Source organism: Capricornis sumatraensis, chromosome 7 (assembly GCF_032405125.1).
Source record: "Capricornis sumatraensis isolate serow.1 chromosome 7, serow.2, whole genome shotgun sequence".
Classification (NCBI taxonomy): domain Eukaryota; kingdom Metazoa; phylum Chordata; class Mammalia; order Artiodactyla; family Bovidae; genus Capricornis; species Capricornis sumatraensis.
The window spans coordinates 67,492,690-67,636,868 of record NC_091075.1 but is presented as its reverse complement, the minus strand read 5'-3'; the positions used below and the strand labels follow the sequence as shown (position 1 = coordinate 67,636,868).

At 36.4% G+C, this 144,179-nt stretch overlaps 1 protein-coding gene and 1 non-coding gene across 3 annotated transcripts; both read left to right on the top strand.

The window, feature by feature from the left end:
* Positions 1–2,051: 2,051 nt before the first annotated feature.
* Positions 2,052–2,124, top strand: TRNAS-GGA (transfer RNA serine (anticodon GGA)). The gene has a single exon. It is a non-coding gene; the product is annotated as a tRNA-Ser (tRNA).
* A 43,866-nt stretch (positions 2,125–45,990) lies between these two features.
* Positions 45,991–129,693, top strand: GABRG1 (gamma-aminobutyric acid type A receptor subunit gamma1). Of its 2 annotated transcripts, XM_068975158.1 has the most exons (9): positions 45,991–46,094; positions 69,944–70,092; positions 92,434–92,501; positions 110,880–111,100; positions 111,956–112,038; positions 114,536–114,673; positions 114,796–114,948; positions 119,066–119,277; positions 129,424–129,693. In XM_068975158.1, the coding sequence occupies exons 1-9, from the start codon at positions 45,991–45,993 to the stop codon at positions 129,691–129,693; spliced, it is 1,398 nt and encodes a 465-aa protein (XP_068831259.1). The 2 variants fall into 2 exon arrangements, with proteins under 2 accessions (XP_068831259.1, XP_068831260.1); XM_068975159.1 differs by lacking the exons at positions 45,991–46,094; positions 69,944–70,092; positions 92,434–92,501 and adding exons at positions 122,542–122,577; positions 128,616–128,655 and having other exon boundaries at positions 110,973–111,100; positions 119,066–119,235; positions 129,437–129,693.
* Positions 129,694–144,179: the final 14,486 nt, after the last annotated feature.

The following is a 144,179-nucleotide window of genomic DNA, read 5'->3' as shown; positions in this document are numbered from 1 at the left end:
TATTCACTGCTGTTGTAATTTACATTTCCTTCCTTTCATTACTACTTTTCAACTTGGGAGAGGATTTTTGTATACTCTTTGGCTATTTATTTGGTGAATTGTCCTAATTCATTGACTTATTTTTTAAAAAAATTAATTCTATACATTCTGCTACTAATGATTCAATACATTCAATTAGTTTCTTACAGTCTGTCATTTCCCTTTATATATTAAACTAATAATGTTTATAAATATTCATATCTTTATATTATAAGCATTATAAACATTTCCTATTTCATAATATGAAATATTCTAAATTTATCCTTGTTTTCTTTTACCTTCTTATAAAAATGTCAGAATAGCTTTAAATGGATTCTACACAGTTACACGTTTTATATCTAGATTTTGCATAAGTTTGTTACTATTATTTTTGGTTTAATTTTCTATACACTGTATAAGAATGTTATCAATCCTTATTTTGTCTGGCACTTTATTATTTATGTATTAAGTACCTACCATGGCTTCCCTGGTTGCTCAGACTGTAAAGAATCCACCTGCAATGCAGGAGACCTGTGTTCAATCCCAGGGTTGGGAAAATCCCCTGGAGAAGGGAACAGCAACCACTCCAGTATTCTGGCCTGGAGAATTCCATGGACTGTATAATCCATGAGGTTGCAAAGAATTAGACATGACTGAACAACTTTCTCTTTTAGGTGCAATGCAATTTCTACTCTCTGAAGACAAAATAGTCCTTGCTTTTATGGAGGTTACATATCCAACTTATGTGATGCATTTAATGACACTTAGAATGCTTCCTTTTCAAAATATACAATATGTGAGTGTTATTTATCAAATTACTTTCAGTTGCCCGCTCAATTTTGCTGTGAATCTTAAATACCTCTAAGAAACAAAGTTAATAAAAAATTAGTAGTATAGTATTGAATAGTAAGGTCATTCTTGTCTGTTCCTTGACTATAATTGAAAATGTAATTAATATTTCACCATTAAGTTTGAAGTTTTTGATAGATTTCTGATAGGTATATCTTATTAACTAAATTTGCTTTAACATATAAATTTATTATTAGTCTTTTATAATCACAAATGCATGTTAAATTTTTTGATTGCTTTTTCATCATCTATCAAGATTATCACGGAATTTTTCACCATTATTCAAGAAGGATAATTGATCTTGAAATTTGTTCATGAAATTAGTCATATTGTCATAGAATATTATCAAATTAATCAGTTCTAGACTTCTTAAAATCATTAACTTTTAAAATATATGGACTTATTTATATTTTAATGTCTTTCACTATGATAAGAAATAATTTAGATTTTCAATATTGTTTTAGCCATTTTATTTTTTAGCTAATGTTTACTGTATTCTACATCTATATATTTATTTAAATACATTTGTAAAAAATTCTGCCTTCTATTCTCATAAAATTCTTTCAAAACTCTCCAAATGACAAAGTGACCAACTACCAATCATTATTTGGTGAGTAATTTTTTACTTAAAAAAAAAAACAAAACTGTTCATTTTCCTGATTTTAAGTATTAGAGTTAATACAACTCTGAGTTGAATATAAATTTCATTCAGATATTTAAAGAAATTACATTTCTAGTGTCTAATATTGCAAAAGAGAAATTTAATGCAATTTTATTATTATTCCTTTAAAGATACTATTTTCTTTCCCTCTCAAAGCTTTTAAATTTTATCTTAAGATTTCTATAATTTTGCCAGTTTATTAATAGGTCAGAGTTAAGGAAAGAGTAAACTAATTTTTCCTCAGAATTTGATAGCCTCTTTCAATCTGAGGAGTAGTTTTAGGGAAATTACCCTCTTAAAAGACAAATGAGTACAATGAGCAAAAAGGCCACACATTTCTCCTCTTCCATTTTCTTTGTCCTCATCTTAAAAAGAACACGTTACATAAATGTCTAAATATCTCCTGTAGACTGATCTTTTAGGTACTGGAGAGTTCTCTGATTTTCCCTTTTAGACAATGAATTTTATAGCAAGTGTGTTGTGCTGTTTAGTATTTTCTCCTCTCTTACAATAGCCTTAGGGCTTCCCTGGTGGCTCAGAGGTTAAAGCGTCTGCCTGGAATGCAGAAGACCCAGGTTCGATCCCTGGTAGGGAAGACCCCTTGGAGAAGGAAATGGCAACCCACTCCACTACTCTTACCTGGAGAATTCCATGGAGGGAGGAGCCTGGTAGGCTACAGTCCATGGGGTCGCAAAGAGTCGGACACAACTCAGCGATTTCATTTTCACTTTCACTTTACAATAGCCTTGTTTATCATGGTTTAATTTTCCCCAGAACTGCTCTGAGAATTTCTAGTACCCAGAATTTTCTTTGGTGAATTCTGTTTCTTTTGAGTTCAGTTATTTTAATCATTAATTTTGGTCGTTTTTCTTCAGTTCAGTTCAGTTCAGTCACTCAGTCGTGTCCGACTCTTTGCGACCCCATGAATCACAGCACGCCAGGCCTCCCTGGCCATCACCAACTCCCGGAGTTCACTCAGATTCATGTCCATCAAGTCAGTGATGCCATCCAGCCATCTCATCCTCGGTCGTCCCCTTCTCCTCCTGCCCTCAATCCCTCCCAGCATCAGAGTCTTTTCCAATGAGTCAACACTTCACATGAGGTGGCCAAAGTACTGGAGTTTCAACTTTAGCATCATTCCTTCCAAAGAAATCTCGGCTGAACTCCTTCAGAATGGACTGGTAGGATTTCTTTGCAGTCCAAGGGACTCTCAAGAGTCTTCTCCAACACCACAGTTCAAAAGCATCAATTCTTCGGCGCTCAGCCTTCTTCACAGTCCAAATGTCACATCCATACATGACCACTGGGAAAACCATAGCCTTGACTAGATAGACCTTAGTCAGCAAAGTAATGTCTCTGCTTTTCAATATGCTATCTAGGTTGGTCATAACTTTTCTTCCAAGGAGTAAGCATCTTTTAATTTCATGGCTGCAATCACCATCTGCAGTGATTTTGAGGCCCCCCAAAATAAAGTCTGATACTGTTTCCACTCCCCATCTATTTCCCATGAAGTGATGGGACAAGATGCCATGATCTTCGTTTTCTGAATGTGGAGCTTTAAGCCAACTTTTTACTCTCCTCCTTCACTTTCAAGAGGCTTTTTAGTTCCTCTTCACTTTCTGCCATAAGGGTGGTGTCATATGCATGTCTGAGATTATTGATATTTCTCCCAGCAATCTTGATTCCAGCTTGTGTTTCTTCCAGTCCAGCGTTTCTCATGATGTACTCTGCATAGAAGTTAAATAAGCAGGGTCACAATATACAGCCTTGACGTACCCCTTTTCCTATTTGGAACCAGTCTGTTGTTCCATGTCCAGTTCTAACTGTTGCTTCCTGACCTGCATACAGATTTCTCAAGAGGCAGGTCAGGTGGTCTGGTATTCCCATCTCTCTCAGAATTTCCCACATTTTATTGTGATCCACACAGTCAAAGGCTTTGGCATAGTCAATAAAGCAGAAATAGATGTTTTTTTCTGGAACTCTTCTTGCTTTTTCCATGATCCAGCGGTTGTTGGCAATTTGAATCTGGTTCCTCTGCCTTTTCTAAAATCAGCTTGAACATCTGGAATTTCACAGTTCATGTATTGCTGACGCCTGGCTTGGAGAATTTTGAGCATTACTTTACTAGCGTGTGACAGGAGTGCAATTGTGTGGTAGTTTGAGCATTCTTTGGCATTACCTTTCTTTGGCATTGGAATGAAAACTGACCTTTTCAAGTCCTGTGGCCACTGCTGAGTTTTCCAAATTTGCTGGCATATTGAGTGCAGCACTTTCACAGCATCATCTTTCAGGATTTGAAACAGCTCAACTGGAATTCCATCACGGCCACTAGTTTTGTTCATAGTGATGGTTTCTAAGGCCCACTTGACTTCACATTCCAGGATGTCTTGCTCTATATGGGTGATCACACCATCGTGATTATCCGGGTCATGAAGATCTTTTTTTGTACAGTTCTTCTGTGTATTTTGCCACCTCTTTTTAAATATCTTCTGCTTCTGTTAGGGCCAGACCATTTCTGTCCTTTATTGAGCCCATCTTTGCATGGAATGTTCCCTCGGTATCTCTAATTTTCTTGAAGAGATCTCTAGTCTTTCCCATTCTGTTGCTTTCCTCTATTTCTTTGCATTGATCGCTGAAGAAGGCTTTCTTATCTCTTTTTGCTATTCTTTGCAACTCTGCATTCAGATGCTTATATGTTTCCTTTTCTCCTTTGCTTTTTGCCTCTCTTCTTTTCACAGCTATTTGTAAGACCTCCCCAGACAGCCATTTTGCTCTTTTGCATTTCTTTTCCATGGGGATGGTCTCGATCCCTGTCTCCTGTACAATGTCACAAACCTCATTCCATAGTTTATGAGGCACTCTGTTTATCAGATCTAGTCCCTTAAATCTATTTCTCACTTCCACTGTATAATCATAAGGGATTTGATTTAGGTCATACCTGTATGGTCTAGCCGTTTTCCCTACTTTCTTCAATTTAAGTCTGAATTTGGTAATAAGGAGTTCATGATCTGAGCTACAGTCACCTCCTGGTCTTGTTTTTGTTGACTGTATAGTGCTTCTCCATCTTTGGCTGCAAAGAATATAATCAATCTGATTTCAGTGTTGACCATCTGGTGATGTCCATGTGTAGAGTCTTCCCTTGTGTTGTCGGAAGAGGGTGTTTGCTATGACCAGTGCATTTTCTTGGCAAAACTCTATTAGTCTTTGATCTGCTTCATTCCACATTCCAAGGCCAAATTTGCCTGTTACTCCAGGTGTTTCTTGACTTCCTACTTTGCATTCCAGTCCCCTATAATGAAAAGGACATCTTTTTTGGGTGTTAGTTCTAAAAGATCTTGTAGGTCTTCATAGAACCATTCAGCTTCAGGTTCTTCAGCATTACTCTTTGGGACATAGACTTGGATTACTGTGATATTGAATGGTTTGCCTTGGAAACGAACAGAGGTCATTCTGTCATTTTTGAGATTGCATCCAAGTAGTGCATTTTGGACTCTTTTGTCTAAGGTATAGACCTTTTCCTTAGGTCTATTAAATATACTCTAATTCTAAAAAAAGGAAAAATTTGATTTTTTTTTTACTGAATGAAAATGCAGAATTGTTTATATAGGTATCTAATATAACAATCCCCTGCCATAATATTATAAACTATTATAAACAGCTGTGATATTGTAACAAATTTAACTTCAGGAGAATGTGTATTATTAATTAAGACACTGAGAATTAACTGTGGAGTGCCTCTTGATTACTTATTTCTTGTTGCTAATTTTAAACTATCATGAAATTACAATAACTTTTCACTGACTTACTCTTATACATATTTTACATTGTGGTGGGTTTTCTTCAATCTTTCTTCATCATTATAATCCTAAATATTGTTGATCTCTAGAAGTTTTTCAAAACACATGACCTGTTCATGATGCACTTTTGTTTTCCAGGGCTATTAAGTTTCCCTTTAACGAAAATAGCATTTACACCAAATCATGGTGATAGGTTTTGAGGAGAGATACAGGTTTTCTCAAGCTGTCTTAGTGCACTTCTTTTTTTTTTTTTTCCATAACACATCACACAGTTTTATTTACTGTCAAACACTGCTCTTTTCTTTTATATATATATTAATTTATTTATTTTAAGTGGATGCTAATTACTCCACAATATTGTAGTGATTTCTGCCTCACATCGACATGAATCAGCCATGGGTGTACTTGTGTTCCCTATCCTGAAACCCCTTCCCACCTCCCTCCCCACCCCATCCCTCAGGGTCATCCCAGTGCACCAGCCCTGAACACCCGTCTCATGCATCGAACCTGGACTGGCAATCTATTTCACATATGGTGAAATACATGTTTTGACGCTATTCTCTCAAGTCATCCCACCCTTGCCTTCTCCTACAGAGTCCAAAAGTCTGTTCTTTATATCTGTGTCTCTTTTGCTATCTCACAGAAAGGGTCATCATTACCATCTTTCTAAATCCCACATATATGCGTTAATATACCATATTGGTGTTCTTCTCTGACTTACTTCACTCTGCATAATAGGCTCCAGTTTCATCCACCTCATTAGAACTGATTCAAATGCATTCTTTGGAGAATCCCAGGGACGGGGGAGCCTGGTGGGCTGCCGTCTATGGGGTCACACAGAGTCGGACATGACTGAAGTGACTTAGCAGCAGTAGCAGCAGCAGCAACATTCCAATGTGTGTATGTACCACAGCTTTCTTATCCATTCATCTGCCAGTGGGCATCTAGATTGCTTCTATGTCCTAGATATTGTAAACAGTGCCGTGATGAACATTGGGGTACACGTCTCTCTCAATTCTGGTTTCCTTGGTGTGTATGCCCAGCAGTGGGATTGCTGGGTCATATGGCATTCTATTTCCAGTTTTTAAAGGAATCTCCACACTGTTCTCCATAGTGGCTGTTGTCATTGTGTCGTGAAGTCGCTCAGTCATGTCCGACTCTTTGCAACCCCATGGACTGTAGCCTACCAGGCTCCTCCCTCCATGGCATTCTCCAGGCAAGAATGCTGGAGTGGGTTGCCATTTCCTTCTCCAGGGAATCTTCCCAACCCAGGGAATGAACCCGAGCCTCCTGCATTCCAGGCAGATGCTTTAACCTCTGGGCTACAGTGGCTCTGCTAGTTTGTACTCCCACCAACAGTGTAAGAGGGTTCCCTTTTCTCTGCACCTGCTCCAGCATTTATATTTTGTAGAGTTTTGATAGCAACCATTCTGACCAGTGTGAGATGGTACCTCATTGATTTGCATCTCTCTGATAATGAGTGATGTTGAGCATCTTTTCATGTGTTTGTTAGCCATCTGTATGTCTTCTTTGGAGAAATGTCTGTTTAGCTCTTTGGCCCATTTTTTGATTGGGTCGTTTATTTTTCTGAAATTGAACTGCAGGAGTTGCTTGTATATTTTTGAAATTGATTGTCAGTTGCTTCATTTGCTATTATTTTCTCCTATTCTGAAGGCTGTGTTTTCACCTTGCTTATAGTTTCCTTTGTTGTACAAAATCTTTTAAGTTTAATTAGGTCCCATTTGTTTATTTGTTCATTTATTTCCATTACTCTGGGAGGTGGGTCAAAGGATCCTGCTTTGATTTCTGTCAAAGAGTGTTTTGTCTATGTTTTCCTCTAGGAGTTTTATAGTTTCTGCTCTTATGTTTAGACCTTTATTCCATTTTGAGTTTATTTTTGTGTATGGTGTAAGAAAGTGTTCTAGTTTTATTCTTTTACAAGTGGTTGACCAGTTTTCCTAGTACCACTTGTTAAAGAGATTGTCTTTTCTCCATTGTATATTCTTGCCTCTTTTGTCAAAGATAATGTGTCCATAGGTGCATGGATTTACCTCTGGGCTTTCTATTTAGTTCCATTGATCTATATTTCTGTCTTTGTGCCAGTGCCATACTGTCATGATGACTGTAGCTTTGTAGTATAGTCTGGGTAAGGCAAGTTGATTCCACTAGTTCCATTCTTTCCTCAAGATTGCTTTGGCTATTCAAGGTTTTATGGATTTCCATATAAACTGTGAAATTATTTGTTCTAGGTCTTTGAAAAATACCGTTGGTAGCTTAATAAGGATTGCATTGAATCTATACACTACTTTGGGCAGTATGCTCATTTTAACTATATTGATTCTTCCAATCTGTGAACATGGTATATTTATCTATCTATTTGTGTCATCTTTGATTTTTTTTCACCAGTTTTATAGTTTTCTATATATAGGTCTTTTGTTTCTTTACATAGATTTATTCCTAAGTATTTATTCTTTTCATTTCAATGCTGAATGGAATTGTTTCCTTAATTTCTCTTCACTTCAGTTCAATCTCTCAGTCATGTCCAACTCTTTGAAACACCATGAATCGCAGCACGCCAGGCCTCCCTGGCCATCACCACCTCCTAGAGTTCACCCAAACTCATGTCCATTGAGTTGATGATACAATCCAGCCATCTCATACTCTGTAATCACTTTCTCCTCCTACCCCAAATACATCCCAGCATCAGAGTCTTTTCCAATGAGTCAACTCTTCACATGAGGCGGCCAAAGTACTGGAGTTTCAGCTTTAGCATCATTCCTTCCAAAGAAATCCCAGGGCTGATCTCCTTCAGAATGGACTGGTTGGATCTCCTTGCAGTCCAAGGGACTCTCAAGGATCTTCTCCAACACCACAGTTCAAAAGCATCAATTCTTCAGTGCTCAGCTTTCTTCACAGTCCAAATGTCACATCCATACATGACCACTGGGAAAACCATAGCCTTGACTAGACGGACCTTAGTCAGCAAAGTAATATCTCTGCTTTTGAAAATGCTATCTAAGTTGGTCATAACTTTTCTTCCAAGGAGTAACTGTCTTAATTTCATGGCTGCAGTCACCATCTGCAGTGATTTTGGAGCCCCTCAAAATAAAAGTCTGACACTCTTTCAACTGTTTCCCCATCTATTTCCCATGAAGTGATGGGACAAGATGCCATGATCTTCGTTTTCTGAATGTGGAGCTTTAAGCCAACTTTTTCACTCTCCTCTTTCACTTTCATCAAGAGGCTATTTAGTTCCTCTTCACTTTCTGCCATAAGGGTGGTGTCACCTGCATATCTGAGGTTATTGATATTTCTTCCGGCAATCTTGATTCCAGCTTATGTTTCTTCCAGTCCAGCGTTTCTCATAATGTACTCTGCATAGAAGTTAAATAAGCAGGGTGACAATATACAGCCTTGACGTACTCCTTTTCCTATTTGGAACCAGTCTGTTGTTCCATGTCCAGTTCTAACTCTTGCTTCCTGACCTGCATATAGGTTTCTCAAGAGGCAGGTCAGGTGGTTAGGTATTCCCATCTCTTTCAGAATTTTCTACAGTTTAATGTGATCCACACAGTCAAAGGCTTTGTCATAGTCAATAAAGCAGCAATAGATGTTTTTCTGGAACTCTCTTGCTTTTTCATGATCCAGCGGATGTTGGCAATTTGATCTCTTGTTCCTCTGCCTTTTCTAAAACCAGCTTGAACATCTGAAAGTCCATGGTTCACATATTTCTGAAGCCTGGCTTGGAGTATTTTGAGCATTACTTTATTAACATGTGAGATGAATGCAAGTGTGTGGTAGTTTGAGCATTCCTTGGCATTGCCTTTCTTTGGGATTGGAATGAAAACTGGCATTTTCCAGTCCTGTGGCCACTGCTGAGTTTTCCAAATTTGCTGACATATTGAGTGCAGCACTTTCACAGCATCATCTTTTAGGATTTGAAATAGCTCAACTGGAATTCCATCACCTCCACTAGCTTTGTTCGTGGTAATGCTTTCTAAGGCCCACTTGGCTTCACATTCCAGGATGTCTGGCTCTAGGTGAATGATCACAGCATCGTGTTTATCTGGGTAGTGAAGATCTTTTTGTACAGTCCTCTGTGTATTCTTGACACCTCTTCTTAATATCTTCTGCTTTTGCTAGGTCCGTACCATTTTTGTCTTTTATCGAGCCCATCTTTGCATGGAATGTTCCCTCGGTATCTCTAATTTTCTTGAAGAGATCTCTAGTCTTTCCCATTCTGTTGCTTTCCTCTATTTCTTTGCATTGATCACTGAGGAAGACTTTCTTATCTCTTCTTGCTATTCTTTGGAACTCTGCATGCAGATGCTTATATGTTTCCTTTTCTCCTTTGCTTTTGGCTTCTCTTCTTTTCACAGCTACTTGTAAGGCCTCCCCAGACAGCCATTTTGTTTTGTTTTGTTTTTTGGTTTTTTTTTTTGCATTTCTTTTCCAAGGGAATGGTCTTGATCCATGTCTCCTGTACAATGTCACTAACCTCAGTCCACAGTTCATCAGGCACTCTGTCTATCAGACCTAGACCCCTAAATCTATTTCTCACTTCCACTGTATAATCATAAGGGATTTGATTTAGGTCATACCTGAATGGTCTAGTGATCTTTCCTACTTTCTTAAACTTAAGTCTGAATTTGGCAATAAGGAGTTCATGATCTGAGTCACAGTCAGCTCCTGGTCTTGTTTTTGCTGATTGTATAGAGCTTCTCCATCTTAGGCTGCAAAGAATATAGTCAATCTGATTTTGGTGTTGACCATCTGGTGATGTCCATGCATAGAGTCTTCTCTTGTGTTGTTGGAAGAGGGTGTTTGCTATGACCAGTAGGTTCTCTTGACCCAACTCTATTAGTCTTTGCCCTGCTTCGTTCTGATTACAAGGCCAAATTTGCCTGTTACTTAAGGTGTTTCTTGACTTCCTACTTTTGCAATCCAGTCCCCTATAATGAAAAGGACATCTTTTTTGGGTGTTAATTCTAAAAGGTCTTGTAGGTCTTCATAGAAACATTCAACTTCAGCTTCTTCAGCATTAGTGGTTGGGGCATAGACTTGGATTACCATGATATTGAATGGTTTGCCTTGGAAAAGAACAGAGGTCATCTGTCGTTTTTGAGATTGCATCCGAGTACTGCATTTCAGACTCTTTTGTTGACTATGATGGATTCTCCATTTTTTCTAAGGGATTCCTGCCCACAGTAGTAGATATAATGATCATCTGAGTTAAATTCACTCATTCCAGTCCATTTTAGTTCACTGATTCCTCGAATGTCAACATTCACCCTTGTCATCTCCTGTATGACCACTTCCAATTTGCCTTGATTCATGGACCTAACATTCTAGGTTCCTATGCAATATTGCTCTTTACAGCATAGGACCTTGTTTGCATTACCAGTCACATCCACAACTGGGCATTGTTTTTGCTTTGGCTCCATCCCTTCATTCTCTCTGCAGTTATTTCTCCACTGATCTCCAGTAGCATATTTGCACCTACTGACCTGGGGAGTTCTTCTTTCGGTATCCTATCATTTTGCCTTTTCATACTGTTCATGGGGTTCTTGAGGCAAGAATACTGAAGTGGTTTGCCATTCCCATCTCCAGTGGACCACATTCTGTCAAACCTCTCCACCATACCCTCCCAACTTGAGTGGCCCCCCAGGGCATGTCTTGGTTTCATTGAGTTAGATAGGCTGTGGTCCGTGTGATTAGATTGACTAGTTTTCTGTGACTATGGTTTCAGTGTGTCTGCCCTCTGATGCCCTCTCACAACACTTACAGAATACAATTCTTAAAATAAGCAATCTCAACTTGTAAAATGATTCACAATCTTAGCACATAAAAATAATATTTGTGGTTGTTTGTGTTAATAGATTGGTTCACTTGAACTCCTATTCCAATTTCCTGCTGAAACTGTTTCACAGATTTCTTAGAATTTAGGATCTTGGATTTGAGTTTAGCTTTGCCAATCAGATGAATCAGTATAAACTTTGAATTTGGAAATGAGCTAACTGGGGTTAGAGGTGTTAAAAAGACTCACTTTTTTTATATTTTTATTTTTTGCTACTGAGAGATTAGTGATAGGACTCTGATTCCAATATTCTGGAGGGAGAGTTCTAGTCTTGATTGTAACTGCAAACCAATGATGTGCCTTTGGAACTAATGATTGCAGAAGCAGCTTCCTGATCCTTCACTTTCCTGATGTGACAGAGGTTCATGGAGTCATTACCAAGCGGCTTAGCTGTGAGTCTGTTCCTAAACTCTCTTCTGTTTAACATATTTAGATATATTAGAACAGAGACTGGAGGAAGTTAAACACTCAAGAAACCTAAGGTATTATTGATGATAGAATTTTTGCTTTCTGCTTGTTATATAACTAGCTTCCATAAAAGCAAAGACTTCTGCTTGGCTTAATCTTCTACACAAATGTTCTCTTATTGAACATATAAGAATAGAAAGAATATATGAAATAATCAAAATAATTGTTTCTATCTACAAGTGTAAATTATATAACCTATGTTGGGTTTTAAATGTAGGTTTGAAGCACACAATGGAGATATTATTCTATTTCCTTGGCAGTGAATAATTTTAGAAGAATTTGTATCTTGCATTTTTGTAAAAACTTAGGCACTTTTTAAAGTATATTAATCAGAACAAATTATTAGCATATAGAGCATTAATAGAGACAAAGAAAATGAAATATGTATGATCATATTTAAGCCAAGATAACAAAGTAATTATCACATTACTTTGATATTTACAAAGTAAAACAAAACCTATACCAATTAAAATAATGATAAACTTGTTATAGCAATTTTAAAATAACTTTTCATTTATATTTTAAAGATGTAATTAATAGAAAATATTTACTATATCATTTTGCACTCATCAAATTCATGAGAATGGCAATAATTTAATTAGATTAGTGAAATTGTTTTTCACCGAACAACTGAGAAGTAAAATATGGAATCAAGATGAATCACACTTGAGAAAGAATCCTGAAAAAGGATACTGAGTCACCTTTGTTCTTTTATATACATCTTTAGGAGTTACAGCTAGTTTACATATTATAAAGAAAGTATATTAAAAGGAGTCATACAGAATTTTAAGAACAAGAACAAGTTTGTTTAAAGACAAGTAGAAAAACCCTTTTAATCCTAACTCCTTCTTGATCATTTTAATTGTTTTAATAAGAAAGTCTTGACAATGGTTCAATCATAGCAAGACAGGCATGACAAGAACTGGGTATGGTGATGGTATGTTAGCTTAACTATAAAACACTATTTTATTATATTTATCTCTTTTATTTTTAGATTTTTACTTTATATTTTATTATGTTATATGTTTTATTTATGTATTACACATATATATTTTATTATCTACAAATACACATTTATATGCATAATGTTTTGTATAACTACTCCTTTCTTAAAGATCACATAGTTGAATTGTTGGCTTTCAAACTCCACTTTTTTCAACTCTTGAAACTGTGTAAAAGTCCCCATGTCCTTGTCTTTTGAAGTAAAATGTTGACTCAAGAATTAATGATTGGGAAATATAAAGATGTAGAAACAAAGAGTAGTTGTTGGGCTGGGGAACTGGCAACAATTCAGACTATAATTCTGTCACATAGCAGAATTACCAAACACACAGTTCCCTAAGAGATATAGATAAAGGCCTGACACACACATTTTTACAGGAAGCACACCCGCTCCAGATGAAAATTGTGACCATAAGTACATAGACTGGTTGAAACCAGAGGTCCATGATGCTTGAAACTACCAAGAATTGTTCACAAGTTGATCACATTCCTCTTCTTGAACATGATAAAACTCTTCACAACACCCTCCAGTGTGGGTCACACAGTTTTGAGGACTTCAGCGCATTGTGGTCCCCTTTGCTGGGCAAAGCAATCAAAGCCACTCTTTTCTACTTCACCCAAAACTGTCTCCACATTTCTATTCGGCATTGGTGAATAGAGGCTGAGTTTACAAAACACTTTTAGAAGATTGACTAATGATTCCTGTTGTTGGATGCTATGGGATAAGAACAAATAGCAGTGGAAGAACCAAGCAGGGTTCCATAACTTGCATCCTTATTTATCCAGTTCGTATTTATTTTTAGCTTTTTTTGCAATTGGGATTGTGATAAGTATTCATCTGATAATAGGACTGGAAATAAAACCAAAACAAAACCCAAATGTTTACAAATAATTGATATAGTTCAAGATCTGCACTGAAAGAACTCAATCCTTTAAACATCGTTTAATTAACACCAGGCTCACCATTTAAGATCACTTTCTAATCCACACACCAGTCCTCTTAATGTAATGGCACATCTCTTCTCTCTACATTAGTTTTTATTTATTCTACTTAATTCAGTTTATTTCAGTAAACATATTATGCCTCTCCTTTATTCCATGCATATATTAGGCACTGGAGGCATAAAGATGGGTAATGCATGATTTCTTTCCCTCTGAAATCTCAATTTGCTTAGGAGACAAACAGTAAATACAGATTTCAGAATACAGGAGTAAATGCTACTATGAGGTATATCATATCCAAACACTATTAAGACTTAAGGCAGGAGTGTTTGAGAAAGGCCTTTTATTTATCATTCTGTTCATTCTAAGTACCAAAATCTTAATTCTAATGTTAAGAAAACATTCATATGTTTTTTATGTAAATATAAAACAATACTAAAGTGTTTTCATTTAACTTGGGCTTCCCTTGTGGCTCAGCTGGTAAAAAATCCACCAGCAATGTGGGAGACCTGGGTTCAACCCCTGGGTTGGAAAGATCCCTTGGAGAAGGGAAAGGCCACCTACTCCAGTTTTCTGGTCTCGAGAATTCCATGGAGTGTAGAGTCCATGGGTTTGCAAAGAGTCAGATAAGACTTAGCAACTTTCGCTTCACTTCACTTCTTCATTTAACTCGGAAAATTTTGAAGTTAAAGCATTTATTGAGCATAACTAAATTTACACTCACTTTTGAAAACTATCTAGAATTACCTATACTATGCTTATACATAATGGACTCTAAAGGAAGGTGGCTTTTATCATTAATTTCTAGTTTCTCTTTTTTAAATAACAGTCTATAACATTTAACCTTTAATGTTTATAAAAGTAGAAGCTGTGATCCAATTTGTGTTTTTTTCCTGGCATTCACCATGTTGTTCTTTTCCACATCTTCCGGTCAATTTTGGGATTCTCACATTTTATTTCTTGTCCTTTGTTGATAAAGTTTTTTCTTCACATCCCTGCCCCTCTGCCCCCTACTGACCAACTGCAATGGCTGTTTATCTCCAGTCTGAATTATGGTATCTCTGGAATCTCCACTGAATTAATGTTTTCCCAAAGTATCAATGTTCTTCCACCTGACTAAAGACAGGTTCTACTTTCAATTTCTTTGGCTACAAGAGTTCCTCTGTTCAACTTTAAACAGAGCCCTCATTTGCGTTGATGACACTTCCAGTGACTCATCATCAACAATAACTCAAGATCCAACTTTTTACTTATTTACTTGTCAATATCACATGGTCATACATGAGATGAAGCTCAAATTATGAAGTTTAAATTATCAGAATTTACTGCCAACTTCACTGGAGACCATGTCCTCTCACTGGAAATTATGTCTTATCAGGAAATGACAGAACACTTTTCTACTTTGTGTTATACATCATTCTAACTTCAAATATATATGAGATAATAATAAGCATCTATTCTATTATCAAAGAGTAACTTTAAGCTTCAGAGACCATGGCTTATATTGCTTATATGAATGATTCTTACTTTCTAATATTTCTCATTGAAGAATTGATGATTTTGAGGTGTTGGAGAAGACTCTTGAGAGTCCCTTGGACTGCAAGGAGATCCAACCAGTCCATCCTAAAGGAGATCAGTCCTGGGTGTTTATTGGAAGAACTGATGCTGAAGCTGAAACTCCAATACTTTGGCCACCTTATGCGAAGAGTTGACTCACTGGAAAATATCCTGAGCTGGGAGGGATTGAGGGCAGGAGGAGAAGGGGACAACAGAGGATGAGATGGCTGGATGGCATCACTGACTCAATGGACATGAGTTTGGGTAAACTCCGGGAGTTGGTGATGGACAGGGAGGCCTGACATGCTGCGATTCATGGGGTTGCAAAGGGTTGGACACGACTGAGCGACTGACTGAACTGAACTGAATATTTCTCAGTAGTCACCTTTACTGCTTGTACTTCTATATCTGATTAATTATGTTCATTTCTATAACATCACAATTATTTAATCTTGTGTTTGAGTAAGCCTATGATCTTTTTAATGAGACACTATGATAAAAAGAAAAAAACCACTTGCTGAGGCTTGTGAGACTGATTTCTTCATTAATAGATTCTGATACCCTGAATTTAATTTATAATCATAAATTACTGTCAATAAACCCATGCATCTATTAAATTAGAATGAAGAGAAAAACATTGAGAGAATATTTTTATATTTAGGTGAGAAAAGTCATTTTATTTATTTTAGATATTTGAGTCCCAAGATTCCTTTATGATTAAACAAATCAATGCTTTTTTACCATTGGTATCCAATCTCCAATTTCCTTCTTTGATGTTTTGCTAGCATCACATTAGTTAAATGAAGCGAATATGCTTTTAGTGTTAAGCAGCTACTTAAATTCTTTTGACGTACAGTGGAAAGCAGCAGGGTTTTGGAGTTGGTAAGATCTGGGATTTAAATACCAGCTCTGCCATTTAGCAGCTGTGTAACCCTGGGCAAGTTTTTAACTTCTCTGAGTTTTCATTACTCTATCTATAAAATAAATATAATAATATTAAAGTGGAAGATTTCTTTTAGGGATTAAATGAAATACTAAATATATGCAAAAAGATAAATAGATCTTACTAAAAAGTATAATTATTCATTTAATGGCAGCTATTACCAATTTTATGGAATTTACTATCTAATGGCAACTATAACTGATTTTACAAGTTTTGACTTATTTCTGAATTTTAACAACTTACTTTATATATACAATTATATTAAGCAATTTTTTTAATTTGAACTGATTGTTATTCAGAATATTCTAGAAACTTTCACCCAAGACTTATGAAGACATAAAGAAGAGCTTGACTGCCATAAGGGGAAAGAGAATAAATGCAGAGAAAGTCCTATTCCTAAGTCTGCCAACAGTGGGTTAGTCTATGGCTTAGGCTGGACCAAGGCAAAAGCAAATTACTGTCCCCACATCTCACACAGTTCAAGCATTAAGTAACAAGCAACAATGGTCCAACAATTAATGGAGGGCAAGGGCATGTAGAAAAAGCCTATATGTGGTGCAGGTGTGCCGAAATGACTAAAGTTTAAAGAGGAGCAGAGACACTAAAAAAAAAAAAAAAAAAAAATTGATTCTCTACTCCTTACTTTATATCAACATTAAGTGTGAGCACCAAAGAATGAATGCTTTTGAACTGTGGTGTTGGAGAACACTCTTGAGAGTCCCTTGGACTGTAAGATCAAACCAGTCAATCATGAAGGAAATCATTCCTGAATATTCATTGGAAGGACTGATGCTGAAGCTGAAACTCCAATACTTTGGCCACCTGATGTGAAGAACTGACTCATTGGAAAAGACCCTGGCACTGGGAAATATTGAAAGCAGGAGGAGAAGGGTACTACAGAGGATGAGATGGTTGGACAGTATCACCAACTCAATGGACATGAGTTTGAGCAAGCTCTGGTAGTTGGTGATGGGCAGGGAAGCCTGGCGTGCTGCAGTCTATGGGGTCGCAAAGAGTCAGACATGATTGAGCAACTGAACTGAACTGAAAATGTGATAACAGTGCATTACTAGATGAATATGTATCTGTATGAGTCAGGATTCTTTAAAGAAATAGAACCAATATGGTGTATACATACAGATGTGTAGAAAGAGTTTACTGTTAGGGATTGTCTCATGTTATTATGGAGGCTTGAGAAGTCCCATGATCTGTCATCTCTAAGCTGGAAGCCCAACAAAGCTGATGTAGTTCCCATCTAAACCCAGTGACTGAGAACCAGGAGGCCAGTGGTATGATTTCCAGCCTGAACCCAAAAGCCCAAGAACTAGAAGCACTGACGTCATCGGTAAGGTGGACATGGATATTCCAGCTCAAGTAGAGCAAGAGGATTTGCCCTTCCTCTGCTCTTTCTTCTAATCAGGCTTTCAACAGACTGAATGATGCATTGGTAAGGGCCATCTTCTTTACACAGAGTACCAATTCAAATGCTAATCTGTTCTGGAAATATCCTCACAGACACACCCAGAAAAACATGTTTAACCAGCTATCTTGGTATCCCTTAGCCCAGGCAAGTTAACACAGAAAATTAAGCATCAGAGTATCCCCAAAGATAATAAGAGCTATAACAAAACCCAATTAGATTTCAACTACATACTAAATTAGTTCATCCCTACACTAACAGTGTAACAAAAGAAGTATCACCATTTTCAGGCATAAATAATATTTACCTCAGTCTTTATTATTTACATACAATTCCTGATACTCAAAATTACAAGGCATTCAAAAATATAAGGCAAAAAATTAAAATTATTGTCAAGGAATAAATCAATCAAAAAAATCAGACTCAGAGGTGGGCCTGGTTTTGGATGATGAATAGGGACATTCATATAACTAAAATGAATATGTTAGAGGATCTACAGGAAAAAGTAGACAACATATGTGTATGAGGAAAGTTTAGCCAACAGATGAGTAATATAAGAAAGTAAAGTAAGAATGGACATCCCTGGTGACTCAGTGATAAATATTCTTCTTGCCAGTGCAGGAGATGTAGGAGATGCAAGTTCAATCTCTGGATCGGGAAGTTCCCCTGTAGAAGGAAGATCCCCTGGAGAATGGATGGCAACCCACTCCAGTATTCTTGCCTGGAGAAACCCATGGACAGAGGACACTGTCAGGCTATACTCCATGAGGTTGCAAAAGAGTTGGGCACGACTTGGTGACTAAGCAACAACAAAAATAAGAATACTAGAATTCTAAAAATGCTATCGTATACAAATTTCCTTTGATTGATTTATTAGTAGATTGGACCCCAAAGAGAGAAAGAAGTAAAAGAGAATCTAAGAGTGGATAAACAACATGGAATAGTCAAGTACATGTATCATAATGGTTCCAGAAGGAGAGGAGAAAATTGGGGTGGGGAATAAACATTTGAAGATATAATGATCAAGATGCCTGTAGAATCTTAATCTGTATATATTCAAAGAGAAATAAACAAAAAAAACTATCCACTTAGATACATCATAGTCAAAAATAATGTGGGAAAATATTTTAAATTTTTAATACAATCAGACTAAAAGGAAACCATTACATAACAAAAAAATTAAAAATAATATTATTGATCAGAAATTATGCAAGGCAAAAAACAGTTTTACATCTTCAAACCACAGGGTGGAAAATAAAAACACTCAAAGCAGAATTTTATATCCAAAGAATATATCTTACAAAAAATAAAATGAAATAAAGAACATTTTTCACTGCCAGCAGATTATGTTAAGAAATTTTTCAGACCATGTTAAGAAATATCATATCAGATAGAAACTTGAATCTAGGCAAAGCAAAAATAATATGGGAAATAAAATTTTAGAAAATCCATACAGATAGAAATTGCACACCTTCTTATTGTCAATAATTTAAAATATATTTGATTCTTTAAAGCAAAAGTGAACAAATATAATGTGGGCGTTATATCATGTATAAAAGTAAAATTATGAGAAAAATAACAGAATGGATGAGAGTGCATAATTGGAATTACATAAACTCCTTTAATTTTCTTAAACTCTTTGTGAGTTGGTATAATATTGCTGTTGTTGAGTCATTCAGTTGTGTCTGACTCTTTGTGACCCCCATGGACTGCAGCATTCCAGGCTTCCTGTCCTTCAGCATCTCCCAGAGCTTGCTCAAACTCATGTCCACTGAGTTGGTGATTCCATTCAACCATCTCATCCTCTGTCATCCCCTTCTCTTCCTGCCTTCAATCTTTCCCCAGCAATCAGGGTATTTTCTAATGAGTCAGCTCTTACATCAGCTGGCCAAGTATTGGAGCTTAAGCTTCAACATCAATCCTTCCAATGAATATTCAGGATTGATTTCCTTTGGATCGACTGGTTTGGAGTGGGCATCCTATCCCTTCTCTGGGGGATCTTCCCAACCCAGGAATTGAACTGGTGTTTCCTGCATTGCAGGTGGATTCTTTGCCAGCTGAACTATGTATAAGTCATGGAGTTGGCAAAACTACACTCTCTAGAGGCTTTTAGAAATACTCCATTCCTTGCCTTTTCCAAAAATAATTTGACATTTATGATAAAAACTGTTAGCAAAGGAGGAACAAAAGGAAACAATCTCAACCTGGTTAAAGGTATTTACCAAACAATTGCAGTTGATATCATAGATATAATATTGAGAAATTCATTCCTGCTAAGATGGAGAATAAGGCAGTGATGTACTCTCTAACCATTATTACTCAAAATAAAAGTCTTAACCAGAAAAATAAGGCAAACAAAACAAACAAAATCTAAAAGTACAGAGATGAGAAAGAAATAACTAAAACTTATTCATACTTTGATGTACTTGGGTACATTAAAAATAATTTTTATGTATATTGGTGATAAAGTATTTAAATTGAATTTTAAGTTTTATTACTTAAAACATCATGTAAAGTGACATCTACAGGAGTAATTTTAACCAAATATAGTCAAGATTTTAAAAATAAAAACTAAACAGATGAGGAAACAAAAATTATGCTTGCAGCAAGCAGCTGAAAACAAAAAAAACTTGAAATATTGTTTACAGTGGGATCAAAAATGTGAAGCACTAAAAGGGAAAAATCTATCAAAGTGTATAAATGATGAATATGATGAAAACTAAGACATCAATGAGAGAAATCAAAGAAAACCTAAATACATGGAAAGTTGATTTGGAAGACCCAATATTATTTAGATATCAATTATCCCCAAATTGATTTGTGGATCCAAAGCAATATCAAACACAATCCCAGTGGTATTTTTTACCTTTTGTTTTGTTACAAATTGATAAGCTTGTTTTAAAATATTTATGGACTGGTAAAGAACCTAAGGTTTTCCCAGATGGTTCAGATGGTAAAGAATCTGCCTGCAGTGTGGGAGACCTGGGTTCGATCCCTGTGTCAGGAAGATCCCCTGGAGGAGAGCATAGCAACCCACTCCTGTATTCTTGCCTCGAGAATCTCCGTGAACAAAGGAACCTGGTAGCTACAGTCCATGGGGTTGCAGAGTCGGACACGACACAAAGAACCTATAAGTCAAAACAATTTTGAAGACAAGAAGTAACAGAACTTCCAATATCTGATTTGAAGACTTTTTCAACAAATCTATTGTAATCCAGATAGTGTGATATCGGCAAAAGGATCATTGAACCAGAACAGTGTACAGAAATAGATTTACATATATGTTAGTAATTAATTTTCAAAAAAAGTTTACAAGGTTATACAATGTTAAGAAAGAGCAGTCATCTCAACAAATTGTGATGTACCAGTTGGGTATCTGTATGAACAGAAGGAGACTTTTATGCATATTTGCACAAGACATAAAAATCTACATTAATTGGATCATAGAATTAAACACAGAACCTACAACTGCAAAACTTTAGAAGTCATAAGAGAAAATCTTTCTGAGCTTGGATTAAGTAAAAATTTCTTTGATCATGCAAAGTATAATCCATAAAAGAAATCAAACTGATATCAGTATTTAATCAAAATTACAAATTTTTGGTTTTTTATACATATTGAAGAGATTGAATAAAATATTTACAAGTCATATATCCATTAAAGTCATATAAATTCTCACAATTCAATAGTAATAATAGTAACAAAAATAAATCCATTAAAAATGGGAAAAAAATCTTTTGAACAGACTCTTAACCATAAAAGAGATTTGGATGGCAAACAAGCACTTTCAAGACGTTCAACATCCCTGTTTTTTAGGAAAATGAAAATAAAGACCAAAATGAGATTTCATTATGCATGTATTAGCATGGCTAAGAAATGGCAATGTCTAGTGCAGACACGAATGCTGAGCAGCTGTCATACACTCTTTCCAGGAAAGCAAATGGTGCAGTCATTTGCTTTAGAACACAGTTTAGCAGTTTTTATACAATGTATACTGCTACTGCTGCTACTGCTACTAAGCTGCTTCAGTCATGTCCGACTCTGTGCGACCCCAGAGACAGAAGCCTACTAGGCTCCTCTGTCTCTGGGATTCTCCAGGCAAGAATACTGGAGTGGGGTGCCATTGCCTTCTCCAGTGCATGAAAGTGAAAACCAAAATGAAGTCCCCCAGTTGTGCTGACTCTTAGCGACCCCATGGACTGCAGCCTACCAGGCTCCTCTGTCCATGGGACTTTCCAGGCAAGAGTACTGGAGTGGGGTGCCATTGCCTTCTCCATATACAATGTATAAGATGTATCTATGTCACATAATATAATATAATTTAATATGTAGCATATGCAACCCAGTAATCCCCACCCCAGGCATCTAACAAAAATTATAAAGACATATGTCCACAAAAGACTGTATACAAAGGCTTATAGAGCAGCTGGAAAAAAGAAAATTTATATATCAACTGGTGAATGAATAAATAAATCTTGGAACATCCATACAGTTACATATTGTTCCCAAATAAAAGAAGCAAAATATTGATAACATCTAATAGAGCAGAATCTCAAATTTACTATGCTAAATGAAAGACACAGAAATGTAAGATTGCATGTTTTAAGATTCTGTTTATATGACATTCTGGAAAAGGCCAAGTATAGAGACAGGTATCAAGACAGTGATTACCAGGACTGGGTATGAGATGGACTGACTACAGAGGAACAACGGGAAACTTTTGGGGCAGTGGGAATATTTTATGTCTTCATGAGAATGTCAAAACCTACAGAATCAAACTCCTAAACAGGGTAAATTTTAACACTTGTAAAATATATCTCAATAGTCATGATATATAAGCAATATTCTTTATACTCGTTTCTGTTAGATTTTAACTGTGTCAAGATTTCCCAAAGCTAAATTCTGTCATGCAGTAGATAAGAAAGCTTTCTCTCCTAGCTTCATATTTTTCATTACCTTGCAAAAAATACTTTTTAATTTTCTTTCAGGGTGACATTGGTCAATTAAATCTATAGTGTCTTTGTGTGGTTGACTAACCAACTTTAAATCCACACAGACTACAGCTACTACACAGACTGAAATGGTAGGAACCCTAAGGACTTCAAAGCCATGGTCCTTTACTATGTCTGTCAGAGGCAAGTTCCTGCAGTGTAATCAGCTGAGCTATAGAGAGGGTTGATGAAGTTATCTCAGAGAAAGGATTTCAGTCTTGAATTCTAATATGAAAAGCTTAAACATTCTACATGTAAACTGCTGTGGAAAAAATGATGTTACTTGGCCTTGTTTCCTGATCATACTGTTTCCTTTTTATTCTAAGGGCATATGGATTCTTGGTAATTGCACTTTGTTTAACATTCAAATGATGTTGGTTGTGAGCCTAGAGGAAAGATTTTAGCATTCATGCAAATCAACAGCAATATGAGTAATTTAGGGCAATGGTTCTTAACCTTTGGGAGATGGAAGAAAGAATCCCTCATTGATAGTCAAATATTTCCTAAATTAGTGAGAATGAAATGGAGCTTCTTCTTAGAAAAAAAAATGCATATCTACTATTTATGTAAAATGGAGTTCAAAGACAATGAATCCCATTCATCTTTTCATTAAGAAGTTACCAAACCCTAAGAGAAGGATCACCATGACATTGGCTTATAAATACTTGCTAAGCTCTGGCAAATATTTTAACATCCCTAGGAATGTGATACATTTAGCCAAGCTGCAAAGTTGGTCATTTATATATTCAGTGAGCAAATATGTATTGACCACATTTTGCAATTGTATATGGTATCAGTGGTTTCAATGCAGGTCTATATATCCTTTGTGTTAGTATTACTATCTTTTGAGAAGTTTGTTAAAAATACAAATTTCAGGATTTTACCTAGTGAAACTGAATCATGTGGTATAGGGTGGTGAAATTTCTATTTTTAAAGCCTCCACTAGGTCTTTCTGTTCAATAGCCTAGTTTGGAAATGTGGTACAAAACTTACTAAGTCCTGTGATATTTTTCAATGTTTATAAAGAAATGAAATTATCTAACACGTTCTTTAAGTTAAACTTTCTCAATGGAAAAAAAATATTGATAACAAATTCATTCCTAAAGATAATGGCAGTTAATTCCATGCGTTCATAACCATTTCAAACATTTGTTCTGGGAAGGATTATTTATGGATTAAATATGGATTATTTATAAATAAGGATTATTTATTGTTTATTTTTGGAAAGATATTCATGGATTCTTTAACAATAATAACAAAATAATGGTAAAGCATCTGTCTACAATGCAGGAGACCCGGGGTCGATCCCTGGGTCGGGAAGATCACCTGGAGAAGGAAATGGCAACCCACTCCAGTATTCTTACTTGGAAAATCCCATAGACGGAGGAAACTGGTAGGCTACAGTCCATAGGATCACAAAGAGTTGGACACAATTGAACAACTTCAATTAAAAAAATTTAGCAATAATGAAGGAATCTTTACCAAGTGAACTACTGAGTTTGAAGAAATAATATGGTAATACTAAAAAAAAATTCATTTTCAGAGAATAGCACACTGATGTTCATAATTCTTCTGATGTGAAAATATGACAGAAAATGTTATAAAGACTTCTAGGAATCAGCTGCATTAGCCAAATATTTAATCTTGGGGAAAGTGAAAGTTGCTCAGTTGTGTCTGACTCTTTGTGACCCCATGGACTATAATCCATGAAATTCTTCAGGCCAGAATACTGGAGTGGGTAGCCTTTCATTTTCCAGGGGATCTTCCCAACCCAGGGATCAAACCCAGGTCTCCTGCATCACAGGCAGATTCTTTATCAGCTGAGCCATAAGGGAAGCCCAAGGATACTGGAGTGGGTACACTTACATTATCATGCATACATGTTATGTAAATTTGTAGATGTTTCCTCCTGTTCATCTACTCCACTTGTAAAATATTTTGTTTGACATTATTTGCTTTTTTAGTCCTCATTTCTGTGTCTCATAATTTGTTTCAGAGATTAATTGTCCATACTCTTGTTCTTTATCAAACCTTTGATACCAGACAAATATATTCTTCTCTTTTACCCATGAGATATGATACAATTCACCTGATTAACTTTTAACTTTTATTTGAATCAACAAAAATGCAATATATCACAATTCTGAAAGACTTAACTTGTACCAGACCCTTATACCATCTCAATTTCTACTGAGAAATATCTCCCTGCATTAACCCTGACATCCCATCCCATGCACTCAAATGTATGACAAGTCTTCAATTCTTCATTATGCTTTCTTGACATAAATGCTAGTCTTATTTCTATAGCTAGTTATCTAGATAGATAGACTGACTGACAGATAATTTACAAATTTACTTTTTCATCCAACAACTAGTATACTTACTATTGCTAGGTATTATTAGAAGCACGGACAAAAGAGTCTTTGCTACAGAGAATTTGCCATATGGTATTATGACAAACACCATAATATGAAATACTAATGGCTAAAATGGAACATATACACAGTGTAGAAATACAGAAAATATATGGCAATATCTGGTGATTGTGTGTATGTGGCATCTGTTGATAAAAAATTATTTTAAAAATGTTTTACATTGTGATAACACATTAGCCCATGTTTATTCTCAAATATTTAGACATTAATATTCTTGGAGACTTTGTAATTTGCATTTTTCTCAGAGCACCCTTTATTTTTGTTCAAAATGAGTCAGACTGCTATAGAATTTCATAGGTGGTGGTGGGTGAAAAATGGCTATAGGTCAGCAGGGATAGCAGTTTTGGAAGAAAGCTGGCTGCAAAGGGATGAAGAGTGAAGAAAAACTGGAAACTAGGGTGTTTCTCACAACTTCCAATCTTGAAACTCAGGTAACTTGCTGAAGGGAATGGCATCCATGGTAGGGTCCAATTCAATCCACCTGCTACTGGGTGGCTAATTAATGCCCTCATGGAATGGTATCATGTTTGGAGCTAAGTATTAGCATCTGATATTGACTGGTTGGAAAATTTCTAAGTCAGACCATTCTCAGTGAATCTATGTTATTGAATCTGTGTATAACTTTCATCATTTTGTGTAAGATTACAGTCTGTAAAAACATGGGTGGTTGGAGAAAGCAGGTAGTCATATAGCATAACATTTGTTCATGTGAATATAAAGGACTTATTCTGCTGAGGGTATCTTTGGTGAGAATCACAGATGGAATGAAAAATAACTTGATATTCTGTTCCTTCAGAGAGATCTATTCAAATATCTCTTCCTCATTCTTCTTGTCACTGATTTTCCAAATATGGCTCTTCCATGTCTCTGACTTTACACAACCTATATATCAATGTAGATTCTACTTCTGAAAATCTCTTATTAAAAAAAAATCCAACAAAACTATTTACTACTCAACATTCTGCCTCCTGGAAAGAGATTTTTTCAATTTATTTGGGAGGACCTGGAACAATACTTTGTTAAGCTGAAGTTATCTACTTTGGGGTGCCAATTCTACAGAATCATTTGTAAATAAGGCCTGGTTTTTTTTCATTCTGTTTACTACTCATAGGAAATGCCTAATGAAACTCTAGCTGAAAATTATTTCTTTCTTTTATTAAAATTTATTTTTAATTGGAGGATAATTGCTTTATAGTGTTGGGTTGGTTTCTGCCATACATCAACATGAACCAGTCATAGGTATAAATATATTCCTCTCTCCTGAACCTCTTTCCCACCTCCCACCCCATCCTAACCCTCTAGGCTGTCACAGAGTACCAGACTGAGCTCCCTGCATCATACAGCAAATTCCAACTGGCTATCTATTTACATAGGGTAGTGTATATGTTTCAGAGAAGGCAATGGCACCCCACTCCAGTACTCTTGCCTGGAAAATCCCGTGGATGGAGGAGCCTGGTAGGCTGCAGTCCATGGGGTTGCGAAGAGTCGGACACGACTGAGCGACTTCACTTTCACTTTTCACTTTCATGCACTGGAGAAGGAAATGGCAACCCACTCCATTTTTCTTGCCTGGAGAATCCCAGGGATGGGGAGCCTGGTGGGCTGCCATCTATGGGGTCGCACAGAGTCGGACACAACTGAAGTGACTTAGCAGTGGCAGCAATGTATATGTTTTAGTACTACTCTCTCAATTTGACCCATAATCTCCTTCCCCTGCAGTGTCCATGGCCTGTTCTCTATATCTGCATCTCCTTTGCTGCCCTACAAATAGGTTCATCAGTACCATTTTTCTAGATTCCATATATATGAGTTAACATACAATATTGTTTTTCCTTTTTCTGATTTACTTCACTCTGTATAATAGGGTCTAGGTTCATCCATCTCACTAGAACTGACTTGAATTCTCTTATTTTATTGCTGAGTAATATCCCATTGTGCATATATACCACAACTTCTTTATCCATTCATTTGTCAGTGGACAGCTAGTTTTCTTCCATATTCTGGCTATTGTAAAGAGTCCTGCAATGAACATTGGGGTACATGTGTCTTTTAGAACTGTGGTTTTCTCTGGGTATATGCCCAGTAGTGGGATTTCTGGGTCATATGGTAGTTTTATTCCTAGTTTTTAAAGAAATCTCCATACTTTTCTCCATAATGGCTGTATTAATTTACATTCTCAGCAGTGCAAGAGGCTTCCTTTTTCTCCACATCCTCTCCAGCATTTATTGTTTGTAGATTTATTGATAATGATCATTCTGAACCTTGTGAGGTGATACCTCATTGTATTTTTGATTTTCATTTCTCTAATCACAAGGGATGTTAATTAAGCTGGAATCAAGATTGCCAGGAGAAATATCAACAACCTGAGATAGGCAGATGATACCCCTCTAATGACAGAAAATGAAGAGAAACTAAAGAGCCTGTTGATAAGGGTGAAAGAAGAGTGAAAAAGCTGGCCTAAAACTCAACATTCAACACACTAAAATCATGGCTTCCAGTCCTGTCATTTCATGGCAAATAGAAGGGGGAAAAGGGGAAACAGTGACAGATTTTATTTTCTTGGGCTCCAAAATCACTGTGGATGGTTACTGCAGCCAGGAAAATTTAAAAGACATTTGCACCTTGGGAAGAAAGCTATTGACAAACCTAGACAGTATATTAAAAAGCAGAGACATCACTTTGCTGACAAAGGTCCATATTGTCTAAGCTATGGTTAATCCCTTATGATTATACAGTGGAATTGAGAAATAGATTTAATAGATCTGATAGAGAAAGTGCCTGATGAACTATGGAATGAGGTTTGTGACATTGTACAGGAGACAGGGATCAAGACCATCCCCATGGAAAAGAAATGCAAAAAAGAAAAATGGCTGTCTGGGGAGGCCTTACAAATAGCTGTGAAAAAAAGAGAAGCAAAAAGCAAAGGAGAAAAGGAAACATATAAGCATCTGCATGCAGATTTCCAAAGAACAGCAAGAAGAGATAAGAAAGCCTTCTTCAGTGATCAATGCAAAGAAATAGAGGAAAACAACAGAATGGGAAAGACTAGAGATCTCTTCAAGATAATTAGAGATACCAAGGAAATATTTCATGCAAAGATGGGCTCGATAAAGGACAGAAATGGTATGGATCTAAGAGAAGCAGAAGATATTAAGAAGAAGTGGCAATAATACACAAAAGAATTGTATAAAAAAGATCTTCATGACCCGGATAATCACGATGGTGTGATCACTCATCTAGAGCCAGACATCCTGGAATGTGAAGTCAAGCGGGCCTTAGAAAGCATCACTGCGAACAAAGCTAGTAGAGGTGATGGAATTCCAGTTGAGTTATTTCAAATCCTGAAAGATGATGCTGTGAAAGTGCTGCACTCAATATGCCAGCAAATTTGGAAAACTCAGCAGTGGCCACAGGACTGGAAAAGGTCAGTTTTAATTCCAATGCCAAAGAAAGGCAATGCCAAAGAATGCTCAAACTACTGCACAATTGCACTCATCTCACACACTAGTAAAGTAATGCTCAAAATTCTCCAAGCCAGGCTTCAGCAATACATGAACCCTGAACTCCCTGATGTTCAAGCTGGTTTTAGAAAAGGCAGAGGAACCAGAGATCAAATTGCCAACATCCACTGGATCATGGAAAAAGCAAGAGAGTTCCAGAAAAACATCTATTTCTGTTTTATTGACTATGCCAAAGCCTTTGACTGTGTGGATCACATTGAACTGTGGAAAATTCTTCAAGAGATGAGAATACAGAACCACCTGACCTGCCTCTTGAGAAATCTGTATTCAGGTCAGGAAGCAACAGTTAGAACTGGACATGGAACAACAGACTGGTTCCAAATAGGAAAAGGAGTATGTCAAGGCTGTATATTGTCATCCTGCTTATTTAACTTATATGCAGAGTACATCATGAGAAACCCTGGACTGGAAGGAACACAAGCTGGAATCAGGATTGCTGGGAGAAATATCAATAACTTCAGATATGCAGATGACACCACCCTTATGGCAGAAGGAGAAGAGGAATTAAATAGCCTCTTGATGAAAGTGAAGTAGGAGAGTGAAAAAGTTGGCTTAAAGCTCAACATTCAGAAAATGAAGATCATAGCATCCGGTCCCATCACTTCAGGGGAAGTAGATGGGGAAACAGTGGAAACAGTGTCAGACTTTATTTTTTTGGGCTCCAATCACTGCAGATGGTGACTGGAGTCATGAAATTAAAAGATGCTTACTCCTTGGAAGAAAAGTTATGACCAACTTAGATAGCATATTCAAAATCAGAGACATTACTTTGCCGACTAAGGTCCGTCTAGTCAAGGCAATGGTTTTTCCTGTGGTCATGTACGGATATGAGAGTTGGACTGTGAAGAAAGCTGAACGCCGATGAATTGATGCTTTTGAACTGTGGTGTTGGAGAAGACTCTTGAGAGTCCTTTGGATGGCAAGGTGATCCAACCAGTCCCTTCTGAAGGAGAACAGCCCTGGGATTTCTTTGGAAGGAATGATACTAAAGATGAAACTCCAGTACTTTGGCCACCTCATGTGAAGAGTTGACTCATTGGAAAATACTTTGATGCTGGGAGGGACTGGGGGCAGGAGGAGAAAGGGACGACAGAGGATGAGATGGCTGGATGGCATCACTGACTTGATGAACATGAATCTGAGTGAACTCCGGGAGATGGTGATGGACAAGGGAGGCCTGGCATGCTGCGATTCATAGGGTCTCAAAGATTTGGACACAATGAGTGACTGAACTGAACAATGGTTTTCCCAGCAGTCATGTACAGATGAAAGTTGGACTGAAAGAAGGCTGAGCATGAAAGAAAAAAAAAATAGATAATTCTGAATTTTGGTGCTGCAGAACAACTCTTGAGTGACCCTTGGATAGTAAGGTGATCAACCCAGTCATCCTGAGGGAGGTCAACCCTGAATATTCATTTGAAAGACTAAAGCTGAAGCTGAAGCTCCAGTACTTTGGCCATCTGATGCGAAGAACTGACTTACTGAAAAAGATCTTGATGCTGGGAAAGATTGAGGGCAGGAGGTGAAGGGCACGACAGAGGATGAGATGGCCGGATGGCATTACTGACTCAATGGACATAAGTTTGAACAAGCTCTAGCAGGTAGTGAAGGACAGGGAAGCCTGGTGTACTGCAGTCCATGGGGTTGCAGAATTGGTCACAACTTAATGACTGAATAAGAACAGCAAAGTGATGCTGAGCATGAAGACTGAGAGACACAAAGGAGCTAAGGAATAAGGTCCATAGACACCTTAGCCATTTGCTTGCATGTCTTAATCTATGCCTTCAGGCCTCATTCAAGCCTGATCTCTTATGTATGTGTTGCTATCATTTGACTGTGGACTTCTGTCCATGCTGAGAGTACCAGTTCATGAAGGGTAGCTCAGCTTGTAGGGTAACTTGGTGCCTTGTGGTAAGTGTTCAGTCTCTATTAGAAGCCTGTAGCAAGCCAGAATCTATCTCTTAAAAGGAGAATATTAATCTGAAGAGGATGGAACAGCTTTGCTCTAAAATTTTAAAAGTCTACTTTGTATGTCACCAACAGAAGTCTGTGCATAAGTGCCATATAGTATCCCTATCTGCTAAAATCTTTTCAGACATAATCGGATTAGCATTCACTTTTGGCTCAAGTGTTAGAGGCTCTTGTGCAGTAGTCTAAATCTATTGCCGAGTTTTCTATGTTTTTAAGTCCTAATAAAAATAATAATATCCCAAATAAATACAGAGACGCTAAAGTTACTTGGTAAATGGGTTGGAGAAATAAACCTAAACAAGGGATATATTGCTTCTAAAATCCAAAGAGACAGTATTTTCCTTCTTTCATAATAGAAAGGACCTGATGCATGAAGTTTTCCTTCACCTTCACAGGAATATCTCCATGCCCAGGTCATTGAACCGCTAGTAATTTCATCAGGGTGTAAATAAGGCCTCTCATTTTTGTGGAGTTCTTCTCCCACATTTTAGTATGCATGTGTCTTATCAAGGTGCATGAGTAGTTCCTTCATATTCACTAGATCCAGTCAGAATGGCATCTTCAATTCAATGAAAAAATATGATGTCTTATACAATAAGGGCTTCCCTGGTGGCTCAGATGGTAAGGAAGTGAAGTGAAGTGAAGTCGCTCTTTGCGACCCCATGGACTACATGTAGCCTACCAGGCTCCTCTGTCCATGGGATTTTCCAGGCAATAGTACTGGAGTGGATTGACATTTCCTTCTCCAGGGGATCTTCCCAACCCAGGGACTGAACCCTGGTCTCCTGCATTGTAGACAGATGCTTAACCGTCTGAGCCACCAGGGAAGTCTGCCTGCAATTCAGGAGTCCTGGGTTTGATACTTGGGTCAAGAAGATGCCCTGATGAAGGGAATGGCTACCCACTCCAGTATTCTTGTCTGAAGAATTCCATGGACAGAGGAGCTTGGCAGGCTACAGTCCATGGGGTCACAAATAGTCAGATGTGACTGGGCAACTAGCACACACAGAAGCTCTCTTTGGACTAGGTTATGTCACTGGGCTGGATGTTTGATTTGGCTCTGAGGTAAGTCAGCAACAGTGTATTTTGACTCTCTCGTCTGAAAGTAAACTTCTACTGACTTTCACCATTGATCTATTTTCTACACACCAGGTATCAGGAGATTCACTCCAGGAATAAAATCACATCTAGGAAAAGAGCTGCAATTGGAATCATTACCCAATTAGGTTTTTGCTAATCCACTCTTATTCTCTTATGTCCATCTGATTTATGAATAAGCCAAATGGACAAGCTAAATTTCTTTTTAGTAAGAATCACCACTCTGTCTTCTTTTATGTCTTTGATGTGGCAGAGATGTGGTATTGCATTTTGCTTATTACATTGGTAGGTAAAAAAATAGTTCTATGACTTTTAATTGAGCTTTTCCCCTACAGGTCACAGAATTAATCCAGCATTCTACCAGTAGCTAAGTATGTGCCTCCCAACTATGTCTTGTATAACTGGGAAAAAAACCCACATGATATGTTAAGGGGCACATAGGCCTACTGTGGGAGTATCCCAAACTATAAATGATCTTATATCTATTGATGCCTACTGTGGCTACCTTGGACTATGGCAGCATTCGGGATCTCCAGTAATTGCTGTATGTTAGAACCAGGGCCTTATAGTCTCAAGGAATCTGGTTATTCAGCTTCTATAGGCACTCTGATAAATGGTGGCAGGACTTCTTAGAGAAAGGCCAGGACATAAATTTACAGGATGAATTTTTATATGTGTATCTATAACCTTCTTTAAGCAAATCTCACTTCCCCTTCATTAAGAGGCTCTAGACTCAAAACTAGAAACTGGTTTGAGGGACTTGCACTCTTTTGTGATAATTCAAATTACATATTCACCAGAACTAGTGACTTTTTGATTATACAAATCAATAAGATTCTATAGGCTGATCATTTACTTCAGTTCCAAGTGGTAAAGAATCCGCCAGCCAAGCAGAAGATGTGGGTTTGATCCCTAGATCAGGAAGATACCCTGGAGAAGGAAATGGCAACCCACTCCAATATTCTTGCCTGGAAAATTCCATGGACAGAGGAGTCTGGTAGGCAACAGTTCATGGGGTCACAAAAAGTCAGATAAAACTTAGCGACTAAACAGCAGCAACAGGAAAGGTCTCTGGGGATCAAACCAGGTTGATTACCATGTTGTCTCTGGTATATATTTCTGTACTAATGCCTACCTTAACCCAGATTATAAGTGTTGTCACTAGGCCCCTGACATTCTAGAATTCTATCAAGCTCATTGATACAGAGAAACCCTGAGTTCCATTATCCCCACTGTTTTGGGGAATCCAGTTTGATGGCAGCATTTCCCACTATCGTCTCTGGCCTACATGTAATAGCCACCCAAGAGGTTCAAGGTGGCTGGAGCTTCCCCAGTGAATACATTAAAATTAAGGGAGTGTGCTTGGACGAATTTTGGGGCCATTATATTGGAGTTGGTAAGCTGGACAAATCTATATGCTAAAGTCCATTTCTTCTAAAATCTTTGTGAAAGTGAAGGCGTTAGTCACTCGGTTGTGTCTGAGTCTTTGTGATCCCATGGACTGTCTGTTTCCTGCCAGGCTCCTTTGTCTATAGAATTCTTCAGGCAAGAATACAGGAGTGGGTTGCCATTCTCTTCTCCAAGTGATCTTCCAACCCAGGAATAGAACCTGGGTGTCCTGAATTGCACACAGATTCTTTACCATCTGAGCCACCAGTGAATGCCCTTCTAAAAATTCTGGATACCTACTTTTCAGTACCATGGCTATTTTAACTTCATAACTTGCTACTTTTGGGTAAAGGATCAGTCAACCATTGATGCCAACTGTTAGAAACACTTTGATTAAACATATTGAATCCAAAATCTTCACTTAGTGAATGTACACATTGGAACACATGTTGACAATTCAGCATTATAATTCTTCTACTCTGATCTAGTCGGCTTAGAATTTATTCTCACAAAGACTCCCTAGAGTGACTAAGAACAATTCTTTTGCTATGCATGGCATCTGTTCATGGGTCTAAAAGGAGATTTGAAGACTGTAAATGCTTTTCTGATACTTACACATAATCACTGCATGCTTTGTTGGACCAAGAGTTCAGTTTAGTTCAGTTCAGATCAGTCACTCAGTCGTGTCTGACTCTTTGCGACCCCATGAATCGCAGCACGCCAGGCCTCCCTGTCCATCATCATCTCCCGGAGTTCACTCAGATTCCCATCCATCGAGTCAGTGATGCCATCCAGCCATCTCATCCTCTGTCGACCCCTTCTCCTCCTGCCCCCAATCCCTCCCAGCATCAGAGTCTTTTCCAATGAGTCAACTATTCGCATGAGGTGGCCAAAGTACTGGAGTTTCAGCTTTAGCATCATTCCTTCCAAAGAAATCCCAGGGCTGATCTCCTTCAGAATGGACTGGTTGGATCTCCTTGCAGTCCAAGGGACTCTCAAGAGTCTTCTCCAACACCACAGTTCAAAAGCATCAATTCTTCAGCACTCCGCCTTCTTCACAGTCCAACTCTCACATCCATACATGACTACTGGAAAAACCATAGCCTTGACTAGACGGACCTTGGTCGGCAAAGTAATGTCTCTGCTTTTGAATATGCTATCTAGGTTGAGCATAAGAGTTACTGTGAGACAAATAAGGGAGTAAATATGCAGGCAGGAGGAGGTTCTCTCTCTGTGGACTATAATGGCCGTATGAAACTATATGATTCTTTAGCTGCTAGTCAAAACCACATAAATAGACATATTATGGGCTATTAACTAGATGAGTAGCGAGTTAAGTACTAGATAAGGACACATTCAGAGATGCCCTCGGGGCTACTATTTCAATGCCAGTCCTGCTAGCAAGACATTTTAAAAATAAAATATATTGGGCTATATACAAGGTGAATGAGTAATTGATATAATAAAGCTTCATCAAGACCTTTAAGGTTTTCATTAAATGTCAGGCTTTGATATATCTCCAAGTCCTGGACCTCTTCCTGTAAGTGTCTCATATGCTGAACAAGACTGTATTCCTTTGAATCACGGCTGCTTAAGCATCATTCTTTAAAAGCTCTTTGCCATCTTTGACATTTTTATGGGATGGGCCTTTAAAGTAAAATATGGAAGGTTTTCATGACAGTGATGCCCTCGTACGTAGTCACTAAAATAACAGTGTTGGTTGACCTGAGGTGGGAAAGGGTGTCATGGCAGAGATATAAATTATCTTCTTTAAAGCAGAAATCATGATTCATCTGTCATGGTGAAGAGAATATCACATAGCTCAAATGTGGGCTATGAATGCTGACTGCCTGGATTCAAATCCAAATTCTCTCATTTATTTACTGTCTGACATGAATAGTTACTAAATCTGCTAGGTCAATTTTCTTATCTGTAAAATAAAGGAATTACAATAGTAACTGTCTCACATAATTATTTCAGGCTTTTAATAAATTACAATATCCAAATTAATAATTCCAAGTATTAGAAAACCATGAGGATTAAAAAATGGTGAGCTCTTGACATTTCTTTGACATATCTTCTTTAATTACTGTCCTTTTGTACTGATCATTGAAGAATAATAACAGTGATACTACTGTTGTCTGATATTCAGTTCAGTTCAGCTTAGTCGCTCAGTCATGTCTGACTCTTAGCGACCCCATGAATCGCAGCACGCCAGGCCTCCTTGTCCATCACCAACACCCGGAGTTCACTCAGACTCACGTCCATCGAGTCAGTGATGCCATCCAGCCATCTCATCCTCTGTTGTCCCCTTCTCCTCCTACCTCCAATCCCTCCCAGCATCAGAGTCTTTTCCAATGAGTCAACTCTTCTCATGAGGTGACCAAAGTACTGGAGTTTCAGCTTCAGCATCATTCCTTCCAAAGAAATCCCAGAGTTGATCTCCTTCAGAATGGATTGGTTGGATCTCCTTGCTGTCCAAGGGACTCTCAAGAGTCTTCTCCAACACCACAGTTCAAAAGCATCAATTCTTCGGCGCTCAGCTTTCTTCACAGTCCAACTCTCACATCCATACATGACCACTGGAAAAACCATAGCCTTGACTAGACGGACCTCAGTCAGCAAAGTAATGTCTCTGCTTTTCGATATGCTATCTAGGTTGGTCATAACTTTTCTTCCAAGGAGTAAGCATCTGATATTATTAGTAACATAACTAATATTTCTACATTATTTAATCATTTATTAAAAGTTATAATAAGATTATTGCATTTGATCTTCGTACCAATTTTTTAGGGGTTTTCATTTTCACTTTGTAATTGAGAAATCTGAGGTTCACAGAGATGTTGTGTTTTGCCAAATGTCACAAAAATAATTAGTGTAGACAGGATTTAAATTTATGTAAGCTTGTACAAAATAGGAAATGGAGTATGTCAAGGCTGTATATTGTCACCCTGCTTATTTACCTTATATGCAGAGTACATCATGACAAACGCTGGGCTGGAAGAAGCACAAGCTGGAATCAAGATTGCCTGGAGAAATATCAATAACCTCAAATATGCAGATGACACCACCCTTATGGCAGAAAGTGAGGAGGAACTAAAAAGCCTCTTGATGAAAGAGAGAGACGAGAGTTAAAAAGTTGACTTAAAGCTCAACATTCAAAAAATGAAGATCATGCCTTCTGGTCCCATCACTTCATGGGAAATAGATAGCGAAACAGTGGAAACAGTGTCAGACTTTATGTTTTTGGGCTCCATAATCACTGCAGATGGTGATTGCAGCCATGAAATTAAAAGATGCTTACTCCTTGGAACAAAAGTAATGACCAACCTAGATAGCATATTCAAAAGCAGCAACATTACTTTGCCAACAAAGGTCCATTTAGTCAAGGCTATGGTTTTTCCTGTGGTCATGTATGGATGTGAGAGTTGGACTGTGAGGAAAGCTGAGCACCAAAGAATTGATGCTTTTGAACTGTGGTGTTGGAGAAGACTCTTGAGGGTCCCTTGGACTGCAAGGAGATCCAGCCAGTCCATTCTAAAGGAGATCAGTCCTGGGTGTTCCTTGGAAGGACTGATGCTAAAGCTGAAACTCCAGTACTTTTACTACCTCATGCAAAGAGTTGACTCATTGGAAAAGACTCTGATGCTGGGAGGGATTTGAGGTAGGAGGAAAAGGGGACGATAGAGGATGAGATGGCTGGATGGCATCACCAACTTGATGGACGTGAGTTTCAGTGAACTCCGGGAGATGGTGATGGACAGGGATTCCTGGCGTGCTGTGCTTCATGGGGTTGCAAAGAACTGGACACAACTGAGTGACTGAACTGAACTGAACTGAAGCTGACTCCTGATGCTAAGAGCTGACTCATTTGAAAAGACCCTGGGAAAGATTGAGGGCAGGAGAAGGGGATGACAGAGGATGAGATGATGCGATGGCATCACCAACTTGATGGACATGGGTTTGGGTGGACTCCGGGAGTTGGTGATGGACAGGGAGGCCTGATGTGCTGCAGTTCATGGGGTCACAAAGAGTCGGACACGACTGAGTGACTGAACTGACTGAAGCTGACTCTACACACCTTACTTTTACAAGTGTAATTTAATCATATACTTTATGACATTAACAAGAGTTTACCCACCTGATTCCAAATCTTAGCCATATATTGAGGTCTAACATGTGCTCGGCATTTTTGTATTATCTAATACTAGTACATCAACTCTGCAAACTTCATACTGATATCCTGTACATTTTTTTTAATAGAGAATAAATAGAAGCTTACAGAAATGAAGTATGCTGCTCAAACTTTTAGAGAGAGTGAATGTAGAAATGTACTTCATTTCTTCATTCAACCAATGGATATGATGGGGGCAGAATCACAGACATTCAGGACAATGTACAAAAGGATAAAAAAAAAGCCAAAATTTCTTGTCATCATGGAGCTACAGTGTAGATAAGAGGTAAAAATTAAACAAAAGAGAATTTATATATTTCTGTGCTCTCTCTCAATGTGTCCCACCCTTTCATTCACCTGCTGTGACTACCAGTCCATCAGCTACATCTGTGTGCCTCTGTTCCTGCCCTGCAAATAGGTGAACCCTGGCGGAGTGGGATAGAAGGAAGGGATGGGATGAATTTAGAGAGTAGCATTGACATAAACACACTACCACGTGTGAAATAGATGGCTAGTGGGAAGTTGCTATAAAACACAGGGAGCTCAGCTCAATCAACTGACAACCCAGAGGGGTGAGATAGGAGAGAGGGTGGGAGAGGGGCTCAAGAAGGAGGGGACAATTGTATAGCTATAGCTGGTTCAAGTTGTTGTACAGCAGAAACAAACACAACATTGTAAAGCAATTATTCTCCAATTAAAACTATTTTTTTAAGAGTCAAAAATAATACATTGTGAAAAATATATTTAAGAATGAAAAATATATCTTTCATTTATTAAAGCTCAATAAAATGTAGGCTCCATGACAGCATGAATCTCTGTTTTATTTATTATGATGTGTTTACTATATCAAAGAATGCTTAAAACCTTAAAACCTTCAACATATCAAAGAATGCTTAAAACTTTGGTGCTCAATGACTGTTTCCTGAATTAAATAAATCAGTGAGTTATACTTCAAGTGTCAGAAAGGAAAAGTACTGAGTGCTACTAGATGGCATAACAGAGGACATAATTTAAATTTGGAAATTGGGGCTTCTTTGAGAATGTGCCAGTCAAGCTGAGACTGAAAAGAGAGTAATGGAATAGCCAGATAAAGGGTGAAGTGTGAGGTGGAGTGACAAAAATAAAGAGAAAACATCTGTAAAGCCCAAAATTAACAGTGAGTTTTGGCAATGGGAAAAACAAAAAAGTAAGTTCATTCTGGTAGGAACACATTGAGAGAAAGGAAGAGCTGAAAAGATGGTGCAGGGGAGAGATGTAGGGACCAGAATCTGGAGGGTCTCAAAGCCCAGGATAAAACTTTGCACTTTGTCCTAAGTACAACCAGAAAATCACTGAATGTATAAGCAAAACATTAGCATTATCAGATTTCCACTTTAAAATTACCATTCAGGTAGTTATATAAAGAATAATTTAGGAGTAGGCAAGGTTGAAAATGGTAGGCACTTAGTCCATGTAACTGATGATGGCTGCTTGGATCAATTGGCAGGAGAACTAATTGGATTATGATAATAACAATAGTGATAGGAATAGCAGTAGTAATAATTGTTAAGATTGAGCACTTACTATATGCCAAGCACTATTCTAAGAGTCTTACGCAAATTGTCTAACTTAATTTTCACATCAATCTAATGCAAATTAAGACACTAAAAAATGAGTAAACTTCCTATCCTTAGACAATTAGTAGTAGAAGATCTTGAGTTTGAACCCAGGCTATTTTATATATGAGCCCATGGCCACTGCAATCTATTTATGTTGGTTGACGGGAGATACAGGCTTCCTAGGTAGTGCTGGTGGCAAAGAATCCGCCTGCTAATGCAGGAGATGTAACAAAGGCGGGTTTGATCCTTGAATAGGAATGATCCCCTGGAAGAGGGCATGGCAACCCACTCCAGTATTCTTGCCTGGAGAATCCCCACGGATAGAGGAGCATGGCAGGCTCAATTCATAGGGTTGCAAAGAGTTGGACATGACTGAAGTGACTTAGCACACAATCACGTGACTGGAAATATGGTTTGCAAATATTGAAGTGTTAATGACAATTTAGACCATACGTGTATCTAGAAAAAATGTGAGGTTTCTCATTTGACTACCTGGCTGGGATTAGTTTGATATATGTTTCGATGGACCAATAGAAATTCTTGGATTTTAAATTTGAGGGGATACACTTCAGGTTTTAAAATTATATAAATAGCTCAGGAAATAGATGAGTTTACTCAGTGTGAAAGTGTGATGCAAAAAAGCAAGGAAGTTGAATTCATATTTTAGGAACTCAGAAATGTTGGGGTCAGGTAGAATAAGCATGCAAAGAAGCCTAAAATAAATTAGCTAAAGAAATGTAAAAAACAAACAAACCAGGAAAGCATGGTGTCATGATGCCAAGTATTTTGAGAAAGAGAATCAACTGGATCCAACGGAAATGAAACACAAGGTGACTGAGGGAAACTTCTACTGAATTTAGCAACCTGGATCCATCAGTGTCATGGCGCAGAGGCCAGACTACGAAGCTTGGTGAGTGAATGGGTGGTGACAAAATAGAGAAGAATGGCTCTTAGTGGGAGTAAGGAATAGACATAAAAAACAGAGGAGGTAATAAGGTTAATGTAGTATGTGTACAAAGTTTAATGTTCTACATGGACATGTTTGGACTTCCCTTGTGGCTCAGTTGATAAATAATCTGCCTGCAATGCAGGAGACCTGGGTTGGGAAGATACCCTGGAGAAGGGAAAGGCTAGCTACCCACTCCAGTATTCTAGTCTGGAGAATTCCATGGACTGTATAGCTCATGGGGTGGCAAAGAGTCAGACACAGTTCAATTCAGTTCAGTCGCTCAGTTGTGTCCGACTCTTTGCAACCCCATGAATCACAGCACGCCAGGCTTCCCTGTCCATCACCAGCTCCCTGTCCATCACCAACTCCCGGAGTTCACTCAGACTCACGTCCATCGAGTCCGTGATGCCATCCAGCCATCTCATCCTCTGTCATCCCCTTCTCCTCCTGCCCCCAATCCCTCCCAGCATCAGAGTCTTTTCCAGTGAGTCAACTCTTCGCATGAGGTGGCCAAAATACTGGAGTTTCAGCTTTAGCATCATTCCTTTCAAAGAAATCCCAGGGCTGATCTCCTTCAGAATGGACTGGTTGGATCTCCTTGCAGTCCAAGGGACTCTCAAGAGTCTTCTCCAACACCACAGTTCAAAAGCATCAATTCTTCAGCACTTAGCCTTCTTCACAGTCCAACTCTCACATCCATACATGACCACTGGAAAAACCATAGCCTTGACTAGATGGACCTTAGTCAGCAAAGTAAGGTCTCTTCTTTTGAATATGCTATCTAGGTTGGTCATAACTTTTCTTCCAAGGAGTAAGCGTCTTTTAATTTCATGGCTGCAGTCACCATCTGCAGTGATTTTGGAGCCCAAAAACAATAAAGTGTGACAGGAATCAAGATCATCCCCATGGAAAAGAAATGCAAAAAGCAAAATGGCTGTCTGGGGAGGCCTTACAAATAGCTGTGAAAAGAAGAAGGCGAAAAACAAGGGAGAAAAGGAAAGATATAAGCATCTGAATGCAGAGTTCCAAAGAATAGCAAGAGGAGATAAGAAAGCCTTCTTCAGTGATCAATGCAAAGAAATGGAGAAAAAGAACAGAATGGGAAAGACTAGAGATCTCTTCAAAAACATTAGAGATACCAAGGGAACATTTCATGCAAAGATGGGCTCGATAAAGGAGTCAGACACAACTGAGTGACTTTTGCTTTCACTTTTATGGACATATTTGCATACTGAGAGGAAATCAGCTAAAAAAGAAAGCATGGAAGATATGAGAAAGAATAGTGATAACCAGTGGCAAAAGGTTATCGGAAACTACAATATAGAAACCAAAAAATGAGATGGATTTAGAAGCTTTAGATCCATGGCTACCTGCCACCAATGATCAGTATTCCCTCTCTTGGCTGTATGTCAGAGGTCAGGTACAGGATAAAGGAGATTGAACAGATTGACAAAGAAAGGGTGTGTGCTTTCAGTTTTGTGAAATTTCTGTCCGCTGGTCCTCTCTTCTGTTTGATTTAAATAATAATCTTATTGCATAAAGTGCCTGAGTTTGTTAAGTTTTATCATGGCAATATATAAATAAGAAAAATTATTAATTCCCATAGTGTGATAAGAAGGAATAAGTCAAGCAACAAGGTCTGGATTTTGTCTAATTAGGGATGGGCACTTGGAACCTATGCTTTTGAAAGAGGTCCCTTAATGACTCCAGAAATTTATAGAGGGATTAAAGCCATGTGTGTGTTTATTTTTTCTCTGAACACTTATTTTCATTCTATAGGTATTTATCAAGTACCTACTACTTACTAGTCATTGCTTTGGACAAAAGGAGTGAGTAATGAACACAAATGAAATCTTTGAATCATGGAGTTAAATTCTAGGGAGAGAAATGTACATATGATATTAAAGATAGATAAACTAGAATAATATTAAATATATATATAATAGAACAGGTCTAGAAAGTGCTATAAATCTTTATATGTAAAATCTAAAAACACAGAGTTAATAATTTGGGCAGAAATACAGATAGCTTTAACACATTTAAAAAATGTGTTATATTCTGTGATACAAATATGAAATGGTTACTTTAAGTTGTGAGAGTATTATATACATCTATAATGCAGAACCATTAAGAATAATGTCTGGTGACACATCAAACACTCAGTAAACATTCACTATTATTGGATGATAGAACTGTACCACAGACTAGCAAGTAGTGAGCAATCAATAAAGACTCCCTGGAGAAAAATGACACTTAAACACTCACAAAGAATAATGAGAGACTAACCAGATGAAGAAGAAGGAAGGGCCCCATGAGCTGAAGGAATAGCATATGACAGGATAAAACAAACACAAAATTATGATATTGAATTATAAGTTTAGGAAGCTACAATTACAGTTTTAACTGTATAGAATTTGGGGCCATCAGAAGAAAAGTGTTATCAGGAGAACTAGAACATGACTCCAATTGTCTTCTTGCTCTGGAGAAGCCAGTTTTCAGGACAATGTTGAGGGTAGGATGAGAACGCCAGTGTTCTCCTGATCTTCTCCATAGTCTTTATAAGATTGCTGATTCTAGGAATGCTGCTTTGTGCCAGATTCTATACCAATGGCTGGAATAAGAAAATTATATTTGAAATCCACTCTCAACAAGTCAATGACAGTGACAAATAACACTTTTTGAGTAATCTCTATTATCCACATACTGTTCAAAGCAATCCCCTTGTGTTCATCCATTTGATCTTAAAAACAACTCAATAGACTAAAAATTCTTATCACCTTTTTATAGATGAAGAAAGCAAGGCAAGAAGTTGTAAGTCTTATTCACTACTGTATTCTTAATGTCGGGTACAGTGTCTGACATCAAAATTTATTCACAAATATTTCAATGAATATATTAACAACAGACAGGTGAATCATGTGGAAATCTAGCTTTCCTAAGGCCAGAATTGCACATTCATAATCAGGTCACTGTCTCACTAGTCATTTTGTAGGATGATTATCAGATTATGTTTTTCAAACATTTTGACACGTGAGAAGCTCCAGAGATTCTTGCTAAAAATTATAATTCATTTGGTCTGGGTAGAAGCCCATGTTTTTCGCATTGTAAGTAGATACTCCAAACAATTTATTCTAATGTTCAAATATTCATTTTATTCTAATATTTGGATACATTTTGAAAAAAAAAATTGCTGTGAACTATCAGTCTATGGTCATTACAACTAGATATGAGATGAATGAATAATGGTTATGGCTCAGCCGGTCAAAAGAAGGGCTTCCCAGGTGGTACCAGTGGTAAAGAATTTGTCTGCCAATGTAGGAGACCTAAGAGATGTAGGTTTGATCCCTGGGTTGGGAAGATCCCCTGGAGGCAGGCATGGCAACCCACTCCAGGATTCTTGCCTAGAGAATCCCATCGACAGAGGAGGCTGGCAGGCTGTAGACCACGTGGTTTCAAAAAGTTGGTCTTGACTAAAGCGACTTAACGTGCACGTCAAAGGAAGGAGAAGGGGTATGATGCTTTCAATGATAATATTAGGAAATCATCAGCTGCAAGGGAATCAGTCTACTCTTTCTATTTTTATACATAATGCAGGGCTTCTTATCTTTGGTACTATTGACAGTTTGAATGCAATAATTCTTTGCTGTGGGATGGCTCTCTTTTGCATTTTACAACATGTAGTAGCAACTCTGGACTCTGCTCACTCAATGCCAGTAGCTCACTCCTCCCTCCAAGCTGTGACAACTGAAAATGTCTCCAGACACTGATACATGTCTTATGAGGTAAAACTGCCCAGGTTTGGAAACCACGGCCTTAACGGAAGACAGAGTTTTGTCTAGACTCTTCCCTATAGCAGCTTCTGGTCTTCTAATCTAGATGTGTGTAAGACACCTAATCTGTTTCTCCATAAGGCTCCTCTATGACACACTACGGTTGGTTTGATGAGCGCTGTTTTCCTTCTTGGCTTTTTTCAGAGCTCGCACTGTGTGTCATCCCCTACTCCCACCACACACACACACACACACACACACAACTGATTCAGTAAATCAAATGAGACAGACTGTCAGGGTCAAGACATGGCTGATATACAAAATTAGGTTCTGGAGGGCACAGATCCCTCTAACATAGTTTACAGGGAATTATAATTAACTATGACAGCAGAATAGTATCCTTTTCCCAGAAGACAAATGTTACAAAAAGGAAAAGAAAAATCGAAGGAAGAGACATAGAAATAAAAAGTCACATGACATTGTTTGAAGGAAAGGATTTAAATAAATTTGAAATATTTCAGCCCCAAATTGGCAAAAATGTGTATTTCAGAAAATACAGAAAATTTCCCAGTTTGGAAATTACTCCAGTCCTTTATCTTTTACAACAATAAACAATATATAGTAGCCTAAGGATATATCCTTCACCTTTCCTCTCCATTAATTTTTTGTAATGGCTCCCAGCATCTTTCAGTTATGCATTAGAACAATAAAAGTAAAATTTTTGATGGGAGAACTTTCAACTACCATTGTATAAATATATGCAATATCATATTTTCAACTCGATATCATATTGATTATATGCAGAAAACTTACCTAATCTGTGAAAAATGCAAAGAGTACCTAGACAAGTATTTGTTATTCACCACATACTTCTAATAAATTCATTCCTAAGTTTCCTTGCTAACCAGAGCAGTGAATTAGTGTGTGCACCCAATGAAACAGTTAAACAGCTATGCAAAGTGCATTCTTAATTGGCCAGAAAAACAACAACTACTACCCAGATTCAAATTGAAATCAACTTTTAACTATATTCAGTTCATCTCAAAATTTATTATAATGAAACTTTATTCTTATTCAAATTATTTAGTATGAGATACCTTGACTAATGTGGTTTGATTAAAGAGAATAATGCTTAGTAATTAACAAGTAGAAGAAGAAAAATAAGGAAGTCAACACCTATATTTAGAGAAGACTAAAGAGATGGAGAACCAAAGAGAGAGGAGTAAAGTCCTTGTATTTCACCATCTGTTATTCTGAGCAAGAAAATATCTGTAACCTTGTTACCCCATCCAGTTCCTTTAAGTGATTTCAGAAGCTAGGGTAGCAACAGCTACTCATCCACAAACATTGTTACTTCTACCTTGAACTATTTGCTGGGGAGACAAATACTCTAAAGTAACTCCATCAAATTGCAGTTCACCTCTGAATCTGGTCAGTTCCAGGTAGTTGTGAGATGATTAAGGACACAGCCAAAGCCTCCAACCACACGGGTTTTGCGGGAAGCAGCGATCTAGGAGGGGACAGAGGAGGAAGATGGCTGGGCAGAGCGAGCCTGTTTCCACCGCCACCACTGTCAGCCTGTACAGTTGTTCAGGCTGCCAGAGGCTTTCTAGTTGCCATAGCAACTGTTGGGCTCTGCTGCAAACTCAAAGCAGAGCCTCTGAAGTTAGGTACCAAACACTGGAGCTCAACAAACGCAAAGGGGAGAACAAGGATTGCACATGTATTAGATCTACAGCTCCTAGGACTAAAATAATCTCTTTAAAATCGGATTTTTGTTTATGTTTTTGTAAAATGAGAGAATTCTTGCCTGGTATTGTTCATTAGTATCATTTGTTGCCCAGAGCGAGGAGACGGCAAATCCTCTCACTTGTAACTGCAGCTGAAGGGAGGTGGGTAGGAAACGTGATTATCAGGAATGCACCCAGCTGGCTCATTCACTCATACAGTTATATATTTCAACACCTACCGAGAACATATTTGTGCGGGGCATTATGCCAGGTGCTGGGTCTGCAAAGAAATGAGACACCGCCCCACGCAAAGTAACAACAGTAATTACCAAAATTAGCAGAACCTTCGGGAGCCTGGGGAAAACCAATTAGGCATGGCAAGCTCCCCACGGATCCCTCTTGGAAGACAGATTCAGAATGCAAACGCGGGAGAGGAAAGAGACTCCCGAAATAGAGTCGGTCGGGAAGGCTGGGGGAAAAGAAGGAAGCCGCCTTTCCCTACGGACGGAAATCTGTTAGAGCCACTCAACTGTTTCTCTGAGGCTGCCAGGGAGAAGAGGTTTGTTTTTCTTTTAGGAAGAAAAGAGCCCTTTTCCCTACTGGGCTCGATTTCTAGTAGGGGAAGCTCCGCCTCCTTGGGCTGTTGATTGGCCCAACTTTTTTTCAGATAATTTCTACCGGCATCCTCTCGGTCTGATTGGCTCGCTTTGCTCAATTCCGCTGGGAGTCGCATCCTACCTGGTTGGGAGGTGTGCAGCCTTTCTACCTTCTCCTTTCTGTACTCACCAGTCTGCAGCTGAGGTGGGAGGAAAAGTCCTGGCTGGAGAGCTAAGAAGAAAAAGCAATCCCCATGGATTCTTGGAAAGCTCTTCTCTTCTCCCCTTTTCTTCTGTGGAATCAAAGGAGAGGGGTGAGGTTGATGTTCCTGTTACTGACCGTGCATCTGGGAAACTGGTGAGTAAATTCAAGGACTTTAAACTATTCTCTGGTATCTACCCACTCCCTCCTCGCTTCTCTTTAGAAATCATTCTGGGTTAAATAATTTGCATTTCCCCGGGCACATTTGGGATATTTTACCATCAGTTTATTTATTAGATCTACTCATTTTCTGATAGAATGAAATAAGCCTATGTGTGAAGCACCGAAATTAGCTCAGTTGGTTTTGACTTGAAGCGCAGTGGAAACTAGTGAAGACTCAGTTACTGGAAGTAGGGAGGGGGGGAGAAATGATTTTGTTACTGCATTTAGTGAATGAATGCCACTGTTGAACTTTCTGAATTATTCTTCATTTTAAAGACAAAGTTATTTTAGAAACTTGTTACACAGCATGGAATGTATGATGCTTTTCTATACACTAATACTGCTTTTTCCCTCATCCTTTCTTTTTTGCTATTCGAAAAAAATAAGCAAAGTTTTAGTCAAGAAAGACCATAAATATGGCTAAAAAGATCCATCAGGGTGGCAAGTGTGTTATATTTGTTAGAAATTAATTGTGTATAATTTATTGAGTCAGTTTTGAATGATTTTTATTTTCATTGGATGTGTACAAGTAAATGAAAGTGTTATGTTGATATGAATCTCCTGGATGCATGTGTGTGTGTGTGTGTGTGTGTGTGTGTGTGTGTGTGCATGTGTATGACAAAGGGAAGTGGGGGCAGTGTTTAGAACTCAAGAGTAAAATGCAATCACTATAGAGATGGAAACATGCCTTTATAACTACTTGCATCATTGCTAAAATTTATTATGATGATGATGATTTTTAGCATATAGCCAGAGTTTACCACTGGCCTATAGAACAACTGTATTTTCTCTCCAAAAACAGAGAATAAAGTATGCTAAGTAATATGAGTCTTGCCAGAATATGTTTGACACTGTTTTTTAAATATTACGGTTTTAGTTTTTCCTTAGAAACTTAAATGTTCTGTATGGGCACAAACATGCTACATAATTAATAACTTCTTATATTTAAGTGTATCATAATGATTTATTTCTTTGAATATATCATAAAATTATGAAAGATACCTTGGTAGGCCATGTATCAGTGCTCTCCTGCATCTTTATAATATTGCAAATGAATCTGTGTTCTCATAAGTATAAATAGATTACCCATTGGTTTTCTAAAATAGCAACCTGTATGCTCCTTTTTCACTCCAAGTGCAAGTTTCTTTTGCGACCTAATAGACAAGCTGCTTACTAAAGGGGATATTGTCTTTCTAAAGAGATATTTGGTTTTAAATAATATATTTTCTTCTTGAGGATATTTGCATTATCCAGGTTCCGGAACTCTCTTTCAAGCTGCTCAGAATTAGAGAGTTTTGTTGTGGTGGTGTAGACAGAGATTGGACTCTGGCAGTCTGGAGACATGATTCTATGTGTCAAGAGTCCTTAATCTCTCTGAACACAGTTTCTTCATTTAGGAAATGAAGGAGAGTAGTAGATCATTCATAATTTCTGCAAGTTTTCATATACAACATGTCCAAGATTTGAACTGAAACAAAATAACTCAGTAGTTATGTCACTGGCTTTTCTTAGTAGTTTTCAAGGGGGAAATTTTAATTGGGAATGTCATGTACTTTTTTTGCCATTATGGATAAGTGAGAGAGAGACAAATGTATTAACAGCTAAAGTAGATGAATTATTTTATCACAGTACCAAACAGAATATTAATTTTTCTGGCCAGTGAATAAATACATAGTAAAAAATTAAACCTATATATTGCTGTTGTAGTTAGCTCTTAGGGTCTCAATGATGAGAATGTATGTATTCACTTTTCAAAGTAGCTACAGTTGTGATGAACTTTTCATCCTTTTAATATTTAGTTGAAGATAATTGATATAGACATGTATAAAACACTTATATTCATATTTTCTTCTTCCTTTTTCCTTTTTTGAGAGACCTTCCTAAAACTAACCACAGATGGTTCTTTCTAAGAATTTTGATGTCTGATGCCAGTTTCTAAATTAAATCTTCAAAGTCACCTATTTTGGAATTTACCAAATTGGAAGCCATTATTTTTTTGTATCTAATCAGAGACAGTAGCTTGTTTCCCCATTAGTTTTCATCAAGAGTATAAAGAAGAGACATTTTATTGATTTTTTATATTGCTGAACTATGAAAACCGATCCTGTTGTTGTAGCTAAAACCTGAAGTCACAGTTCCTGTGTTTCATTCTCAGAGAGGCTCTATGGCATCTTGGCAAGTTGGTTAAAATTTCTCAAGCTTGAGCTGTCTTATTTGTAATGTTGAAAACAATCTCATTTTGATCAGACTTTGTAAAATAATTGAAAAAATGGTGTGAGATTTTGGCTGTTCTAAACTAATTTACAGTGAGCTTTGACTAAGAAGTTATATTTTGAGAGAGCTCAAGGAAGAGAACTCATTTTTATTTTTAAAAACAATTTCTTAAGTCAGCAATCATTTGCCTAAATGATAATATTCGAGTATAACTGCTTTTAAAATATATTATTTTGAAATAATTTTAGTGGACATGATAATACACGGTTTTTTTTAGACATTTAGATTTTTGGCTTCATTCTCTAATAAAATATGGGTGCAAACTTACAGACAAAATGACTAATAATGTTCTATAATAATTAAATATTTTAAGACGAAATGAGAGACAACGTAATTTTGAAGCTAAAATGCAAATTCATAATTAATAAATCCCCAGTTTATAGAGTCTTTCAAGCACACTCTTCTTCCCTTTTATCCCATTATATACTATGAGACACATTTTTGGTTAAGCAGCAGAAGGAAATTTCTGATTTTTCATTTAAAAATGAAATAGACAAATCTGGTGTTTTATATTTATATACAGGTGATTAAGATTTATCTAAGAAAATAATAATGATAATAGGGTCCCAAACAAGAGGAGGCAAATCAGGGTGGAAAACTGAAAAAAAAAAAAATTGGCTCTTGAGATATTATCAAAATATGATAAAATGACCACCACAGGTCTCTAGAGATTAATTCACATATATGCATACTGCCAAATGAGAATCCTGGACCTGATCATTAGATATAATTTCTAGTTTCAGCTACACTCCTTGCCACTAGGGTGATTTCATACAAATCTTTGAGGCACAGTCCTCATTTGTGAAAAGCAGAAATGACATCTATGTTTTTAGCTTGTTTCAGGACCAAGAAAGAAAATTTGTGCAAAGTAATGTCACCTAAATTTTTAACTGAAATGACATACCAGATATTCTCAGAATCACAGTAACTCTAGAATTATTCTATTTAAAGTCAAGCATAGTAAACTCCTTGAATTATTGTGTATTATTATTAAATATCTTACAGTGAATTGAACTATGAAACTACTTTTCATATTACTAAATCTCTTTTGAATTAGAGATATCATAAAGCCATCAGAAGCGTCCCTGATGGCTGAGATGGTCAAGAATGAACCTGCATTTCAGGAGACTGGGTGGGGAAGATACACTGGAGAATGGAATGGCTATCCACTCCAATATGTTACCTGGAGAATTCAACAGACAGGAGCCTGATGGGCTACAGTTCATGGGATCACAAAAAGTTGGACACTACTGAGTGACTAACACTTTCACACTTTCAGTTTTGAATTATGAGAAATATCAGTCTTTCATTCAACAAATATTTACTGAATGCCGGCTATCAGTGGTGAATAAACTAGACATGAGTTCTAACCATATGGACAGTACTTGTGTCCAGAATTTTACATGAGTACTACTGTTATACTCACTGCTAAGGCTGAGATTTATGATATTACTCAAAGGGAAACATCTTGTAGTCAAAATAAGGAAATATACCTTAACTCCAAAGATAAACAGAGAAGTCTAAATTTTTAAGGTTAGAGGGTGCTAATAGAAAATATCACAGTCAAGGCAAGAAAATTAGAACACCGTGAGATTACTCATTGACAATACCAGAAAACCATGGGGGAAATGTCTCCAAAATAAAGACACATGTTCAACCTAGAATGTTATACTTAGTGGAACTACAATCAAGCATGAAGGGAAAATAAAGGTTAGATACTGTTCTTCTCCCAAATTTACAGATGGAAAAATCAGGGCACATCAATTTTTAGGAACTCACTAAAGATGCCAGGTATCTCAGTGGTAAACAATCCTCCTGCAATGCTGGAGGCACAGGATGGATCCTGGGTCTGAAAGATCCCCTGAAGGAGGAAATGGCAACCCACTCCAGTATTCTTGCTTGGGAAATCCCACAGAGAGACAAGCCTGGCTAGCTACAGTCCAAAAGAGTTTGACACAACTACGTTGCTAAATTCAGTTCAGTTCAGTTCAGTCGCTTAGTCGTGTCTAACTTTTTGCAACCCCATGGACTGCAGCACGCCCTGCATCCATTCCCTGTCCATCACCAATTCCCAGAGCTTGCTCAAACTCATGTCCATTGAGTTGGTGATGCCATCCAACCATCTCATCCTCTGTCATCCTCTTCTGCTGCCTGCAATCTTTCCCAGCATCAGAGTCTTTTCCAATGAGTCAGTTCTTTGCATCAGGTGGACAAAGCATTGGAGTTTCAGCCTCAGCATCAGTCCTTCCAATGAATACCCAGGACTGATTTCCTTTAGGATGGACTGGTTGGATCTCCTTGCAGTCTAAGGGACTCTCAAACATCTTCTCCAACACCACAGTTCAAAAGCATCAATTCTTCAGTGCTCAGATTTCTTTATAGTCCAACTCTCACATCCACACATGACTACTGGAAAAACCATAGCTCTGACCAGACAAACCTTTGTTTGAAAAATAATGTCTCTGCTTTTAATATGCTATCTAGGCTGGTCATAGTTTTTCATCCAAGGAACAAGGGTCTTTTAATTTCATGGCTGCAGTAACCATCTGCAGTGATTTGGGAGCCCCCCTAGATAATACAGAGTAGGCACTAAATAATACATAGAAAGAAAGTGAAAGTCAGTCGTGTCCAACTCTTTTTGGCCCCATGGACTGTATAGTCCATGGAATTCTTCAGGCCAGGAGACTGAAGTGGGTAACCTATCCCTTCTCCAGGGGATCTTCCCAACCCAGGGATGAACCCAGGTCTCCTGCATTGCAGGCAGATTCTTTACCAACTGAGCTATCAAGGAAGCCCAAAATAAAACACAGTAGAGCCGCTAAATAAACAACAGCAAAGATCATCTTGCTGATAATGCTGAATCCAAGACTCAGATCCATGTGCTGTCTGCACAGAACCTGCATTTTTAATCACCTTTCCTCTAAGATTACAAATGTCATGTAAATCAAAGCCATTAACATAACTGTGAATGAGGAAAGCAAGGGAGGGAGGGAAAGGATGAGGAAGGGAAAGTAGAGAAAAAGAGAGGAGCAGAGAGAAGAGAAGAGAGGGGAGACACTTGAGTGCAATTGAGAGAAGCGCAGTAGGTACACTATCCACTGTGTCAGTTCAGTTCAGTTCAGTCACTCAGTTGTGTCCGACTCTTTGTGACCCCATGAATTGCAGCATGCCAGGCCTCCCTGTCCATCACCAACTCTCAGAGTTCATTCAAACTCACGTCCATTGAGTCGGTGATACCATCCAGCCATCTCATCCTCTGTCGTCCCCTTTTCCTCCTGCCCCCAATCCCTCAAAGGGGAAGACAGAGGAAGAGATGGCTGGATGGCATCGATGGACGTGAGTTTGAGTGAACTCCGGGAGTTGGTGATGGACAGGGAGGCCTGGCGTGCTGCAGTTCATGTGGTCACAAAGGGTTGGACACGACTGGGTGACTGAACTGAACTGAACTGACACAGTGGATAGTGTACCTACTGTGCTTCTCTCAATTGCACTCAAGTGTCTCCTCCCCTCTCTTCTCTTCTACCTGACACGTAATTTAGAATATTATGTGCAGTGCTGGATTAATTATTTTGGGAAAAAAAAAAAAAACTTCAACTGGACTTCTTAATCTAGAAAAAAAACCCACTGGATAAAGAGTTAAAAACGAGACTTTGGAATTCAGGAGACTTGTATTGAGCCATCTTATATTCTTAAGGATGCCAGAGAAAATCATGCTTGAATTTACTATGTATAGATGTTATAAACAGTCCATAACTAAGCAGTGAAAGCTATGTGAAGACAGATTTTCATCCATACAAAAGTCTTCTAACAAAGTAATGAATGCCTTATCACTAGACTTTTAGCAGAAACTTGTTAGCAGGAGATAAAATCTATGATTTTCTTCTATTTTTAAATAGCTCAGGATCTAATTCTATCTGTACTAAAATAGTTTAGCCAACTGAAGCCCCGTGTTTCAGGAAAGAGTCTTAGGTATTAATTCAGTAAACAGTTATTAAACATTAGCATCCATTCAACAATATTTACTCAGTGCCTAATATGTATGAAGCAGAGTCTGGGAACTGGGATACAGTGGTAAGCAAGACATAGTCTTTGCCCTAGTAGTGTTTGTATGCTGTAGACAGGACATATATGTGATAGTATATGTGCATCCAGTGGACTTAAATTCTAGTAGTTAGTGTTGAGATGGCCTGTCAATATAAAAGTAAAGACAGTAAGATACTATAATTCTTCCTCAGAATTCTATATGAGCTATAATGAGGTATAAAGGAGACTGGCACCAGTTGCAACTCTAGGAAAAGACTAATATTCTTAGCTGTCATATACATAAGTTCAGGTCAGTGTTAGTAAAGAATATGCATAGAGACAGAACATTATTTTTTGTGGCCAGAGGTATGGCCTCACATTTTGGTGAGGCTTTTGAAAACTATATTCCCAGGATATTCTTTACTTTGGTCATTGAGTATGTTTCATTAAAATGGCAATGCTTCCCGGACAGCTCAGTTGATAAAGAATCCTCCTGCAATGCAGGAGACCCTGGTTCAATTCCTGGGTGGGGAAGATCCACTGGAGAAGGGATAGGCTACCCACTCCAGTTTTCTCAGGCTTCCCTTGTGGCTCAGCTGGTAAAGAATCTGCCTGCAATATGGGAGACCTGGGTTCGATCCCTGGGTAGGGAAGATCCCCTGGAAAAGGGAAGGGCTACCCACTCCAGTATTCTGGCCTGGAGAATTCCATGATAGTCCATGGGGTCACAAAGAGTTGGACACAACTGAGTGACTTTCACTTTCTAACATCCTGTTAAAATCTATATAATTTAGTGAAGTAGTAAATTTCTGAACTGTAGGAATCCTTTTCTCTTAAATACAGTCCATTTGGAGATTTAACATTTCTCCTTACTTTTAGACAAATATTTTGAGTAACACAGGGATATAGAAAGAAAGTTAACATAGACCCTGAACTTCAACCTGTAGGTGGATGGGCATATCAGAAGGCTTATGATTAGAAAATAGTAGGTTTAATATAAAATTTTAACACTGTTATGATCAGGGTATGATTCGGTTCGCTACTTAACTATAAGACTATTAGAATCAAGGGTTCTGGAAAACAAGTTAATCTTTGGGTATGTTACTAGGACCATGATTCGTGCTTGCAGAATTTGAGAACTGCTTTAGTAAAGGTACGTCATTCACCTCTCAGTCATCCTGCTATTGCTGCTGCTAAGTTGCTTCAGTCGTGTCCGGTTCTTTGCGACCCCATGGACTGCAGCGCACCAGGCTCCTATGTCCATGGGATTTTCCAGGCAAGAGTACTGGAGTGGGATGCCATTGCCTTCTCCGTCAGTCATCCTAGATGTGTATATCTATTAGAATAATTTTCCAACACATGTAGTAGAGGGTTTTGAGCAAGGATTACTTTTCTACTGAAGAGCCATATTGACTGAAACAAGGTAGCTCTATTGGTTGGATTAAATTTAAGTTTTAGTCAGACATCTGTGTTTTTTAAACTGATTTCTTACTCTGTGCAGGTGACTTATGAGTGTACATTTGTTCCTGTCATTTCCTTAGTAACAATTCTTTCTGAAAACCTTCAGATTGTCATAACTGTAGCTGACGAGAGTGTTTTGTTGTTCCTGTTATACTCATTTGTATTCTCTCCCTTTTAAAGTGAAAGTTCTGAGAAGATAACTTACGTTAGTGAAAATATTTTGCCACTTACTTTACGATCTTAAGACTTAGGAAAACGTATACCTTTTTGCATTCAGAAGAACCAATTCCCATTTATTTCTTCCATTTAAAGATCTTTTCATATCTTCTATAATTTAATAACCCTCAATATTATGCCTCAATTTTGCAAAAATTTTAGCAACCTTATATAATTTATCTGAGCATCAAAGCCTTAGAGAATGTGAATGTCATGAAGAGTTATATTGTTTCTAAGTCTAATTTATGTTGTGTTCTATGAATATAAAGTGATATAATGACAAATTTGGTGTTCATTTTAATATACTTTCAATCCAGCAGTAATTTTTTAATAGACTGAAGAAAATTATGGTTTATTTCCCTTCCTCAAAAAAACATTCATGTGGAAACAGGCTCAAAAAACATTTATAATCCCTCCTAAATATTATTCTTTGGAATCATGGTTCACAATTTTATAAACTCTGTTTCAAGAAAATAGAATTGGTGTGTCAAACAAACTAATTAGAAATCCAAAAATTTGCATAAAACATTGTTTTATTATTAGCATTTTTGGATCAGTCACTAAACCATGAGAATTTCATAACTATGAGCAAAGATGTTAAGAAAAAATAAGCTGCTTTATTTTGTACTTTTCTCATTTTGTTCTCTTTCTAAATATATGTCACTTCACTAATTAATTTTTAAAAATATATTCTGATATGAGTCTTTCCCTTTTCTTATTAAATATTATAACTCTACATTCCTATTTCTAGTCTAGTCACATCAAACTATGTTCTACTAGATTTAGGAATTTGTCATACTTCTTTTTGAAACTAAGAATGAAGCACTGTGTGCCCAAGCAATCTCTATGGTCATTAATTTCTTAACCTTAATGTAATTTGATGGATTCTATATATTCTACTTTATCAAGAAGGTCACATAAAGTTCACAGTGGATGAAAATATCATATTTTATTTTTTCTTCTAGACTAATATTTCATGTCTCAAATTGTAGAATCATTAATATTTAATCCAATTTCTATTCTATTCTGTGGACATAAAATGTTTTAAGCTTTTTACCACAAATAATTAGAATTTATTTTTCTTTATTTTCTTAAATAATTTAAATAATCTCTTAGTGATATACATATATGTTGTTGCTGCTGCTGCTGCTAAGTCACTTCACTCGTGTCCGACTCTGCGACCCCATAGATAGCAGCCCACCAGGCTCCTCTGTCCCTGGGATTTTCCAGGCAAGAATACTGCAGTGGGCTGCCATTTCCTTCTCCTATATGTTGTTGAAGTACATGGAAAAAATAAAACTTTTTTCCCTAGAGTGATAATGTTTTTGAACATGTACTGTTAATAATAATAGAATAAAACTTATTACATTTCTACTTCTCAAAATTACTTAGCCATTTGAAGCCTATACTTCCAGATTTTTCTGTAAGTTTAAACAAGTATGTGTATACACATTTGTGTGTACATTTTTTGTACAAATGAAATCTAACACTTGTTTTTGTCATGCAACTAATATCAAAGGTATTCTTCTAGATTTATATATATATACTTAGTTGTTGTTGTTCAGACGCCCAGTCATATCTGAATTTTTGCAGCCCCATGGATTGCAGCATGCCAGTCCTCCCTGTCCCTCACTATCTCCCCAAATTCGCCCAAATTCATATCCATCCAGTCATCTCATCCTCTGATACTGTCTTCTCCATATGTCCTCAATCTTTCCCAGCATCAGGAACTTTTCCAATGGGTCAGATGTTCGCATCAAATGACCAAAATACTGGAATTTCATCTTCAGCATCAGTCCTTCCAATGAGTATTCAAGGTTGATTTCCCTTAAGATTGACTGATTTGATCTCCTTGCTGTCAAAGGGACTCTCAGGAGTCTTCTCCAGCACCATAGTTCAAAGGCATCAATTTTTCATTGCTCTGCCTTCTTTACTGTCCAGCTTTCACAATCATACACTGGGAAGACCACAACCTTGACTACAGCCTTTGTCTTTGTTGGCAGAGTAATGTCTCTGCTTTTCAACACACTCTCTAGGTTTGTCATAGCTTTCCTGCCAAGAAGAAAATGTCTTCTGATTTCATGGCTGCAGTCACCATTCACAGTGATTTTAGAGCCCAGAAAGAGGAAATCTGTCACTACTTCCAACTTTTCCCCCTCTATTTGCCATGAAGTAAGAGACAGTTGCTCCTTGGAAGGAAAGTTATGACCAACCTAGATAGCATATTAAAACACAGAGACATTACTTTGCTAACAAAGGTCTGTCTAGTCAAAGCTATGGTTTTTCCAGTAGTCATGTATGGATGTGAGAGTTGGACTGTGAAGAAAGCTGAGCACTGAAGAATTGATGCTTTTGAACTATAGTGTTGGAGAAGACTCTTGAAAGTCCCTTGGATTGCAAGGAGATCCAACCAGTCCATCCTAAAGGCTATCAGTACTGGGTATTCATTGGAAGGACCGATGCTGAAGCTGAAACTCCAATACTTTGGCCACATCATGTGAAGACTTGACTCATTGGAAAAGACCCTGATGCTTGGAGGGATTGGGGGCAGGAGGAGAAGGGGGCAACAGAGGATGAGATGGCTGGATGGCATCACTGACTCGATGGACGTGAGTCTGAGTGAACTCCGGGAGTTGGTGATGGACAGGGAGGCCTGGTGTGCTGTGATTCATGGGGTCGCAAAGGGTCAGACATGACTGAGTGACTGAACTGAACTGAACTGAACTGAATGGGGCCAGATGCTGTGATCTTAGTTTTTTTTAATATTTAGTTTTAGTTTTTTTTTAATATTTAGTTTTAAGCCAGCTCTTTTGCTCTCCTCCTTCACCTTCATCAAGAGGCTTTTTAGTTCCTTTTCACTGTTTATGGACTAAGAATAAATTATGATACTTATGTAATATAGAATACCACATCATCATTAAAAAGAGGAACTAAGTATCTCAGTTCAGTTCAGTTGCTCAGTCGTGTCCCAAATTTTTGGGACCCTGTGGACTGCAGCACCCCAGGTTTCCTGTCCAGCACCAACTCCCGGAGCTTCCTCAAACTCATGTCCATCAAATCGGTGATGCCATCCAGCCATCTCATACTTTATCATCCCCTTTTCCTCCTGCCTTCAATCTTTCCCAGCTTCAGAGTCTTTTCCAATGAATCAGTTCTTTGCATCAGGTGGCTAAAGTGTTGGAGTTTCAGCTTCACCATCAGTCCTTCCAATGACTATTTAGGACTGATTTCTTTTAGGATTGACTGGTTTGATCTCTTGCAGTCCAAGGGACTCTCAAGAGTCTTCTCCAACACCATAGCTCAAAAGCATCAATTCTTTGGCATTCAGCTTTCATTTTAGGCCAACTCTCACATCCATACATGACCACTGGAAAACCATAGCTTTGGCTATACAGACCTTTGTTGGCAAAGTAATGTCTCTGCTTTTTAATATGCTGTCCAGGCTCGTCATAGTTTTTCTTCCCAGGAACATGGCTTTTTTGTTACTGTGTTCATATATACACATGTGCTTGCATGTGTGTTGTCACTTTAGTCATGTCTGACTCCGTGCAACCAACCCTATGCACTATAGCCTGCACAGGCTCCTCTGTCCATGGGATTCTCATGTTTTAATTTTATTACTTCATCAGTGTTTCCAAGCTACCCAATTTGTTCTATTAGAGTAATTTATTCTATTTATGGCATCATCAACTCAATGGACATGAGTTTGAGGAAACTCCAGGAGATAGTGAAGGATGGGGAAGCCTGGTGTGCTTCAGTCCATGCAGTCACAAAGAGTCCAACATGACTGAGTGACTGAACACAAATGGTTATAAAAATGCCATTTATCTATATTATTGCTAGTACTGAATATACTGCTACCAAAACTTTGAATGTTTTTCCACTGTTATGGCTAAAATTTGCCATATTTTAAACTTATTTTCCCTTGCTACCAGTAAATAATAGCATAATTTCATATACTTATTAGTCTTTTTCCTCTGAAATTCCTGTACAAATTATGTTGTAAATATCTTTGTTTTTATCCTTTGCTCTATAGTTTTTGTCTGAATTCTGTCTAATGTCCTCCATAATTTATTTTTTTTGTCAGTTTTTTTTACACTCCTGGTTTGACAACATGTTGTGTAGAAGGAACTCCTTACCCCAAAAAGTTAGAAAATAAATATTTTTCATATTTTCTTTAATTTTTTATACTTTATTATATTTTGATCTTTAGTATGCATGCTGAATCACTTCAGTTGCTTCTGACTCTTTGTGACCTCATGGACTATAGCCCTCCAGGCCCCTATGTCTATGGGATTTCCCAGGCAAGAATACAGGAATGGGTTGCCATTTCCTTCTACAGGGATCTTCCAGATCCAGGGATCTAACCACATCTCTTGTTTCTCCTGCATTGGCAGGCGGGTTCTTTACCACTAGCCCCACCTGGGTATATTAGTAATTTATTATGTAAGTAGTAATTTATTTTTTCTAAATGTTTTAACAGGAATTTACTGAATTATTCATGCTCTCATTTCTAAGCTGACTAGTCACATTTATCATATACTGAATTTCTGGACACTTGGTATATCACTTTGAATATTTGATTTTGTTCTCACTAATTTCTTTATGTATTATCACAATTTGGTTTTGATTACAGTAACTGTATTTTTCTCTTTATTCTGGCAAGGCAAATTTTATCTCACAATCTATTTTTCAAAAGTTTCTTGTAATCCTCATATTGAGGATTAACTGCAGCATAATGATTTTAACATTTTACATAGGAAGCTTTCTTTTTGTTAACTTATTTTTAATTGAAGTCTAATTGCTTACAATATTGGTTTAGTTTATGCAAAACATCAACAAAATTTTTAAAATATAGATTTCTTAGATTTATAAACTAATTTGAGAATTATATATTAATATGATTGTTTTATAGCCAAAATATTTACTTTGCATTTATTTTTTCTATTCTTATATCCTTCAATTAGTTTTTTAGTTTCCTCACATAAGATGTACACCTTTCCTGCTATATTTTTGTAACTGTTTTTTAGATTGTTTTGCATTGTTTTTTCTGAGGTTTATGGTAGATTAGTACTAGGATGAGAATGTTATTGTGTTTTTAAAATTAATTTTATATTAGGTAAAAATTACAATAATTTATGCAGGTCAAGAAGCAACAGTTAGAACTGGACATGGAACCACAGACTGTTTCCAAATCAGGAAAGGAGTACATCAGGTTGTATATTGTCACCCTGCTTATTTAACATATATGCAGAGTACATCATGTGCAATGCCAGCCTGGAAAAAGCATAAGCTGGAATCAAGATTTCTGGGAGAAATATCAATAATCTCAGATATTCAGATGACACCCTTATGGCAAGAAGCGAAGAAGAACTAAAGAGCCTCTTGATAAAAGTGAAAGAGGAGAATGAAAAGGTTGGCTTAAAACTCAACATTCAGAAAACTTAAGATCATGCCATCCAGTACCATCACTTCATGGCAAATAGATGGGGAAACAGTGGAAACAGTGACAGACTTTATTTCTGGGGGCTCCAAAATCACTGCAGGTGGTGACTGCAGCCATGAAACTAAAAGATGCTTGCTCCTTGGAAGCAAAGCTATGACCAACCTAGACAGCATATTAAAAAGCAGAGACATTTTTCATTGCTTTACCGACAAAGGTCCGTCTAGTCAAAGCTATGGTTTTCCCAGTAGCCATGTATGGATGCGAAAATTGGACTGTAAAGAAAGCTGAGCAGCAAAGAATTGATGCTTTTGAACTGTGGTGTTGGAGAAGACGTTTGAGAGTCCCTTAGACTGCAAGGAGATCCAACCAGTCCATCCTAAAAGAAATCAGTCCTAAATATTTATTGGAAGGACTGATGCTGAACCTGAAACTCCAATACTTTGGACACCTGATGCAAAGAACCGACTCATTGGAAAAGACCCTCATGCTGGGAAAGATTGAAGGCAGGCAGAGAAGGGGACAACAGAGGATGAAATGGTTGAATGGCATCACCGACATGGTAGACATGAGTTTGAGTAAGCTCCGGGAGTTGGTGATAGACTGGGAAGCCTGGTGTGCTGCAGTCCATGGGGTCGCAAAGTGTCAGACATGACTGAGTGACTGTACTGAACTGAACAATAATGAATTCTCTGATTAAGGCCAATATTTACAGTTCTTAGTTGTTTATTTTCTTTATTCACTATAATTTTGCCTATGAACATCAAGATGATTTCTAATATTCTTTACATTATTATTCATTTATTTAGTGAATTTTTTTTATTGTGCACATTATATGTCAGGCTAAGCAACAGTGTTTTCATAGTGAAAAGCTTAGCCTCTGTTTTCAAGGAGCTTATAGAGCACCATAAACAAAATAGTTGAATAAGATGCAGTGTGATTAATTTATGTTAGAGTCAAGCACTGAATAGACTGGAAGCATAGGGTGGAATACACTTGCTTAATACTCTAGGCATGCTTCCCTTCTCCCTTCTCAGATTTCCAAAGCATTCCTCTCTAGTGCCTTAAGTGATGGGTCCCAAATTCGTTTGTGCTTATCAGATAATCACAGAATTGAGTGGACTGTCATTTCACCTCAGAAGGTTCAAATCTGTAACATTGTTATCTGTCACTCTTACTTATTTTGCTTCCCTACCAACATTTATGAACAATGAAAATGATTCAGCACCACTACCCTAAAAAGGACCCTATACTAAAGAAATAAGTGGTGAGAATATAAAGGCAAAAAGAAGAAAAATAATTGAATTTTTAAAATTTTATTTTCTCTTTTAAATCTAAAATCAGTGCCTATAAATTCTGTTTAAAAGTTAGCTCCTGTAGGCTTTGACTTTAAGATATAGTCTACTTAGAAGCATTAGAACATTATATTTCTTCCGTGGAATCTGTCAGTTGACTTATGGAAATGTATCTGATGTTTATAAAAAAACACTAATTTGTCATGAGCAATGGTTCACTGATGAGGCCTGTCTTTTGAGTTTCATCTGTACTGTCTTAACAGATTAATGAAAGGGTCTTCCCCAGGTGTCAGAACAAGGACACCTGCATTGAAGTCAACCTTATATGAACTATATACAGGGTGACTATACAATTTATAATTCAAATTAGGCTTTTTGTGAGTGAAAGCTATTATTAATTATTCTATTTATAATTATTTATAAATAATTATATAATATTTTTATATAACTATTTATAATTATTCTAGGACAACAGGTGTAAATCAAGATCGTCTTGGGCAAATCTTGATGAATGTTTACCCTATTTATGAAAAATTGTATTGATTGATTGACTTGTTTTATATATATATATATATATATATATATATTGGAGAAGGCAATGGCACCCCACTCCAGTACTCTTGCCTGGAAAATCCCATAGATGGAGGAGCCTGGTGGGCTGCAGTCCATGGGGTCGCTAAGAGTTGGAGATGACTAAGCAACTTCACTTCACTTTCATGCATTGGAGAAGGAAATGGCAACCTGCTCCAGTGTTCTTGCCTGGAGAATCCCAGGGACGGGGGAGCCTGGTGGGCTGCCGTCTGTGGGGTCACATAGAGTCGGACACGACTGAAGCAACTTAGCAGTAGCAGCATATATATATATGTATTTCTAGCAGTAGAGATGAATTCTTTCATGATTATATGCATTAGCATATCTTGTCTATACTTATCTCTTAGTTATCATAAATTTAAACTTTTACTTATTGTATTAGGAAGAATAATATACTCAAAGTATTTTTACATCGAATAATTTACTATGTATTTACTATAATCAGACTTGTAAATGTAGTAAAATAGCTTAGTAAGACATAAATACAGACTGATTCTTTACCAGCTGAGCGACAGGGAAGCCCAAAAATACTGGAGTGAGTAGCCTATCCCTTCTCAGTGGATCTTCCCAATCCAGGAATTGAAACAGGGTCTCCTGCATTGCAGGTGGATTCTTTACCAACTGGGCTGTCAGGGAAGCCCAATATTGAAGCAGGTAACTCACAAAACTTTCTTTAGTAACTGGTCACAAGGGTCAATTAAGGAACATAAGAAGCAAAAGCCTCAGAGAAGCAAATGCCAAGATGGGATTAGACATGTAAAAGTTTTTTGTGAGAAATGCCCAGCAGGGTAAAGGAGAGGAAGTGGAAGTAAGCAGAGAGCGCCTTCAGATAATAATGGAGATCTGACCCCTGTGAAAGTATAGGGCAAAGAAGATGTTTGATTCAAAATAGTCTCAGCATAGAATGCCCTCTCAACAAGCTTTAGTCAGGCCTTCTGGATTCATCCAACCAAATTTGCCCTGTAGAGAGGTCCCTCGTCCTGCAGGAATGGGTCTGTACTACCATTTCCACAGTGTGGAGTTATTGCCTGAAAGCTGCCCGGGGGAGCTTGGATCTGGTGCAGACACAGTGCTGGTCCAGAGAACTGACACCTGGGCTGTTAGTAAACCATATTCCCAACCCAGGAGAGCCGAGTGGCAACATTTTAGGGCTGCCATATTCATTTTTCTGGCAGAGTATAAAGCTCCACTTCTCTCCATAAAAGTCTCTATTTACTTATTTAATTTTTATGATTAGAAATTTATTTCAGGGCATTATCTGGTGTATAGGAAGAGGCAGTTCATTTTTAGGTAGGTATTAATGTCAAATAAACTGCTTTTCATGTATTTATATTACAAAATTGTAGCAGAAAAAATTAAATTTTTTATAGCTCCATGAGTGTAGAACACTTAATGTATTCATTATGCTACTTTCTTGTTAAATATTTTAGCTATTTTATACCTAGGGTTTGATAAAAGCAAATTATTATGTGTTACTTTGCATATAACATTCAATTATGAAAATAATTTTATATTTTTATGAGACACTTCACAATCACCAGTTGAATGGATAAATCCATTAGACGCTATAGGCAAATAATAATTTACTAAACATGATCTTACTGTTTAAAGTTTGTGCTACTATACATGACACTGTGATAAGCATCTTTGTATATAATGGTTTTCTGTGTTGTTTGAATGCGCTGTGCTTAGTTGCTCAGTCATATCTGACTGTTTGAGACACCATGGACTGTAACCTCCCAAGCTCCTCTGTCCATGGGGATTCTCCAGGCAAGAATACTGGAGTGGGTTGCCATGCTGTCCTCCAGGGGATCTTCTCGACCCAGGGATTGAACCTAGATCTCTCGCATTACAGGTGGATTTTTACTTTCTGAGCCACAGGGAAGCCCAAGAATACTGGAGTGCATTGCAGGCGGATTCTTTACCAGCTGATCTACCACAGAAGCCTGATTTTTTGAATAATTATCTCCTTTAATAGAAAATAATGTCATCTAGGGGTTTCTCTGGTGGATCAGTGGTAAAGAATCTTCCTGCCAATGTGGGAGACTCGGGTTCAATCCCTGGGTTTGGAAGATCCTCTGGAGGAGGAAATGGCAACCCACTCTGGTATTCTTGCCTTGAAAATCTCATGGACAGAGAAGCCTGGTGGGCTAGAGTCCATGGGGTTCCAAAAAATTGGACACGACTTAGTGACTAAAGAATAACAACAACAAGATCATTTAGATCAGGAATATAGTTTTATTTGTCTTTATGTTTTCTGTATTTAACATATTTATAGCACTTGTTATTTCTGCTATAAATGAATGAAAGCATTGGATTGAAGATTAAGCATATCTGTTAGAAAATCTTTTTCATCAGAGAGTGTGTGTGATTCCTTGAAATTATCATTCTAACTTCTCAGAACTCAAGGCAGAGACTAAGCATCCTACACATGCACAATCCAAATGCACTTGCTAACTATTTACCACAAGTGTTGTGTTCTTATAAATTAGACGACTCAAAATTCAACCACACTGGATTGTTTAATAATGATAAGATATCATGGAAACTTCAAAGAGAAAATGAGTCTTCAAGCTAAATCAATCTTGTTTCAAATTCTGCCTCTATTGTTTAGTAGGGTGGCTCCTGGAAATTCTGTATATCTATTTTTTCTCATTTGTAAAATAGGAATAGTAATATGTATTTAATAGGATTACTCTGTATTAAATAACATAACTTAATATGGAAGAAACCTTGTACACAGTTCTGAAAACATAATAGAAACATAATGGTGCATCACTGGCCCTCAACAGTTGATAATAAATATGAAAACATCAATCATTAAAATAAACAATTTATAAAATTATATACTGAGGAATCTATGCATTTCCAGTACTTATAAAATTATATTTATTCACATTATTTAAAATAAGTTCTTGAGAATGAGTCAGGAAATTCCCAGGGAAATTTCCTAAGGAAATACTACTTGTTTCCCCAACATACTACTTGTTTCACTCAACATACGTAAATGTTACAGATCTTCCAGCCCATGAAAGACAGTGAGACATTGATATGCTATACAAACTATGTTTAACTTATTACAAGTGTTTTTTAATCCACAAAATAATACCAATATGATATTAAAGTAGTTAATATTCTGAAGGCAATTTAGAAAATGTAGAAGAAAATGTAGAAAATGAACTATTAATATAATGAAAGTTCCTTTCTGTTATTGCCAAAAATGAGCAAAGTTAGCTTTATAATATCATTGAGATAAATTTTCATATTACCTCTGAGCTTTCTGGGAAAATGGGAATACACATCATTGTGAGCATGCACTTTTGGGATTACCAAGATTTTGTTACCCTAAAAATTAGGGAAAGCTTTTATATTTTCTGGGAACATCCATTTGACTACAATCATATTGCAAAGAAAAATCAAGTTCTTACATGTGTAATGATCTTCTCTATCGATCGGATTTTTCTTTATAAAACCGGGTTTTAAAGCTAGATGTATGCCCTAAAGTTTTGGTTATTGACAATATCTCAGCAATTCTAATTCATGAAATTTTGCTGGAGGACATACCAGCAGGGATTCCTAATACTTCAGTATTTTTTACTCCTTCATTCATAAATGAATGTATCTATGTACATATATTTTCCTTTTATTGACAGAAAATGAATTATTTGAAGGAAATCATATAACTAACTATATTTCAGTAGTATATATTTTAAAGTTAAATACAGCAAAATCATTATGAATGAACATTAAAAATCTGTTAATATACCAGGAGTATAAAATTTGTATACTGTGTTAAAAGTGGTAATAAACTACCCCCCAAGTCTCACTAGCTTACAAAAGGGATAAAATTATATCCTCTAGTAATAAACTACTCCCAAATCTTAGTGACTTACAATTGTAAATGTTTATTTCTCAGCAAGGCTGCGTGTCCATTGTAGGTCAACTGTGGCTCTGTTCAGGTTGCCTTTACTCCAATAGACAAGTCATGGAGTAGTAGCCTCTGAGTGTGTCTGGGTCTTTTCACAGAAGGACGAGAGAGATATGGTGAGCGTGCATTGGCATTAGATCTTCTGCTTGGTAGTGGCACACGTTACATATTCCATTAGCCAAAACAAACTACTGAGCCAAACTTGAGTATAGTGGGTCACTCTTTGAGAAAGGAGAACTCAGGTCACATGACCAAGTTAGAAGCCAGTGAAGTGGAAACTATAACTATCTGACAGGAAGAAGATGAGAAATATTGAGAAGACTAATACATCCCATTATCTGTTATAACTATCAATATAATGACTTTGAAGATGAAATGAGGCACAAATATTTCAAAGGTTAAGTTTTTGTTTACAATGTTAATTTATACTCTTTAAAAGGATAAAAAGGGTAAATGTTAACTAAACTTACTGTGGTAGTCATCTTGCTGTATTCATAGATCAAATCATTGTGTTGTATACCTTAAATATATACAATGTTATAAGTTGATTATATATCAATAAAATTGGAAAAAAATGATAAAAGAGTTAAGAACTGCATTAGCTAAGATGTTTAGGTCCACAGCAAAAGAGAGCTAAATGAATAGTGTAGAAATGACAACTAAAGCTGTTATGATAAACTTCAGTATCTATTTTGGGAGGGAAGCCCATCTCTGAAACATATGTAAGTAAATAATGTATTGTAGATTTACCTAATTTTACAAATATAAAAATTTATATATATTTTTCACTGGGAACTAAGATTTACTAAAAGTGAGTATAAGTCTAGGATAATCTCACTCAAATGATGGTTGGGTAATTCATGGGTAATAAAGATGAATATTTTTTATCCTGGTGGCTCAGCTTCCCTAGTAGCTCAGCTGGTAAAGAGTCTGCCTGCAATGTGGGAGAGCTGGGTTCGATCCCTGGGCTGGGAAGATTCCTTGTAGAAGGGAATGGCTTCACACTCCAGTATTCTGGTCTGGAGAATTCCATGGACTATACCATGGACTGGCAAAGAGTAGGACACAACTGAGCAACTTTGACTTTTCAAAGATAAATATATTACAACTGAGGCTTCCTAGGTGGCGCAGTGGTAAAGAATCTGCCTGCCAGTGCAGCAGATGCAAGAGATTTGGGCTCAATCCATGAGTTGGGAATATCCCCTGGAGTAGGAAATGGCCACCCACTCCAGTATTTTTGCCTGGAAAATTCCATGGACAGAGGAGCCTAGTGGCTAGAGTCCAGGGAGTCTCAAACAGTTAGACATGACTGAGAGACTAAGCTCACACACACACACACATTACTACCACAATATGTTTCTAATATAATTCATAAGTAAGTTGAAACTTTATGCTTGTTAAACACACAGGTATAGCAGGAAGCATTAGCTGTATGATCAGGGTTTGAGTTTCAGTTTTGCAAACAAATGTGTTTGTGCTTTCCTTAGTTCCCTACAAACTTTAGTTTCCTCTTTACAAAATAAAGGCAGTAGGCTATTTGATCCCTAAGTCTAAATTCTAGTCCTAAAATTTGATAATCAGAGTTTTCAATTATGTATATATGGAGAGTGAGTCATTCACTTATGATTTAAAAAGATAATCTTCAACCAAATTGTTGAAATAAATCTCTGGGGTCTGGATTCTTCTGACTTGGAAGAAGCATCAGTTTGGACAGTTCAGTCAATCAGTTTGTCTGACTCTTTACAACCCTATGGACTGCAGCACTCCAGGCTTCCCTGGCCATCACCAACTCCTAGAGCTTACTCAAACTCATGTCCATTCAGTCGGTGATGCCATCAAATGATCTCGTCTTCTATTATCCCCATCTCCTGCCACCATCAATCTTTCCCAGCATCAAGGTCTTTTGAAATGAGTCAGTTCTTCGTATCAGGTGGCCAGAATATTAGAGTTTCTGCTTCAGCATCAGTCCTTCCAATAGATATTCAGGACTGATTCCTTTAGGATGGATTGGTTGGATCTCCTTGCTGTCCAAGGGACTCTCAAGAGTCATCTCCAACACCACAGTTCAAAAGCATCAATTCTCCCATGCTTATCTTTCTTTACAGTCCATTTTTCACATCCATACATGACTATTGGAAAAACCATGGCTTTGACTAAATGGACCTTTGTTGGCAAAGTAATGTCTCTGCTTTTTAATATGCTGTCAAGGTTGGTCATAGATTTTCTTCCAAGGAGCAAGTGTCTTTTAATTTCAGGGCTATAGTCACCATCTGCAGTGATTTTGGAGCCCCCCAAAATAGTCTGTCAATGTTCCCATTGTTTTGCCATCTATTTGCCATGAAGTGATGGGACCAGTTGCCATGATCTTAGTTTTCTGAATGTTGAACTTTAAGCCAACTTTTTCACTCTCCTCTTTCAGTTTCACTAAGAGGCTCTTTAGTTCATCACTTTTGGCCGTAACCGTGGTGTCTTGTCCATATCTGATGTTATTGAGATTTCTCCTGACAGTCTTGATTCTAGCTTGTGCCTCATCCAGTCCAGCATTTCTCATGATGTACTCTGCATATAAATTAAATAAGCAAAGTGACAATATGCAGCCTTGACAGACTCTTCCCAATTTGGAACTGTTTTTTCCATGTCCAGTTCTAACTGTTGCTTCTTGACCTGCATACAGATTTCTCAGGAGGCGGGTAAGGTGGTCTGGTATCCCCATCGGTTTAAGAATTTTTCACAGTTTGTTGTGATCCACACAGTCAAAGACTTTGGCATAGTCATGAAAGCAGAAGTAAATATTTTTCTGGAACTCTCTCGCTTTTTCGATGATCCAGCAGATGTTGGCAATTTGATCTCTGGTTCCTCTGCCTTTTCTCAACCAGCTTGAACATCTGGAAGTTCGTGGTTCACGTACTGTTGAAGCCTGGCTTGGAAAATTTTGAGCATTACTTTGCTAGCGTGTGAGATGAGTGCAATAGTGCAGTAGTTTGAGCATTCTTTGGCATTGCCTTTCTTTGGGATTGGAATGAAAACTGACCTTTTCCAGTCCTGTGGCCACTGCTGAGTTTTCCAAATTTGCTGGGATATTGAGTGCAGCACTTATGCAGCATCATCTTTTAGGATTTGAAATAGTTCAACGGGAATTCCATCACCTCCACTAGCTTTGTTCATAGTGACCCTTCCTAAGGCCCACTTTACTTCACATTCCAGGATGCCTGTCTCTGGTGAGTGATCATAGCATCGTGATTATCTGGGTCGTGAAGATCTTTTTTGTACAGTTCTTGTGTATATTCTTGTCACCTCTTCTTAATATTGTCTGCTTCTGTTAGGTCCATACCATGTTTGTCCTTTATCGAGCCTATTTTTCCATGAAATGTTCCCTTGGTATCTCTAATTTTCTTGAAGAGATCTCTAGTCTTTCCCATTCTATTGTTTTCCTCTGTTTCTTTGCATTGATCACTGAGGAGGGCTTTCTTATCTCTCCTTGCTATTCTTTGGAACTCTGCATTCAAATGGGAATATCTTTCCTTTTCTCCTTTGCCTTTTGCTTCTCTTCTTTTGCAGCTATTTGTAAGGCCTCCTCTGACAACCATTTTGCCTTTTTGCATTTCTTTTTCTTGTGGATGGTGTTGATCACTGTCTCCTGTACAATGTTATGAATCTCCATCCTTAGTTCTTCAGGCACTCTGTCTATCAGATCTAATCCCTTGAATCTATTTGTCACTTCCACTGTATAATTGTAAGAGTTGTCACTTCCCTTGTATAATAGTAAGGGATTTGCTTTAGATCATAACTAAGTGGTCTAGTGATTTTCCCTACTTTCTTTAAGTCTGAATTTAGCAGTAAGGAATTCAAGATCTGAGCCGCAGTCAACTCCTAGTCTTGTTTTTGCTGACTCTATAGAGCTTCTGCATGTTTAGCTGCAAAGAATATAATCAGTCTGATTTCAGTTGACCATCTGGTGATGTCCATGTGTAGAGTCTTCTCTTGTGTTGTTGGAAGAGGGTGTTTGCTCTGACCAGATGTGTTTAATACTTCTTCCTTTTATTCTTTTAATTCTATTTCTCTCATCTTTCCTTGTCTTCTTTTTTATATTTGCATTTTAAATACATTTACTGGACTAATTATTGCAACTTTTCCTATATATATATATATATATATATATATATTCACCTTTTAATTTTTATTTTAGTGTCTGGTTTAGAATCACTGTATATGGCTCTGCAGATTGTGGTCTGCACAAATCTAGGGCCACTACTTACACTACCATTGGCATGACCTCTGTCATTGTAAATGACAGTTGTGGGATGGGAAAATTTTATTTTATTATCTTAATATTACATGATTATTCCTTGTATTGATTTCTTCATTTTTGAATATTATTGAAACAGGCAGTTCATATGATGAAGATATTAGGTATTAGGCTTACTTAGTGTAAGATATTTCTAATGCTTTTTTTTCACCTCTTATTACTCCCATATACAATTATAGCAACCTTAAACTGTTTTTTAAAACCTTTGACTGAACTATCATACAAATTTTTCTTTGAATTTCTTAGTGTTGATAAAGCAGATGATGAAGATGATGAGGACTTAACAGTGAACAAAACTTGGGTCTTGGCACCAAAGATTCACGAAGGAGATATAACACAAATTCTCAACTCCTTGCTTCAAGGCTATGACAATAAACTTCGCCCAGATATAGGAGGTAAGTTTGAGTAATCATTCTGGGATTTTGGTGCCTATGAAAGCCACACTTACTGATGTTACTTTAATCATATCTCATATTTCTTGATTTTCTGACAAATGTTATAAACTGCTATGTTTGACAATTATTAGTTAGACTGGTACTGCTTTGAAATATTCACAGTTTGATGTGGGAAGAAAGATCTCTAAATATTTTTGATGTCATTATTTTACAACTGCTACATTTCAACAAAGGGTGAAATAGCAAAGTTTTGATAAAATAGCCATCAAAGTTTTGATGAAATGCTAAGAGATATTTCATTAAACAGAATATTTCAAATGTAACTAAGAGTTCTAATTTTGTATAGTACTGCTGCACTGTCTTAGATAATGTAAAATTATAAGCCTTGAGTGTATATTTAGCATAGGTAATCCAACTTTGTTCTTCTTTGTAAAATTGTTAGTCTGAGTTCTGTACATTTTTGTATACATCTTATAACATGATTAACTTCTGTTTCTCCTGTGACAATTTAAAACAAAGAAGCAAAATACATTAATAAGTCAGCAAAAACTCTTATTGAAATTGCATTCAATCCATGATCAATATAGGGAAATTGAAATGTTATATTGAATTTTTACCAAACCAAATTCATGATCATCGTATATCCTTCTATAGCTATTCTATTTTTATTAATATTTTCTGAAAGAAGTTCTGAATATATTTTGTAAGATTTAATTATCTATATTTGGAGTTTTTGATATAAGCATAAATAGATTTTTAGAAATTTTATTTTGTAAGTTTTTACTAGCAGCATATGGAAATACAGTAGACATTTTGCTATCTATTGTATCCTCAGCAGCCTTGCTAAATTTATCAACTTTATTTATTGAATGGTGATTATTACAAATAATGACTACTTTGCCAATAGTGTCCATTTATCAACTAATGAATTTTTACTTCATTTTCAAAAATTTTGCTAGGGCTCTTTCTTCCTCCCTAATGTTTAAAATGATTTCTTTTCCTCTTTTGAAACAATCATATTGATCATATTTTGTTCTTTATTCTATTTACCATTTGTTCTATAAATTTGACTGATTTTTAAAACATCAACCAAACGTGCATGCTTATAATAAATGTCACTTGGTTGTGACATGGTAAGATATTTAAACTATCACTAGATTCAATTTGTTAATATTTTCTTTTAGAATTTTATATATATGTTAAGGAAGATAATTAGTTGTTTTACTTAAAAAATTTTTTTTTTCAGTTGTAGAGTCAAGATTATGCTAGCATCTACAAATGAGTTATGGTTCCCCATTTTCCTCTTCACTGAAAGAGTTATTTAAAATGGATAGTGTTTCTTTAAGAAATTTGAAAAGATTATTTGGTAAAATCATGTTGACCTAGAGTTTGCATTTTAGGAAAAAATTTTAACAGTTCTATTACTTCAATAATCACTTTTGGTGGGCTTTCAAGGAATTTAAATTTACTAATGTTAAATTGTTTCATAAAGCTTTTGTGATATTTTTAGTGATTTTTAGCACTAGGGATTTTTCCCCTTTGTCACTTATATTGATAAACTATTCTTTCACTTATGAATAAATCTTGAAGGACTTAAAACTTTTTATCAGTTGTCATAAAATCAAATATTGGCTCTGTCAAATTTCTTAAATGTCACTATTTTGTTTATTATGTTAATTTATTTTTTGTGTATTTAATTTCCTGTGTTCCTACATTGTTTTAAATATTTCATTCCAAAATAGAATTTAGACTTAGTGAAATACTATCTGGGCTTCCCCGGTGGCTCAGCAGTAGAAAGTATTCTCCTGCGTGTAGAGGAAATGTGGGTTTGATGTCTGGGTCACGAAAATTGCATCAAGAAGGAAATGGCAATCCATTCTAGTATTCTTGCCTGGAAAATCCTATGGACAGAGGAACCTAGAGGGGTACAGTTCATGAGGTTGCCAAGACAGACATCACTAAGCTACTCAACAACAACAAAATGCTATCTATACATGGAATTCCCATAAACCTTTTAAATGTACTGTTAACATTTATGTAATCATAGAACTATTACCATAAATCAATGCATTAGTATTATCAATACAATAATATTAACTAATCTATGCTAAGTCGCTTCAGTCGTGTCCGACTCTGTGCAACTCCATAGATGGCAGCCCACCAGGCTCCCCCATCCCTGGGATTCTCCAGGCAAGAACACTGGAGTGGGTTGCCATTTCCTTCTCCAATGCATGAAAGTGAAAAGTGAAAGTGAAGTCGCTCAGTCGACCTTATTCAAATTATGCTAGATACTTCACTAATGACCCTTTTTTCTAGTTCAGAATTCTAACCAAGATCACACATTGCATTTTGTTCTCACGTCTCCATACTCTCCTCCAATCTGGTATAGTTTTTCAGTTTTTCTCTTTGGTTCATGAACTTGATAACTTTAAAGTATATTAGCCAGTGTAAACCACTCACTTTGTCTCATATCTTCATTATTGAATTGTGCTTATGCATTTTTGCCAAGAATACCACAGACTGATATTTTGTGCTTTTCTGCACGTGTGCTCACAAAATGAAGCAGGGCAAAGGCTAACAGAGTTTTGCCAAGAGACGCACCGGTCACAGCAAATATCCTCTTCCAACAATCCAAGAGACAAATCTACACATGGACATCACCTGATGGTCTATACTGAAATCAGATTGATTATACACTTTGCAACCGAAGATGGAGAAGCACTATACAATCAGCAAAAACAAGACTGGGAACTGACTGTGGCTCAGATCATCAGTTCCTTATTGCAAAATTCAGACTTAAATTGAAGAAAGTAGGAAATTTCACTAGGCCAGTCAGGTATGATCTAAATCAAACGCCTTACAGTTGTACAGTGGAAGTGACAAATAGATTCGAGGGATTAAATCTGATAGAGATTAGATCTGGTAGAACAAAACAGTCCCAAAAGAAAAGAAATGCAAGACGGCAAAGTGGTTGTCTAAGGAGGCTTTACAAATAGCTGAGGAAAGAAGAGAAGCGAAAAGCAAAAGAAAAAGGGAAGGATATACCTGAATGAATGCAGAATTCAAGAGAAGAACATGAAAGAAAAGAAGACCTTCTTAAATGAACAGTGCAAAAAGTAGAGGAACACCATAGAATGAGAAAGAGTAGAGATCTCTTCAAGAAAATTGGAAATGTCAAGGAAGCATTTCCTATAAGGATAGGCACAATAAAGGACAGAAACAGTAAGGACCTAACAGAAGCAGAAAAGATTAAGAAGAGATGGCAAGAATACACAAAAGAACTATACAAACATGTCTTAATGACCCAGATAACCACTATGGTGTGTTCAGTTACCTAGAGCCACACATCCTGGAGTGTGAACTTAACTGGACGTTATGAAGCATTGCTATGAACAAAGCCAGTGAGGTGATGGAATTCAAGCTGAGCTATTTAAAATCCTAAATGATGACACTCTTTAAGTGCTGGATTCAATATGTCAGCAAATTTGGAAAACTCAGCAGTGGGCACAGGACTGGAAAAGTTATCATTCCAATCCCAAAGAAAGGCAGTGCCAAAAATTGTTCAAACTACCATAAAATTGTGTGTATTTCACATACTAATAATGTTATGCTCTAAAACCTTCAAGCTAGGCTTCAACAGTACATGAACCAAGAACTAGATGTATAAGATAGATTTAGAAAAGGCAGAGGAACTAGAGATCAAACTGCCAACATTCATTGGATCATAGAGAAAGCAGAGGATTTACAGAAAAACATCTACTTCTACTTCATTAACTATGTTAAATCCTTTGGCTGTGTGAGTCACAACAAACTGGAAGATTCTTAAAGAGATGGGAATATCAGACCACTTTACCTGTCTCCTGTGAAGCCTGAAGCAATAGGTAAAACCTTGAAAGGAGTATGACAAAGCTGTGTTTTGTCACCCTGTTTAACTTATATGCAGAATACATCATGTGAAATGCTGGGCTGGATGAATCACAAGCTGAAGTCAAGATTGCTAGGAGGAAATATCAGTAACCTCAGATATGCAGATGGTGCCACTCAAATGGCAGAAAGCAAAGAGTGTCCTGATGAGGGTGAAAGAGGAGAGTGAAAATGCTGGCTTAAAACTCAACACTCAAAAAATTAAGATCATGGTATCTGGTTCCATCACTTCACAGAAAGTAGAAGGGGAAAATATGGAAGCAGTGACAGATTTTATTTTCTTGGCCTCCAAAATCACTGCAAATGCTGACTGCAGCCACAAATTTAAAAGACACTTGCTCCTTGGAAGAAAAGCTATGAGAAACCTAGATAGTTTATTAAAAAGCAGAGACATCACTTTATTGAAAAGGTCCCTATAGTCAGTTATGTTTTTTTTTTTTTTTCTAGTAATCATGTATGAATGAGAGAGTTGAACCATAAATAAGGCTGTGGTGGTTTAGTTGCTAAGTTGTGTCTAACTCTTGTGACTGCATGGACTGTAGCCTGCCAGACTCCTCTATCCATGGGATTCTCCAGGCAAGAATACTGGAGTGGGTTGCCATTTCCTTCTCTAGGGGGTCTTACCTGCCCAAAAATTGAACCCTGATCCCCTTCATTGCAGGCAGATTTACCAACTTTACCAACTGAGCAATGAGGGAAGCCCCCTAATGAAGGCTGAACACCAAAGAATTGCTGCTTTTGAATTGTGGTGCTAGGGAAGACCCTTTAGAGTTTCTTGCACTGCAAGGAGATCAGACCAGTCAATCTTTAGTGAAGTCAACCTTGAATATTCATTAGAAGGACTGATGCTGAAGGTGAAGCTCCAATACTTTGGCCATCTGATGCGAAGAGCCAAATTATTACAGAAGCCCCTGATGCTGGGAAAGATTGAAGGCAGGAGGAGATTGTTGGGTGGCATCATCAACTCAATGGACATGAATTTGAAAAAAACTCCAGGAGATAGCCTGTTGCAGTCCATGGGGTTGCAAAGAGTCAGATATGACTTAGGGACTGAACTACAACCTCCTATAATTTGACTGCACTTTCTTTCACGTTTGCATCATTTCCTGAGCATATCCTTTCCTTTCTAGCACATAAGATATTTCAGGCTCATCTTGATCCAGGAATGTAATTCACTATATCTCTAAAAATTCCTGGTTCCATTTTTTTAGAATGATAATTAGAAACCAAGATCCGGGTACTTGGTGGTGGTGGTGGTTTAGTCTCTAAGTCATCTGACTCTCATGAACCCATGGACTGTAGCTTGCCAGGCTCCTCTGTCCATGGGATTCTCCAGGTAAGAGTACTGGAGTGGATAGCCTCTTCCTTCTCCAGGGAATCTTCCCAACTCAGTAATCAAACCTGGATCTCCTGTTTCACAGGCAGATTCTTTACCAACTGAGCTATGAAGGAAGCTTCCCTGATAGCTCAGTAAAGAATCTGCCTGCAATGCAAGAGACCCCAGTTGGATTCCTGGGTTGGGAATATCCCCTGGAGAAGGGATAGGATACCCACTCTAGTAGTCTTGGGATTCCCTTGTGGCTCAGCTGGTAAACAATCTGCCTACAATACGAAGAGCTGGGTTGGGAAGATCCCCTGGAGAAGGGAAAGGCTACCCACTCCAGTACTCTGGCCTGGAGAATTCTTGGGGTCGCCAATGTCAGACACCCCTACAAGGGTCCTTGGTGTATTCATTAATATTGAGGGTCATTGCTTCTTGACTTCATTGGACAGACAGAGAAAATATATGTTCTGCCTACACATTCACACATTCCTGTGTGTATCCATGGGTACATGTATTATGAACCGTGAGTCCAAACCTTTCACTTTTCCTTATTTGTAACTTCTTTTTTCCAACAAATAGGTATCTGGTTCTCATCTTCCCATCGTATATTTTCTTATTTGTTGAATTCTAATAAATACATAAAGTGGTTCTATAATTTTAACAGGTCTATTAAAAAAAATTACAGAGAAGGCGATGGCACCCCACTCCAGTACTCTTGCCTGGAAAATCCCATGCATGGAGGAGCCTGGTGGGCTGCAGTCCATGGGGTTGCACAGAGTTGGACACGACTAAGCAACTTCACTTTCACTTTTCACTTTCATGCATTGGAGAAGGAAATGGCAACCCACTCCAGTATTCTTGCCTGGAGAATCCCAGGTACAGGGGAGCCTGGTGGGCTGCCATCTATGGGGTCGCACAGAGTCGGACACGACTGAAGTGACTTAGCAGCAGCACAGCATTAAAAATTCACTAACATGAATAAAACATTCATATACAATTAGTTTTGTGTTTATCTTTGAAGTATGTAATGAAAACACTGTTCCCCAAGATTACGTAATCTTTTCTTCCCTATCCTCATTTGGTATTGTTATGTTACCTATTTTTCAACAGTTTGGTTTCAGTGTTACTGATTATATTCCACTTTGAATGGAATCCATCTATGTTTACTTTAAGCATTTGTATGGTTTTATTTCATTTAATTCCATAATACACTCAAACTTTATCCTGTGTATGTTGTAAAGTATGAATCTGATTTTTATCTTTTTCAAATGGCTTTTCTGTTGACTCAGCATGATTTATTAAAAAGTCAATCTTTGCTTCCATTATTTGAGATGTCAACTGTGTATTACATTCTTATGTATTTTCGTTATTTATGACCTTTCTATTCTATTCTCTTACTTGTTTTTCTATTTATTTGCCACTACACTACATGAACAGTAAAGATTCAACAGTACTTTGAGACTTGTAATGCTTTGTAAAGTATTTTAATGCCTGCCCTAAAGCTGGCCCCACCTCATCTTTTCATTTTAGTTTGTTTGCCCTTTTAAGTTTTCCTGGCTATTGTGTGTCTTTATATATATATATATATATAAGCTTTATTCCTGTATATAGGAACGACAAGTTTAGTTCCACTTGAAAAAGATTTGTTGGTATTTTTATTGAGATTCTGTCAAACTTGTGAATTAACTTTGGGAGAACTAGCATTTTATAACATTGAGTCATTTAAAACAGGAACATGGGCTGTCTTTCTAAATCTTCATGCTTATTTTCTATCTCTCTGAAATGTTTTAAGATTTAGTCATTGATTTTTTTCACATTTGTTAAATTGAATCCTAAATATTTAACTTTTTCTTCTGTAAATGATATTTCCTCAAACATAATGTCCTCCGATTATTGTTTTTGTATTTCAGTGCTATTGATTTATGAATGTTTATTTTATATCTTTTTACCTTAATAGATTTTTGTTAGTTTAAGCATTATTTATTTTCAAAATTTTGCTATCATACCATATGCAAAAAAATCATTTTTGTTTACCAATTCATATGAAACTAATTGAATTCTCTTGTCTAAAAACATTACAATGTCTCATTGTCTAATATAATAAATAATAGTGGAGATAATGGGTAACTTTGCCTTGTTCTCATTCTTAGGGAAGTTATTTAAGTATTCCTTTATATGGATAGTCACATTAAGAACTTATCCCTTGATTCACTTGATTTAGTTTTAAAATCAAGAATCAGTGTTGAAATTTTTCAGTCTTTTTCAACATTTATGGAAATAAGTTTGAGTTTTACCCTCCTTAAATCTATTAGTATTATGAAAGTGAAGTCACTCAGTCGTGTCCGACTCTTTGCGACCCGTGGACTGTAGCCCACCAAGCTCCTCCATCCATGGGATTCTCCAGGCAAGAATACTGGAGTGGGTTGCCATTTCCTTCTCCAGGGGATCTTCCCGACCCAGGGATTGAACCCAAGTCTCCCACATTGCAAGCAAATGCTTTAACCTCTGCACCACCAGTGGCTTCTCTGGTATATGATAGTAATTGAAACTATTTGAATTCTGCACTAAAGTTGGATTCTGCTTGCTAATATATTATTTAGTATTCTGCATTGGTATTTATAAGTGATGTTCATCTTCCATTTTATTTTTGAATAACACTTTCATATGTTTTGTTATCCTTTTATATTTGTTTCATGAAAGGGTATTTTCCTTCATTCTTAAAGGTCTAGCACTTTTTAAAATTAAGTTTTGAGTATAATTAATTTACAATGTTGTGTTAATTTCTGCTGTACAGCAAAGTGTGTCAGTTATATGTATACATATATCCATGCTTTTTTAGATCTATTTCCATATAGGTGATTGCAGATTATTGAGTCCAGTTCTCTGTGCTATTTATTAGATTATTAGTTTTCTATTTTATAGATAGTAGTATATATATGTGAATTTCAATTTTTTTCCAATTTATCCCTTCCACCTGTTTCCCCCTTGGGAACCATCAGTTTGTTGTCTACATCTGTGACTCTATTCTATTTGTGAATAGGTTCATTTTTTTTTAGATTCCATATATAAGTGATATCATATAATCTTTATTTCCTTCTGTCAGACTTACTTCACTGACTATAACAATCTTTAGATTCATCCATGTTGCTGCAAATGGCTTTATTTATTTATTTTTTATGGCTGAGAAATATTCTATTGTATATATGTACCATATCTTCCTTATCCATTCCTCTGTTGATGGATATTTAGACTGCTTCCTTGTAGTAGCTGTGTAAGTAGTGCTGCACTAAACATTGGGGTTGGGTTTCCCTGGTGGCTTAGTATTAAAAGAATCCATCTGCAATGCAGGAAATGCATGTAGGAGATGCAGGTTCATTTCCTAGGTTGGGAAGATCCCCTGGAGAAGGAAATGACAACCCACTCCAGTTATTCTTGCCCAGAAAATCCCACAGACAGAGGAGCCTGCCTACAGTCCATGGGGTTACAAAAGAGTCAGACATGACCTGGCAACTAAACAAAAAATGAAAAGAACATTGGGCTACATGAATCTTTTCAAATCACGCTTTTCTCCAGATATCTACCCAGGAGTGTGATTGCTGGATCATGTGGTAGCTCTATTTTAGTTTTGAAAGGTTGTTGCTGAACAAAAAGACTCCAGGATTCTTGGCCTCTGGAGGAGAAGAATTCAGTCTGGGACCAGAGATGAGGCATGATCGCTCAGAGCTTTTGTGTAATAAAGTTTTATTAAAGTATGAAGGAGATAGAGAAAGCTTCTGACATAGGCATCAGAAGGGGGCGGAAAGAGTACCCTCCTGCTGGCCTTCAGCTGGATGTTATATAGTCACTGCTGCTGCTGCTGCAACCCCAAAGACGGCAGCCCACCAGGCTCCCCCGTCCCTGGGATTCTCCAGACAAGAACACTGGAGTGGGTTGGCATTTCCTTCTCCAATGCATGAAAGTGAAAAGTGAAAGTGAAGTCGCTCATTTCTGTCCCACTCTTCACGACCCCATGGACTGCAGCCCATCAGGCTCCTCCATCCATGGGATTTTCCAGGCAAGAGTACTGAAGTGGGGTGCCATCACCTACTCCTAGCAGTCTGTTAATGAGAGAAAGAAATGTCTTAAAAGTCAGAATGGCACCAGGCCCCTCATCCATAAGATGCATTTTGGGATAATCTTGGCACCAGATGATTCATCTCAGGCCATAAAATGATTGACTTGAATCTTGTAGAAGGGCAGGTTACCATACGAATAGTTTCGTTTACATAGATTAGGGGAACAATATCCGAGTATAATATACGGGTTTGTCAAGTAGGTTCTGAGCCATTAGGTGGAACTGACTTGAAGACAGAGTTTGGGGTAAATGCATAGTACATTAACATAGCTTAAGACAAACATTTCCATAAGAAAAATGCATTGGTTAACTCAGGGTTTGAGAATAGTTAACTTCAGGTGAAACCAGCTGTCATTATGGCAACACAGTATTTTAAGAGAAACCTCTTTTTAAATTTGTATAGAGAAGGAAAAAAATATCACTAGTTTGTTTCCTCCTGCTGCTTAAGAGAGATAAAAGAGTCTGACACTTGCAGCCTATTTCCTCCGTTTGGAGACCCCTGGCCTTCCTGCCTGTTACCTTCTGAGTTTTTAAAGGAGCTTCCATGCTGTTCTCTGCAGTGGCTGTATCAATTTATATTCCCACCAACGGTGTATATGCCCTTTTTTCCACACCCTCCCCAGCACTTATTGTTTGTAGATTTTTTGATGATGGCCATTCTGACTGGGGTGAGATGATACCTCATTGTAGTTTTGATTTGTATTTCTCTAGTAAACAATGATGTTGAATGGGGACTAATTAAACTTAAAAGCTTTGGCACAGCAAAAGAAACCATAAACAAAATGAAAAAACATCCGTCAGAGATGTTGGAGAATATATTTGCAAATGAATTTACTAACAAGGGATTAATTTCCAAAATATACGAACACCTCATGCAGCTCAATATAAAACAAGCAAACAACCCAATAAAAAAAAAAAATGGCAAATCTAAATAGACATTTCTCCAAGGAAGACATACAGATGGCCAAGAAGCATGTGAAAAGATGCTCAACAAAGGTCTAACACTTTCTTTGTCCAGGTGTTAGCATTGTCTGACTCTTGGAAATTTGGTAGAATTCCATTATAAATTCATCCAGGTCTTGTGCTATTTGGAAATAGTTAATCTTTTGATCATTTTTTTCTCTGCTTCAATGTTTAGTTCCCATTTGTTATTTCCTACTTTATATTTTGTACTATTACCCCATTTTTTCTAATCAAGAAAATTATGAGTAGTGGAGTTTTTCAGGATTTCCATTTATTATAATAGCAAATGAGTTCTAGTGGTTTTCTATTAACTATCTCATTATTCCTACCTTCATTTTATTTTGTTTATTTTATTTTGTATTTTATTTTGTTTTGTGTTTTTCGAGCTTGAAATTTAATGATTTATTTTCCCTCTTTAAGTTTTGGTGTGTTACTGTCTGTTTCCTTTTTTTTTTTCTTCCCTGTATATTTTACCTCATAAATGTTGTTGTTTAGTCATTGTGTCTGACTCTTTTGTGACTTCATGGACTGTCACCCACCAGGATTCTGTCCATGGGATTTCACAGGCAAGGATACTGGGAAGGGTTGCCATTTCCTTTTCCAGGGGCCTTTCCAGACCCAGGGATTGAACCTGCATCTCCTGAATTGCAGGCAGATTCTTTTACTGCTGAGCCACCAGAGAAGCAAAGGTGGCTGCATTTTATTTAGTGTAGAAATATTTGTGTTATAGCTTCATACTGACTTGTGGATTTAAATATTAAAAAGAGAAATTATTTGTCACCTATAAGGTTTTTTGGGGGTTCCCTGGTGGCTCAGTGGTAAAGAATAAAAACTGCCTGCCACTGTGACAGGACACAAGAGATATGGGTTCAGTGCCTGGGTTGGGTAGATTCCCTGGAGAAGGAAATGGCAACCTGTTCCAGTATTCTTGCCTGGAAAACCCCATGGACAGAGGACCCTGATGGGCTACAGTCCATGGGATCACAAAGAGTCAGACATGACTGAGCACAGAAGATCGCAAGGCTTTTTGACTTTCATTTTCCTTCATCTGATATCAAGATATTGTTAATCCTAGTATTCTTACTGTTTCCACTTGCCTGTATCTTTTTGTCTGCATTAATTTTTGCCTCTGTTGATCACTTTGTTTTAGCTATATCACTTGTATGCACCATGTCATTAGGTCTTGTTCTGTAGTCCAAGATAAAGACAATTTGTTTTTGTTTTTTTTTTTCTTGTAACAGATCATTTGATTCCATTATATTTGTCAATATGACTGATAGGTTTGTTCTCAATTCCTTCATAACATTTTAGTCATAGTTACTGTCTTTCTATATGAGATTGGATTATTTGCACTTTAATTGATAATGTTTATATTTTAGTATTTTCAAAGCTTTATATTTTTGTTCTACTTTACCTTTATAGTTTTAACTTTCATAATGGAATTAGTCCCCTTTTTTGAAGTCTTTGATCTTTCTATTATCAGATGATTTTGGTTTAATTTAATGCCCACCTATTATCCATGAAACAGCAAGCTTTTTCTAGGTTTTAATTATTCCTCTCCAATGCTTTATTATTTTTAGTTAACATATTTTCTGCTTTACAACAACATATAACAATTGTAAATAGTCTCACATCCTTGTCTTAATCTTTGTTTTAGTATTTGATCTGCTGTGATATGTGTTAAAAGGCTCACCATTAGCATTTTTTTTTTCATGCTATTTTCCCGGTTCTCTCCAATCTAGTATATTTTTTGAGAAGTTTTTCTATGTTGAAAACTCTTTCATTGACCCAGTGTTAGAAGGACACATTGGCTGCATATGATATTCTTAGTTCAGGCTTTCTTTCATTGAGTTTTCTTTTATTAGACTATTTCAGAGTTGACGTGCTTTGTGTGTTTCTTTTAAAAAATATATATAGCTGAGGTACAATATTGTGTCAAGTGTACTACTTTGTGGTTGGCATTTCTTTACATTATGAAATAGTCACCATGATACATTTAGTAATTGTCTGGTCCCATAAAATGTAAAACCATTTTTGATCATATTCTTTATACTTTATATTATATACCCATGAATTATTCATTCTATAACTATAGGTTTGTACCTGTTAATCCCTTTCACCTATTTTGTCCCTACCCCACCTCTCCTTTCTGTCAATTAACTGTTTTCTGTATCTATTAGTCTGCATTTGGCAGGGGGGAGGGGTTGTTTATCTGTTTTTTAGATTACACATATGATATTAAATTTACTTTGTTTTACTTTGACTTATTTCACTTAGCATAATACCCTCAAAATCTACCCATATTGCTGCAAATGGCAACATGACTAGTGATACTGAACATCTCCAAATGGATTAAAGGCCTAAATGTAAGACGGGAAACTATAAAACTCCTAGAGGAAAACACAAGTATATTAGTCTTTGACATAAATCATAGCAATATTTTTTCAGATCTGTCTCCTAAAACAAAGGAAATAAAAGAAAAACTAAACATATATGGCCTAATTAAACTTAAAACTTCTGCACAGCAAAGGAAATGAAAAACAAAATGAAAAACTACTAAATGGGAAAAAAATTTGCAAATGATCTGACTGATAAGGGTTTAGTATCCAACATATAACCATCTCATACAACTCAGTATCAAAAATGAAAAACCCAATTAAAAAATGGGCAGAATAACTATCTTTAATTTTTTAAAGGCCCTCCAGACTATTTTCCTGTAAAGTGGCTCTACCAATTTACATTCCTACAAATAGTTCCCTGGGCTTCCCAGATGGTGCTAGTAGTAAAGAACCCATCACCAATGCTAGAGACACAAGAGACATGGGTTCAAAGTCTGGGTCGGGAATATCCCCTGGGGTAGGAAATGGCAACTCGCTCCAGGATTCTTGCCTGGAAATTCCATGGACAGAGGAGCCTGGTGGGTTACAGTCCATGGGACCACAAAGCTAGACATGACTGAGTGACTGAGCACACACACTTACAACAATAACTAGGGCTTGTTTTTCTCTACATCCACACCAGCACTTGTTATTTCTTGTCATTTTGATAAAGTCCTTGCAGACATGAGGTGATAACTCAATATGGTTTTGATTTATATTTCCTTGATATTAGTGATGCTGGACATTTTTTCATATGTCTGTGTGTCTTCTTTGCAAAAACATCTATTCAGGTTCTCTGCCTGTTTTTAATTAGGATTTTTTTTTTTTTTTGATGTTGAATTGTAGTGTCATTTTTGAGAAAATCTGATGCCAATACAATTTTCTTGCCCTGGTTATTGATTCAATCTCTGTTTTATGAAAGCTAGAAGACTTTATGGATTTTTCTTTGTTGTTCAGCTGGATGCTTTTGTTAAGATGTATCTTAGAGTTGTTCATTTTTGGTAACATTTTTTCTGGGTAATCAATGTCTTTTTAAAATGCAATTTCAGGTTTTCTTTCATCTGTGGATAGATTTATTTATTTATTGTATTATAGTGTTGAATATTGGTTTTCTTTAACTGTTTTGGTTTTCTTTTTAAGCTTCAATTACACGTATGTTCATCATAGCTTTCTATTTTCTTTCATTCTCTTTGAATTCTCTCTAACTCATTTATATTCTCTTGATATTTTCCTTGTTTTTTATTCATTATTTTTAATTTATTTATTTTTCTATCTTATAATATTATCTTCCATTTCTTTCCTAAGTTCAATAAATTTCTTGTTCATCTCTTCCTATGTACGTGTTTGTGTTGGGGGAATGGCACATTTTTAGTTTCTGAATTTCTGATACAAGGAAGTTTTTCTTATCCCCAAGTGATTGCTTGACTTTGTGTATCTGTTTTTTTTGTTTTTTTCTTAATCAGGGTTTTTTTTTTTTTTTTTTTTCCTGCTTATGTGAATTGAGGGGATTTTTCCACGGTTAATTTGCATTGGATCTTGATTTCTTATTCAGCATTTTGGTATGGATCCTTTCCTTGCTGTTTTCCTATTTCTTTTTGCTGTTCTTGAGTGTCTTGTAAGATTACTAGTTTATCAGTATTTCTTTTGTCTGTAGAGCAAAAACCTCAACTTTGAATGAATTGGTTGTTGTGGGTGGTGTATATTTGGTTGGTGGTGAGTGAGGGGTTGCATGGTTCCCAATATGTTGGCTCTCTTTTTTTTTTTTTTTTTTTGCTGTATGATCAATTTTATCCAGATTTTATTTTCTCTCAGTTCATTCCCTCTTTTGAATTCATCATCTAGTTATAATTCTATTTCTTTTTACATTATCTTATTATATGTACAATTGTTTATCAATTTTAGTGATTAAAATATGCCTTCTTTATTAGATTTACTCATACATTAGTAACTTTAGCATGACTTAAGGACCTCACAAGCCATTTACTACATAAACTGTAGTCCTTATTTTTTTTGCTATTACATTCACATATTTTCATTCTATATTTTGAAATACTAAAAGAAACTATTATTTTTAAATGTTGAACAACAATTAACTTTAAAAAAGAAATTACTCTTTCTGATATTCTTCTTTTCAGTACTGTATTTCCATTTAGAAATATATGCCCTATACTATTTCTTTTGGTGTAAGTCTCTGGCAAAAATTTATATCAGTTTTTATATGAAAATACTTTTGTGTGGCCTTCAGTTTTGAATCATATTTTCAATGTATGCAAAAACCCAGAATGGCTATTATTGCCTTTTCAAAATTTATACACATTACTTCATTTTCTTCAATTATTTCTATTGAAAATCACTTTTAAACATTAATAACTTTTAAATCAACTTTAGGCATTTTATCAAATTTGACATCATCTCATCTATTTTCTCATAATTATATTAAAGTCTCTGATAACCACAATAACTTGATTACTTAAATTTTATGTCTTGGTTAAAGGTGATTTGCTTCTCTTTCATGAAATATGTGTTAATATTTTATTGAATGCCACTAAGTCATATTAAAAACAATAGATATTCTAGATGATGTAATTTCCTGCAAAGTTGATGCAATTTTGCTTGTGTAGTCAGGCTGAGTTTGGCCAAACTTCATTTGGCCAAAATTGGTGTATTTCATTTTATAAAACTTTTATTTCTCCTAGAGCACAGTCATTTGAAATTTCTCAACTTATAGCCTGAGAGTAGTACTAGGATTCCCTCTCCTTGGTGGCCCTAGACTTCTCTAAATAGCTGAGATCTCTACATAGTAACTTAGAGTTCAGAAGCTGTTTTATATTTGTTTCCTCAGCATCACATGTGCACACACACAATTTAGGAATTAATACATGCCTTGAGGGAAAGTTGATTGTGGATTGTCTGATTCAATTCCCTGTGGGAGAGGTACAAGTTCTAAGCCACTGTATGTTGTTTAGACACTATTGCTGTACAGTGACAGAACAAATATACCAAGGGGAAGAGTGATCAAAAATAGCATAGAACTCACATCTGCATTTTTAAGTTGAGAAGCAAACATATACATAATGACTATTTTATAGGTAGGAGTATAGGAATGCTTTTGCTGCTGTTCATAGGCATTTTAAATTGCAAAAACAGGACCAGGAGCAGACTGTGGCCCAGATCACAAATTTGTTACTGCAAAATTCAGACTTAAATTGAAAAAGTAGGGAAAACCACTAGACCAATCAGGTATGACCTAAACCAAATCCTTTATGATTATACAGTGGAAATGACAAACAGATTCAAAGGATTAGATCTGATAGACATAATTCCTAAAGAACTATGAATGGAGGTTTGTGACATTGTACAGGAGGCAGTGATCAAGACCATCCCCGAGAAAAGGAAATACAAAAAGGCAAAATGGTTGTCTGAGGAGGCCTTGCAAATAGCTGAGAAAAGGAGAGAAGTGAAGGCAAAGGAGAAAAGGAAAGATCTACCCATTTGAAAGCAGAGTTCCAAAGAATAGCAAGGAGAGATAAGAAAGCCCTCCTCAGTGATCAATGCAAAGAAATAGAATAAAACAACAGAATGGGAAAGACTAGAGATCTCTTCAAGAAAATTAGAGCTACCAAGAGAACATTTCATGCAAAGATAGGCTCAATAAAGGACAGAAATGGTATGGACCTAACAGAAGCAGACGATATTAAGAAGAGGTGGCAAGAATACACAGAACTGTACAAAAAAGATCTTCATGACCCAGATAATCATGATGATGTGATCACTCACCTAGAGCCAGATATCCTGGAATGTGAGGTCAAGTGGGCCATAGGAAGACTCACTACGAACAAAGCTAGTGGAGGTGATGGAATTCCAGTTGAGCTATTTCAGATCCTAAAAGATGATGCTGTGAAAGTGCTGCACTCAATATGCCAACAAATTTGAAAAACTCAGCAGTGGCCTCAGGACTGGAAAAGGTCAGTTTTCATTCTAATCCCAAAGAAAGGTAATGCCAAAGAATGTTCAAACTACCGCACAGTTGCATTCATGTCACATGCTAGTAAAGTAATGCTCAAAATTCTCCAAGCCAGGCTTCAACAGTACATGAACTGTGAATTTCAAGCTGCATTTAGAAAAGGCAGAGGAACCAGAGATCAAATTGTCTACATCCGTTGGATCATGGAAAAAGCAAGAGAGTTCTAGAAAAATATCTGTTTCTGCTTTATTGACTATGCCTAAGCCTGTGACTGTGTGGATCACAGAAAACTGTTGAAGAATCTTAAAGAGATGGGAATATCAGACCACCTGACATTCCTTCTGAGAAATCTGTATGCAGGTAAGGAAGCAACAGTTAGAACTGGTCATGGAACAACAGACTGGTTCCAAATCAGGAAAGGAGTACATCAAGGCTGTATATTGTCACCCTGCTTATTTATCATATATTCAATGTACATCATGAGAAATACTGAGCTTGATAAAGCACAAGCTGGAATCAAGATTGCTCAGAGAACTATCAGTAACCTCAGATATGCAGATGACACCACCCTGATGGCAGAAAGTGCTGCTGCTGCTGCTGCTGCTAAGTCGCTTCAGTCATGTCCGACTCTGTGCAACCCCATAGATGACAGCCCATCTGGCTCCCCCGTCCCTGGGATTCTCCAGGCAGGAACACTGGAGAGGGTTGCAATTTCCTTTTCTAGTGCATGTAAGTGAAAAGTGAAAGTGAAGTTGTCTTGTCGTGTTCCACTCTTCGTGATCCCATGGACTGCAGCCTATCAGGCTCCTCCATCCATGGATTTTCCAGGCAAGCATACTGGAGTGGGTTGCTATTGCCTTCTCCAGGCAGAAAGTGAAGAACAACTAAAGAGCCTCTGGTTGAAAGTCAAAGAGGAGAGTGAAAAAGTTGGCTTAAAGTGCAACATTCAGAAAACTAAGATCATGGCATCTGATCCCATCACTTCATGGCAAATAGATGGAGAAACAATGGAAACGGTAACAGTTCATTTTGTGGGGCTTCAGAATCACTACAGATGGGGATTGCAGCCATGAAATTAAAAGATGCTTGCTCCTTGGAAGGAAAGTTATGACCAACCTATACAGCATATTAAAAAGTAGAGACATTACTTTGCCAACCAAGGTTCATCTAGTCAAAACTATGTTTTTTCCAGTAGTCATGTATGGATGTGAGAGTTGGAGTATAAAGAAAGCTAAGCCCTGAAGAACTGATTTATTTGAACTGTGGTGTTGGAAAAGACTGTTGAGAGTCCCTCAGCTGGCAAGGAGATCAAACCAGTCAATCCTAAAGGAAATCAGTCAGGAATATTCATTGGAAGTACTGATGCTAAAGGTGAAACTCCAATATTTTGGCCTCCTGATTCGAAGAGCTGACTCATTTGTAAAGACCCTGATGCTCAGAAAGACTGAAAGCAGGAGGAGAAGGGGATGACAGAAGATGAGATGGTTGAATGGTATCACTGTCTCAGTGGACATGAGTTTTAGCAAGCTGCAAGAGTTGGTTATGGACAGGGAAGTCTGAAGTGCTGCAGTCCCTGTGGTTGCAAAGAGTCAGACATGACTGAGCAACTGAACGGAACTGAGTGTGAGTGTGAGTGTGTAAAGACTCTACTGCTTCTCTTTCTTTAAATCTTACCACTCTTTTTCTTTACCCCTGTTTAGTTATAAGCCCAGGGGTAAGTTGCTCAGCCTTCTGCCTAAAAGAGACATTTATTCAGAATGAGAGATCAGTCTTTTTTCTCTAATAAGACACTCTCAATAATTAAATTTATATATATTAATTATATGTCATATATATTAATAATAGCCTTATATTTATGAGTATTGGATATTTGAAAATGGTTATTGACTACTGAGTATTGAAATATGTTAGTATGGCTAAGCAAGTACATTTAAATTCAAGCTTATTTAATTAATTTTTATTTAAATATAGAGCCTCTTGATGGAGGTGAAAAAGAGAGTGAAAAAGCTGGCTTAAAACTCAGTATTCAAAAAAACTAAGATCCTGACATCCCATCCCATACCTTCATGCCAAATCGATGGGGAAAAAGTAGAAATAGTGACAGATTTTCTCTTCTCAGGCTCCAAAATTCCTTTGAATGGTGACCACAGCCATGAAATTTTAAAAGACACTTGCTCTTGAAAGGAAACCTATGACAACCTAAACAGCATATTAAAAAGCAGAGATATCACTTTGACGACAATGGTCCATATAGTCAAAGTTATGGTTTTTCCAGTAGTCATATATGGATGCTGGGCCAAAAGAAGGCTGAGCACAGAACTGATGCTTTCAAAGTGTGGCATTCGAGAAGACTCTTGAGAGTTCCTTGGACAGTAAGGAGATTTAACCAGTCAATCCTAAAGGAAATCAACACTGAATATTCATTGGAAGGATTGATGTTGAAGCTGAAGCTCTGATACTTTGGTCACCTGATATGAAGAGCTGACTCACTGGAAAAGACCCTGAGGCTGGGAAAGATTGAAGGCAAGAGGAGAAGAGGTGACAGAGGGTGAGATGGTTGAATGACTCAATGGGCATGAGTTTGAGCAAACTTTGGGAGACAGTGAAGGACAGGAAAGTCTGGTGTGCTGCAGTTCATGGGGTCCCAAAGAGTCAGACAGGACTTAACAACTGAACAGCAACAACAGAATGTACAGTGCAAAGTAGCATTTTATCTTTTCATCTCAGAGTATATATAATAAATGACTTAAGTCTATTCAAAAACTGGTATTGGAAAAGCTCGACAACTACTTACAAATCAGTGAAATTAGAACACTCCCTCATACCATACACAAAAATAAACTCAAAATGGCTTAAAGACCTAAATAAAAAACATGACAACATAAAACTCCTAGAAGAGAACATAGGCAAAACATTCTCTAACATAAATTGTAGCAATATTTTCTTGAGCAATATTTTTCTGAGGAAAAATAAATAAAAGCAAAATATAAACAATTGGTACCTAATTAAATTTAACAGCTTCTGCACAGCAAAGGAAATCACTGACAAAGCAAAAAGATAACCTATGGTATCGGAGAAAATACGAGTAATGATGTGACCAATGGGGAGTTAACATACAAAATATACAAACAGTATCTACAACTCGATATGTAAAAAAACAAGTAACCCAATCCAAAAATAGACAGAAGATGTATATAGACATTTTTCCAGAGAATACATATAGCTGGTCAACAGGCAGATGAAAAGATGCTCACATTTTTAATTATTGAAAGTGAAAGTGAAAGTTGCTCAGTCGTGTCTGACTCTGTGAGCCCATGGACTATGCAGTCAATGGAATTCTCCAGGCCAGAATACTGGAGTGGGTAGCCTTTCCCTTCTCTAGGGAATCTTCCCAACCCAGAAATTGAACCTAGGTCTTCTGCACTGCAGGTGGAATCTTTACAACTGAGCTATCAGGGAAGCCCAATAATGTCCTCAAGAATCATTTAGTTCTTGGTATAGACTATGTTCAGCTCCAAGTATCATGCAATAAAGAGCAGTTATTCAGTGTTTGTTGGTCTATCAGAGGAACCAAAAATCTAATCAAATAAGACAGGTACACTGCACTTAATTGCTTATAACTAGTAAAAAATGTATTTGCAAATGAAACTAATAAACCTATTGTCTTGTTATTAATTGATTTGCATAAAAACCACTCTGAATATAGTTATAATTAGCTTAATAACATGATATGTATTGGTTACAACTCATAGCTGGTCAAAAATAAATGGCAGCTGATTGAAAGAACTCATTTAGAAGTCATCAGTTTAAGTTAAGCTATAAAACCTTCTCTACTTTACAAGACCTACTTTTATTTAAGAAATCTAATTGTTGGTTAGTAGAACCAATTACATTGTCATGTACTGTGTAAATCTAGAAGCCTACACCTGGAGGAGGAAATTGCAACCCCCTACAGTATTCTTGCATGGACAATCCCATGGACAGAGGAGCCTGGCAGGCTACAGTCCATGGTGTCACAGAGTCAGATATAAAGAATGGGACTGAGCAACTGAGCACTCAAGTACAGAAACCTATAGTTTTGCATACTGAGACTATTTATAATTTCAAAGATTAAAAATAAATATGGTTTTAAAATAATATAAGCACTGTTTCTCAAAATGCCTTAAGTTTTCCATGGAAGCTTACCAGCCTGGAGGCTCTGCCAGAGTAGGTTACCAAGACAGAGAGATTTGGGACAGGCTAGGGAATCAGACAGGCAGACTCAGCTACATATTAAAGGAGAAGATTCATCCTGCCAGGTCTAATATAGTGTTTGCATTGTAAGAATGATAAACACTGGGCTGGAAAGGGAAATCACATAAAGTTATCCAGAAAGGATTACTGAATAAATATTATTAGAAACATGCTTACTTTAGAAACTTTTAATGTACAAGATGGTTTTTCTACTTTAATTTGCATTATCTCTATGTAAATCTCTTTGAGATCTATTATAGATTTTTTCCTCACAACATTTGTTCCCTTCTTGTCTACTTTTGAAACCTTTACATGTATTCTTCAACAAGTATGTGTGGAATAAATAAGTGAATCTTTGGGGGAGTAGGGAATAAAAAGAAACTATGTGAAAATGTTTTTCATAGTAAACAAAAAAATCTCATGAGTATAAATTATCATTACTATGGTAAATCTCATTATAGGAAGCCAAAAATACCTGACAAAGGCAGAAATCCTAAATCACAATCACTATTTAGTAATCAAAAAATATTCACTATAGAGGGTATTAGTTAACCATATAATTCAATAAATGTTTAAAAGGCTGACCTGTGCTACACATTTTGATAGAATATAAGACTGTAGACATTTAAAGACTAACTCAGAAAGCACAAATGGCTGCGTACAAAACACAACAGATAAGTTCACAGTGGTGGCTATATAGTATACTCTGAGAATTAGATGAAAATACACCTTTCCTTGGAGCCAACTGTAAACAATCCAAAGGAATATTGTTAACAAGGGAAGAAGGAGGTGTAAATACACTGATTATGCTCTCAATAAGAATCAGACCTAGAGACGCTTTACATTCATCACTTCCTTTGATCATCATAACTGTGCTTCAGATTCTAGTATTGCTGGAACTGGTTTATACTGGCTCACAATAGCCACTAATTACATATTGTCCCCACTCTGCACTCATTGGCTTTACAGTGGTATCTCTACATCAGTCATTGTGGGAGTATTTGCAACACTGAAATCAGCAAAAGAGACAAATCAGGGCTTTTTTACTCATCTGTGAGTAAGCTTCGTAACATTTGCTTACATAACAATACTTAGGCTCTAAAATCCATCTGATCCTAAATTCTATAACTGTTGCTGAGTAAATTATCTAACAGTTTTAACTGAATTAACTTTATTAATTTTCATGGAAGGTTTGAACTGTTTTAACATTTTTAGGCTACACACTGGAATATATTTAGTCAAAAATGGTCTTTTTTAGTTACATAATTGATTTAAAAGATTGTTGTGTTTATATAATGAATCATGCTTCTTCATTTCATATTGCAAAATGTTTTATAACTAAAATAATAAAGTATTAATGATTAGTAAAGACTTATTTAAATAAGATTTAACACCACCTCTGATTGTATCTTTGAACATTCTTTATATTGGTATTTTGCAGTGAGGCCTACAGTAATTGAAACTGATGTTTATGTAAACAGCATTGGACCAGTTGATCCCATAAATATGGTGAGTTATGAATATTAAAAATTATTATTTGCATAAAATTATTGTGTACATACCACAGCAATAGAATGAATATGTGAGCAATTTCTGGGAGCTAATTCTGAATGAGTTCAGGGTGAAAAGGTGAAGTGATTCTCCAGTTGTGCGTAGGCTGACTCTAAGGTATAGAGATGACTTTGTGGACAGCAGAGTAATCTTTTGAGATTGGGAATATAGTCACATATGCCCTCAAATGCTAAAGGCACATTCAGGAGGAACTGTCCAGCAATGATTTGAATTTTAAGTTCAGGGAATAAGTTGATTTGGAGATGATTTGGAAATAGATATAAATTGAGAAAGGAGGAAGAACAAGCAGTATAAGATATAGCTTGAAGCCTCGAGAAGTGATCCAAGGAAGATACATATTAAGAACAGCACAGATCTGACCATCAGATGGTAAAATGAGGCCAATGTGTATAAACTACAGGTGGAAAAAAAGAGAAGTGCAGAAAAGAGACATACTCAGAAAAGTCAGAGGGTAAGAGAAGCAGGGATAAGATGATATTAAATTATCTGAGGAAGAAAAGAGGATGAAGAAGAAGGAATTAATAAATAATTGTCTATGTAAATGAGAATCCAATGATAAATGAATTAAATTAGGCCTACTGGTATTGGCTAGATGGTACTGATTCTCTCAGATAAAATTCAGAGGAATGATGAAAATAAGAAAAGAATAAGAGCTGAATCATATGCCTCTCTTCCAGCCTCATAATTGGTCTCATACCCAACTTCTTGGCACAGAACCCTGAAATACAGATTCTGCAGGAACAGTCATGAAATCATGTTCTGATTTCAAGGTGATGGAGATTAAGTGGGAATGCAGGTTAATTTTATGAACTACTATTTTGAGAAAATTGACTTAGAAGAAAATGAGATAAGAAGTTGTTGGTAGAGAGGGAAGAGAGTATAAGAGAAATATGGAGAATATGAAAAAATGCCAAGGGAAGGTCATTTAAGCTGAAAATTAATAAAAGTGTGTAACTATGCTTTATTTCTTACATGTAGAATGAATAGTTTTTCTTACCATTAGAAAGACATAATTAACACCTACAATACAACCCATAGACATTATTTAAAGTAGATTGAAAATGTACTGATCCAAACCCTAATAATCCCATTTCTGAGTCAGAATACTTGATGCCTTTCAATGGGTTCTATCAGGTGTTATTTGCATTTCCTTTGATGGACACCCATCTCAGGCTGCCATAACAAAGTATTAGAGACTGGATGGCTCTAACAATAGACACTTATGTCTCAAGTTCTGAAGGACAGAAGTCAAATCAAGGTGTCAGCAACTTTGCTTTTTTCTAAGACTTCTCTCCTTGGTTTGCGTATGTCCGCCTTTTTGCTGAATCACATGGGCTTTCTTCAGTGCATCCACTTCCCTTGTGCTCTTTGTGTATCCAAATTTTCATCCAAATTTCATCCAAATATCCAAACTTTCCCTTATTATAAGAACAGCAGTCAGATTGGACTCAGGTCTACCCTAACAACCTCATTTTAACTTAATCATCTCCTTAAAAGCCCTGTCTCCCAAAACAGTCATACCCTAAGATATTGGGGGTTAGGCCTTCAGCATATAAATTGTGGGAGGACACCATTCAGTGTATAATACCATGCAAAGATAATTTTCTAATGCTTTGATGATTTTTCTCCCCAACTTCATTTATTCATTATTACAACAGATTGTCCCTTTATTCTAGTCTTAAACATTTTATACTTGAATGTTGTTGTTTAGACATTGTCATGTCTCACTCTTTTGTGGCTCCATGGACTGTAGCCCGCCAGGCTCCTCTGTCCATGGTTTTTCCCAGGCAAGAATACTGGAGTGGGTTGCTATGTCTTACTTGAAGGGAATACTCCTGACCCAGGAATCGAACCTGCACCTCCTGCATCGGGAGGTGATTCTTTACTGCTGAGCCAATGGGGAAGCCCTTTATTAAACCTGAATAGCCATCATTATATACCTAACAATTATCTGTGTCTACTTTGTCCTATAGTATTACAGTCATGATCGGTTTTTCTCTTACTCAACATGATGTTCATGTGATTGTCATTAACTTTCACAGCTGCCTATATTGATAAGAAAATGAAGATAAAGCAAGGGAAGGTAAAATTTGAAAGTGTTTTAGTTTTCCTTCTAACTCCAAGCAAATTTGTATACAACCACTTGGTTTTTGTAAAGATAAAAAAGTTTACATAGCTGTGTATATTGATTTAAAATTATGCAAATATAAGATTTTATAAAGTAATGCTCTACTAAGATGTTAATTTTATCTTTAAAAGAATCTTAGAATATTCAGTCTCTACTGATGCTTAGGTAAACCCATTTGGGGATGTGGAAGTCTAAATTTTCCTGCATTGTATATTTTTTATTTGAGCATTTGTCTTCAATTTGAATGAATTCATTAAAGAAAAAAACATGGTTATTAAAAAGATGTAGAATTCAAGATTGAATTAGTATTCCAGAAATACTTTGACAAGAATAGCTATCAAGAGACTTCGGTGATGATATTCTTGCATAAAAGTTTCATAGTATTAAATATTTAGTTTCTAGTGGGGCAAATCACACTCTTGTAACCTTGGACAGTGATAGTTTTTTTTAAGGCTAATTAAGTGAAATTGCTATTAAAATTGGTGATACTAAAGCACATATAAGAAAAAAACTAGAATATTTAATAGTGTTTATTAAAACAGAAGCATATCATACTAGGAACGAAGAAACAGTTTACAGAGAAAGCTAACTAAACAATGCAGGAACATTATAATTCACTTATTATAAAATGAATAGAATTGCTTTGACTGTGACAGTAATAAAACAAGCAGACTTGAACAGAATTAAGCAAGCAAGTCTTTTCCCCCTCTTAACTACATATACAACTTAAGGTAATGACAAACAAAGCTAATATATAGGTTTAATAATTGTACTTTTTCAAATGAAATAAAATATGGTTTGGTGCATAATGTTTTTTTTTTTTTTCAAACTTGACTGCATAAAATAGTATTTGTAGATTATTGATAAGACCTAAAACAGTATCATTCTACAATCATATGTATCTTTCTTTTCTTTTTTTTTTTAATTCAAGGTTAGGTTAATGGCTTCAATCCTGGTGTCACTGTCAAACATTGGGTATTCAATAATTGCATGTTAAAAGAATGAATAAATTAGTCAGTAAATAGATTGTCCCATAATTTTTATTTTGAAAATTTTAGTGCAAAGAGAGTAACAGATGCAACTAATCAGAATTGAAAAAAAAAAAAAAAACTAACTTGGAAAGAGGCCATTCAACTATGCATGCTCTAATTAAAACTAAATGTAAACAGAAAAAAATACAATAAAAACTGAAGGCACAAAATGTTAATAGAGGTTATTAGACTAAATTTCATCCTCTTAATTTTTCAGGTTTTGAAGAGATTATGTGTTTTCACTCTTTTGAGTAAATATCTCAGGGTAATTAAACAATTGCAGTTATCCTCTGCAGTTATCCTCTTGGAGAAGGCGATGGCATCCCACTCCAGTACTCTTGCCTGGAAAATCCCATGGACGGAGAAGCCTGGTGGGCTGCAGCCCATGGGGTCGCGAAGGGTCGGACACGACTGAGCGACCTCACTTTCGCTTTTCATTTTCATGCATTGGAGAAGGAGATGGCAGCCCACTCCAGTGTTCTTGCCTGGAGAATCCCAGGGACGGCAGAGCCTGGTGGGCTGTCGTCAGTGGGGTCGCGCAGAGTCAGACACAACTGAAGCAGCAGCAGCAGCAGCAGTTATCCTCTGGTAGCACATATAACAGTCAAGGGTTATGGAAATTCCCTGAATAAAGTAAAAATCAGTGAAAGCTCCAGTGAATCCAAGATGATATAATGGATATCTAACACAAGGGGAGTAAGTATAGAACAGTAATCATTGAAAATTACAGCTATAGTTTGGACATGGGTTTACTTATAGGAAGTAGTACACCCTTATATAGCCCAATATTAAGAGATTATCAGTATAGGTACTTTGAAAGTGTCAGATCAGAGAGAAAAACAGTGATAAAAAACTTCTCAAGAACAATATCCCAAATCATGTCTATAGAATTTAACTTTATATCATTGTAAATACCAGGGTCATAGGTCACATGATCTGAGACTATGCTTCCTAAGCTGGATAGATTCTTCAGGCTTGAAATTTTTATTGGTTTTGGCACTGGAGACAGGGCTGAAGAATGAAGGCACCAGTTATAAACAGGGCAAATTAGAAACAAGCCAGGGCACCAGCTGGGCTCGATTCCAGAGTACCTGCTGGAGTGACAACACAGGGCAGTTCAGTTCATTTCAGTCGCTCAGTCTTGTCTGACTCTTTGAGACCCCCTGGACTGCAGCATGCCAGGCCTCCCTGTCCATCACCAACTCCTGGAGCTTACTCAAACTCATGTCCATGGAGTCAGTGATGACATCCAACCATCTCATCTTCTGTCATCCCCTTTTCCTCCCACCTTCAGTCTTTCCCAGCATCAGGGTCTGAGCAGTACACAAATAGGACTTATTGTATTTAGCAAAAGATAAGTTGTTTTCTATCTTGCCAGTATAGAAATATTTAACAATAATGCCCCCTTTCAGGCTCTTTTTACCAGAAAAGGAAAGTTCAACTGTTCCCTATTAAAGCATAAATAATCTTGAAGTATAGGTGAACTTATGAAAGTTATAAACATTAATTATCATTGCATGGAAATAAAATAAGGGGGATAAGAGATTTTTTCAGTAAATAAGTTTTGTTCCATCATTTAAGCAGAATGAGCAAGCATAAAATGTCTGTATAGAAGGTGCCTGCATGCATGCCAGGTCCCTTCAGTCATGTCCAACTCTTTGTGACCCCATGGACTGTAGCTTGCCAGGCCCCTCTGAAGAATTTTTTTCTTCATGAATCATGAATTTCTTTCAAGGAGCACATTTCTTTAGCATGGTTCATACAATTGGTCATGATGTTCATGCTGCTACTGCTGCTAAGTCGCTTCAGTCGTGTCCGACTCTGTGTGACCCCATAGATAGCAGCCTACCAGGCTCCTCGGTCCCTTGGATTCTCCAGGCAAGAATACTGGAATGGGTCACCATTTCCTTCTCCAATGCATGCATGCATGCTAAGTCACTCCAGTTGTGTCCGACTCTTTGCGACCCTATGGACAGTAGCCCACCAGGCTCCTCCATCCACAGGATTCTCTAGGCAAGAATACTGGAGAGGGTTGCCATTTCCTTCTCCTCCCAGTGTTCATAAGTTCTTCCATTTCTCTGTCTTTGTCTCTTTCTGCCCCCCTCTCTCGGGGTTTCTTTCCCTCTACTCTTTTCCTTCCCATTCCTCTCCTTTCTTTCTTCTCCTTTTTTTTTTTGTTACTGATGCTTCTAGATTTAAGGAAATAAAGATTTAAACATAGCTTCTAAATATTAAATTAACTCCACATTTTCCTTTTACTATATTAACAGGAAATAGTCACTCCTTGCCAGCTATATTGCTTTTAGGAATTATAGAACAGCGACACATTTGTTATTTGTTTCATTTGTATAACATTTTAAAGCTTGCTACCATAGTTTTCATTTCTATTTTTGCATATTACATTAAGATTTATTTTTTCATTATATCCATTAAAGTCAATTTCTTTTCACTGGCTCTATTTTAGGTAACTTTTGACTCAACACTAACAGAAATAAAATTAAAAATTATAAATAAATGAGTGTTATTTTCATCTCTGTGCTGCTTTGATCCAGAATGCTCATTTGCTCCAAGAATAGGAAGTTAGAGTTCTTATAATAAAGAAATTAAATTGACCTCTAAACCTCCAAAAAATATTAAAATAATTTATACTATTTCTTAATGTTAAAAAACACTTTAAAATTTTTATTCTATGATCTTATTTGTCTTTTATTTATGTAATACTTCTATTGTGACAGTTGATACATTGATTACTAAGTTAGAAAATGTATGGCCTTCTTTGGAGAAGTATAAAACCTAGTGGGGAGGATGGCTTAAAGTATTAAATTAGATCAATACAGAGGAAGAAGGGTCAGGAAAAATTCTGTTATGAATCCATACATATTTTAACTTGCAAATCGTGACCCTATGCTATATTATCTAAAATATTTTTGAATAATATCATGGATTATCATTATATAGTGGTCACCACTGTTAGCTACTATTTTAACATTTTAATAACTTTATGTACATGGTTTCCCCAAATGCTATACCATTATGCATATTTTTACTATAACATGATATCTTTCCATGTATTATATCATGGCTATTCTTATACTTAATTCTTGTTTAAAAATATCATTAAATATTGCCTCATATATTAAAATATATTTAACAATTTGTTTTCTAATACCATGATTAGTCTTTGGAGGTGTCTAATGTTGAATTCTTTTTTAATGATACGCCTCCCAGCTTAGTTACAATTTTGAGTCCTTTGTGAACTAATAGATATAGAATGTTCTATAATGGGCTAGTACTGCTTGACAGTTCTGGCCTCAGGTTAGGATTAGGGGGAAAGTTCTGTCAAAATGTGGTTAAAATCTGGTTTTTAGTTTTGCTTCCTATCTAGCTAATTTAAGGCCCTATTTCATTTGTCAAATGTTATATTTAATACAGCTATACCTTATAAGTCTACAGTTTTCACCTCTTTATTTAAATTGAGTTATATGGTACCTACCAAGGGCTTTCAATGATGAATTCAAAGTTATTAGGCAACCACTTTGATTCTTTCATTTCTTAATATAAAATTTATTTATATGAGGAGAATGACAAACAGTGATATGTTGCTAATAATATGTTTTAAAAAACAGAAAAGCAATGAATAGGAAAAAGCAGTTTAACACATAAGGTGATGATTTATCATGAACTAAATATCACTTCAAAGGGATAATATTTCACCATTTTAGAAGATTCAGCTCAGTTCACTTCAGTCACTGAGTCATGTCCGACTCTTTGCAACCCTGTGGAATGCAGCACACCAGGCTTTCCTGTCCATCATCAACTCCTGGAGCTTGCTAAAATCCATGCCCATCAAGTCAGTGATGCCATTCAACCATCTCATCCTCTGTTGCCTCTTTGCCTCATGCCTTCAACCTTTCCCAGCATCAGAGTGTTTTCCAATGAGTCAGTTCTTCACATCAGGTGGCGAAAGTATTGGAGCCTCAGATTCAACATCAGTGCTAGCAGTGAATATTCAGGACTGATTTCCTTTATGATGGACTGGTTGGATCTCCTTGCAGTCAAAGGGACTCTCAAGAGTCTTCTCCAACACCACAGTTCAAAAGCATCAGTTCTTTGATGCTCAGCTTTATTTATGGTCCAAATCTCACATCCACACATGACTACCGGAAAAACCATAAATTTGAATATATGCACCTTATTCAGAAAAGTATTGTCTCTGCTGTAATGTCTCTGCTATAATGGTATAGACCTAACAGAAGCAGAAGATATTAAGAAGAGGTGATAAGAACACACAGAAGAACTGCACAAAAAAAGATTTTCATGCCCGGATAATCATGATGGTGTGATCACTCACCTAGAGCCAGATATCCTGGGTTGTGAAGTCAAGTGGGCCTTAGGAAGCATCACTACAAACAAAGCAAGTGAAGGTGATGGAATTCCAGTTGAGCTATTTAAAATCCTAAAAGATGCTGCTGTGGAAGTGCTTCACTCAATATGCCAGCAAATTTGGAAAACAGCAGTAGCCACGGGACTGGAAAAGGTCAGTCTTCATTCCAATCCCAAAGAAAGACAATGCCAAAGAATGTTCAAACTACTGCACAACTGAACTCATCACACACGCTAGTAAAGTAATGCTTAAAATTGTCCAAGTCAGGCTTCAGCAATACATGAACAGTGAACTTTCAGATGTTCAAGCTGGTTTTAGCAAAGGCAGAGGAACCAGAGATCCAGTTGCCAAAATCCAATGGATCATCTAAAAAGCAAAATAATTCCAGAAAAAACATCTATTTCTCTTTTATTGACTATGCTAAAGTCTTTGACTGAGTGGATCACAATAAACTGTGGAAAATTTTTAAAGAGATGGGAATACCAGATCACTTGACCTTCCTCCTGAGAAATCAGTATGCAGGTCAGGAAGCAACAGTTAGATCTGGACAGGGAACCATAGACTGGTTCCAAACCGGGAAAGGAGTAACGTAAAGGCTGTATATTGCAGTATTGCTTATTTAACTTACAGCAGAGTACGTCATGAGAAACACTAGGCTGGATGAAACACAAACTGGAATCAAGATTGCTGGGAGAAATATCAATAACCTCAGATATGCAGATGGAACCACTCTTACGCAGAAAGTGAAGAACTAAAGAGCATCTTGATGAAAGTAAAAGACGTGAGTGAAAAATGTGGCTTAAAGTCAACATTCAGAAAACTAATGTCATGGCATCCAGTCCCATCACTTCATGGCAAATAGATGGAGAAACAGTGGAATAGTGGCAGAGTTTATTTTTGGGGGCTCGAAAATCACTGCAGATGGTGACAGCAGCCATGAAGTTAAAAGAAGTTAAAAGACGCTTACTCCTTGGAAGAAAAGTTATGACCAACCTAAACAGCATATTAAAAGGCAGAGACATTACTTTGCCAACAAAGGTCGGTCTTGTCAAAACTTTTTTTCCCAGTAGTCATGTATGGATGTGAGAGTTGGACTGTAAAGAAAGCTGAACACTGAAGAATTAGTGCTTTTGAACTGTGGTGTTGGAGGAGAATCTTAAGAGTCACTTGGACAGGAAGGAGATCCAACCAGTCCATCCTAAAGGAAATCTGTCCTGAATATTCATTGGAAGGACTGATGTTGAGCTGAAACTCCAATACTTTGGCCACGTAATGTGAAGGACTGACTCATTTGAAAAGATCCTGATGCTGGGAAAGATCGAAGGAGGGAGGAGAAGGGGATGACAAAGGATGAGATGGTTGGATGGCATCATTGACTCAATGGACATGAGTTTGAGTAAACTCTGGGAGTTGGTGATGAAGAAGGAGGCCAGGGATGCTGCAGTCCATGGGGTTTCAAAGAGTCAGGCAGGACTTAGTGACTGAAATGTACTGACAAGACCTACTCCCATAATATACATTAAGAGATACCCACATCCGGTGTAGGAGAAAACCAAGTAAGATGGTAGGCACTGAGAGAGGGCATCAGAGGACAGACAGACTGAAACCGCAATCACAGACAACTAGCCAGTCTGGTCACTACCACAGCCTGTCTAACTCAATGAAACTAAGCCGTGCTGTGTGGGGCCACCCAAGATGAATGGCTCATGGTGGAGAGGTGTGACATAATATGGTCAACTGGAGAAGGGAATGGCAAACCACTTCAGTATTCTTGTCTTGAGAACCCCATGAACAGTATGAAAACACAAAAAGGTAGGACACTGAAAGATGAACTCCCCAAGTCGGTTGAGTTCAGTTCAGTCACTTAGTCGTGTCTGACTCTTTGCGACCCCATGAATTGCAGCACGCCAGGCCTCCCTGTCCATCACCATCTCCCGGAGTTCACTCAGACTCACGTCAGTCGAGTCCATGATGCCATCCAGCCATCTCACCCTCGGTTTTCCCCTTCTTCTCCTGCCCCCAATCCCTCCCAACATCAGAGTCTTTTCCAATGAGTCAACTCTTCACATGAGGTGGCCAAAGTACTGGAGTTTCAGCTTTAGCATCATTCCTTCCAAAGAACACCCAGGGCTGATCTCCTTCAGAATGGACTGGTTGGATCTCCTTGTAGTCCAAGGGACTCTCAAGAGTCTTCTCCAACACCACAGTTCAAAAGCATCAATTCTTCAGCGCTCAGCCTTCTTCATAGTCCAACTCTCACATCCATACATGACCACTGGAAAAACCATAGCCTTGACTAGATGGACCTTAGTTGGCAAAGTAATGTCTCTGCTTTTGAATATACTATAACTAGGTTGGTCACAAATTTCCTTCCAAGGAGTAAGTGTCTTTTAATTTCATGACTGCAGTCACCATCTGCAGTGATTGGAGCCCCCCAAAATAAAGTCTGACACTGTTTCTACTGTTTCCCCATCTATTTCCCATGAAGTGATGGGACCAGATGCCATGATCTTCATTTTCTGAATGTTGAGCTTTAAGCCAACTTTTTCACTCTCCTCTTTCACTTTCATCAAGAGGCTTTTTAGCTCCTCTTCACTTTCTGCCATAAGGGTGGTGTCATCTGCATATCTGAGGTTATTGATATTTCTCTTGGCAATCTTGATTCCAGCTTGTGCTTCTTCCAGCCCAGTGTTTCTCATTATGTACTCTGCATATAAGGTAAATAAGTAGAGTGACAATATACAGCCTTGATGTACTCCTTTTCCTATTTGGAACCAGTCTGTTGTTCCATGTCCAGTTCTAACTGTTGCTTCCGGACCTGCATACAGATTTCTCAAGAGGCAGGTCAGATGGTCTGGTATTCCCATCTCTTTCAGAATTTTCCACAGTTTATTGTGATCCACACAGTCAAAGGCTTTGGCAATGTCAATAAAGCAGAAATAGATGTTTTTCTGAAACTCTCTTGCTTTTTCCATGATCCAGCAGATGTTGGCAATTTGATCTCTGGTTCCCCTGCCTTTTCTAAAACCAGCTTGACATCAGGGAGTTCACGGTTCATGTATTGCTGAAGCCTGGCTTGGAGAATTTTGAGCATTACTTTACTAGCATGTGAGATCGGTAGTTGCCCAATATGCTAGTGGAGATCAGTGGAGAATTAACTCCAGAAAGGAAGAAGGGATGGAGCCAAAGCAAAAACATCACCCAGTTGTGGATGGGACTGGTGATAGAAGCAAGATTTGATACTGTAAAGAGCCACACAGCATAGGAATCTGGAATTTTAGGTCCATGAATCAAGGCAAATTGGAAGTGGTCAAACAGGAGATGACAAGAGTGAACATCGACATTCTAGGAATCAGTGAACTAAGATGGACTGGAATGGGTGAAAATAGCTCAGATGACCATTATATCTACTAATGTTGGCACGATTCCCTTAAGAAGAAATGAAGTAGCCATCATAGTCAACAAAAGAGTCCGAAATGCAGTACTTGGATGCAATCTCAAAAATGACAGAATGATCTCTGTTCATATCCAATGCAAACCATTCAATATCACGGTAATCCAAGTCTATGCCCTGACCGGTAATGCTGAAGAAGCTGAAGTTGAACTGTTCTATGAAGGCCTACAAGACCTTCTAGAACTAACACCCCCCAAAGATGTCCTTTTCATTATGGGGTACTGGAAAGCAAAAGTAGAAAGTCAAGAAACACCTGGAGTAACAGGCAAATTTGGCCTTGGAGTACAGAATGAAGTAGGGGAAAGGCTAATAGAGTTTTGCCAAGAGAACGCACTGGTCATAGCAAACACCCTCTTCAACAACACAAGAGAAGACTCTGCACATGGACATCACCATATGGTCGACACTGAAATCATATTGATTATATTATTTGCAGGCAAACATGGAGAAGCTCTATACAGTCAGCAGAAAGAAGACAAGGAGCTGACTGTGGCTCAGATCATGAACTCCTCATTGCCAGATTCAGACTGAAATTGAAGAAAGTGGAGAAAACCACTAGACCTTTCAGGTATGACCTAAATCAAATTCCTTATGACTATACAGTGGAAGTGAGAAATAGACTTAAGGGACTAGATCTGATAGACAGAGTGCCTGATGAACTATGGACACAGGTTTGTGACATTGTACAAGGGGACAGGAATCAAGACCATCCCCAATAAAAAGAAATGCAAAAAAGCAAAATGGTTGTCTGAGGAGGCTTTACAAGTAGCTGTGAAAAGCAAAGGAGAAAAGGAAAGATATACCTATTTGAATGCAGAGTTCAAAAGAATAGCAAAGAGTGATAAGAAAGCCTTCCTCAGCATCAATGCAAAGGAATAGAGGAAAACAATAGAATGGGAAAGAATCGAGATCTCTTCAAGAAAATTAGAGATACCAAGGGAATATTTCATGCAAAGATGGGCTCAATAAAGGACAGAAATGGTAGGGACCTAACAGAAGCAGAAGATATTTAGAAGAGTTGACAAGCATACACAGAAGAACTGTAGAAAAAAGATCTTCACGACCAAGATAATCATGATGGTGTGATCACTCACCTTGAGCCAGACATCCTAGAATGTGAAGTCAAGTGGGCCTTAGGAAGCATCACTATGAACACAACTTGTGATGGTAATGGAATTCCAGTTCAGCTATTTCAAATGCTGAAAGATGATGCTGTGAAAGTGTTGCACTCAAATGTTCAGCAAATTTGGAAAACTCAGCAGTTGCCACAAAACTGGAAAAATTCAGTTTTCATTCCAATCCCAAAGAAAGGCAATGCCAATGAATGTTCAAGCTATTGCACAATTGCACTCATCTCACACGCTAGTAAAATAATGCTTAAAATTCTCCAAGCCAGGCTTCAGTAATACGTGAACTGTGAGCTTCGAGATGTTCAAGCTGGCTTTAGAAAAGGCAGAGGAACCAGAGATCAACTTGCCAACATCCACTGGATCATCAAAAAAGCAAGAGGTTTCCAGAAAAATACATTTGCTTCTGCTTTTGACTATGCCAAAGCCTTTGATTGTGTGGATCACAATAAACTGTGGGAAATTCCAAAAGAGATGGGAATACCAGATCATCTGACCTGCCTCTTGAGAAATGTGTATGTAAGTCTAGAAGCAACAGTTCGAACTGGACATGGAACATCAGACTGTTTCTAAATAGGTAAAGGCTATATATATACGTATATCAGGGCTGTATATTGTCACCCTAGTTATTTAACTTATATGCAGAGTACATCATGAGAAACTCTGGGCTGGAGGAAGCACGAGCTAGAATCAAGACTGCCAGGAGAAATATCAATAACCTCAGATATGCAGATGATACCACCTTTATGGCAGAAAGCAAAGAACTAAAGAGGCCTCTTGATGAAAGTGAAACAAGAGAGTGAAAAAGTTGGCTTAAAGCTCAACATTCAGAAAATGAAGATCATGGCATCTGGTCCCATCACTTCATGGGAAATAGATGGGGAAACAGTGGAAACAGTGTCAGACTTTATTTTTCTGGGCTCCAAAAATCACTGCAGATGGTGACTTCCACCATGAAATTAAAAGACGCTTGCTCCTTGGAAGGAAAGTTATAACCAGCCTATATAGCATATTAAAAAGCAGAGACATTACTTTGCCAGCAAAGGTCCATCTAGTCAAGGTTATGGTTTTTCCAGTGGTCATGTATGGATGTGAGAGTTGGACTGTAAAGAAAGCTGAGCACAGAAGATAGAAACTTTTCAACTGTGGTGTTGGAGAAGACTCTTGCGAGTCCCTTGGACTGCAAGCAGATTCAACCAGTCCATCCTAAAGGAGATCAGTCCTGGGTGTTCATTGGAAAGACTGATGTTGAAGCTGAAACTCCAATAGTTCAGCCACCTGATGTGAAGAGCTGACTCTTTGGAAAAGACTCTGATGCTAGGAAAGATTGAGGGCAGGAGGAGAAGGGGATGACAGAAGATGATGGTTGGATGGCATCACCGTCTCAATGGACATGGTTTTGTGTGGACTCTGGCAGTTGGTGATGGACAGGAAGGCCTGGTGTGCTGTCATTCATGCATTCACAAAGAGTTGGACATGACTGGGCAACTGAACTGAACTGAAGTTATCAGAATTAGTCAGAAGGTTTTCAGGAAGGAGAAACTGCTCTCAGCAGGATACATTGTTGTTATATAATCCCTAGTGCAGAGTTTAAACTGAGTTGTTGTGTAATCATCAGTTCTGGGCTTAAAGAAAAAAAATGTTTTATATGACTAACACTAAGGAATGTAGAGAAAAAAGAAAAAAAAATCTCCCTCTTGAGGACCTTGGACTTCTTATTAACCTGTGTAGGAATTGATTCTTTCAATACCTTAAATCAGAAGTATTTTTATGAGCATAGGTCACTGGATTATACAATGTCGATAGGCCCTTTATTCTTATTCATGTTCAGAATATGATCACCGAACCTTAGAGCTAGGAAAGATAAGAATGATAATTTTATGTAGTGCCCTCATTTTTCCATTGAGAAAGAATAAAGGACTTGATCAGCTTCCTACTCTAGGAACTCACAGAACTGGGTGTCTGACATGATTTCCTGTCTCCATTCAACCAGTATTCTTTAGATTGCATCATAACTTCTCACTATAACACACATTTGATGTATTTGCTGTAGTTTATCTTAAAAGTATCTAAAATTATGTATACCATTAAAGACAATGTCCTATTCCTTAGTTGTGTTATTTATATATATATATATATATATATATATATATATATATATATATATTTCAGTCCAAAGTCTTTTAAATAATGTATGAAAGCCTTAGGTTTCTGATTGGCAATGGATTTTCACTCACATCAGTTTAATTAAAATCTGAAGTAGATAAATCTTGTTAAATGTCTCCACCTTTAACATTTTGCTATAGAGAAAATCATGACAAATCTCTCTAAGAGAAGTTGTGCAAGTCCTGCAATAGGCTTTGGTTTTATCTGCATAGAGAACTCTTATTTGTGATACGTACAGATTTGATTTGACCTACTGAAGTAAACACTGGAAGCCAGCACTTCCAACGATACTGTGAAGAGTGGTATTCTAGAAGCATACTGACATGTCAGAAATTCTCTGATTCTATGTTTGTGTTAGTATTTAAACTTGGGCAGCATAATTAACTTTTGTTTTAGAGACAAAAATCTCTAATGTTAGTTTGCAACTGTTTAAAAGTCAATTCAGGTTAAATACAATTTCCGTCATGAAGTCTTTATTAATTTCTCCTAGCTGAAAATACTCTCTTTTGTTTTTATTTCTTTTTAATTCTGTCTCTCCTAAGTAGTATTAATTTCCAATTTTATTATGTAAATATATATAACAGAAAAACTTCACGTTCATCTTTGTAAACTGAGAACAATATAGAAGTAACAAGAACACTGAAAAATATTTGTTAAAAAGTTATCTGATGAATGTATGTGGCATTATGTACTTTTGGCAATCTAAATTTACAGACATAAAAATAGAACCCAGTTGGTAACTGAATGCAGGATTTATGTTATAATATCCCTCAGTATATTGATGACTGACTTCAATGATTTAAGGAAAACCTTTTTTTCTTTTCCATTTGAAGAAAGGAATACCAAGTCTCTTTCTTATCTTGTGACAGTATCAAGAAGTTGGTGGTTTTATAATAATTGAGCAAAGTGGGGAAGAATCCTATGAACTTGCATCACTAAAGCTATTTGTGCTGGTGATTAGCTACCCTTGTACCTTTTCTCTACATGTTTATAGCCTTAGTATCTGATTCACTGCTAACCACTGATCTAGTTTACCGTTTTGGGATGTGAATCCATAGCTTAGGAAGAGATCAATGCCAGGTTCCTAACATCAGATGAAAATCAACCCAATTTCATGATGTAATTATGCACCTAAGTTAATTATTTAGGTCTGCATTTTGTGTGATGTTAATTTCATTACTAAAAAAAGATAGTTAACCTGTGCATTTAAGTTTGAGACACAGCATGTAATTGCAAGCTGACAGTGAGGTAGGAAAAGGGCATGACACTCACTTTCATCAATTATGGTTTGATTGATTGACGATGGCTCACTTCTTCACCTTTACCCACTAATGCTATTTTCTGGGCTAACTGCAAGGAGGCAAAGTTTCACAATGTACATATGATCTCAAACGCTAAATGCACTGCTCCTCATCTTGAAATGTTTATCCTAGAAGCTATTCTACCTGTCGTTCTGAGTGACTGGAGTTCCTTTTCATGTTTCTTTTGCTTAGTTATTATGTAGATAATTATAACCTGTAAATAGGAACATGAAGTACAAGAACAGGGTTTGATCATTTTCTTGAAACTACACTAATACAAATGAGCAAATAAAATGGGATTTTTCAATTATGTATAAAATGGCACAGTCTTGAATAACTTCTTATCTCAGTGAAGCATTTATTAAGGATGAGTAATTTAAAAGAGCTTGGAAGTATTAACCTCTGCAAAAAGTTTAGGAAGGATGGATTATCAAGACACATGCTCTGTATCTTTCTCTTCTTGAACCTAGATTGAGGGAATTGTGAGCAGAAAAAAAATCTTCTCATTTTCCCAAAAATCTCTGCTTGAGGAAATTTGACCCTTTGGAAGTCATAACTCATCCAACAGTGATTAGCACAGTTACAAGCAGGTCTGCTAAAGAAGGAACCGCCAGCTGAAAAGCAGGATCCACAACTGTTTGCTGGGCTGTTTCCCAGCCCTATACAAGCTAGTTTTCAAGTGTCGTTTTTAATGCCCTCTTCATTAGGAATACTGCAGCCAATATACCTACTAAGTAGCTTAAGTTTTCTTCTACCAACTAATGTTGTATCTTTGCTAATCCAAAATCCTGGTGGGGTATGTTAGCCTCTTACTTTATCTTAAGCAGTTTCTGCTGTTCAGTTCTCTCTACCATTTAAAGATTTTTATTTCATTAGTCAAACTCTCAATTATACTTCTATTTATTATATTAACTATTTCTTTCTGGGTAAGTTTGGATAAGAGCTAGCACTACATCAAGAGTGAGCAAGTAGTCTCTCCCACCTCAAATGACTCATATAAAACTTCATACTTTTCGGTTTACTCTTTTCCTAACTTTCTAACATCAAAGTTTCACACATATATACACTTACTCGTTTCCTTTCTCAATAGCATTGGTTATGCATTCTTATTCATTAATTTTATCAAATTATTTTTTACTTTTATAATATGGTAGGCAAAACTGTCAGGATACAAAGGCAGGTTATACTTAAGCACCTACTTCTAATAATTCTCTCATAACTATGAAATTTCCTATTTATAGTCTTTCTGATTATGAACAGAGGCTTTTCTCTAATTATGGCACCCATTAGGCCTCACTATGATGACCATTATATGTGGTTGCTATGTATGTGGATTTGGGATTCAACTTAACAATGCCTCAGTTTTCATACCATCTACTCTATGATGTAGGGAGAATTATTTTATGTCTATATTGATAAACATTCCTTAAAATAAATATTATAGTAGTACTTATTTCAAAGGGCTGTGCTGCTAAGTCACTTCAATCGTGTCCGACTCTGTGCGACCCCATAGACGGCAGCCCACCAGGCTCCCCCATCCCTGGGATTCTCCAGGCAGGGATACTGGAGTGGGTTGCCATTTCCTTCTCCAATGCATGGAAGTGAAAAGTGAGAGAGAAGTCGCTCAGTCGTGTCCGACTCTTAGCGACCCCATGGACTGCAGCCAACCAGGCTCCTCCATCCATGGGATTTTCCAGGCACGAGTACTGGAGTGGGATGCCATTGCCTTCTCCGTCATAGGGCTGTAGTAAGGATTTAATGACATGATACTTACAAGTGAAAGTCGCTCAGTCGTGTCTGACTGTTTCCAACCCCATGGACTATACAGTCCATGGAATTCTCCAGGCCAAAATACGGGAGTGTGAAGCCTTTCCCTTCTCCAAAGGATCTTCCCAACCCAGGGATCAGAACCCATGTCTCCCCTATTGCAGGTGGATTCTTTAACCAGCTGAGCCACAAGGGAAACCCAAGAATACTGGAGTGGGTAGCCTATACCTTCTCCAGCGGATCTTCCTGACCCAGGAATTGAACCAGGGTCTCCTGCATTGCAGGTGGATTCTTTACCAACTGGGCTATCAGGGAAGCCCTGATACATGCAAAACTCTATTTCTCTCTCTCTCAATTTTTGATACTTACAGAACTCAACACAATACTTAGCATGTTATAAGTGCTTAATGGAGTTTCTGTGTATGTGTATGTGAAAGAGAGAGAGAGAAAAAAATGGGGTTTCTCCGTGTGTGTTTGCTTTAAAACATTTGAATCTAAATGACTGAAATTAGTTTTCTGGACAAAGGATAATCTGATGGCTGTTAGATAATTTGGTGAGTGCTTGAATTTTGATATTTTAGTTTGTGCCTTTTTGTGTGACTTAATCACTCATAAATATCACAAAATTGTTATATAGTTGTTGACATGAAAATGATTGACCTTTATATTAATAACCATATTATAAAATGTTGAATACAATTTACAAAAAAGTATGTGAAGCAACACTGGACAGCAGTTATTGCTAGAAATCTTGGATTTTATTTTACATGACTCAGGTAAACAATGAAAAAGAAAGATTATGATAATGGCATACACTTTTCTAAAAAGATTGAGTTCAAGTGCTATTTACTTACAGAAATTTTAAAATATAAAAATTCAAACTTCTGAAGAGAAGCTAAAAGCTTCTAAAATAGAAGCTTTACTGTCATGAATCATTACTCTCTTCTTATCTTTTAGGAATACACAATAGATATAATTTTTGCCCAAACCTGGTTTGATAGTCGTCTAAAATTCAATAGTACCATGAAAGTGCTCATGCTTAACAGTAATATGGTTGGGAAAATTTGGATTCCTGACACTTTCTTCAGAAACTCAAGAAAATCTGATGCTCATTGGATAACAACTCCTAACCGTCTTCTTCGAATATGGAATGATGGACGAGTTTTATATACTCTAAGGTATTACTGTTTGTTTTTTTTTTTTAAAAAAAAACACTCGTAGTTGCTCTAATTTAGTTTCCATATTAATATTTGAAACTCATAAATTTCCCTTTTTCACAGTTGCAAAGTAATCAATATGAAGCTTCTTTTATACACTAAAATTTTAAAAGGTGAAATATTGTAGAAACACTTGTTTAAGCTTGGTGTTACCAGTAAGTGAATAGGACTGAAAGCAAAGAGGAAAAACTCCTTGATTTCCCTGTTTTGAAGCAGAAAAGGCTGTGGCATAAATACTGTATTTTTAAACCTATAAGGCAAACGATTGACAAAGATTTTCTTTAGGAGTCCACCCTGCTATAACACTTTAAAATACTCTGATTTTCAATGGTATAGTAAAACATCCCTAACAGAGGATTAAATGAGGGTTGATAGGGAAGATTCAGGTTTATTTAATTCATTGTCTTGAACGTATTGACTCATTATAAATCATCCCCTTAATGGGAAGGTGTTTATAATCCAAAGAAAAAAATTACCACACTTAACTGAATCCACTCTGTTAATCTGCCTGTGTATGTACGCCTGTGTGTTTGTTGAGATTCTGAAGTATAAAATTTTAATCAAAAACACAGAAACTACACTTGGGCTAATTGAGGCAAGTTAGTTGGCTGGAGAGAAAAATGTCAGAATTTTATTAATCATTTATGAATGTTATAATATTACTACTTAAGTTTTGAGACTTCAGAATTAATATTATTATATATTGTATCACAGTCCATTATCGTAGGACAAAATTATGTTTTAAAAGTAAAGAAAATATTTTTAATGCCTGAAATAATTTCTCATTATTTAATATCTATTTTTCCATCTAAATAGACTGACAATTAATGCAGAATGTTACCTTCAGCTTCATAACTTTCCTATGGATGAACATTCATGTCCATTGGAATTTTCAAGTTGTAAGTGATAAAATCCTTGATATTTTAATAGAATTTTATAGTCTATGATCCTTTTTATTTAAAAATGTAAAATTATGTCAGATAAACCATGATTTATACAATTATCAGAAGTTTAAATTATGTTTAACTGTCTTAGATAAATTTATAAGTAACACTTATTTCTTACTTTAAAAAGTGATAATAAATGCATATTTAATATATATATCTTATTATTTACAAATATTCATTCTATCTGTATCCTTTTCCTATTTTGATTAACTGAAGGACTACTGAAGATAGATTTGTATTCAAATATTTTTACACTGCCATGGATAAAAAGTGGATTGAAATTTTATTCATCTTCCAGGAGGCCAGATTTAAGTTTATCACATTATATTTGAAAATATATTTAATTGGTCTGGTGAAGAATTTTACCACATAAATAGCAAATATTTAAGAAGACTTTAATTAGTTGGAAAAGTCAAGGAAGAAATGTTTATTTCATTCGAAAAAATGAATGAAACAAAGATAAATTTCTAGTGAGAAATAATTTAGGTACACAAACAATATTTGTTGCAAAGAAATAGCTATAATCTTTCTATAACAATATCAGCTTTATTTTATATTTATTAATATTTATTCTCACATATTTTTATAAAAATATTTTTCTACATAATATATAATTGAGCAAGTCTTTAAAACACATAAAATGCCTTTAAAAATGATATTGCCTATGTCTATGAATGATATAATTCTATTTTCCTATTTTAAAATTGATTTTTAAAGATATTTTCTAGAATTTATAGTAGATTATAAGTATTCATAAGTCTTTATCCTGCTTCTTCACTTTAAGCATTCCCATGTATCTCTTGTTGCCCTTTATTAAAGATTTTCTTGACTTTTTAAAATTTTCATCTCATTAAAATGTCCTTTTTAATTCATAATCTCATGTCTCATTACTTTGATTTTCTAGCATTGACCTCTCAATGAACAAAACAGTCAATTAACAACAAAGACTTGATTAATAGGAACATTCAAGGAGTAGCTGATACACAAATATTTGAATATATACTGTATTCTCCTCTAGATATCATCCTAAGTGCTTGGTGTGGTATCTCTTTAGCTTTGATTGTCTTTTCTGGGAATAGTCTATCCCTGTTAGTGCAATTGGGTGTCAGTAACATCAACATAATAATTATAACCATCTTTTTTTCCACACACTCTGTATGGGTCCAATAGAGAATTAAGCCTTATCCATCTAATATCTTACAACAAATATATTTAGAAGATGTCATTATAGTTCCCATTTTAAGACTCAAAATCATGAAATTTAGAGTGGTTAAGTAACTAGCTCACTGTCTTATTTGACTAAGGTCTAAATCAGCATCAGAAGCCCACCCAACTTGGATTTTCCCAAATTTCCTTAACTTGGTCCAAAATACCCTTGTGTATTTCTAGGACATGTAGCAAAAATAAAAGCATGTGTTTTTTAAAAGAATGCACTTCCATAGATAGCTATAGAGAAGGTAGATGTTTTCAACACAAATAGCTAACAAAGGTCTAGTATCCAAAACATATATAAGAATTCAGACCAAGAAAAGATAGAAAAAAAAAAAAAAGTAAAATAATGGACAATTGAATGAGCAATGATCCAAAGAATAAACTCAAAAATTTAATAAGCATGTGAAATTTGTTCTAGATTTTATTCGTATTCAGGAAAAAAAATAAAACACTCTACAGTGAAAATAAAAAAGCCTGTCCACATAAACTTTAATGAAAACATCGATCAACATGCATTTTCAAACTCTGCCTGATGAGAGATGAGGTTAATATATTCTCTATGGAAAAGAGATTGGCACTATTTCATAAAGTGGGAAGTATGTGTAATCCCCAACCCAGCTATTTTATGTCTAAGTATTTATACCAGAGAGACTTTTGCATATATGTGTTTTGTGAGACATGTATAAGTGTGGACACAGTAAAATGGATCAATAATTTTGGCACATCTTTACAACACAACAAATTTTCTTCTGCTACATAAAATAGCATGAATGATGGTTATAAATACTATATTAAAATAAATAAGATATAAAATAATACATCCAGCATGGCAAAAATCAAGCAGAGTTCAAAAAGAACCTAAACTATATTTTTCAGAACTGCTTATCAAAAATATATATAACCAAAATCATAAGGGGAGGATTATTATATAAATCAGGTCAGTGGTTACCTCTGGTTGAACAGGGAAATACGTTATTGGAGTGGATGCATGGTTTTTCTTAAATGCTAGCAAGATTTTATTTCTTGATTTAAATGTAATTAGCATGGACTATCATTATTTAATCATTAGGATTATTCTTTATACTATACTCACCAATTTTATCCAGTATTTTTCTATATTAACATATAAAAATGAGAAAGAATTTCCAAACATTTGTCTTTTAATAATGTTGGTATTGCAACAGTAACCGATTTGGATCTGCTAATATATATATTTTTAATTTTAATTTTTACCTAGATGGATACCCTAAAAATGAAATTGAGTATAAGTGGAAAAAGCCTTCTGTAGAAGTGGCTGATCCTAAATACTGGAGATTATATCAGTTTGCATTTGTAGGTTTACGGAACACAACTGAAATCTCTCACACAATCTCTGGTAAGAAAGGAACACAAATCAATGACTAATGCTAGCATCAAGTGGTATTTGTATTTAAATCTATGGCTTGAAATCCTATACTTATTTGTATTTTATAGCTAAAATATTTTTTTTTCTTCCAGGGGACTATATTATCATGACAATTTTCTTTGACTTGAGCAGACGAATGGGATATTTCACTATTCAGACATACATTCCATGTATTCTGACAGTTGTACTTTCTTGGGTATCTTTTTGGATCAATAAAGATGCAGTACCTGCCAGAACATCATTGGGTATGATGTAATCTTATGCTATAGTGTCATGCAACTTTTAATATGCTAAAAGTTCATAGTTTAATATATTAGAAATATTCCTCTAACTACAAACAAAAATGGACAGATACTCAGTGCAGTATGATGTTGAAGTGAATATATGTAAACAAGTGGGAAATAGAATTGTAAAGAGATGGAAATCTCAGAAATGTTTTTAATGGAGGTCAAGGGAAGCATAGAGGCTAAATAAGAATTAATGCATGAAAATCATACAGAATCCAAGCATCTTAAATGCGGTCAGTATTGTCAGTACTTTTTATCAAGACTTTATTTTTTAGCTGAATCACTAATAGGCAGTATTTATTGACTAGCGTGTATTTAGAAGGCTTTGAAATCCCCTGCTCTTACAATGGTACTAATGAATATTCAACTGTTCCAAAGGACAGGGACAAGAAGTTTCTGGGCTTCTGTTATCTATAAAATGTGCTATTATTCTGTGAACTTTTGAGAGTTCCCTGTATAATAACATTGATTAAAAGGGTAATTTGTAGTTATTACTTGATAAAAGAAACTTTTCCTTCCTTTCTTTGGCATTCTGTTGCAATAATCAGTGTAATCGGTAATTAGGCATAAGAAAATGTGCCTAATTACTATACATTTGTTTAAAAGAAAATGATAACCTAAACTCTTATATAGATATACAAAGATAAATTATTGATTAATTGATTACTTCCCCACATCCATATAGTACATGAATCTCACTACTGGTAAGCGTGTCTTAAAAACATAAAAAAAGTTGGCACAGTTTCTATTTTCAAAAATAAAGAGATTTTCCTGTGGTTCTATTGCAGCTGGTAAATAACTCCATTTAGTAAATAGTAAAAAAAATTTGTAAAATTCAAATCACATAAAAGTAGGAAGATAAAACAGGAAGTACCTAGTTCTGTACTTGGAACTGCAACTCCCAGAGGGTCTAAAGAGAGGTATGGATACAGCTGGGGACAATAAATTCATATCTGAATGTTGTTTCTGTAATTATTTCAAATTATTTTGTGTTACAAGGTAAATAAATTACTTTAGATTCTTTTTGTATGATACTCTAAGTATTCTTTCCTGGAAAATCCCATGGACAGAGGATCCTGTTGGGCTATAGTCCACAGAATCACAAAGAGTTGGGCAGCAGCTAAACAACAACTGAGTGTAATAAATATTATATGTTGTTTTTAAACATTATTTTCATATTTTCCCAAAGATAATTTGGATAGATTTTTTTATACCTTTAGGTTTCTACAAAGCCAAAAGCCTATGCCATAATGTGAAAGAGAATAGACAATTGTGGAATTGTATTTTTACATGAATTCATATTTTATAATGTTACCATATCAACTATAAACATAAGCCATAGTCACATCTACTTAGAAAATATATCTTAAAATTGTGGATCCTATGTACTTGGAGGAGCAAGGATATTTTAAAAATTATATATGCATACATGCCTATATACGTCACTGAATGACAGTTTCCTCAGCTCATTTATTCAACATTGCATTTTAACAAAATTTTTAAACTGCTTTATGTGAAATACGTAGTGTTCTAGGTGCTGCAGTGTTAACAGTGAACATATGTTATAAAGTGCTAATGTTCATGTTAAAACAGGAAACATTTATGTTTTAGTGGGGTATGCAGGTGATGTACACATGTATAAAGCATATAATAAAATGTCAGTGAGTAATAACAGCTATAAAGAAAAATAAAAGTAAATGGCTAGAGAATGACAAGGTATGTGGGTCGATACTCATTTGCTATGTTATCTTGTGGAGTCAGACTAGTCCTCTCTGAGGTGGCAGAGACCTAATGAAGTCTCTGTTGGATATCTGGTGTTCTAAATGTTTTCTTACGAACTCAGAGATATTTTAATAGGAAACCCACCATATTATTTTTAAGCTAAACTCTGTGATAATAAATACTAAATAAAATAGGTAAATGTCTAGAAGCTAAGTTCTACTATAGTTTTCCTTACTTCATGAAATAGATATGTGATAGTATTTTAGTCAAGTGAAATTTAATTTTATCACTGATAATGAAATCAATCTACTTTGAATGAGACATAATAATGGAAGCAAGGGTACCTTGGGAAATCTACCTTTGACCATAAGAATGTTATGATTTAATAAATTACAAAACATAATGTGCTAAGCAAGGAAGAGAGAAGAGTGGTAGTCACTGAGATTATTTCACACTTACTATATGAAAATCTTTTCATTATAATTTTGGGTTAAAATAATTGAAGCAAAAACTGTCAGGAAAAATGAGAGAAATGTAGAAAATCTACAATAATAATTGGACATTTTAGTACCCTTTCTTTTTCATTTACAGAATAACTACATGGAAAAATCAATTAAGATGTATAAAATTTAAATGAAATTATCAACCTACTTTACCTGATTGATATTTATAAAACACTGTACCTAACTACAGAATACACAGAATGTTCAAACGCATACAAAACATTAACCAAGGTATCAACAGCATTCAAAAGCCTAAAATTTTCCAGAATATATTTTCTGAACAAAATGAAAGTAAATGAAAATTAATAAAACTTTTCATAGGTTAATAGTTGCCTGATTTATTTGGAATTTTTAAAAATGATCTTTTAGATAACCCCTGGGTTAAATAAGGGAAATTAGAAAACATTTCAAATTGAATTTTAGTAAGAAATTAGCATATAAATGTTTGTAAAATGCAGCTAAAGCCTTGCTTAGAGGGGGAAATTATAGATTTGAAATCTAGTATTAGAAGGGAAGAAAGATCTTACATCTACTTTAAACCCAAGTGAAGTAAGTACATTTTTTATAAATATATTAAACAAAATATATTACATTTCTGTGTCAATTTTTTAGCTGAGGGACACAGATGAGTTAAGAAACTTCCCTGAGGTCACAGAATTAATAGGTGAGAATGTCAGAATTTGAACTTGTCTCCATAACTTCCAATCCATCATAACTGTATCAACCTTAATTTTTTTCAATCCTAAGTGATAACAAAAATAAAAAGATGGGCATATGAAAGAAATTATTTTTAAGATGTATTTTAATGTAGACATGAAGGGAAAAGTTGGCTATTAACTTCATCATACAAAAGAGGTGCTATTTTTTTTCAACTCAGATATTGCCAGTCTGTAAATAGCTGGCCAAATTAAGATTCATCTGGTATTATATCAGTACTTCTTAGAGAGAAAACAATTCCACTAATGGTGCTCTGTTTCATGAGACAAAGAATGAGAATTGAGGTAGTTTAGATAAGAAGAGGTAGAGCCTGTGCATCTGTAAGGGGGACTAAAATGAGCAGTGGTGAGAACCACAAGAAGGCCATGGATAAAGAGAAATAGACAGCCTCAGGGATCCACACACAGGGCTTGGGTCCAGGGGGACATCCTCATTTTATATGTTGAGTTCTTCAAAATATGATTTGCTCTTGTCTTTTAAAAAGAGTCGCTTGATATCATTTGCCTGTATTCTTTACTGAGACTAAAAAATGGGTTTAATACAAGTTATAAAAATGTTATGGCAGTTTGGATTAATTTTAACTGTGTGTGACAGGAAACCTTAAATCACTGCAGATTAAATTAGACAGGGGTCTAATGTGGCTTCTGATGGTCTGGCCATCATTTTCCAGCAGAAATCAATTGAGAAAGAGGAAAAGAAAGGCATTTCCTATCTCGCTAATGTCTAAGGACATCTTTTGGTCTTTGTTTACACCCTTGGCTTGATTCTTCTTGGCTACATTTCAGCCTGTGGCCACACATAGCTAAAGGAAGCTGGCAAATAAATGTGTACTTCCAGGCAGGCACAGGCCAGCTAAAAATTGAATAGTCTCTTATTCTGGAAGAAGGCAAGGACAGGTATGGGGAGTTACCTACTTGCAGTCCAGAGAATTTACATGATTAAAAGTTATACAGAGAACACCCTGAACACAATGCAGCTACGGTTACCAGATTTTTTTCCCCTGTAAATCATGAATAAGCATATTCTTTTGTTTCCATGGTTTATGTATGCAAACAATATTGCCATATCAAATGGAAGAATAAAAATGGTCTAAGATCATTTTCATCATCTATTTTTCTTCCGTCCCTCCACAGGTATCACCACAGTGCTGACTATGACAACTCTGAGTACAATTGCCAGGAAGTCCTTACCTAAGGTTTCTTACGTGACTGCGATGGATCTCTTTGTTTCTGTTTGTTTCATTTTTGTTTTTGCAGCTTTGATGGAGTATGGCACCTTGCATTATTTTACCAGCAACAAAAAAGTTAAGACTACTAGAGAAAAAAAGCCCAAAATCAAGACCTCGGTATGTTAAAAAAAAAAAAAAAAATTATCTCTATAAACAACAACTTACTGTTGGAGATACTCTTTTGAGTTTTCATGTTATATTTTCTTAGACTGATATAAATGCTAGAGGTACCCTGACAAAAGATAAAAAATAATAAAATGAAACTGAGTACCTAATATTTCCCACTACCAGAAGTACAGTTATATTTTTTCCCTAGAAAGTACTTTTGAATCACCTCTGCAAAGAGTGGTTATTATGCTGTGAAGTTTTCCGTAAGTAGTAAATTCTTTGCCCTAGAAAACTCCTCGTTTAAGCTCTCTGTTTGAATCTATTTTTGTGATAGAATTTTAATTTCTAATATGGTTGTCCCACAAACCTAATTTTTAGAGATTAATATCCCTCTTTAATGTTGGTATTCAACTGTGTTTGAAAGATGCAGCTTTCTATGTCATAGAAAAGATATCTGTTTGGCTTTTGTACCGATACAGTTGTACTCTCTTACTCCCCCTTCCTAGGCATATGTCTACCTTAACTTATAAAACATCAGGTTGGTAAATTAGAATTAATTCTACTGACTCTAAAATACTTAAGTATTGGATGACACTATAATTTCTTTTTATAATGGCATTATAACAACCTTAAAGTAATACTTAACTTTTACTGAGTGTACCAGGAACTCCTCTATTTTACATGCATGATTTCATTTATGCTCATAGGCACCTATTAAATACTTTGCACAAGGACAACCTTAGAAAGTGAAGAATCCAAGACTCAAGCCCAGGTTGTTTTTGGTGCCAGAGGTCAAGCTTGTAACCCTTCCTTTATGTTGTCTGTTCTTAAAAGATTCTGAAAAATAAGACACTTCATTGCTAATTTCACTAAATGTTCTCCAAGCAGATTTGTTCCATAATAACAATATACTTGAAAACTATATAAAACAATTATGCATGAGTGGCAAGCTTGTAAACTTACCATACGTGCGTGTGTGCTAAGTCGCTTCAGTGGTGTCTGCCCCTTTGCAACCCTATGGACTGTAGCCAGCCAGGCTTCTCTGTCCATAGGATTCTCCAGGCAAGAATACTGGAGTGGGGATCTTCCTCCAGGGTATCTTCCTGACCCAGGGATTGAACCGGTGTCTCTTGTTTCTCATGCTTTGGTGGACGGGTTCTTTACCACTAGCAACACCTGGGAAGCCCAAACCTACCATAGCAGATACATAACGAAGCATGGGATTTTTCAGGTTATGTGCTAAATTTGTAAGTTCTAGGATATAATGATTTTTCTCCTGTCCCTCATTTTTCATCAGTTTTTTAATATAATTTTTCCATACTTTAAAATTATATTATGTTGTACTCCAAGGACCAAAGCCTTATGTATTTGCTTCCAGATTTCCACAGTATTCCAAGGAATAAGAACACATTGTTGGTGGTACATGTTTCAGAATTTACGTGGTAGAATTAGCCTGTGATTCTCTCAAGTTAATGTTATTTTAGCTTATTAATAAGATTTAGTGTGGTCTCTGAACGGACAAAGCATCAGGAGGCAATGATTTCAAGTTTAATACCCATTTGCTATTTTTTTAAGTAATGAAAAACACAGGTTTTCTACTTTCTTCCTGTACTCCAAGCCAAGCATCCTCTCTGGATTTTCCATTTCATCATTTACTCATCCACAGCTGTGTTCAGTTACTACCTTGACAATTTTATTTCTGAACAGTGAATAAATGAGTGTATGAATAAATAAGGGTGTGAATGAGAATGTTTAAAATAAAAATAATTGACATTATAGAATAACAATGTACAGTCTCACATGGATTCTAGAATTTCATTCTAAGAATATGTGATATAGATACTAATATTGTCTAAGGCTATTGTAGGACTACAGATAATCAGTTTGACTCCAGGTCATGTGCTCTCAACCACCTTACCAGATGCCTCACTCAGGAAGCTGAAACACTGGAGTGCAAGCTTTAAAATTATGATGTTCATATAATTGTTCATTCATCACATATTTATTAAGGACACCCAGGTTCTAGGTACTGTTCTAGAATAGCTATTTAAGAAAAAAATTATCTATATGTTTAATATTTACAATATATCACCAAGCCCTAGAAGCAAAATACTAAAGCTGAAAAAGTAAGGAATAAAAAATAAATGAGTGCTTAAAAGCACTAAATTATAAATATTGAAAAGTTAAACATTTAATTGACTACCTAGAGAAGAAATATATTTAGAGCTATCTAAAATAAAACTCTATAGTATCTTCTTTCTGTTCAGTTACATGCTTCATTAGCTCTTTCAATACTGACACTTTAAGTGAAAAACTGGATCACTAATCAAAGCTGACTCCCTGCCTAGTTCAGTGTTCAACCATATGGTCTCGCTAATCAGGTAAATCAGAACACAGTCTTATGAAGAATAGATAGCTGTTTGTTGTTGTCTCAAAATGTTCTATTTAAGGGCTTTGTGGAATCTGTGTTTTTCTTCTGTTCCAGCCAGGAGAATCAAATGCAAGCCTAGACCCAGAAGTCTTGCAGCACATTCCCTTTACACCTGTTTCAGTAGTTTGTGAGTTTATCTTCCTTTCTCATTCTCTATGTCTCTGTTCTGCCAACACTCTACTTTATTTTATAGGCCCCAAATTGTGAATAGTTTAAAACCAAGCATTTCCTTTCCCTCACCAAATTATTTATGGCAATGGGCCACGACCAAAGATTTTGCCTGGAGTCATTGAAAGGTCAATGTGTCTATTTAAATGATACTTAAGGGTGTTCTTGAGATCTCTTTGACTGCTTAGCTGAGAATCCCTGAAAAGTTCAATTTATTTTACTTAGGAAGAGATGATGCATGCATAAGTACTGGGTTGCTTCAGTTGTGTCCAACTCTTTGCAACCCTATGGACTGTAGCTGTCCAGGCTCCTCTGTCCATGGACTCTCCAGGCAAGAATATTGGAGTGGGTTGCCATGCCCTCTTCCAGGAGAAAGAGATGATACTTGAATACAATAGATTTTTAGCTTCAATGACCGCTCTAAGAAAAATACAATTTAATAAAAATGTTTTCTGCCTTATTCTCCATGTGGTATTATACAGTGGACCTCTTCTCTGTTTCTCTTACTGCATCCCCCACCTTCATTCCTTCCTTCCTCCTATCATTTCATCCTTCCTTTTGTCCTTCTATCATTTTCTTATGTCTGTATTTTATTTTTTTCTTCTTTATCTTTTATTGTGAATGTCAGTGCCATTTTGACTTGGTCTTTATTACCATAGCTGAGAAAAGAAGAGACGCTAAAGGAAAAGGAAAAAAGGAAAGATATACCCATTTGAATGCAGAGTTCCAGAGAATAGCAAGGAGAGATTAGAAAGCCTTTCTTAATAATCAATGCAAAGAAATAGAGGAAAACAATAGAATGGGAAAGACTAGAGATCTCTTCAAGAAAATTAGAGCTACCGAGGGAACATTTCATGCAAAGATGGGCTCAATAAAGGACAGAAATGGCATGTACCTACCAGAAGAAGATATTAAGAAGAGGTGACAATAATACACGAAAGAATTACTCAGAAAAGATCTTCAAGACCCAGATAACCATGATGGTGTGATCACTCACCTAGAGCCAGACATCCTAGAATGCGAAGTCAAATGGGCTTTGGGAAGCATCACTATGAAGAAAGCTAGTGGATATGATGGAATTCCAGTTGAGCTATTTCAAATCCTAAAATGATGCTCTGAAAGTGCTGCACTCAATATGCCAACAAATTTGGAAAATTCAGCAGTGATCACAAGACTGGAAAAGGTCAGTTTTCATTCCAGTCCCAAAGAAGGGCAATACCAAAGAATGTTCAAACTACTGCATGATTGCACTCATCTCACTTGCTAGCAAACTAGTGCTCAAAATTCTCCAAGCCAGGCTTCAACAGTACATGAACCCAACTTCCAGATGTTCAAGCTGATTTTAGAAAAGTCAGAGGAACCAGAGATCAAATTGCCAACATCCATTGGGTCATTGAAAAAGCAAGAGAATTCCAAAGAAACATCTACTTTTGCTTTATTGACTATACCAAAGCCTTTGACTGTGTCCATCACAACAAACTGGAAAATTCTTAAAGAGATAGGAGTACCAGACCACCTGAACTGCCTCCTGAGAAATCTGTATGCAAGTCAAGAAGCAATAGTTAGAACTGGACATGAAACCACAGACTGGTTCCAAATCAGGAAAGGAGTACATCAAGGTTGTATATTGTCACCCTTCTTATTTAATTTATATGTGGAATACATCATGCAAAATGCTGGGCTGGATGAAAAACAAGCAGGAATCAAGATCACCGAAGAAATATCAATAATCTCAGATAGGCTAATGACACTATCCTTATGTCAGAAAGTGAAGAGGAACTAAAGAGCCTCTTGGTGAAAGAGCGAAGTGAAAAAGCTGGCTTAAAACTCAACATTCAGAAAACTAAGATCATGACATCCAGTCTCATCACTCCATGGCAAATAGATGGGGAAACAATGGAAACCGTGGGAGACTTTATTTTTTTGGGCATAATCACTGCAGATGGTGACTGCAGCCGTGAAATTAAAAGACACTTGCTCATGGAAGAAAATCTATGGCGAACCTAGACAGCATATTAAAAAGCAGATACATTACTCTGCTGACAAAGGTCTGTCTGGTCAATGCTATGGTTTTTCCAGTAGTCATGTATGGATGGGAGAGTTGGACTATAAAGAAAGCTGAGCACCAGAGAATTGATGCTTTGTAACTATTGTGTTGACTCTTGACAGTCCCTTGGACTGAAAAGAGATGCAACCAGTTACTCCTAGGGGAAATCAGTCCTGAATATTTTTTGAAAGGACTGTTGAAGCTGAAACTCCAATACTTTGGCCACCTGATGCGAAGAACTGAATCATTTGAAAAGACCCTGATGCTGAGAAAAATTGGAGGCAGGAGGAGAAGGGGACAACAAAGCATGAGATGGTTGGATGGCATCACTGACTGGATGAACATGAGTATGAGCAAGGTCTCGGAGCTGGTGATGGTAGGGAAGCCTGGCCTGCTGTAGTCCCTGGAGTCACAAAGAGTTATACAGGACTGAGCATCTGAACTGAATATATATTAATAGGATTTTATTTCTATTCATTGAGAATATGATTCAGGTATGTTTGTATCAATATCTATTTTCAGTTAAATCTAGTATACTAAATATATTGAATTATAAATTCAAGATCCCCTATGAAAGAGGTAAAGATATCAGAAAAGCAATAGTAATAAACAATCCAAATAAAGAGTCATTCATTTTAAAACTCAAATATTCAGCCGTTTGATGATAAAAAATACCAGAAAACTATTCTATACCTATATTAGGAGCCTGGGAAGGAAATGACAGTCCACTCCAGTGTTCTTGCCTGGAGAATTCCAGGGACGGGGGAACCTGGTGGGCTGCTGTCTATGGGGTCGCACAGAGTCGGACATGACTGAAGTGACTTAGCAGCAGCAGCAGCATAGCCGTTTGAGGATGGAGCCTTCTTATTTGTAATCTCTCAGTTGGTGGAAATGTTAAATGTTTGAAGTTTATTTCACCAACAGTGGACAAGATGGGCTTCCCTAGTGGCTCTGAAGTAAGATTTTCGCTGCTGTGCAGGAAACCCAAGTTAGATCCCTGGGTCAGGAAGATCCTCTGGAGAAGGGAATGGTTGGTTACCCACTTCAGTATTCTTGCCTGGAGCATGCCATGGACAGAGAAGCCTTGTGGGCTACAGTCCATGGAGTTGCATAGCATTGGACATGACTGAGTGACTAAGAATGGACAAGACACTATGAAGAGAATAATGACAGAATGTGTTCTCTGCTTTCAGGGCTCTGTAAAGCTAGTTGTGGAAAAATGAAATAAAAGTATAAACAGAAGATAAGAAATACAGTACAAATAACAGTCCAATGTAAAAATCAAAAGTAAACAAAGGCACTGTAAGGAAGGAGAAGTTAGATAACTGGTTTCAAATACCTTTTCAGCCCCCAAATATTTTCTATGACAGATATAAATTAAGCATGTTTGAAGATGTTTTCGATCAAATAGAGATAGTCACCACAGAGTCTGAACTAAGTGGGCTGTCCCATGCACAGAAGGAGTCTTGAGACATTATATAATATAGTTTGTGAAACACGAACAAGCACATAGTGTTGAGAAGAGGCTATACCATTGTGAGTGACAGTGCAGTGGGTGGGCTTCTCTCATTCCACTGTAAATAATTTATTTAAAATGTATGTAAACTAATTCTTCCAAGTGGGAATTTGATAGAGAAAATGACATAGAAACCATGACATCATTGGAGTAGTTCTCTGAAGAATAAATTGCAGTTTTCAGGAAAACAAATTAGCAAGAACATTTGAGAGAAGGAACCATGTAATTCAGGTTGAGGTTTACATGTAAGAATAAAAAGTAGACTGGTGTATTTCTCAAGCTGTTTGTCTAATGCAATAACTACTAGCTAGGTTGATTTAAATTAACTAAAATCAACCAAAAATGTAACATTTAAATCTTAGTAGCAGTCGTCACATTTCAAGTGGTTAATAGCCACATGTAACTAGTAGAAACTTCTGGATAATGCTGGTTTAAAAATACAAATCTTAGGAAGGAAATTAAGGCAAGTTGAGAACAGAAAAGTTGTTTATTGCCAAGATGTTGAAGTTTCATCACAATGTTAAGAAATTCAGATTTTGCCCTGTCAGCACTGATAAACTATGAATGTTTTCAAAGATGGCATATTTGTTTCTATATTTTTGAAAGACAATTATAAGTAGCATTGAATACTTTTGAATTACAAAAGAAGCAAGGAGATAAAGACTACTGCCAAAGTTCAAGATATAATATATTACTGAGAATGTAACTAGAATATAAGAGTGGAAATACAGTGTGAAAGGTATATTTGTGTGTGCGTATTTGTTTTGGCCACAGTACCCAACCCACAGCCCATTCTTCAGCTAATACATATCATATCTTTATGAATAAGCAATCCTCTACCTTTTAGAGCACAAAATAATGAAAAGCTGTATCAATACACAGTTTCACCAATTATAAACTTTCTTTCCTATAATGGTATTTGGCAAAGCTCCCAGGAATGATTATTTGATATTGGTGAAATCTGAAATACAGTAAGAAACTTACTTTTGTATGATTGAAACAAATGAACAAATCAAATAATATATAAATGTACAAGTGAAAATACAATTCTCTGCTTATCAGCCTTGGTCCCAACCCTCAGAATTAGGTTTATTTGTTTTTTTAACTTTCTATTTTTTTACTTTCCTCTGATAATTACTTACATTAACTTCTATATTCTTGAAGTACCAAGATTGATAACTTAGAATGACAAAAATCTACCTCATATCTATTTTAACACTAATATAGTTTCATAATATTTGAAATTTTGACTGATAATTAACTAAGTATACTCATCTATAACTTTTTGATGAAAAATTAATAGTAGTGATACTAGTCAATATTTTATAATATCAATAACATGACCTAATAATGTCTACAATGTCTGTTAATTGCTAATGCTGAATATTGTTAATGGTAGTAGTATGTGATCTGAGTAGTAAGTATTGGCCTTGATGCTTAAAGTATATTTTGTATATTAACTATATGATTAAACTATAAGTAATAGAGTATTTAGTATATAACCAGATACATATGTATCTTTAATAGAATGGAATTGATTTCTCAAAATGTTAAGTTTAGCTATATTCTTAGTGGTTTTTTTGAAATAACAAAAAGATGGTATATTCTCAAAACTACATCATTTGAAGTAGAAGAAAATTCTATTTGATTGTTGTTTTCTTTATATTATTTAAACAGGTCTATTTTATTTTCTCAATGTTTGTTATTTTGGGTGGACATCAGGATCTTTATTTGAGACATTATAAGGTAGGCTATGCAGTTGTACTTTAGATAAATAAAGTTTGTAATGTTTATATTTTTCCAATTCATATTTCAGTGGTTCAAGATTACAAATTTGTATATCACAAATATTTTATTTTACTGATACTATATCAACTCTTTAATTATTTTTCTTAGCACATACAAAATTTACTTCAAGTCACGTTCATCATTCAATGAAGTATAGTTTCAGTTTATGGTTAGTGGCATTTTGAGGGAGATAGCAGGAAACTAGAAAACCATCAATCTAAAGTGTCCTTGCAATAGATGTTCTCCATGATTTTGGCCACCAGGGATTGATTCATATTTTAAGTGAAACATTTGCAAGTTTTCCTCTATTTTTGTGTACCTTTATGTTTGATCATCCTTCTCAAACAAAATTGATATCTTCCAACAAACACACTATCTCCATTTATGGCAGTTCTGAGTGATAAAGGGAATGTGTTTTATGTCTTATAGCCTTGAAATTGCATACTAACAATATTATATTTTAACCACTTTCACTCTGATTAACATTGGAGCATATGCTATTTAAGTATCAAGTGATAAGAAAATTAATACAAATTTATCTCAATTTTGTACATGTTAGTACTCCACTAAAATTTAGGAGTCTAGTCAAGTAAACCCGAGTATCAGTCTCAGAAGATCATCGTTAACATATAATAATATATTGCCTCTGTTTTTCATGATACGTGTGTACAGGTTCAGTCACACTTTTGTTTATTTTTAGGGCATTGTTTATCTTTGAGCTGCACAATTTGTTTCTAATATGGATAGTATACCTTGTGTGATGGATTTATCTTTTTAAAACATCATTAACTGTGATTATTTGCTTTTTGCATCTACTGAATGTTTAATATTTATTGGTTCAGATTCTCTGTTTATTTTAGAAATAAAGTGGGTTTGAATATAGGTCCAAATGTTTTTAAATTCTCATTTTTGTGCTTGATTTTCTAAATCTTTCTCATACAGTGTTTAATTTTCATAGTTTTGAGATTTATTTCAGAATTTAGGATGAAAAACTTTTATAAATATTTTCATTAGAATTTAAAATCATGATAAAACAATTATTATAATTTCAGCATTGTATTCAGTGTTTACAAAATAAAACCATTGATTATATTATATTATGAGATTCACATCTAAAATAACCCCTGAAATATGTGGATGTCCTGAAGAATAAGGGTTACTAAAGATGGCAATTTTCATTCATAATTTACTTGCCATTTTATTTAAGCGTTCATTAATGTAATTCTTCCTCAGTTATGGGGAGGACTGGAATGAGACAAATTTTGGTAGAATGAGCAAAATTTTGAATATCAGTTGTTTCCAAGCTGTTTTTAACTCCTGCATGTTCTTTCTCCCAAACACAAAGCTTCATGCTTATCCACAACTCCAGACCTCAAATATTTTTTATTCATTTACACCTTCTTAAAATTTTCTGCTTTACAAAATCATATATTAACAATCTTGTATTTTAACCACTTTCACTCTGATTGATTAACATTGGAACATATACTATTTAGGTATTAAGTGATAAGAAAATTAATATAAACTTGTCAATCTTTATTATTTGTTCTCATTATGACTAAAATATAATACAGAATATAACCAAGCAAACCAACTGATGTTTATAGTATTGTAAATGTTTTACTGTAAAATATCATAGAAAATATAGTTTATCCTCATTTTAGAATTAGATTCATGGTCAACAATAATTTAGTAGATCATCCTTTTAAAGGTATAAAAATATATTTCATTTTTTAGTGTCTTTTTCCTTCAAAATCTTTGGAATATAAAATAATATTTGTATCGTACTCTTGCCTGGAAAATCCCATGGACGGCAGAGCCTGGTAGGCTGCAGTCCATGGGGTTGCGAAGAGTCAGACACGACTGAGCAACTTCCCTTCACTTTTCACTTTCATGCATTGGAGAAGGAAATGGCAACCCACTCCAGTGTTCTTGCCTGGAGAATCCCAGGGATAGGGGAGCCTGGTGGGCTGCGTCTATGGGGCCACACAGAGTCAGACACAACTGAAGTGACTTAGCAGCAGCAGCATACTACAAAGTAAATTATAGCCTAAAAAAGATGTTAGGATTGAATATTTGTTTGATTTTTGAAAAATGCAATTTTTTTTTTTTTACTGCATATCACTCCTAGAGTTTGCCTTGCAGGGACAAATTGATCTTTTTTATGCTATTTTCTCCTCAACATTCATTTATTATCTTACTCAGATGTCCTCTGGACTCCATCCTGGATCCACTCTGATTCCAATGAATAGCCTTTCTCTGCCACAAGGAGAAGATGATTATGGCTACCAGTGTTTGGAGGGCAAAGATTGTGCCAGCTTCTTCTGTTGCTTTGAAGACTGCAGAACAGGATCATGGAGGGAAGGGAGGATACACATACGCATTGCCAAAATTGATTCCTATTCGCGAATATTTTTCCCAACAGCTTTTGCCCTGTTCAATCTGGTTTATTGGGTTGGCTATCTTTACTTATAAATCCTACTTACTAGGAAAAATGAAAAAGAAGTCTGACTAAATCCAACATAGTCTACTGTCCTTCAATATTGCATGAAGTTTGAATTCAAAATGCAGAGAAACCAATGGTTTAAATGTGAATAGTTATTTTACCTATTTTATGGCTTTCATAGGTCAATAAAGTAGCAGCTTTCAGTTAAATGTACTTTATATAAAACAGATTATTGCAAAATTCAGCCTACTAAAATAGTATTGTATATTTGTACTTTAATTTTTTTTTTATTTTTGCATATATCCTGTTAGGATTTTGAATTTATGAGTTCAAAGACGGAATAATTTATTACAAATTTTATTTAAATTTAACCAATTGTTTGTAATGGTAGCCTAATCTAATGCCTAATACTATGTAATCTGTTTTTGCCTAGAAAATATTGTTAATTTGATTTTTTTTTTCTTTTTCTTTTTATGCTTTGTTTGGAATAGAACTAGTTGAAAACATTAAACCATGATTTCATTGGGTTGATTTCTAAGAAGCTTTACTCCTCCAAACAAATTGATTTAAAATTTTTTTATTTTTTAAAGAAGAAAAAGCCAGTTTTTAGCTTACCTTTAATCTAGTTCATTTCCTGATGAAATATTTAGGTTTGGTGGCTTGCAAACTAGGATGGAAACTATCAAAGACACTTAAATACAAGGTGAAAAGAAATGAAAAATATTACATTTAACCATTTTTTTCTCTGTTTCATAGCATTAATGAAGAACAAAGAGAAAAATACTGAAATGTTTAGATCTACCAAGCTTAAAATTAAATGACTTTTTCTTAACCTTCTACAAAAGTGTTATATTCCTTAAATTAACAACAACAACAAACATTGAGGAATAGGGCTTGTATTTACTCATGTGGCTAAAGAATATTATCCAGCAAATTGATTTGAAATTCAATTTGAGGATATTGTCTTAAGTACACGCTATTAACATTTTTCAGACCAGTAATAGTCTGGAAACACAGTTTCAGGCCTGTGTTGCATATTGTCTTTTCCAGTTCCTAAATTTCAACTTGGTCAGCTTTATGAGTTTGTTATAAATTGTAATGACATTTTCTTTTTTAGAGAATATGAGCAAGCACAGAAATTATATTAAAGGTGAAATTCTGTTAGAGGTACCTCTAATGAAAATGAGTGTATGGAACTCTTGATTCTGAGAGACAGGAACAAAAATAATCTTACTATAGTTTAGAGCCTGTTGGTTAATAGTTTCCAAATGTCTGTTTTGTTAAAAGGCAAGTTAAACTCAGGCTTTAATTATTATATTCCTATAACTAGTTTGGCATATCAATTATTTATAAGAACTCCCTATTCATTCACCATCACCTAATCATTTGGAAAATCACCAGGGTGATCTTGAGGGTAGCCTTTAAAAATTGTTTCCATTGTCAACAGCAACTATCAGGACAAAGAGTTTTATGGTCCTGACCCATCTTATGGTATGTGGAGGAAGCTGTCCCTTGTGCACTTGACACCACGTGGTTAGTGAATACATGAGTATGCTCTGGCATGGTATTACTTAGGTTTTTAGAATATATAGGGGTTTTTTCAGTCTAGTATATTTCATTTTGTATCAACAACCTACATCTGAATTTTTTCACTTTGCTTATAAATCTTGGGGAAGAGTAATAATGAATTAGGTGATATTGCCCAAATATCCACCGACACTGCTTTTTTTGAATGGAAAGCCAAATTAAACTTTGGCCATGTATATATTCACTCACAAAGTGCTTATGCTTTCATTTTTATAACATGCATATTGACGGATATTCTTAAAGTAAACATTCATTTAAAAATAAATGAAAAATGAAGTATCAAGGAAGAATAAATCATTTCACTAAAATGTATCATAGGTATTTCCATGTTTTAACCTCCGGCCTGCTCATTATCATGGGGCAGTTTTAATTCTGGTATTCTTTCAAGTCTATCTGAGCATGACCATACTTCAAAATTCTTAAAAATTAATTTGAACAACTTTGCTTTTCTCGCTGTGTTGCATTAACTCAACTTTACTATTAACAATTTCACATTGTGAATAAGAGAAAATAAAATATGATAAAAGTTAGATAAAAATATGACATGTTTTTCTACATACATTCACTGTATATACCATTAAGACATGTGATTTGTTTTCAAAGCCAGTGGTATTCTGAACAGTCCAATTTAAACATGCAGATCAGAAGAGGAAGTGTGTACAAATTTTATTCTTTCTAAAAATGAGAGTGAAAAGATGCAATTAGATTATTTTTACAAGAAATCAAATAGATCTTACTTTAAAAGGAAATGCAGTCTAATCCCTGTTTCTCTCTTCTTTCAAGTATTAGTTTTATTATCTTAAGAAAAAATTCTTAAAAAAAAAATTCCTCTTCTTTCTCCAGGTGAGTTACATCTTTATTTTATTGGATTCACTGGTACTTGTGTTTTCTGACTGTTTAAATATACACCAAATAGCATACACCAAAAAAAAAAAAAAGAAAAAAAGATATAGATAGAGAAAGGATAATTGGACCAGAGGGACTTAAAATAATTTGGAGAAGTGTTAATTCACATAGCACTATCCTCTAAATATGTTACTAGGATCTAGAAGTATTGAAAAGGAAAATCGTGACTAGCATGATTTTATTCTCTTGGATTTATGAATGCATGAAACTATTTTATCTATTTTTGAATTGCATAGACTTAATTGAAATAAAATTCCTAAAATTTCAAGTCATTTCTGAAAAAAAAAAAAAAAGAACTTAGATTTTCTGAGAATTCATTAGGGAAAGAGCATAATTCAAGAGTAAATCTAGCCTCATAGAAGGTGTTAATGTAAGCAGAAATTAGACAATTCATTGGATACATTATATTTTAAAGATATAGATTTCATTAAGGAGTTTTTAAAACTTATTAACTTTAGGTTAAAGTACAATAAATATGGGGAGAAGGAAATGGCAACGCACTCCAGTATTCTTGCCAGGAGAATCCCAGGGATGGCGGAGCCTGGTGGGCTGCCGTCTATGGGGTCGCACAAAGTTGGACGCGACTGAAGCAACTTAGCAGCAGCAGCAGCAGCAGCAGGTGGCTTAGATGGTTAAGAATCTGCCTGCAATGAGGTAGACTCAGGTTCATTCCTCATTGCAGGCAGGGGTTGGGAAGACCCCCTGGATAAGGGAATAGCTTCAGTATTTCAGTATACTGAAATATACTGAACACACTTCAGTATTCTTGCCTGGAGTATTCCATGGACATAGGAAACTGGTGGCCTATGGTTGATGGGGTCACAGAGTCAGACACGACTGAGCGACTAACATTTCACTTTTCACAATAAATGTGGGTAAATATAGAAACAACCCCCAGGGTTTTTTCCCCCTTTAATGTGTTCCCATATTCTGATAGGAAATTTAATCATAAAATTATCTTAGATTTCAGCTTAATAACAAGACCCATATTGAGAGCTATATCCTTTCCAAGGATTCAAAATTAAAAATGATTGACAGAGCTCCCACATCAAGGGCCCATAACTGTAAGATGTGAAATTGTATTTCAAGTCAAGTGTGTTGTGAAGAAAAGCATCTTGTACTTTGATTATGCAAGAGATTTAGATCAGATGATATGTTTGAGTTTAAAATTTAAAGTGATTACCAATAACTGAATAAATGCATAATAAATAAATAAACACATGTATAAAATCATCGGTTTATTTTTTTGTTGCTCAGTCCTTCAATCATGTCTGATGCTTTATGACCCCATCAACTGTAGCCCACCAGGCTCCTCTGTCCATGAGATTTTTCAGGCAAGAATACTGGAACAGGTTGTCATTTCTTCCTCCAGGAGATCTGTCTGATTCAGGGACCATAACTGTGCCCCTTGTGTCTCCTGCATTGTCAGGCAGATTCTTTACCACTGAACCTGGGAAGTCTCCAAAGTTTTATACCAGTGCCTATTTTCACTCTTGAAAAATTCAGCAAGATACCACATTTGCAATTATAATATTTCATTGATCTTAGTGCTGGAGTTTAAGTGAAGTGGTTTCATAGACCATTAATGATTTAGCATTTGTCCCAAGAATAACATTTTGAAAATAATTTCTAACCAATCTATTTTTCTTTACATCATCAAATTTATGTAACTCCCTTTGTCACACCCAACAAAGTCCAGACTTACTTGTTACTGTTTCTGTTGGTCATCATTGTTTTTGCTGCTGGAGAGCCCTTGACAAAGCATAGTAAACTTTACCATAGTAAAGGCCATTTACTTTACTTTTACTTTACCATAGTAAAGTCCATTCCCAACCTTCGAACAAAATTTTCTAAATGTTGTTTCCAGACACTCTTGACCACACTGCTTTAGTCAATATAAGGTCAGGTCTGCTTTTCTTGTGTTTTCATTTTGAAAATAACCTAACTTAATTCAAATATTTATTCAGCACTTCCTATGTATAAGGTAATGAGGTACAAGAGGGAATCTAAAAATTAACTTTCCTTAGGAAAATTGTCATATCATTGGAAGATGAGTTATACAATCTAAGGGAAGGAGGGTAACTCTGAGACAGTTTCTTGGAGAATATGTGCTTAGAAATGGGAGTTTGAGAATATAATATGTCAATAGCTGAGGTTAATAGAGAACACATTTTCCAGTTGAGTAAACATCTTGAATAAAGAAGCAGAATCAAATAAAAGCTTGCTTTTATTTGAGTACAAATAAAAGTTCATTTTAATTGAAGGTTAAAATTCATACAGGGACAAGCAAAGATGAGACTAGATAGATAGGTCTAACCCCATAATAGAGAGGCAAGAATACACATTTCAGAGGGCTGGGTGATACAAGCCTGGCGTGCTGCAGTCTACGGGGTCGCAAAGAGTCAGACATGACTGAGTTACTGAACTGAACTGGGTGATACCAATTCTTGAAGAGTTTATGATGTTATGTGAATACAGAAGCATTATTAACATCACAAAAGTTTCATCCTACTGGTATGTGATGCTTAGAATAAGAAAAACCAGTTAGGAAGCGTCTACTATAATACATGGAAGGAGAGAGAATGAAGGTCAGTATGCTAGGAATAGAAGTTCAGTGGAGTAGGAGGAAAGATGGATCCTGAAATAAAAGGAAAAAAAAAAAATGGCAAACAAGAAGCTGTGATTAACAGACAATATTAACTAAGTGACATGCTGTGGGTAGGAAAGGGGATCCTGTATTTCATAGTAGGTATGAGTGTAAACTGAAAGTAAAACATTACAAGGTAATTTTGGATGTATTATGATCTTGTTGTAACATTTTAATCAAATGCTTATTTTTCCTACTGATCTAAGGTTTTCCCACATTCAGTTCAGTTCAGTCGCTCAGTTGAGTCCGACTCTTTGTGACCCCATGAATCGCAGCATGCCACATTTAGGGATGACAAAAAAGAATAATCTCCTGAAGTACAATCTGTCCAAATTATTATTATTTTGTAAAAATGTGTTCCCTCACTGAAAGGGCTTTCTCTTCAAGTAACTTTCTCTTCTTTCTAACTAAGGAAACATACTGTATTTGGACAAAGAGAGGAAGGGAGGAGAAGTGCGAGTAGAAATAAGCTGCTGAGTGACCAGACAAATCTAGGAAGTTGATTTCTGATTCTCAAACAATTTCTGAAATATCTGTCTCAAAATAAATTATTGTTGGACAATGGAATATACCTGGTACCTTTGAATCTGTGTGAATATAAGATGAGCCTGTGATAACTGTAATGCAGTTAAGCTTAAAAAGTGTTACTAATTAAAAGACTTTTAAGATATAGATGATCTAAATATAAATGGTTTGGATCTTGATAAACCATTGTAATAACAGTTATTTGTGTCCATACGTAGTCACTTTGTATAATAAAATTTTATGGCTTGTGATTGCAATGGCTTCTGTTGTCAGCTTCTGACTTCATTTTGGGGAGCATTTTGTGAGTGTGTGGCAAAAGTATCTCAGTTTATCAGCCTTCTGTCCTTTAATGATTCTAAGTGCAAATAAATGCAGTAACTTCTTATGAAACAAAAAGTTACATTCTCTTACAGTGTGTCTTTTTTGTAGTTTTCATACAGATAGGTCACTTTTTTGGTTCTGAATATGTAATCATGATTTCAGCATAGAAGTTAATTTCTGATAATGTTACTTCACATTTTTTTCCAGTTAAGGAAATAAATTTAAGAGTTTCTTTTTAACACAGAGATCTGAAAATGAATTAAGCTAAATGAGCTAAAAGGTTAGACAAAGATAGTTAATGTTTATGCATGATTCTCACTGCAAAGACAACGAATCTCTGGATTATTTTAACAACCTGTGATTTCATCTTAATCAGAACAACCAGATAGTATTCCCCACATGAATCAATGAGAACAATATATATTAGCTAGGATTAATACCCAGGCCATTCAAAATACCCTGATATGAAAATGTATTATTTCATTTGAGGAAACAGCTAGTGAAGACAAATTCTCTACCACTAAAATACAGTACTTTAAAAAGAAGGAGGAGGGGAGTTTGTGATTCTTCCTTAAAGTCCAATGCTGTTTCTATAAAAAACTGAATAAGATGTGGGAGGTTTTAGTGTTTTCTGAGCATTTGCCATGTGTCTAGAACTTTAAGTGCATTATATATGAATACCCTAGTCTTCAAAGTAAAGAGCTCTGTGTAACAGATGGAAAAATTGAGGATCAATATGTTAAATGCATTCTCTAAGCGCACATACCTAAAGAAACATATGTACCTTAAGTTGTACAGATGCTTCTCTTTCAATTACAAGGAACTACTCTGATGACAACATAATTGTTCATATTTCAACATTAGAACAAGATTCCTTTCCAAAACAGACATTTTGACTTAAAAAAATAAAATCCACTCAATTTTGTTTGAGGCACAGAAATCCTATATTGTTCAGTAAGAACATAATCTTTATCTAATGTGGACTTAATGTCAGCTGAAACATTTTAAACAGGTGCTAAAAGTGTTCTAAAAAATTACCCTGATATCTAATCAAACATAATACAGACTGCACAGCATGCCTCAGAGATACTGTGGGTTCAGTTTTACACCTCTGCAATAAAGTGAATATTGCAATAAAAAGAGCCACACAAACTTTTTGGTTTCCCAATACAGTTAATAGTGAGCTTATATTTACACTACACTGTAGTCTATTATGGAGAAGGAAATGGCAACCCACTCCAGTGTTCTTGCCTGGAGAATCCCAGGGATGGGGGAGCCTGGTGGGCTGCCGTCTATGGGGTCACAAAGAGTTGGACACGACTGAAGTGACTTAGTAGTAGCAGCAATAGCAGTAGTCTATTAAGTATACAATAGTTTTGTTTATTAAAAAAGGTACATACCTTAACTTAAAAATATTGCTGAAAAATACTAATCATCATCTGAGCCTTCAGCAAGTAATAATCTTTTTCCTGGTGGAGGGTCTTACCTAGATGTTAATGGCTGCTGACTAATCTGGTGGGTGTTTACTAAAGATTGGGTGGCTGCAGCAATTTCTTAAAGTAAGACCAAAAATGGAGTTCTCCATATCAATGGACTCTTCAAGAATTATATTTCTGTAGTTCAGTTCAGTTGCTCACTCGTGTCCGATTCTTTGCAACACCATGAGTCACAGCACGCCAGACCTCCCTGTCCATCACCAATTCCCGGAGTCTACTCACACTCCTGTCCATCGAGTTGGCGATGCCATCCAGCCATCTCATTCTCTGTCGTCCCCTTCTCCTCTTGCCATCAATCTTTCCCAGCATCAGGGCTTTTCCCAATGAGTCAACTCTTCTCATGAGGTGGCCAAAGTACTGGAGTTTCAGCTCCAGCATCAGTCATTCCAAAGAACACCCAGGGCTGATCTCCTTTAGAATGGACTGGTTGCATCTCCTTATAGTCCAAGGGACTCTCAAGAGTCTTCTCCAACACCATAGTTCAAAAGCATCAATTCTTCAGCACTCAGCTTTCTTCACAGTCCAACTCTCACATCCATACATGACCACTGGAAAAACCATAGCCTTGACTAGATGGACCTTTGTTGGCAAAGTAATGTCTCTGCTTTGGAATACACTATCTAGGTTGGTCATAACTTTCCATCCAAGGAGTAAGTGTCTTTTAATTTCATGGCTGCAGTCACCATCTGCAGTGATTTTGGAGCCCAGAAAAATAAAGTCTGACACTGTTTCCACTGTTTGCCCGTCTATTTGCCATGAAGTGATGGGACCAGATGCCATGATCTGAGTTTTCTGAATATTAAGCTTTAAGCCAACTTTTTCACTCTCCTCTTTCACTTTCCTCAAGAGGCTTTTTTAGTACCTCTTCACTTTCTGCCCTAAGGGTGGTGTCATCTGCATATCTGAGGTTATTGATCTTTCTCCCAGCGATTTTGATTCCAGCTTGTGCTTCTTCCAGCCCAGCATTTCTCATGAGGTACTCTGCATAGAAGCTAAATAAGCAGGGTAGGGAGTGCTATTTGATAGCTTTTGACCCATAGAAGACCATCATTCAAAATTGAAGTTAATCTTTCAAACCCTACCTTGGCTTTGTTAACTAAGTTAATGTAATATTCTCAATTTTTTGTTGTCATTTCAACAAGCAAGTTTGCCACCTTATATGAGACGGTTTGTGGCAGCACCTAATAATTATAAGAGTAACAGCAAAGATCACTGATCACAGATTACCAAAAGAAACAGTGGAAAGTTTCAAAATATTGAGAGAATTACCAAAATGTGTCACAGAAATAGGATGAACAAATGCAGTTGGACAAATTTGTGCCAACAGACTTGTTTGACCCAGGGTTGCCACAAATCTTCAATATGTAAACAATACAAGATCGACAAAGCACAATAAAATGAGCTATGCCTACATCTACGTTTTAGAAAAGAAAAGTGGCACTCTATCACAGCAATAGTTATTGATTCACAGCCATACCCCTTCATTTATGTGTTGTCTGGGGCTGGTTTTCCACTGTATTGTCAGAATTGAGTAGTGGTGTGTGTGCATACATGTTAAGAGTTTCAGTCGTGTCCAGCTCTTTGCAAACCTTTGGGCTATAGCTCACCAGGCTCCTCTGTCTATGAGATTCTCAAGAATACTGAAATAGGTTGCCATGCCCTCCTCCAGGGGATCTTCCCAAGCCAGAGGTCAAACCCACAGCCCTTATATGTCTCCTGCATTGGCAGGTGGGAAGCCCAGTTGAGTAGGTACCAGAGATCAAGTGGTCCATAAAGCCTCAATATTTACCCTCTGGCACTTTACAGAAAAAAATTGCCTTCTGTATTGAAATAACTTTATTAGGCTATTTAAAATGTGCTACATGTTTTTAAATGCATTTTCTTAATTTTTAAAAAATATTCATTGGCCAAAAAGTTTGTGTGAGTTTTTCCATAAGATATTAAAGAAAAATCTGAATGAGGTTTTTGATCAACCCAATAATGCAATTCTTTGCTCTTCACTGTACTTTGCAGTCTCAATTCCTCTAAGAGACATTAATCACAGCTGTGATCTTTTTTTTTTAATCTGCTTAAAAAACTGTTTTAAATATGTTTTATTAATTCAAATGCATGCTTCATAATTATTCCAATGTTTTCTGAAGTAGATAAAGTAGATTAATCTAGAGAGAAGAGTGCTGCTACAACTAAAATTGACACAAGATGCTTTAAGTAAAAGAAAAGTGATAAATGCAACTACTAAAGTAATTTTAATACTTTCCCCCTTTAGACAGCATGAAGTATGTTTCTTCATTAAAGCTGTTTGTGCCAATGTATTATCTTGCTTTTAACATTTTTCACAGTATCAAAATCTGAACAGCTCTTTCTGAATAATTTTATTGGAATAAATATTTGATTTACTTCGCACATTACTCATGTGCTTTCTCTCTGCATTTCAGTATGTGCACTTCAATAATTAAAATTTACAATTCCAATAGTCACAAAAATTAGTTTGTTAAAAGTTTTATACTCTGACTAAATAGGAAAGCATCTTTAATATAATACTACAAAATAGGTAACTTTAGTAATGGCATAGTCAACATTTACCATAAATCAAATCTCTGAATACTGATTCAAGTATACTACTGAAAAATTGTTTATATTCATATTAAGATTTAGATTTAGAATTTTTAACTTTTTACCTTCAAATTATTGTGCAAAAATTTCAACTCTTCATTATGCCTTCTCTTTTTAAAAGATTATTCTCAATAAAATTTTGAAACTGTAAAAACCTCACTTTACATTAATCTTAATAATTAGAATTAGAATACTCTTTTGCTACACATTTTTAAATTAATACTCTCAGCTGACAAGTGAGAAAGCTTATGCCACATGAATAACCAATAGTAAGCATTCCATTTGGTCAGCTAGAAACCATAAGCTTGGGTGACCCAGATAACAAGGCACATGTCAGGTTCAAGTCTTTTGCTCGTAGGTTCTGTGTTTATAATGTAAGCTCTGGATTTTAAGGACTATCACAAAGGAATTAGAGCCATCTATACTGTGTGCATAATCCCTCCCATCTTCTCTGTCTCTTCTCAAGGATGAGTAAGGAAAGAAAGAACCTATACTCTTTTCTTTAAATTTATTTTTAGTTGGAGGATAATTGCTTTGCAACATTGTGCTGGTTTCTACCATACGTTAACATGACTCAGCCATAAGTATACGTACATCCTCTCCCTCTTAAACTTCCTTCCCCTCTCTCACCCCATTCCATCCCTCTAGGTTGTAACAGAGCCCAGGGTTGATCTCCACGTGTCATACAGCAAAGTCCCACTGGCAGATGGTGATTGCAGCCATGAAATTAAAAGATGCTTACTCCTTGGAAGGAAAGTTATGACCAACCTAGATAGCATATTGAAAAGCAGAGATATTACCCTGCCAACAAAGGTCTGTCTAGTCAAGGCTATGGTTTTTCCTGTGGTCATGTATGGATGTGAGAGCTGGACTGTGAAGAAAGCTGAGTGCCGAAGAATTGATGCTTTTGAACTAAGGTGTTGGAGAAGACTCTTGAGAGTCCCTTGGACTGGAAGGAGATCCAACCAGTCCATACTAAAGGAGATCAGTCCTGGGTGTTCATTGGAAGGACTGATGCTGAAGCTGAAACTCCAGTACTTTGGCCACCTCATGTGAAGAGTTGACTCACTGGAAAATAACCTGATGCTGGGAGGGATTGGGGGCAGAAGAAGAAGGGGACGACAGAGGATGAGATGGTTGCATGGCATCACCGACTTGATGGACATGAGTTTGAGTGAACTCTGGGAGTTGGTGATGGACAGGGAGGCCTGGCATGCTGTGATTTATGGGGTCGCAAAGAGTCAGACACGACTAAGTGACTGAACTGAACTTTTCTATTTTACATATGGTAATGTATATGTTTCAATTCTACTCTTTATTCATCCCACTCTCTTCTTACCCCACCATGTCCGCAAGTCTGTTCTCTATGTCTGTGTCTTCACTGCTGATTCATCAGTACCATAGGCTCATCAGCATGATTTTTCTAGATTCCAAATATATGTGTTAATGTACAACATTTGTTTTACTCCTTCTGACTTAACTTCACTCTGTTTAATAGTTTCTAGGTTTATCCACCTCAATAGACCTAACTCAAATGCATTCCTTTTTATGGCTGAGTAATATTCCACTCCAGTGTTCTTGCCTGGAGAATCCCAGGGATGGGAGAGCCTGGTGGGCTGCTGTTTATGGGGTCACACAGAGTTGGACATGACTGAAGCGACTTAGCAGCATCAGCAGCAGCAATATTCCACTGTATTTATGAACTACAACTTCTTTATCCATTCATCTGTTGATGGACATCTAGATTGCTTCCATGTCCTAGCTATTGTAAATAGTGCTGCAGTGAACATTTGGGTATATGTATCTTTTTCAATTATGATTTCCTCAGAGCATATGCCCAATATTGGAATTGTTGGGTCAGGAACAAGATAAGGGTGCCACTTTTGCCACTGTTATTCAACATAGTTTTGGAAGTCCTAATCACAGCAATCAGAGAAGAGAAGGAAAATTAAAAAAAAAAAAATCCAGATTGGAAAAGAAGCAGCAAAACTCTCACTGCTTGCAGAAGGCATTATCCCATACATAAAGAACCCTAAAGATGCCACCAGAAAATTATTAGAGCTAACTAATGAATATAGTAAAGTCACAGGATATAAAACTAACATACAGAAATTGCTTGCATTCCCTTACAATAACAAAGAAAAACCAGAAAGATGTTAAGAAAACAGTCCCATACATAACTGTGACAGAAAGAATAAAATACCCAGGAATAAACCTACTTAAAAGGACAAAAGACCTGTATGCAGAAAACTACAAGGAACTGGTGAAAGAAACCAAAATGACACAAACAGATGGAGAAACGCCATGTTTCTGGGTTGGAAGAATCAATATTGTGAAAATGACTATACTATCCAAAGCAATCTACAGATACAATGCAATTCCTATCAGGCTACCAATGGTATTTTTCACAGAACTAGAACAAAAATGTTCACAATTTGCATGGAAATGAGAAAAAAAAAAAACAAAAACCTGAATAGTAAAGGTAACCTTGAGAAAGAAAAACAGAGCTGAAAGAATCAAGCTTCCTAACTTCAGACTTTACTATAAAGATACAATCATCAAGATAGTATGATACTGATACAAAGACAGAAATATAAACCAATGGAACAAACTAGAAACCCCAGAGATGACCCATGTGCCTCTTGGCAGTTTATCTTTGACAAAGGCAGCAGGAATATACAATGGAGTAAAGACAGCTTCAATAAGTGTTGCTGGGAAAAATGGACAGCTGCATGTAAAACAATGAATTTAGACCATCTCCTAACACCATAGACAGAGGTAAACTCAAAAAGGATTAAAGACTTAAATGTAAAGCCAGAATCTATAAGGCTTTTAGAGGGAAACATAAGCAGTACATGCCTTGACATAAATCACAGTGATATCCTCTATGACCACCTCCTAAAGTAATGGAAATAATAACAAAAATAAGAAAATGTGACCTAATTAAACTTGAAAACTTTTGTACAGCAAAGGAGGCTATCAGTTCAGTTCAGTTCAGTTGCTCAGTTGTGTCCGACTCTTTGTGACCCAAGAATCGCAGCATGCCAGGCCTCCCTGTTCATCACCATCTCCCGGGGTTCACTCAGACTCACGTCCATCGAGTCTGGGATGCCATCCAGCCATCTCACCCTTGGTCGTCCCCTTCTCCTCCTGCCCCCAATCCCTCCCAGCATCAGAGTCTTTTCCAATGAGTCAACTCTTTTCATGAGGTGGCCAAAGTACTGGAGTTTCATCTTTAGCATCATTCCTTCCAAAGAACACCCAGGACTGATCTCCTTCAGAATGGACTGGTTGGATCTCCTTGCAGTCCAAGGGATTCTCAAGAGTCTTCTCCAACACCACAGTTCAAAAGCATCAATTCTTCGGTGCTCAGCCTTCTTCACAGTCCAACTCTCACATCCATACATGACCACAGGGAAAAACATAGCCTTGACTAGATGGACCTTAGTCAGCAAAGTAATGCCTCTGCTTTTGAATATACTATCTAGGTTGGTCAAAAGAGGTGGCAAGAATACACAGAAGAACTGTACAAAAAAGATCTTCACCACCCAGATAATCATGATGATGTGATCACTAATCTAGAGCCAGACATCCTGGAATGTGAAGTCAAGTGGCCCTTAGAAAGCATCACTACAAGCAAAGCTAGTGGAAGTGATGGAATTCCAGTTGAGCTATTTCAAATCCTGAAAGATCATGCTGTGAAAGTGCTGCACTCAATATGCCAGCAAATTTGAAAAACTCAGCAGTGGCCACAGGACTGGAAAAGGTCAGTTTCCAATCCCAAAGAAAGGCAATGCCAAACAATGCTCAAACTACCACACAATTGCACTCATCTCACATGCTAGTAATGTAATGCTCAAAATTCTCCAAGCCAGGCTTCAGCAATAAGTGAACCGTGAACTCCCTGATGTTCAAGCTGATTTTAGAAAAGGCAGAGGAACCAGAGATCAAATTGCCAACATCTGCTGGATCATGGAAAAAGCAAGAGAGTTCAAGAAAAACATCTATTTCTGCTTTATTGACTATGCCAAAGCCTTTGACTGTGTGGATCACAATAAAATATGGAAAATTCTGAAAGAGATGGGAATACCAGACCACCTGACCTGCCTCTTGAGAAACCTGTATGCAGGTCAGGAAGCAACAGTTAGAACTGGACATGGAACAATAGACTCGTTCCAAATAGGAAAAGGAGTACGTCAAGGCTGTATATTGTCACCCTGCTTATTTAACTTCTATGCAGAGTACACCATGAGAAACACTGGACTGGAAGAAACACAAGCTGGAATCAATATTGCTGGGAGAAATATCAATAACCTCAGATATACAGATGACACCACCCTTATGGCAGAAAGTGAAGAGGAGCTAAAAACCCTTTTGATGAAAGTGAAAGAGGAGAGAGAAAAAGTTGGCTTAAAGCTCA

Coding starts and splice junctions, on each gene's coding strand:
- GABRG1 (XM_068975158.1), top strand. CDS start 45,991: ATGGATTCTTGGAAAGCTCTTCTCTTCTCCCCTTTTCTTCTGTGGAAT. Junction 70,093..92,433: donor ACTTCGCCCAGATATAGGAG/GTAAGTTTGAGT, acceptor GGTATTTTGCAG/TGAGGCCTACAGTAATTGAA. Junction 111,101..111,955: donor CGAGTTTTATATACTCTAAG/GTATTACTGTTT, acceptor CCATCTAAATAG/ACTGACAATTAATGCAGAAT.